Below are 104,585 nucleotides of genomic sequence, written 5' to 3' on the forward strand. Positions count from 1 at the left end.
CAGAGCCCAGGAGCCGGGGACCGTTGTACGTGAGCAACCGGTCGGGGACCGGAGAACGCCGAAATTCTGTCATTGCAAAGACGGGGATCGTGATTCATTGGTGCGGGACCAAGCTGAATTGGTGTAGTGCCAGGCATTATATCCAAGTTCGATGGCGGATATTTCAAGTTCGATGAACGGGGTCGAGAAGCTCAACAGCTCCAATTATAATAATTGGAGTTCCTGCATGCAATTTTACTTGCTGGGACAAGATTTGTGGGATATCGTTGGCGGGGGTAACACCACACCACCTACGAACGATGGCGAGTTAAGGAGATGGAACATCAAAGCGGGTAAAGCTCTTTATGCTCTTTCTGTGACTGTTGAAGATGAATTAATGCAGCACATAAAGAGCGCGAGGACTCCAAAAGGGGCATGGGATAACTTGGCAGCGCTATTCGCAAGGTCGAATGATGCCAAGCTACAAAGGCTGGAAAACGAGCTGCTGTCGATGTCACAACAAAATATGACGGTGAGTCAGTATTTCTCCAAAGTTAAGTCTATTTGTGACGAAATTTCAAAGTTGGATCCCACTAATGCCATCTCAGAAACAAGAATGAGAAGAATTATTATTCACGGGTTAAAGCCGGAGTATAATGGTATTATTACGGCTACTCGTGGATGGGCAACTCAACCGACGTTGACCGATCTGGAGAGTATTCTGGCTAACCAAGAGACTTTAGATAGTCAAATGTCTAAAGTTTCGATTAAGAGAGAAGAAAGTGCCCTCTTCAGTGATAAAAGAGGGTTCAAGGGTCAGAGGCGAACCGGTGCTGACAATAAAGATGGCAAGTCAAGGAAAAGCCATGTCGAATGGCAAAAGCAACCAGCTCGTGAAGAATGGCAAAAGCGTCTAGGAGAGACGAGTCTTCGACCAAGGGGAGCCTGGCGAGGCGATGGCAAAAGACGTAGTGGACGATGTTACGTCTGCGGCAAGGAGGGCCACTTTGCCAGAGATTGTCGAGCGAAGAAAGTTGAAGGAAATGTCGCAGCATCATCGAAGAAGAATGATTTCGATGAAGATGAGGAATGGGATTTCCAATCGTCTGTTGCAATGGTGGTATCAGACGAGCTCGCTGCCTCTTCCACATTCAAGTCAAACGATGCGATGGCATTAATCTCTGTAAGTGAAAAGTCGATTAATTATGATTTCGACTGGATTGTTGATTCAGGGTGTTCGAGTCATATGACTGGAGATCAAGGCAAGCTGTCGAACATGCGTGAATATACCGGAGGACGTGTTGTTATTATTGCAGACGGCTCGAGGTTGCCGATTACTCATATCGGCAAGACGATGATAACTCCTCGATTCCATTCACAGCTAGTTGAATTGAAAAGTGTGTATCACGTGCCGGGAATGAAGAAGAATTTATTGTCTGTGTCCCAGCTCACAGACTCGGGTAATTATGTGGTGTTCGGTCCACGAGATGTTAAGGTGTACCGAAGTGTGAAGCCCACTGGTCGACCAATCATGGAGGGACGTCGGCTGGAGTCCGTTTACGTGATGTCTGCTCAAACGGCATATGTAAACAAAACTCGAAGGAATGATACACCTGATTTATGGCATGCGCGGCTTGGGCATGTAAGTTATCACAAGTTGAAGGTGATGATGCAGAAGAACATGCTGAGGGGTCTTCCCCATTTGGAAGTGCAAGAAGATGTGATTTGTGCCGGGTGCCAGTATGGGAAGGCACATCAACTTCCATATGAGGAATCATCGTTCAAAACTCGGATGCCTCTCGAGCTCGTTCACTCGGATGTGTTTGGTCCAGTGAAGCAGTCGTCTGTTAGCGGATTCAAGTATATGATCACTTTCATCGACGACTTCTCAAGGTATGTCTGGGTTGTTTTCATGAGGGAAAAATCCGAGGCGTTTATTAAATTTAAAGTGTTTAAGGAGAAGGTTGAAAGTGAAGTAGGCAGAAAAATCCATTGCCTACGCACCGATAACGGGGGAGAATACACTTCCTACGAGTTCACGAAATATTTGCAAGAGTGCAAGATACGTCGACAGTATACTTGTCCGTATACGCCGCAGCAGAACGGTGTTGCCGAAAGAAAGAATCGGCACCTAGCTGAGACATGCAGGAGCATGTTGCACGCGAAGAATGTTCCACCGAGGTTTTGGGCCGAATGTATGAAGACGACGGCTCACGTGATTAACAGGCTGCCACAAGCAAGGCTTGGTTTTATGTCACCATACGAGAAGCTATGGAATCGCAAGCCTGTGGTAAGTCACTTTAGAGTTTTCGGATGCGTATGTTATGCATTTGTGCCTGATCATCTTCGCAGCAAATTCGACAAGAAGGCGGTTCACTGCATATTCGTGGGATATGATGATCAACGAAAGGGGTGGAAGTGCTGCGACCCTACAACAGGGGGGTGCTATACTTCAAGGAATGTGGTGTTCGACGAATTGTCGTCTTGGTGGTCACCTCAAGCTGTTGAATTGCCAAATTCACAGCATTTCGACGAAGAGGTTGAAGAAAGGCTAAAAGAATTCGATGAGAATCAGCCTGTTGAAAAAGATGTCGACACACAGTCACCAGGATCGACAAGTTCATTTGATGAGCGTCCAAGGTCGACAGAAGAACTTCGACCAAGTCAGGTCGAAGAACTTGAAGAGGAGGAGCCTCAACTTCGGAGATCAACGAGGCAAAGGAAGCCAAACCCCAAGTATGCCAATGCGGCATTAACCGTAGATGTTGGCATGGTCGAGCCTTCGACATATGAAGAAGCCTCGAAGGGAACAGAATGGAGGAAGGCCATGGAAGAAGAAATCCTCGCACTAAAGAAGAATGAGACGTGGGACTTGGTACCGAAACCTGAAAAGGTACGTCCTATTTCCTGCAAATGGGTTTATAAACTTAAAACTCGACCAGACGGGTCGATTGAGAGGTATAAAGCACGTCTAGTGGCTCGAGGTTTTTCGCAAAAATATGGGGTTGATTATGAAGAGACCTTTAGCCCGGTAGCAAAGGTTACCACAGTTCGAGTTCTATTAGCACTTGCAGCAAGCAAGTCGTGGAATGTGTGGCAGATGGATGTGAAGAATGCTTTCCTGCATGGAGAACTTGAGCGAGAGATATACATGGAGCAGCCGGATGGTTTCAAGAGCAAAACTTATCCGGAATATGTCTGCAAGCTAAAGAAAGCGTTGTATGGCTTAAAGCAAGCCCCGAGAGCGTGGTATGGAAAGATTGCAGAATTCTTGTTGAAGAGCGGTTATAATGTAGCTCCAGCAGACTCGAGCCTGTTCGTGAAGGCAGAAGATGGAAAGGTTGCAGCTGTGCTGGTTTATGTGGATGATCTCATCGTTACTGGAGATGATGAAGATGGGATATGTCAAATTAGAGCCAACCTCTCTGTGCGGTTCCAGATGAAGGAGCTTGGAGAGTTGAAACACTTTCTGGGGCTCGAGGTTGATAGGACAAAAGAAGAATTATTCCTATGTCAACAGAAGTATGCACGAGATCTCTTGAAAAAATTCGGGATGCTCAATTGCAAACCTATATCTACTCCGTTGGATGGGAACGCAAAGCTATGTGCTGAAGAAGGTCGAGAGCTAGAAGATTCGTCTATGTATAGGCAACTGGTAGGTAGTCTAATCTACCTTACCATAACTCGGCCTGACATCGCTTTTGCAGTGGGAGTAGTGAGTCGATTCATGGAGAAGCCAAGGAAGCCTCACTTGGATGCAGCCAAGCGTATCCTGAGGTATGTAAAGAAGACTTTTGATTTTGGGCTTTTGTATAAAAAAGAATCATCAGGTGAGTTGGTCGGTCATTGTGATGCCGACTATGCTGGAGATCAACACACACGGCGATCAACTACTGGATACTCGTTTCATCTTGGATCAGCGTAGTATCCTGGTGCGATAAAAGACAGCCGATCGTGTCTTTGTCTACAACGAAGCTGAATACAGAGCAGCAGCAATGGCAGCTCAGGAGAGCACGTGGCTAGTGCAGTTATTAGATGATCTTCATCAGTCGATAGATTATTCGACAATATTGTATTGTGATAATCTATCCGCTATAAGCTTGGCAGAGAATCCAGTTTTCCATGCTAGGACTAAGCATGTGGAAGTCCACTATCACTTTCTGCGAGAGAAAGTGTTGGAGGGCGAGATCAAGATGGAGTACACCAAGACAGGTGATCAAGTTGCTGATATCTTCACCAAAGGTCTTGGAGCTGCAAAGTTTGAAGAGTTTCGAGCTCAGCTTGGTATGGTCGCTAGAACTATCCCTAGAGAGAGTAGTCGGTGAGGGGGAGTATTGAAGATATCACCGCCTTATCTCTCTAGATCTTTCGTGATTAGTCTTGACCTTTCGTGTTTCGATATCTAGTTAATATCAGATACATGTATAGTCATTTATGAGTCATATCAAGAGTCATGTATTATGCCTATATAAAGGCAAGTCCAGTTGAAGTATTTGTAAGGTGAATCAAGTCATAATAAAATAGTTTATTCCTCTCCTCTCCTTGTGTGTTTTTCTTCAAGAGTTGTCGATGAGAGTTATCGACGATCGAGGCATTCACCTTCAAGAGTTGTCGACGAGAGTTATTGACGATCGAGGCTTTCACTTTTGAGTGTTACGCCTTTAAAACTCAACAGTCCCTTGGTGTTCGCGCTCTTCGTGGAGCTAATGGATGGCCTAATTGACACCCCGGACAATGTGAATTTGCTCAGGAAAAGCAGTATCATCACGAGCCATCTCAAAGACGACGAAGTGACCCGTCTGTTCAATGGTATGAGCGACTCTATCGAAGTAAACAGCGACTGTGAACTGGACGAGGCGATCAAGGAGGTCAACGAGTTCTACAATGCTGCGCCGAACATCAAGACCCATAATATGGTAGAGCGATATGTGTATGGCGCTTGGAAGGTCCTGGCGATGGTGGCGACCATCCTCTTCTTTTTGCTCATGGCGCTACAGACTTTCTGCTCCGCTTACGGGTGTTCAAGCCTCGTCAAGAAGACAAGCTAAGCACGATCTGGCTTCGATCTCCGCCGGATGTGTGTTCTCCTGGGTCTCTTTCTAGTTTGTTATGGCTATGTTGCTCTTAATCTTCTCTCTTTTTGTGATCGTAATTTCCTAGCATGCTATAATGGCCGTGATCATCAATTCTGCGGAGAAATAGCTGAGAAAATGTTATAGTCTTGGTTGTGTACCAATTCTGAGGCTCCATTTATTTTACGGAAAATGAATGATTTGAAAAATATTTTTCTAAAAATGATCGATTGTATCCCTTGAAATGATTAGTCCATGAAAAATATTTTTATTATCGATAACAATTTAGTTTAAACATTTCCGTTTACGACGAAAATATTTTTCCTCAATTCATTTTTGTAAGTGATATAAATAATCATTTCTGATAAACTACTTTCCAAATCATTCATTTTTCGCGAAACAGATACACGCTAAACTTTTCAGTCTGAAACCAAACCAACCCAACCTTCCGTTGAACTCTTTATTCATAGTCTCGGATCTTCCAACACTTACGCTGAATCGTCTCGAGAGCTTAGATCCTTAACAATGGAGAGCAACAATGATCAACATCAAGTGCATCCCCAGTCATTTATATCAACCTCTATGCGGAGAGAAAAACGTAAGAGAGGGCAGACAAAACTGCACATTTGCCAACATCCGACCTACAGGAAAACGAGATGTCGGAATTTTTTAGGGGCAGTAGTTCCATAAATGCACTTTATGTTGAATTATAAGAGCACTACGGTAATGTACATTCCTGATACGAATTTGTTGGAACTGTGAGGCGCTTCCCCGACATTCTAATCTCTTCTGGACCTCAATGTCCACGAAAGGCGCAGTGCAATCTTCTTGACAGAAATGAAGCAGCGACAGGGATATGTAGCGGACATACAAGCGCAGGTTGCACTTTGAAAATGTCATGTCACGAGAGCCATCAGGCCTTTCAGGTGGTCTAGCTCTCTTTTGGAACTGGAATGGTGCAGTCCAAATTAGTTGGCGTAATCGACACAGTTTGGCAAGGTCTGCCAATTACAAATCCAGTCAGAATTGCTTTTGTCTATGCAGCCTCCTACTGCGCTTAAAGGAAGTATCTTTTAGGATCAAGCAAGTGAAAAACTTGATCTAGTCCTTGCAACAGGAGGATGGAGAGTCCAAAATACCCATCAGCTTAGGGAGGAACAATACGGGGTAATTCGTTCCCGGCTAAAATGCAATGGGGGGACATAGAAACACCTCGTTCTTTCATAGTTTCAAACTTTCTATTTTTGGAATGAAATATTTATGGAACCCCCACGAATAATATCAAACCCTATTGCATACTATTTACATGAGATTCCTCTTTCTTAGTCTTAAGCAAGCCCCCGAAAGGACTTAGTTGATCCATGATTTATGCATGATCTTTTGTTTGTTTTTTGTTTGTTTTGAGAAATATATCGATCAATTCCGATTCTTTCTTTTTCTATTGATTCTTTTCCGATCGAGATATATGGATCCACAGATCTATGTGTCTATATAGATTCTCTATTTATGGATTAACGAAAATGTGCAACGCTCTATTTGCATCTGCCATTCTATGAGTCTCTTCCTTTTTGCGTATGGCAAATTCAAATAGAATCTCGCTACTAAAAGGAGAAGATGACCAGTGGTGTAGAGAAGAGCAAGCTTTGAAGAATCTGGTGAAGAACTTGTTTCTGTCGAAAAGGTCGACGAACCACCTTTCGAGTTACATATTGGATTTGAACCGACAAAAGATCACGAAGTTTCCTTTGTTGAATCTTGCACAGGAAATATAAACGATGAGAAGTCTAAAGGTGCCGAGACTGAAGACAATCATGCCTAGCCATGTAATGGTACTGCAAATGTAAAGATGAATAGGAAGATAAAATCGAACCACTAGTGTTCTTTGATTGATTGATGGTCCCTTCTACAAACTACAATTCAAGCATTTATACCTACTATTCACAGTTAATAACGATTACAAAAAGAATCAAGCATCTTCTACGTGGTTCCTATAATTCAATATCTACAAATGGTTACTCACAAGAACCGCCTCCACTACTCAACCATTGTGCCTTCTCCACTACTTCGGTAGTTGTGTCTTCTTGTCTTCTCCACAATTACCACCATCAGCTGCTTGCGGACTTCTCGGTTCCACTACTCGACGGTCGCATTGAGTTTACTCCTTTACAAATGTCCCTATGACGGTTGATTTCGAAATCATCGGCTCCAACAGTTATTTCGATTTCATTCTGTTGATAGTTACATCAATCATGGTCTTTTTGCTGCTTGGGTTGATCTTCCTTTGTCGACATTCTACTCCACGACTTGGTCATTTGCACCTATATTTTCCGTCAGCTAAAACTAGTTTTCTTGTTGACTACCTAGATTTGTCGACTAAGAACTCCAACACTAAGCAAATTCTTTGTCTCTGTCGCTCCTTACTCGACCTTTGCCGACTGAGTCCGTTTATTGAGGACTTGCACATATTTCCCTATGTCAACAGAATTTTTTTGAATGACGCTATTGCACATAGGCCCCAGACACTTGGAGACAGAAGCATGAGGGAGGGTTAGGCTTTCGAGAGCTTAACAAATTCAACCTGGCATTTCTTGCAAAACAAGTTTGGAGGTTGTCTGAACATACAGACACTGTGTTATAGAGTTTTAAAAAGCAAATACTTTGCAGACACAGATACATGGCATGCAAAACAGGGAAGCAGACCTTCTTGGGGATGGATTGGCAATTTTTAAAGGGCGTGACTCTGCAGAGCCTCACACATTGTGGATAGAGAGGGATGGAATAGCATTGTTAAACCTAAAGAAGGAAGCCAAACTGGAGATTTTGCGGTGGTGCCCAGGAACGCTGATGGATGCTCTGGAAAGCTTCGTTGTAATTCAGCCATGGAAATGGAGACCCCTTTGGAGTTGTTGATCCAACGAAAGGAGGAGATAATTCAATAAGTGGGCAATCGAACTCTGTTCAATGCTGTTGAAGACCAAGTCAAGATATCTCATCAATGACTGCCAGCCACTGAGAAGTAAAATTTCCAGATCTGACCTTTGCTTGGTGTCCTCGTGATGCTAATAGAGTCGCGGACTGGATTCGCTAAATACATATTATGTTGCTGATGAGATGACTTAATTACGTACCAGCATGAATATGTAATACGTATGAGAAAGTTATCAAAGGGATGTCAGTGACTTTATCGGTTATTTCGGTTATATAAAATTTAACCGAATTAGTAGAATAAATATAATGTGTGTGTGTGTGTTCTGTATGACTCATGCATTTTGTTCCCAAAAATTTACTGTAATAGTCTGAATTTTCGATCCTTTTCCCGGGATTTAAGAAATGAATATTTTGGCCAATGCACTTATAGTGAGATCTCACCCGGGACCCGCGCATGCTCGGGATGCTAACCTTAGGGGTAAGGCTATTACGGAATTGAGTTCGCACGACCAAAGAACTCGACCTGGGTTTGATCTTCGACCATATGGATTGACGAGGTAATGTTTTGAGCCAACCGAGACCGGTCTATTTGATTGATCGTGTCCGAAGGGCACTAGTGACAGACCCTCGCAATTATATGACAATCGAGATCGTCCTGGGAAGAGTAAACTTAAACGTGATTTGACTTAGTGTTGGTCACGGGTCGAGAGCGCGTAATTCCAAGGAGCCACCCGTTAGCAAGAGATAAGCTAAAGTCGCGATTGTCCAATTTTAGTCATTTCTTGGAATTCGGGCCCGAGAATCGAGAATTTTGAAAGTGACAATTTTGAGCGGCCGATGACGTTTTTGGCTTGGCCAACCTTGGGGCCACCCATTTCTGCAAAAAAATGGATTTCGGTCACTGTATAAACTGCCCAATTTTACCCCGATTCTTTGGATGTTCGTTTTTATGAGCGGAATGGTGGGGGTGTCGAGGTTGAATGGTTGCTGCCCTTGTGGCGGGAATTGAGCCTGAATGTGTGTTTGAATGTGGATTGGTGATATGCCGTGTGTGTTTGGCCGTGAGATGTGGTGGTGTGGTAGTGCATTCGCGTATTGTATTCGCGTGCCAAGAATGTGTGATTGGGTGGCGTGTTCGTGTGACGAGAATGTGAAATTGTGAAATGTGTGTGAGGTGTGCGTGTTTGGCAGTGTGTAGGTGTGGCCGTGTGACAAATGTGGTTTGAGTGGAACGAAAGTACTGGAATGTAGGATTGGTTTGAAAGGTGAGACCCTGAGGCGTGTACGTTTACGCGGGGTGAGGTCCGTCCTGAGGCGTGTACGTTTACGCGGGACGATGCCGTCCCTGACGAGGTGACGATGCCCGGCCCGACGGGGTGACGATGCCTGACGTGATCAGAAGACCGTTGGCCTGATGCGTTTTATGCGGGCGCGGTAGAAGGAAAGTGTGTGTAGGATTCCGTCCTGAGGCGTGTTCGTTTACGCGGGACGATGCCGTCCCTGACGAGGTGACGATGCCCGGCCCGACGGGGTGTCGATGCCTGACGAGGTCAGAAGACCGTTGGCCTGATGCGTTTTACGCGGGCGCGGTAGTGTTGGAAAGGTTGAGAACGAGCGGGATTTGGCAAGACGAGTGAGAGGATTGTGAAAGTGATGCATTGTGTGAGTTAGTGTGCGAGTGTGTTTGTATCTCGTGATGCAGTGCGCGATTATGGGGTAAAATCTGCTAGGCATGGTATGGGACGTGCCCAAGTAGGTTTTGCTTTATAATCGAGGCACGCGCGTGGCTGTGATGTACTGCTGTGGTATGATTGGCGTGTGTATTGATATGTGGAAAGTGTGTGATGGCATGTGTGCAAGAATTGTATGTTGGGATTGTGGGCTAACGTGCATGGTGCGTATGCAGAGAGTCCAGGTATGTGTGAATGTTTGATTGCTGGTTGTGTGGTTGTTTGGTTGCGCGTTTGGATGTGTCTGGAATTACGTGATAGCCTAGGTGGGGCTTAGGTTGTGACTTATTGAGATGTGATCTCATGGTTGTTTCAACCAAACCATTTCAGAGCCCCCGCCTGAATGTCGAGATTGAGGTCGACTCGGAGTCGTCGGGTGAGCAGACAGCTGCGGACGATTCAGGTGGTGATGCCGAGGACAGTGAGTCAGAGTGGACGCCTTCGAGAGGGCGTAGGGGATAGTTCTGGGAGGAGGATGCGCCTCATTTTTGGATAGTGCTGACCTAGAGAGCTGATCTTGATATTTTGGTGGTTTGGAGTTCATAGTTCGGTGTGCTTATAAATTATTTTGTGGTTTGTATTGGCGGATGATGTAAATATTTGGAAGTGTAATATATGCTTGGTGGTTTGTCGATTTGTTCCTTCCTGGTGTTCTCCAATTTTAATGCCCGGGATTTTTGATTGCTTCCGCCGCGATTTAACTCTGATGGATCGTTGGGTCGGCGACGTTATTCCTGGGACGTCGCACTTTTCCGACCGAGGAGAGGGATGTCGCGGGCTCGATGGGGTTCGAGGCGTGACATTTACATTGAAAAGTATGTAGATTATTGGCTTTATCTTTTACCTTCAAAAAGGGGAAAATTATCAAACAAGTATTAAATCTATTGCAATTATATCAATTCAGTCATAAACTTTTTTTTATTTTTTTTGCCAATTAAGTCTTATTGGTTTTGTATTTGTGTCAATTCAATCCATCCGACCAATTTTGGCCAGCCGGCGATGACGTAGACACTGTCTGGCCAGCCGACACTAATGTGAACATTTTTTAATAATATCTTAATAATATTTTAATAACTTTTCATATTTTTTATTTTCTTTTTATTTTTCCTTTTTTTCTTTTTCTTATTTTTTCTTCTTCTGTTCCTTCTTCCTCCAACCAGTGGCTAGACCTTGGCGGCCGGTCAAATGCGAGGCCCAGCAAGGCCCACCTCACCGGCCTGAACTCGCTGTCGTTGGGCGAGGGCTCGCCTACCCCTAGCAAGGCCGACCTTGTCGTCTCTAGGTGAGCTCTCACCAGATCTAGTCGCCTAGCGACAGCCAGGTCGGCAACCTCGCCATGGATGGGTGAGCCCTTGCCTCTGGTTGGTTGCCAATCCGGCGACTAGCTAGAGGAAGAAGGAAGGGAAGAAGGAAATAAAAAAATAAAAGAGAAAGAAAATAAAAAAATAAAAAATCTAAAAATATTTAAAATATTATTTAAATATTCACGTCAACGCTGGCCGTATCTTATAGGGCGTTCAACGTCAACATCAGCGCCAGTCGGCCAAAATTGGCCTGATGGATTGAATTGACACAATTACAATAAGTTTATGACTTTTTTGGTAATTTACCATTCAAAAACAGGTTCATTAAGCTTGTCGCGAGCTAAACTCGGCTAATGCATTATTAAGTCTAAGCCTAACTCGGCTCTTCCAAGGGCTACCAATTCGCAACTTAGGGTTAAAGTTTTTAACATGCAAAAGTTTTCGTGCTTAAAGTCGCCACTAATCTATTTGCGGTAGATCGATTAGAAACCTAAACAAAATATTGGGAGATATGTTTTATTTCTACGAACCAGAGATCTTAAGCTCGGGGACTTGATTACTCTATATCTAGTCTAACGCCGTTTCGGTACCTTATCTTTTCAAAAAAAAATGCTTAAGCAGGCAGTCTTGATCCATTTTATTACCTAATCACTAACATGCAGGGGTGATCATGCCGGTGCGCAATCCACCAATTTAACACCCAATAAGGAAAACAATAAATAAATTGCTAGATAAGGAGGACAACATACCCTAGAGCAACGCAAACATCTGCATTGTTAGCTAGAAAATCAGACAGACAATCCTAATATGATTTCTAATTAACAAAGCAAGGCGCACTCAAGGTGTTCTTTAGGGTTTGCGCTTTATTAAAATGCAAACTAACCTATATGCAATGACGTGCAAAAATTGAGATGCGATTAATGAAACCTAGCATGCGAATTATATGTCATGCGACGACGTGACCTAATCGAAATGACGGACAAATGATTTATTTTTGCTATTTTTTAAATAAAATTCGGAATTAAAAATACTTATTACCTAAGCATGCAATGTTTAATTGAGGAAACAAATTAATCTATTCTAGAGCAATATTTTTGGTATTTTTGTTTAAATTTAAAATAAAAAAATTACTCCAATTAAGATTGCAATCTATCGTAATCTATCCTAAAGTAACTCATTCTGGGATTTTCATGGAAATTCGGAATCTAAAAATAACCTAAATAATCTATTAGGATTAGAATAACACCTAATTTAAACTAGGAAATAAATTATCTTAAGTCCCAATTTAAACTAAATAATTATCCTATCTTCTAGATACATTTAGGATTCCCTAAACATGCAAAACTTCTAATTGAAATCTTATTTAACATATTTTTGGATTTTCTTTATTTTTTTTTAAAAATAATTAAACAAAGATAACAACCGCACTCAAACAATCCACACAATCTGCAAGATTCTTCTTATCAAATTCGAATTAGGAAAAAGAATCAAACTAACGGTCATTTCTATAGGGTTATAGATATCGACGGAGAGCCGATTATTTGAATTTGGAAAGCAGATAAAATTTATTATCGTATCTAAGTAGTTATGGACGAGATAATGATTTCCGTATCGCCACATATCGTACCTTAGGAATAAGGTTGGATAGTCGTCCAGATACGTTGCCAAATTAAGAATAATTCCTAATTTTGAGTGTTTTCAAATATTACATATATAACACACATTATCCTAAGATATCTAGTAATCCACACAATATTCACGGAATATTCAAAATATTCAAACTAGGAATTTAAATATTTTGAAAATATACCGGATAGAGATGTTTACCTGATTTGTGGATTACTTTCCAAATTCGAACTCGGTTCCGGATTGGGTTTGCGGATCATGGGACGGCCGATGGTGGTGGACCGGCTGTGGGGCTTGGCCTCGGCTAGCTTGCGACGGTGGTCAAGGGCGGTAAGCTCCACAGAAATCTGCAATGGAAAGATTAGTCACGTCGATAAAAGAGCAAAGCTCGCTGGACGTCAATGAGGCGCGGTGACGCTTCGGTTAGGGACTCTCGGGTCAGACTAGCTCTTCCAAGTAGATTCGTCTTCTTCTTTTCGGTGGCTTTTGTTCTTGTCCCCTGTGCTTTATGATCTCCACCGAGTCTCCCTCCACTTGGCACTAGATTGATGATGGGGCGTTTCAACTTGTATAGGTGAGTGCCCACTGTGAAAGAATTCTGCAAGAAACTCGAAGTACATGAGTATATGTAGCCCAGCATACTCTCCTTCTGAATTCTTCAATGACCGAGCCTCTTGTGAATGCCTTCGACTGGATACTTCGCCGTGCATCGTCGAGGGACTGCAAATGCTCGATTAACTTTCCGGGGACTCGCCTGACTTGTGGATATCTCCAGAGAACTTGATGAGGGCGGCAGTCACATAGCAAGGCACGATGGTGGCAACTCGGTAAAGGGGGTTCGTGTCGATGAAGCCACGAACTCGAGATCACAATGGTAGAGAACGCGCATGCTTCCTTTTTTTCCGTATCTCTTCCTGGACGTCTTGTAGTAGTGGAGGCGTCCGTCTTTGTAACCACACTCTTCCATGAGTGAGCCGAGTTTCATTCGATGCCCGAACTCGGTTTACGTGATAAATTTTAAGCTCGCTCGCCATCGCCGGTTCAATGTGAAATGCAATTAACCTATATGATCCTAAACTATATGCTATGCAAATTTAATATTTTTGTTTAGGGATTAAATTTTAATCCCTAATTTTCTATGCAAATTAACCACTCAATGATTAGCCAAAATTTAGGTGTTAACAAAGCTCATACCAAATCGGTATTTACATTGGTAATTATTGTCATCTTAGCTTACTCTCATGAAATGTCAACTTTGAATAAAAGATATTTTTTTTGCGGTGATAAATGAATCTATAGACACAGCCGGCCTATCAACCCAAAAGGGTAACATAAGCAAAGCCCAACTCTATATAAGCCCTTCTCCTGTGGGCTCAATCGAAGATGGAGCGTCATGACGGGGAACCACTTTCCAGATCAAAATCTGTGCAATTCATTCAGAACATTCTTCACGAAGCTAACACCCTTTAAAGGAATACTCAATGCTAACACAATTCAAAATGCCTTTCAAACAGGGCATTTTGAACTGCATCCACAGTCTGCACACGGGAAAAAAACGCTGAATCAGTTCAAATGTGTACCTCTCGAAGCTGGGGCGGAGCGGGGGGTGGTACAGCTTCGTCGGACGCCGGTGACAACTGCAAGGTGTCGAGGCGGACACGGAGGCGTCGACTAGGGCTAGGGCGACGGCGTCGGTGTCGGCGTCGGCGTCGACAGGTGCAGAGCGAGTCGAGGCGGAGGCGGAGGGCGTCGGCGTCGGCTAGGCCTAGGGCGGCGGCTAGGGCGTAGGGCTTCGTCGTCGACGTCGGCGTCAGCTAGGGCTAGGGCCGTGGGCCTTCGTCGTCGGCGTCGGCGTCGGAGGCGTCGCGTCGGAGGGAGCGCGAGTTCTCAGAGTGCAGGAAGGCCTCGGCGTCGAAGGCGTCGCGTCTGGGAGGAGAGAGAGACTCTACACGCGAGCGCGTACAGTCCAGTCGAGGCGTCGGCGTCGGCGTCGGAGTCGGCGCCGGCGTCGGAGGGAGCGCAAGCTTTGAGAGTAGATCCGGGAGGAGAGAGAGAGAGAGAGAGAGAGGTTTTGGGGGGGGCGCGAGCGGAGAAATATTATCCGGGAGGAGAGAGACAGGTTGGGGGCGCGCGAGGGCTTCATTTTGAATATTGGGGGTGTCTGACCGGGTGGGGCCCCTCGCCAGGTGTCGCACGCTGAAGGACTCGTTCTTTGCCACGGTGGAATCAGAGCGGTACCTAATATTTTCTCGGACGTCAATGCCCCATGAAAGGCCCAGTGCAACCTTCTTGACAGAAAAAAAAAAAGCAGCGATAGAGATATATAGCGGACATCAAGCGCATGTTGCACTTTGAAAATGTCATGACACAAGAACCAAAAATTTACATTGAAAAGTATATAGATTCTTGGCTCTATATTTTACCTTAAAAAAACAGGTTCGTTAAGCTCGTACCAAATTTGGTATTTACATCGGTAATTATTTACGTCTGTATAAACATGCAAGATATTTTTTGCGCAGTGATAAATGAATCTATAGACACATCCGCACTGTTAACCCAAGAGGGTAAAGATAAGCAAAGCCCAGCTGCATATAAATAAGGCACATTAGAGGAAAGATGATGCATAGAACCAAATCTATAGACACACCCACTCTCTATCAACCCAAAAGAAAAGAGGAAAAACCAATAGAGAGCTGATCTTGTTTTTGATCATCAACAATGTCTCTTGCAGTCACATACATGAGAGAACGGTTCGTTCATATCAAAACCAATTTCGACGAAGAGCTTCGGAAGGATATCGATTCCCATGTGTGCGTTTTCCAAGTCCCCAGCTCCCTCAGCTCTGCCAAGCCTCAGGCTTATACCCCACAACTCGTCGGCTTAGGACCCTATCACCACCTTCAGCCTCAGCTCCTGGAGATGGAACGAGTCAAGCTTGAGGTCGTGAAGAAGCTCCACAAGGAGTCCAGTGGCTCGAGCTTCATCGAGCTCACGAAAAAGCTCACTGATTTGCACCTCTATGTCCGCTCGTGTTACCACAAGTTCTTGGACATCGACGATGAGATGTTGTCGTGGATCATGACCGTGGATGCGCAGTTCCTGTTCCATCTGCTCTGCCAGCATGCCATCGGCAAGAAGAAACTCGAGTCATCGCCTTTTTTGCTTGGCCTAGCCGACCACGCGGGCAAGAAGCTCGCCGAGGATGCCATAGTGAGGGACGTCATGATGTTGGAGAACCAAATCCCGATATTCTTCTTGGCGAAGATGGTGACGGTCACATGCACGCCGCTAGAAGTTGCCGAGCGGAAGACAGTCGAAGAGAACTTCCCCCACATGCTGGTGGGGTTCTGCAAATCTCTCTCGCCGTTTAAAGAGACGATAGATTACCCTGTCGACAAAGCCTTGAAGCGTGCGCATTTGTTGGATCTTCTTTATAGTATGGTCGTGAAGAGAGAGGACGAATTCAAGATTGATATACCCGCTGATATCTTCAAAATCGAAGAACTTAATAAGATTGAGGAACCTAAGTCTAATAATGAAGGGCGCACTACGCCTCAGCCTCTGGATCTTATAGGGGATATGCTCATAATTTTACAGTCACCGAATTTACCTTTCACGGATAAAATTAGACCCCATGCTATGATGGTGCAAGGCATTATGAAAATCCTTTCTCAGCAAATTGGAGCCTCTACCCTCGATTCATTCGGGCACGAAGAAGCTCCCCCTGAAGAGAAGGGATTGATCCCAACAGCGTCCTCTCTCGCCAAAGCGGGCGTGAAATTCCGCAGAACGAATTACATAGAAGACACATCGTTCAACGAGAAAACGCACACATTTCAACTTCCCACGATCAAACTTGGCGTCAACTCGGAAGTCGTGATACGGAACTTGGTGGCATATGAGGCGATGGCGATCTCTGGTCCCTTGCTGTTCGCACGCTTCATGGAGATCATGGAGGGCCTGCTCAACACCCCGCATGACGTGAAGTTGCTCAAGAAACACGGTATCGTCACGGGCCATCTCAAGGACGGCGAAGTGGCGCGTCTGTTCAATGGCATCAGCCACTCCATCGAAGTGCACGGCCATTCCCAACTGGACAAGACGATCAAGAAAGTCAACGACTTCTACAACGCTGCGCTGAACATCAAGACCCAGAACATGATAGAGCGATACGTGTATGACGCTTGGAAGGTCCTGGTGATGGTGGCGACCGTCCTCTTCTTTCTGCTCATGGTGCTACAGACTTTCTGCTCGGCTTACGGTTGTTCGAGCCTAGTCAGAAAGACAAAATGAACTCGATCCGGCTTCGGTCTCCACGTGTTGTGTGTCCTCCTGTATCTTTTTTCCCGCATGTTATCACTAGGTTACTCTTGATATTGTCTTTCTTGTGATTTTAATTTCCTAGCTTGCTTTTCAGTGTGTTATCACTATGTTACTTCAATCCTATCTCTTTTTGTGATCTTAATTAACTAGCATGTAACAATGGCGGGGATCATCAATTTTGATGAGCAACATCTGAAAATATATTCTTGTGTCTTGGTTGTGTACCAATTGTGAAAGGAATTTACCCAACTTCTTGGTTTGATTTGGTTGGGTCTTGCTGCTCAAGAAAAAGGCGAAAACAAGCACAAATTGGACAGAACCAAACCGAAGTAAAATCAATGATCCAAGCCGAGTTATAATATAAGTACAATGTTTTAAGTCAATGCGGAAACCCTAATGGATCTTGCAACTAAATCAATGCGAAATCAACACAGACATAAACAAAGAATAAAATACCATAGATTTACATGGTTCGATCCAAGTGTCAGTATCTACTCTACTTGGAGAGTCAATAGCAAATAATCAACTAATAATTAGAGAATTGCAGAATTACAATCACTAACACTCGAGTGTTTTTAACACCCAAACACATTTCATTTACAAATAAAATAATTCAGTTGGATGTAAAACTCATAGCACAAAATCCTCCCAAAAGCAGGAAATCAAAAAGCAAAACCCATGATTTTCTTTCTTCCTCTAACAACCTCGTGGCCCCCACATGCAAATATATATTTAGGGATAATGACATAAATGGTCCTTAAACTTTGGTCAAATGTGCAATTTGGTCCCGAAACTTTTAATTTGTCCAATATGATCCCTGAACTTTGACCCAATGTGCAATGTAATCCCTGAACTTTTAATTTGTTCAATGTGGTCTTTAGACTTTTGGTACATGTTCAATGTAGTCCATGAACTATATAAAAATGTTCAATGTGGTCCTTTCATTTATTCAAGATCAGGGACAACATTAAATACTTTTATATAGTCCAGGGATTAAATTGAACATTTACCAAAAGTTCAAGAACCACATTGAACAAATTAAAAGTTCAGGAACCACATTGTACATTGGGCTAAATTCCATAGACCATATTAAATAAATTAAAAGTTCATAAACCACATTACATATTTGGCCAAAATTCAAGAATCATTTGTGTCAGTTTCCCATATATTTGTGAGCCTCTTCTGTTTGTACGAACAAAAGAAGTCCCTCCTCTGTACTCAGTATAAGGAAAGAGTCCAAGAAGTCAAACCGTTCAAAGCTTGGATAATCTTCTTCAACGGAGAACAAAATCAAGTTCCGCTACCGAAGAAATCCAAATCTCATTATGGTCAGAGGGCACATCGAATTTGAACAAATCAAAATCCTCCAAACAAGTTGAGTTTCATACACTATTCAAACTCACATACTTCAAAAATGAGTTGTATTACTTCAATAAAACTTTATAAATTATCAAAAATATTGATTCAATCAACAATATAAAAATAATTATTAATGATCCAATCCATTGATTAATGTAGTGCTCAATACCAAATTATGGCCACACTTAACGCCTCATGACAATGCCTACAAAGATTCTTCTTTGACATGGTTGTCCACTGTCCACCAATATTGGCCGGTGGCTCCGACCAAACAGGTCGTTTTGAGAACATTATGCATACTTACAATGAGTACTGATCATAACGACAAGAGCATAAATTATCAACACGATCCTCCAACTAGTCATAACACTATTTCAGAATTAATGTCATAAACTAGGTTCACAAGTCATTACATATATAACCTTTCACAAATCCTTCCATCAAGAAGAATATATATTTCATATATCATTTTAAAAATAATGAACTCCCAAGCTATTTCAAGATATACTTTACTATTTCATTTCATATAACCCAAAGGTAGTGAATGTCCAATCCAACTTTATGCAATAAATATGCTCTAAACACTACTTTTTCTTTTTAATAAATATCATACCGTGTGATGCCTCTTTCATAACTTCTAACACATATAATTCATATCACTTTCAAGACATGAGTTTACAAATCATAGAATAGACAAGCACTGATCACCTAAAAATTCGAAACCAAACAATGAAAGCAAACTAAAAATATTGATATATAATGATAAATCAACAAACCCGAATCAAAAGCATATCACCACAAATGAGGTATTGTAATCTTCATGGAATTTTTGCAAAGGAAAGGCGTATGTATTGCAGTTTTAAACTCATGTTTGGTTCACTAATAAACTAGAGTTCGAAATGGACTGCCATTCATTGGAATCGTATTCTCATTTTTTGGGATGGAACCATATCTCTAAATAGGATGATCAAGGAAATGGGATTATGACAAGCAAAAACCAATATAATGGAATGAGATTCTGACAAGATTGCGATATAACTTCTCAGCTTTAAGGCGCTAGTTTGATTCGTGGGGAAGTGTGAAAGGCAAAGCATTCCACACTAATATTCTTTTGAGCACCATTCCTCTTCAAGTATTTCAATTGGCTTGGAATAAAGGAGGAAAGTTATTCCATTAGGGCAACATTGTCATTTATTGGGTATATTTGTTTCGCGAAAAATACATGATTTGAAAAATATCTTTCTAAAAACGCTCGCTTGTATCACTTATACAAATGAATGAACGAAAAATGTTTTTATCATCCACTAAAATGTTTAGACATAAATCTTTTTCCTCAAAAGAAAAGGTAGTGTTTAGAGCATATTTGTTGCATAAAGTTAGATGGGGCTTTCACTACCTTTGGGTTATTTGAAATGACATAGTAAAGTATGTCTTGAAATAGCTTGGGAGTTGATTATTCATAAAACAATATGTGAAATATATATTATTGTTAATGGAAGGATTTGCGAAGGTTTATAGGGATAATTGTCAAAAGAATCCTAAACCTATTGTGCGGCGGAAAAATTGTTCAAAAAAGTCCTAAATCTATTGCATTTTTGCAAATTCAGTCCTAAACCTTTCAATTTTGCCAATTGAATACTAAATCTTTTCACGTTTTGTTAATTGAGACCATCCGGCCAATTTGATCAAAAATCGATGACGTGGACATCAATTGTCCTACATGGCACGGCTTGCGCTAACGTAGACAATTTTTAATATTTTTTAATTATTTTTTTAATTATTTTTTTCTTTTTTCTTTTCTTTTTACCTTTTCTTTTCTTTTCTTTCCTTCCATTTTTTTTTCAAACCCTGGCCGGCAAGGTCATCGGCCAACCATCGCTAGCCATAGGCAAGGGCCAGTGACCCTTGCCAGCTGCAGGCAAGGGCGTTGGGCCGTCGCCCAGATCCAAGCAAGGGCGTAGAGGCCCTCACCTAGTGTGGGCGACGATCGCGAGCCCCTTGCTTATGGCCAGTAAGGGCGCGGAGGCCCCGGGCCCTCGCTCATGGCTAGTGAAGGGCGTGACACCCTCGCCAACTAGGGTTTGAAAAAAAAAAAAAAGAAAGAAAAGAAAAGAAAAGAAAAGAAAAGGAAAAAAAATAGAATATTAATAAAAATTGTTCACGTCAAAGCTGGTCATGCCACATAGGACGGCTAGAGTTCACGTTAGCGATTTTGGGCCAAAATTGATCGGATGGACTTAATTGGAAAAACTTGAAAAGATTTAGGACTCAATTGATAAAATTGAAAGGTTTATGACTGAATTGGCAAAAATGCAATGAGTTTAGGACTTTGTGGCTAATTTTCCCACTGTGCAATAGCTAATTTAGTCTTAAACTTTTCAATTATGCCAAGTTAGTCCTAAACCTTTTAAAAATTTGTTAATTTAGTCATAAACCTTTTTTGTGTCATTTTAGTCCTAAACCTTTTGAAAATTTGCCAATTTTGTCATAAACCTATTATTTGGATATTTGGCCAAAGAACTACATTGGCAAATCTTCAAAAGGTTTAGGATTAAATTGGCACAACTAAAAGGTTTAAGATTGAATTAGCAAATCGTCAAAATGTTTAGGACTAAATTGGAACGATTGAAAGGTTTAAGATCGAGTTGGTCTTCGTGCAATAAGTTAATGACTTTTTGGACAATTTTCCCAAAGGCTATATATGTATTGATTTGCAAACCTAGTTTAATGAAATTAATTTTGAGGTGTTGTTGTGACTGGTTAGAGGATCGTGTTGATGGTTTTATGTTCATGTAGTTATGATTAGTACACATTTAAGGGTTGTGAGTATGCATACTGTTCTCAAAACACCCTGTCTAGTCAAACCCAATAGCCAATATAGGTGGACACCTATGTCAAAGAAAAATCTTTGTAGGCCTTCTCACAAGGCGTTAAGTGTGGCCATAATTTGATATTGAGCACTATATTGATCAATGGATAGGACCATTAATGTTTGTTTTGATATTGCGGATTGATTGAGTATTTCTAACATGTATACAGCTTTGTTGTAATATAACATCTTTGATCTTGTTAAATTATGTTTCGAGTTTGAGCTGTGTATGAAACACGACTTGTTTGGAGGATTTTAATTTGTTTAAATTCGACGTGCCTTTTATCCGAATCAGATTTGGATTTCTGGGGCTATGGAATTTACATTTTGTTTTCAGTTGAAGTAGATTATACAAGCTTTGACCGATTTGACTTATTGGACTCTTTCTTTACAGGGATATATGCAATGGAAGTCCGAAAACTTGTCACAAAAGCGTAATTAAGTCTTAAAACTTGCAAAAAAAGTGTAATCAAGTCATAAAACTTGTCATATTGGTACAATCGAGTTCTCTCATTAACTCTGTCCAACTTGCCTAAGGAAAAATGCTGACGTGGCCTTTTAAATATTTTCTCACTCCTATGTGGCAATGACATGGCTAAAACATGAAACATATCGCTAAAACGACGTTGTTTTGGTCCAAATATTATTTTTTATAAAAATTTTATTTAAATTACTTAAAAATAAGCTAAAGTAAAATAAAATAAAATAAAAAGGAAAGTTGAGCGGTGAGGGCTTGCAAGCCCTCACCATCACCCAACCATTGCCGATATGGTGGGGGAATGGTCTGTGGGCTAGGGTTCGACAACCCTCGCAAAATGCTATGAGGGTCGCCAGCCCTCACCCAGTTTTGGCCGAGAGCCACCACTGGCGGCAAATCCTCGCCAATGGTCCTGCGATTGGCAAGGGTCACCGGCCCCTAGCTGAGGCCCGGTGATCCCCACCGACCATTCCCCCACCATCGTAGGCAATGGTCGCAGCTGGTTTCCAACTCTCTCTCTCTCTCTCTCTCTCTCTCTCTCTCTCTCTCTCTCTCTCTCTCTCTCTCTCTCTCTCTCTCAATTTAGCTTATGTTTATTTAATTTAAATAAAATTTGTGTAAAAAATCATATATGGACCAAAATAATGTTGTTTTAGCCACATCATCGCCATGTAGGAGAGAGAAAAAATTTTAAAAAGCCATATCAGTATTTTCCGTTAGTCAAGTTGGACGGAGTTAACGGAAGGACTTGATTGCACCAATTTAACAAGTTTTATGACTAATTGCACTTTTTACAAATTTTAGCATTCAATTACACTTTGATAACAAGTTTTAGAATTTCACGTAAACATATCCCTTCTTTATATTGTGTACCAAGGAGGGGCTTTCTTTGGCCGTACAAAAAAAAGAGGCTCATATATTCTTAATATATTTGGTTGTGAGGCCAGGAGCCTCTTAGAGGAAGAAAGAAAAGCATGGGTTTAGCTTTCTGATATCCTTTCATCTATGATCCATACAAAAAGATTGACAAGGTCCAACTGTGCCGGTGGCTGGGCAAGGGTCAACCTAGCTAGATCAAGTGAGGTCGAGCCTCGTCGGCCCTCAATTGTGGCCAGTAGCCAGCAATCGCCGAGGCTTAGCGACCAGCGGTGGAAGAAGGAAAAAAAAGTAAAGAAAAGATTCAAAGATTTTAGCAAAAGTAAAAAATGCAAAAAAAATTATTCACGTTAGTGTTGATAGTGCCACATAGGATGGTCAATATCTACGTCAGCAATTATATTGGCAAATCGTTAAAAATTTTAGGACTAAATGGGCCAAATTGAAAGATATATGACTGAATTGGCATATGTAAATATGTTTAAGATTTTTTTTGGTAATTCTATCTACTAAACACCATACCGTGCAATGCCTCTTTCATAACTTCTAACGCATAATTCAAATCATTTTCAAGACATGAGTTCACAAATCATAGTATAGATAAGCACTTCTCACCTGAAAATGCGAAACCAACAACAAAAGCAAGACTAAAAATATCGAGATATAATGATAAATCAATGAACCTGAATCGAAAGCATCACAAATGAGGTATTGTAATTTTGGTGGAATTTATGCGAAGGAAAGGCGTATGTGCTGTAATTTTCGCCTGATGTTCGGTCTACTCAAAACTAGAGGTCTAAATGGACTGCCAATCTTTGGAATCGCATTCTCATTTTCTGGGAAGGAACTAAACCTCTGAATAGGATGATCAAGGAAATTGGATTACAACAAGCAAAAACCAATAAGAGGGAATGAGATTCCGACAAGATTGTGATATATAATTTTTCCAGCTTTAAGGTGCTCGTTTGATTCGTAGGAAAGTGAAAAAAGGCAATGCATTCTACGCTAATAATTTCTATTCTTTTGAGTACCATTCCTCTTCCTTTATTCCAATTAAGTTGGAATAAAGGAGGACAGTTATTCCATTATTTTCCTCCGTTGGTGCGTTTGTTTCTCGAAAAAAAATAAGTGATTAAAAAAATATTATTTTAAAAATGATCGCTTATATCACTTGAAGAAATGAATGAGCAAGAAATATTTTCACTGTCCACGAAAATGTTTGAGCATAAATTGTTGTCGATAATGAAAACATTCGTTATTGATTAATTATTTCAAGCGATACAAGCGATTCTTTTTATGAAAATGCTTTCTAAATAAGTCATTTTTCGTGAAATAAACACTCGTAATTGATTTCCACGATAGGACAAGAACAGAAGGGATTGCATAAACAAGTTCATAAAGTATAGGCCATGGGGCTCAAAAGAAAGTGCAAAGCCTATGAATGTTTTCTTGCACGACAAAATCCATTAAACAAAGCCCATGAATTTTTTTACCTCAAGGTCCATGAAAGGCCCAGAGCAATCTTCTTGACATAAACAGAGCAGCTACAGAGACATGTAGGTCGTACTTTGAAAATGTCATGACACAAGGACCATCAGGTCTTTCAGGTGGTCTTGCTCTCTTTTGGAGCTCGAACGGCACAGTCCAAATTGCCTTTGTTCATGCAGGGTGAGCAAATTACTAATGCAGTCAGAATCACTTTTGTTTATGCACCTCCTACTACCCTTGAGCAAAGTATCTACTGGGATAAATTGGGTCAAACAAACCAAGTCAATCATCTATCATGGGCCTGTCTCCGTGGGAAAAAGATGGACAAAGAGTGTTGATTGCAGCAGACTGAATGCTTTAATAGATGGGTGTGGTTTGTTGGATATTGATGTAAAAGGATGTAAATTCACTTGGTCCAACAACCCTGATCTTCAGGATCTCGTGTGTGCAAAACTTGATCGAATCCTTGCAACAGTTGAATGGGAGAATCCAATACCCAGCAGCTTAAGCTTTTGTCTTATCACCCTTCGGGATAAATAATATCTTCAATAGATATGATTGAATCCTTAAACAATCTAGTAAATACCAACAGAGAAAAATTTCCAACTTCAAATGCATAAACGAAGAAAGGTTATGTTGTGCCTCAGTTTAGCATCCACTTTCAGCAGACTCTCCAAACAAGCAGGATCATGGTTTGGAAGTGGAAAAGTAATGGTAGCAGATCCCAAGATAATTAGGCACATATAAATTTATGTTGTGGACGAAGGCGGAGGCTATAGTCAATCTCAATGACATGTATAAATACCCATAACAAGAAGAAAACTCAGTCGTACAAGATTTAATAAACCCAGAGAAGGAACATCTACAAGAATATACAAAACCGGAATATCCATTGTTCAGGTTCCCCGAATCAGAGGCAGATGACCTTTCAATGATGCACAAACAGCCTCTCATGCACAACAAAAAAAATGGAATTAAGATGGAGGAACCTATAGAACTTGACCAGTCTTCAGATCTTTCAGAATCAGAGCGATAATGCCACGGCAATGACCATCATTTGACCAATCAATCCTCGCAGGATTACAAAAATAGGTCAAAACTGCATGCTCAAGACTTTTTCTTAAGCATTGTCTCCTTAAAAGCAGATGGGCAAAGTTCATTTACACCACACTTATCGCATCGAGGCCTAAGTGGAGTGCATATTGTCTGTCCAAATCCCACCTACATAGTTCATGCAATGAGTTAGCTAGTTTTCGGCAGAATTGCCATAAGATCCGTGCATGGTCATTTTGTTGCAAAAATGAAAGTCTAAGACATGTCTTTCACCATGTGTGCCCACTAAAATGGATTTTTTTAAGCGCTCTAGGGCTTCTAGTATTTCTACTCTCACCTTCCAGTAAAGAACTACACATTACATCTGTAGGAACTGGAGGTCTTAACTTCTTACAATAAACAGAACCTAAAGGACTTCATCGTTTACCTACCTAAGTCTCACTAGAGACTAAAATCACAACCTCCACCTGATCATAACATTAAATTCATCTTTAGAGGCATGAAAGGTAAAGCACTGTCATACCAAAAGAGGAAGATGAGCGATAAGCAACAAAAAAAAAAACTCACGACAATAATAAAAATAAATACAACCCTTCTTGATTTTAATGCAGTGCTTCATGATACATAGTAGTGGATTTTCTATGCAATGGGCCATGAATCCAAGGAATATTGAGCCAAATGCCGCTTCAAGACAGGAATATACAATAATGATTATATGATCTAGACAGTTGCACATGCAAGTGTAAATGAGTTGTACTTACCAAAAGAGGGTTAATAGGGACCCATTCTTCCTTTGGCAGCCATAGCTGCAATGCCTCTCTAGTTTCTTCAGGAGTTGATGTCTTCGAGTAAGAGCCAAAATGAAAAGACATGTCGAAGTTAAGATTCAATAGTTGTAAGATATACTAGACCTTTTTTAGTTCAGGCGTCTTCTGGCTCAAGAAGGAATAAAAGTATGAAACAGGATCAGAGTACCAGATTGTTCAAATGCAAACAAGGTAGTGACCAACTGAGGTGACCGGTCTAATTCATTATTCAGACAATTGTGGAACAATTTTTAGTTCAAGAACAATTTAAAGCATCCATGCTTATGAGTCACCTCATGATGTGATAGCAATAATTTGGTGACAGGGGTTAGCAAAAGAACATAGAAGCCACATAATAAGGTCTAAATGGACAATCTCCCCTCATTATAACTCTGAATGTTAATTAACAAAAAGTTACCGAATTCCACCTTGCATTTTCTAGAAGTTTGTGATTCAATATCATCTCATTTGGAAAATATTTCTCACTGATGGGCTGAAAATAGTAAATAAAGAACAAGAAAGTTCGAGGAACATGAATTCTCAGTTCACTGCTATATAGTATTTCCAGGAGAATTCAAGAAGTTACAACCTGCAGAAGATGCGGAGACTAAATTAGGCAGGATTGTCCTGGACATTATTTTTCCAGAAATCACAGGGAAAATAAGAGATATTTGATCTATCATACCGAGAACTTTGATTTTAGTTTCATCATGACTGATTAGAAACATTAAGGAAATGCAACAACTTACCTGCTTTCTGCCTGGTCTGGAAACCCAACCAAGCCGATTGCATATGCGGTGCACGTGAGTATCTACACATATACCATGGACATTGTTCCACCCAATGTTCATAACCTGAAGCAACAATAAACAAAAAGTCCTAAGCAACAGGAGAAAATTCAAGGTTTAGCTTAAGTAATGCAAACAATCTTACCAGGTGAGCCATTTTAGGGCCTATTCCTGGAAGCTGTAGCAGCTCCTCCAGTGAGCTTGGAATGTCTCCAGCATACTTAGCAAGACAGATTGTGGCTATTTTTTTCAAATTACTAGCCTTCTTCGTGTAGAACCCAACCTAAGGAGAACATAGGAAGTTAAGAGGGTAGGTTTAATATGACACAGCATGAGCATAATTGTAGCCACATAGAAGATACGAGACTCATCAGTGCAGCTCTATCCCAATTTTGACGGCATTCCCTTATTCTGTTTTGTAAATACCATACTTTAGTGATAATGCTTATGAATAGATGTTAGAAAACCATGGGAAACAAAATCATAAGCAACAAGTCGACTATATGAAACATACGGGATAGATTAAGCTCCTAATAGATTCCTCATCAGCTTTGTCAATGGCATCAGCTGTAAGCATGTCATTCTGAAGGAGTCGCTGTACAGCACCTGCATTCCAAAGTATTGTAATCAGTGAAGGACTGAATAAATCATGCATGAGAGAGAGAGAGAGAGAGAGAGAGAGAGAGAGAGAACCAAATAGAATACAAACAAAAATGGAGACACCAAAAAATAGAAGAGAATTTAAACTCAGAAACAACAGTCTAATACTGTATCGTACAAAAAAATCTTATACTCCAGACGCACTGAGTCAATATTCAAACATAGTGAAATGGTCTGGAGGTTCCTTAAGATCTCATATAAGTTTCTCAAATCCTTCAAAGAATTCACGTCATTAATGCTTCTTCCTCCTTTCTCATACTACTCACGGCCCTCCATGCTGTTTACAAAGTACACCAGAAAACAAGAACTTGAAACCATGGAAAGGCACTAGAAATTTATAATGCAGAAGTGACAAATATTGCTATGCCAGAGACATCCTGAAGAGCACAAATTTTATGACATGACGGGAACAAGAACAAATTAAAATATCTTAAAGAAGCTGTTGATAATGCAAACACTGTACTTTCCATGTGTAACATGATCCTTTGTTTGGCTTGACAGGAGTGATGAAACCAAGACAGCGAACCTCCTTTCCTAACAGGAAAAGAAGTAAACACTTTTGTTGATGTCCACAAAGAATCAGTATTAAAATGAAACGAAGGCATCTTTAGGCATTTGTAAATTCAGCAACATGTCTATCCACATCTAACATTATCAGTGTACTAAGAAAGTGGTCTGAGAGGAAGCCACAGATGCATCTGGCATAGTTTACCTTCTTAACTATTTCCAATAGGGTTTATGAATTATTTGAGGAAATTACTTCTCCATGTGCTATTAATAAGATTTCAGAGTACATTGATTCTATTAGGATATCCCACATTGTTCAAGTGCACTGTTTACAATAGTTTCCCATATATGTAGTCATCTTCAACCTAACAGTTCAAGCTATTACGTTAGATTTTCTAACAAATTAAATATTGAAAGAAGAAAAAAGCAACCACCACAAAGATTCCTTATAATTGTGAGATTTGAAAAATAGCCATAAAATTTATTCCATGGCAAAAGGCAGTGCACAAATGCTAGAGGAGGTCCATGCATTCGCTTTTCTATTATGTAGCTCAATCACTGAGCTACTTTGAGGCAGTTAAAAGCCCTTTTCATCATCCTCACAAACTATGAAACATTATGTCATGTTAACAAGATTGCTGTTGCACTGTATGGATTAAGATCCGGGTTGCTCAATGAAAAAAACTTTGCAGTACTTGCATGCAGCAACAGAAACCATTGTAGAAACAAATATTCTTGTCACAAAATTGCATTATCAGCTCAAAAATAATGTACAGTCTACCATGTCAGTGTCGGTGTTTGTGCTTATCATCATAGTTCCCCAGCTAGTTCTATCATACCTTAGGAGGAAGAGAACTTCCAGCTTTCTCACATCCCATGCTGTCCACTGGAGCATCTTCAGAGGATCTCATCATGCGAATTCCTTCAAGAACTTTTTCCCAGTTTGGAGGTAGTGCACCTGTCAATTTGCATCGATCTCTCCAAATTATAACACAGAAGGTAAGCCAAAAGCAGTTTCACTTTACCATGTTTTATTTGCAACAATGTTTCAGTATCTATCAAAATAAGGAGGAAGATAAGTGTCCAATATCAGAAAGTGTCCTTTATCAAAGTTCCCTTCAGACCATCTGATCTTCTTGATACCATCATGCTTAACTGCTAGATTAGCATTTGATGCAGCTCATCTTTGGTTTATCAGAAACCAGTAGAAAGGAAGTTACAAAACAGAAAAATAGAATAGCGACTAATGCATTAATTCAAATGATCCACGATCTGAGCATATTTATGGCTAATAAAGAACCACCAAAAGATTCTAGACAAACAAATGGATCTGTCATCCAAATGTCAATGAAAAGCTGGTGGATTTAATGCGCAATAATTAGAAATACTATGCATAACTTTCTGTTATAACCAACATAACAACAACAAATGCAATATACCAAAGCACCTTTCATGCCTACCATCACAAAGAGCCAAAAGATAAAAGCCATTTCATGCATTTATATTCATCTATTACCTCTGGGCTTCACTTGGGAAACGACTCCATTCAACGGCACAATGACATCTGAGTTTAGTTTTGAATGTCCTGCAAAATCCCATTAAAGGAGAAAAGAACGCCTCATGAATCTCGAACAACAGTAAGGAAAACAAATTTTGTAACAAACCAAAGATACACTTACAGCCAAACATATCATAAGTTGTGATCCTCCTGAGAATTAGTATGGTTCAAATGGAAAATATGAAGAAGCTAAGGGTATATTTGTTTCAAGTAAACTATTTTCTGCCGAAAATGTTTCAACAGTAGCTCAATCCCCAAAAAGTCTCGAGTTTTTTTTTCCTGTATGAGTAATAGAAATGTCTTTCCTTGTTGTTACCAAAGAAGATCGAATTCAACTACAATTGCTATATTTCCATTTACCTCATTCAACATGCAAAGTGAGGATACTCCTGCGAAGATAAGGTGACAAGTTGCAAGAGCTGATGCTAATGGAAGACGTAGCTTCAAAACTTGTAGCCTCAAACTTTTCCAAAAAAAAGGCTGCTTAGAGAGACATCGGATAATATTCCCAGTTATAGGTCTGTGCATGACTAGCTCAACTGGAAAATAATCCTCTGGTAAATAGTGAGTAAAAGGTGGAAGACCAATTTCCCTGGATTTCTTTTCCCAGCAAAAGAATTTGAATGAAAGACTGATCAACCATCAAAACTTTAGATTTTCCTGGCATTACCGAAAGAATCGAGACCACATTCGTACGCCAACAATTATTATGGACAGGCAGATCTATATTGGAAGCAAATGAAAAGGGAATAGTCCCGCTAAACAGAAACCGGTAGATGCAAAAGGGATAACCACTGGACCAAACTGATCATACACATTTAGCTCAATAAAGGGAACATAACATCAGCATCAACAGACGTTGGCAAACTAGGTAGTGTTTACACAAAGTCAAACTGCTCTCCTTTTACATGAAGAAAGTTGGTTCCTTGGACAAGACTTACCTGATAAGGCAGATCCATTAGGATTCTTGTATGCAAATTCTTCGATGTCAGGTAATTCACTTGGCTGCTAAACAAGTTATCATAAAATTAAAATGATCAGTTATTTAGTCATCTTTCAAACAAAAATACTAAGACGATGAGACATATAGTCAACCATGATACATAATCTATCAGATAATATGCATCCTACTACGGCCATAAACAGGCCTTATCACACTAACTGGGGCTAGACACGGACCGTCCTCTTACACCATTGCGCTCTAGCCTCCAGGTAAGCTCAACGTATGCATGATCTTGTCTTCATATCCAAGTGAATATGCTTTCTCCAATTACTCTGCATGTTTTGCTCATATTAAATCTGTAAGGCAGACCAAGCCACGTAGTTCATAATTGGCAAGCGGTTAACTCGAAGCGCTCCTCATTAAAACATCTAAGGACAAAAGCGCCTCTCGTCCGGCATTCGGCACCCTCTTCCGGCATTCGGCACCCTCTTCCAAACCAGATGCATTCGCATAAACTCTCTGAATAAAATCTTATGAGTACACCAACCCTCATGGAGCCAGACCAAACATATGCTAGACGCAACTCTTAGTAGACAATTGCCCACAGATGATGCAATGACATATGGAACACGCATCTGACCGTATTACAGATTCTCTAAGAACAGAAACAGAAACAAAGGCCAAGTGGGACCGTCGAGAGGAAGCTACTTCATGTAAAAGGAAGCAACTTTCCCTAGTAAAACGACGTTTCCACTACAAGTACAGCGACCCCAGAACGATGATCTGAATGCGGCACACGTAATCTCAACGGGCACAAAGAAGAGATATTTAGTTAACCTTCCGACTAAGAAGAGGTTCGACTTTAGGCTGCTTTTGCTCGACCGGTACCGCCTCCATCGACCGCTTCTTCTTCTTCCTCCTCGTGAAAACGCGAACCGCGGGCAGAGAAGGTCCACCTGGAGCTGCTTCACCTGCGACCCATTACAGAGAGAGAAGAAAACAGCGAAGGCGAGCAACGACAGTGGAGATTAGCGCGCTCCGTTTCGATTTCGAACTGCATAGGATGAGGAGGAGGAAGCAAAAGGGGGACATGGGGACGGAGGCGTTGTAGCCGACCTGGTTCGTGCCCTGAGGAACCGGGGGCTTCCGGGCGGCGCCCGTAGGAGGAGGAGAAGCGTGCCGTTCGCCGCATCCTGGCGGGCTGGAATCGCCGGAAGCCGAACGCAGTCGACGCCGACGAAGAAGAAGGGGGAGGAGGAGCGACACTTCCTGCGACGGCGTGGAACATTTTCTTCTTTGTATTTTCCTCTTGTTTTTCTTTTTCTTTTTCTTTTGCCGGGAAAGAGGCAAGGTGTGAGTTCCCTCCGGAGCAGGTGCTCTTCTTGTTTTCGCAAAGGCGTGCTTAAATTTTTAATTTATTTATTATGATTCGTGAGCTTTTTATTTAACGTGTAATGTTGTTCCTAAATTTTTAATTTACTCAATATGATTCTTAAATTTTTAGTACATGTTATCTCTGAATTTTCAATTTATTCAATATGATACTTGAATTTTTAATATATATTTAATTTAATCCATAAATTACAATATTGAATATTTTTCATATATTCCATTGACTCCAAGACAATCGCCACCGGCGTCTCCTTTGCACGGTGGCACAAATCTGAAGATTCGATGCCGCAACAGAGAGTGGGGGCGAGGGATTTTCAGGCGGCCACGTCACCTCATAGTGATCGAGATCTGGGTTGTCGGCGATTCTGAAATTCTTCAGAAACTCCATCACCATCTTCACCTCGCTTACAAATAACTTATAAGTGATCTACGAAAGTCATACTGTCAAAGGACGCACATACGAAGACAAAAGAGCGAAACCGCAATGCTTGCTGAAGGGCTTCCTCTGCTACGTTAGTGTCCACATGTTTGAGCCGTCACCGATGCGAGTGCAGGCGTTGATATGATATGGTTTCGCTGTCACACTGAGAGCAGCTTGGAGCCATTTGCTTCACCAAGAAAAATGAAAAAGTTGATGCTTATGCAGTATGCGAGTATGGTCAATCATGGGGGCTATTGCCTTCAAATGATAGTTACCATATTTCGCTGCAGTCCCAGAGACATTATTACACTAATTTTGCCCAGGATGTTTGGACTAGAGCTTTGGATGAAAATAATCGGAAAAGTCCTAAATCTATTGTATTTGTGTTAATTTAGTAATAAACTTTTTAATTGTACCAATTTAGTCCTAAATCTTTTGACCTAATGCCAAATCAGTCCTTTAGGTTAATTTTGGCCGGATGTTGCTAACTGTTGAAGTTGGCGAATACTTCGGGGACCCTTATTTCTCATACCGGGCACATCCACATGAGTTTAGGAAAATTGAAGTATGATCCGACGACATATGACCTCTGCACACGGAATGCGGGGGTTGCCCCGACACGAGGGTCCCGCTGACCAGACAGCGGGCGGGGGTTCCGCTCCCCGGTGAGTGGACGGCGCCCCCGAAACAACATCGGTTTTTTTGCTTATGTTTTAAGTTGACCCGTTTGTTGTGAGATTAAAGGGATTCGGATAGGCTTAAGCTTTGGGCCCATTTTAAATCCTATATATATTATACTCGTATGAGAGATCATTGAAACGAGTGGCTGTGGTTGTAAATCTAAATCATAGTGGAATCCCTTTGCAGGACGTAGTCCTATTTTAGGGTGAACCTAGGTAAACTCGTGCATCATTTAATTTTCTTCTTTTCTCTCCATGATCGTTCTAATTCGGTTTGCGATACAACCCATCACTGACATGGACGTTGGGCGGCCCACGTGCGTGGATAATTTTTAATAATATCTTAATATTTTTTCGAATTTTTTTAAATTTTTTTCTTTTTTCCTTTTCTTTTTTTTCTCTTTTTTTCTCACTCTTTTTTTTCCTCCTCTTCCCGATGGCCGGCAAGGGCAACCTAGCTGGGTGTTGCCTGGGCCCAAATGAGAGTCGGCCTTGCCAAATTTGGTGGGCGTCGGCCTCGCCGGCGCTCGCCCTCGCCAGCGCTCACCCTCGCTGGCCACAGAAAAGAGGAGGAAAAAAAGGAAAGGAAAAAATTTGAAAATTGTTAAAATATTATTAAAAAGATGGCCACGTCAGCGCCGGCAATGTCACGTAAGCCAATCGACATCCACGTCAACAATTTTCGATCAAAATTAGTTAGAATAATTGAATTGGCACTAGGTTACAAAGTTTAGGACTAAATCGACATAATTAAAAAATTTAGAATTAAATTGACATTAATGTAATATGTTTAGGGCTGGCAAGGAAAAAAGTGTCAAAAAAATCCTAAACCTTTTTTGCGTTGGTGCCAATTTAGTTCTAAACCTTTTTAACTAGTGTCAATTCAATCTTTCTGACTAATTTTGGCTGGATTTTATTGATATGGATGCCAGTCGGCCTAAGTGGCATCGCCGGCGCTGACGTTGATAAATTTAATATTTTTTTCGATTTTTTAATTATTTTTTCAAATTTTTTCAAATTTTTTCTTTTTCTTTTTTTCCCCTTTTTTTTTCCCCTTTCTTCTTCCTCCGGCCAGAGGCCAGGGGATCTCTGGTGAGCCTCGCCAGCCACTGGCGTGGCTTGCCCTCGCCCGCAACAGCGAAGGCGAGCCTCGCCCAACCCAGCGCGAGGCTCGAGCCCTCGTCGGGGCTCGCCCTCGCACAGGCAAGGGTCGGCCTTGCCTAGGCCAGATCTGGTGAGGGGAGCCCTTGCCGGGGCTTGCCCAGACCACACTGGGCCTCGCCCAGGTGAGGGCAGCCGGCCCAGCCATGGGCGGTGGGTGGCCATCGCCTGTGGTCGGTCACTGGCAAAGGGAGGATGGGAGGAAGAAAGAAAAAATAATCAGAAAAAATAATTAAAAAATCAAAATATTAAAAATATTATTAAAAATTATCCACGTCAGCGTCGGCGGTGATACGTAGGCCAACCGGCGTCCACGTCAACAAAATTTAGCCAAAATTAGCCAGAATGACTGAAAAATTCAGAACTGAATTGACATAAAAAAATTTAAAATTAAATTAATATCAATATAAAAGATTTATGACTTTTCTGATACGTTTTTTTTTTAGAGCGGCGGTCTTTGGAGTGTTTGATCAAACCAAAGAGGAGAAGATAATTCTCCAACTGAACGGTCAAACTCAGCTCAGGTAAACATCTCATCAATGACTGTCAATGTAGCCTTTGCTGGTTGGCCGTGGGTGGACCACCACCTTTGGACTTGTCCTGTTTATTAACGTTGGATCATTGAGGCTCCTAAAGTACCAACTGCTATAAAAGGTGTCCCACGAGAAACGCGTTTTCCCACCAAGAAAAGTTGGCAGTATTTATTTCGGTGATCATTGTCATGCAATTAAAGACAAACTATATTGCTAGTGACTTGGCTTAATTACGTACCAACACGAAAGTGTAACACATATGAAAAACTCATCAGAAGACCTCTGCATGATTTATTGATAATTTAGGCTTGTATCAGAGTAAACTCAAACTAAACCAAAATTGTCGATTTCATATACTCTACAATTTTCTCTCCATTAGGAAAACCTACCAAAAAATAAAAACTGAAGTAGGCAACTTGTCCTGGCAATTGTTACGACCAAAATTTATATAAATATGTGACTTCATGCATCGATTCCCAAAGATTTATATGAAAAGATATATAGATTCTTGGTTCCAATTTTCACCTCAAAGAAAGGTGCATTAAACTCGACACCAAATTAGTACTTTTTTCGGTGATTATTGTCATCTTAGCTAACTTTCATGATACGTTGAATTTGCATGCAATATATTTTTTTGCGAGTGATAAACCCTAGATCCTATTTTCTCTCTTGCATGTTATGAGTATTTATCTAGACATTTATCCGCTCAACTCTGATAAGAAAAGCTTTAGTACATAGTGTAGAGAAATAAGACATGACCATGTGTCATTATCACAATCTTGACAGTCTAGCCCATTAATTTTTACTTTTTAATTTTTTTTCAGGGGTTTAATAGCGAGATAAGCAAAGCTCAACTCTATATAAATCAGACACATTAGAGCTAGGATGATGCATTCGACCAAATCTATAAACACACCCACACTGTCAACCCCTAGAAAAGAGAAAAATAATTGAGAGCTGATCTTATTTTGATCATCAACAATGTCTTCTTCGTCCAAAGAAATGAGTGAATGGTTCAAGGTTGTCCATGACAAATTCATGAAAGAGCTTGAGAACAATATTGTTTCCAGTGTGTGCGTTTTCCAAGTCCCCAAGTCACTCAGCTCTGCCAAGCCTGAGGCTTATACCCCCCAACTCGTCGGCTTAGGACCCTATCACCACCTTCATCCTAAGCTCACAGAGATGGAGCGCGTCAAGCTCGACGTCGTGAAGAAGCTCCACAAGGAGTTACACCTCTTGAGCTTCGACAACCTCTCGAAAGAGCTCGAAAAGTTGGACCTCTATGTCCGTGCGTGTTACCACAAGTTCTTGGACATGGATTCCAACATGTTGTCATGGATCATGACCATCGACGCGCTGTTCTTATTCGATCTGCTCTGCCAGCACGGCTTCACAGAAGAAGCCTTTTCCTGTTGGCGTCGCTGTGATTTCATCGAGGACGACATACTGAAGGACGTCATGATGTCGGAGAACCAAATCCCTGGATCATTCCTGGCGAAGGTGGTGACGGCTGCCAAACAGAAGAATATTGTCAACGAGAAGACCCTCGAGTCGTCGCCTGATATGCAGGGCCTAGCCAACCACGCGGGCAAGAAGCTCACCGAGGACGCCATACTGAGGGATGTCATGATGTTGGAGAACCAAATCCCGATATTCTTCTTGAAGATGTTATTGACGGTCGGGTGTGCACCGCTACCATTATCCCAGCGGAAGATGATCAAAATGATCTTCCCCCTCATGCTGGTGCGGTTTTGCGAAGCTCTCTCACCCTTCGAACAAACAACATTGTACGCCAGCACCAGACCTTTGACGCGTGCGCATTTGTTGGATCTTCTCTATAGCATGATCATGGAGAGAGACGAAGAGTTCAAGATCGATATACCCGCTGACATCATCAACTATGCGAAATCAGATGAAGAGTTTATGCCGTGGCGCTTCAGTGAGTGGTATGATAATGGAATTGATGGCCTAGTGAGTGGTATGGGTTATAATCCTAAGACAATGATAGAGGCCGTGGTCAAATTTATGAACACGTTGAGTTCACCCCTTGCTCTCTATGATCTACTCACTTCATGCCTCCCTTCATCCAAGTCCGAAGAAGCTCCCCCTGAAGAGAAAGCATTGATCCCAACAGCGACCTCTCTCGCCAAAGCGGGCGTAAAATTCTGCAATTCATATTTCATAGGAAACATAAGGTTCGAAGAGAAAACGTGCACATTTCACCTTCCCGGGTTCAAACTCAGCGTCAACTCGGAAGCGGTGATACGGAACTTGGTGGCATACGAGGCGATGGCCATCTCCGGTCCCTTGGTGTTCGCACGCTTCATGGAGCTAATGGACGGCCTAATTGACACCCCGGATGACGTGAAGTTGCTCAAGAAACACGGTATCATCACAGGCTCTCTCAAGGACGAGGAAGTGACGCACTTATTCAACGGTATGAGTGACTCCATCGAAGTGAACGGCGATTGCAAACTGGACAAGATAATCAAGGAAGTCAACGAGTTCTACAACGCTGCGCCAAGCATCAGGACCCAGAAGATGATGGACCGATATGTATATGGCGCTTGGAAGTTCCTGGCATTGGTGGTGACCATCCTCTTCATTCTGCTCATGGTGCTACAGACTTTCTGCTCTGCTTACGATTGTTCGAGCCTCGTCAATAAGAGGAACTAAGCTCGCTCTGGTTTTGATCTCCGCAAGATGTGTGTTCTTCTCCTGTATATTTATCCAGTATGTTAAACACTATGTTACTCTTAATCTTGTCTCTTTTGCATCTTAATTTCCTAGATGTAACTATGGCTTGTCTGGATTGTGTACCAATTGTGATAGGAATTCACGCAACTTCTCAGGACGATTAGGGTTGGCTTTACCGTTCGAGAAAAAGGTGAAAATCGGCAAAACTTGCACGGAACCAAACATAAACTTTTGGCTCATCAATACAAGGAATCGCAGTCGATAAAATAGGTTCCATTTAGTTTTAACATTATCACAAACCGAGGCAAACGAATTTGAAACTAACAAAATTGGTACCTTTGTTTACTTATTCATATACATGTTCATATTTCAGCCATGCAAATAAAGTTCCACGCGAGTTGTTAAGGAAACGATCAAACTCTGTTTAATGCTCTCGAAGACCAAGTCAACAATCTCATCAATGACCGTCAGCCTCTAACAAGTAAAATTCCAGATCTAACCTTTGCTTGCTGCCCTCTTGATGCGAATAAGGTCGCCCATTGGAATTGCTCGGCACAGTTTTCATTGTCATGCAGTTAAGGACTAATTATATATCTAGTGAGATGACTTAATTCCGTACCGACATGTTATCGGAAGGTAATTTACGTGAGCTAATCGGTTATTTCGCATGAAAGTAAACTAGAAGTAAACCAAATATGTTGATGTCACATACTCTACAATGTTCTCCCCATCAGGAAAACCCACCAAAACAAATAAAATAAATAAAAGGAACCCGAAGTAGGCAACTTAGCCATGGCAATTGTTAAGTAGCATCTGAGAAGCCGGCAAAAAACGTAGTGGAAATCACAAAACATTCTATGCCGGGCACTCACAATCAGCTCTTATATATCAAAAGTACAATATGGAAATCAGCGTATGTGATACAAGACAACACTATTGCAGTAAGGAGGAAAACACTGGCAAAAGATGCAAAACGACGCACATCTCGTGGAAATCATAGACGAACCGAGCTTTTAGTCACAGACTAGACTTGAACAACCGTAAGCCAAGCAGAAAGTCCATAGAGCCAAGAGCAGAAAGAAGAGGATGATGGCTATCAGCACCAAAATCTTCCAAATACCATATGCATTCTTATCCACCATGTTCTGTCCCTTGATGCTCGAACTGGTCTCAATTCAGAAGTTGTGATACAGAACTTGGTGACTTACAAAGTGAAAACTCTCAGTGTAATAGCACTGTATCAAAACAACGTCCTTTTATCTTATAATACACATTCGATTGAAAAAATTATATTCTTTGGACAACAAATGAATCTGTCAACGTCAACGGAATGATTAAGAACGTGAGCTGACCAAACAGAATATCTACAAGAATATACAGAAACAGAATATGCGTTGTTTAGGTTCCTCGAAGCAGAGGCAGACAACCTTCCAAAAATGCACAAACAGCCTCTCATGCACAAGAATAAAAAAATAAGGAATTGAGATGGTGGAACCTATAGAACTTGACCGATCTTCTGATCTTTCAGAGTGCAGAGAAATAATGCCACCACAATGACCATCATTTGCCAGATCAATTCTAGCAGGATTAAAAACAAGGTCGAAACTGCATGCTCAAGACTTCTTAAGCATTGTCTCCTTAAAAGCAGATGGGCAAAGTTCGTTGACACCACACTTATCGCAACGAAGCCTAAGTGGAGTGCATATTTTCTGTCCAAATCCCACCTGCATGGTTCATGCCAATATGATAGCTAGTTTTCAGACAAATTGTCATAAGATCTCTTCAGTTTTGTCGCCTGATGTGCCCACTAAAATGGATTTTTTTATGCTATTATGCCTATCCAGATTGAATGATATTGTATTCAGTGTGCTCAAGGCCTTCTAGCATTTCTACTCTCACCTCAGTAAAGGACTACACATTGTTTCCATAGGAACCGGAGATCCTAACTTCTTTCAATAACCAGACACTAAAAGACTTCATTTGTTTACCAACCTAAGCCTCACTAGCGACTAAAATCACAAACACCAACATTAAATTCATCTTTAGAGGCATGAAAGGTAAAGCACAATTATACAAAATATGGCAGAAGAGCGATAAGCAAAAAAAAACCTCACAACAATAATAAAAATAAGTACAATTGCCGTTCTCGATGCTAATGCAGAAAATATTGTTGTGTACTTGTGATTCATAATACAGAATAGTGAACTTTCTATGCCATAGGCCATTAATCCAAGGTATTATTGAGCCAAGTGCCGCTTCAAAAAAGGAATATGAAATATTGGTTAAGTGATGTAGACTGTTGGAGTTTTTTTTTTTTTTTTGGGGTCAGAGACTGTTGGAGTTAAACAAATAAAACTTCCTTATGCATGAATAATGGTGCATATGCATGTGTAAATGAGTTGTATTTACCAAAAGAGGATTGATAGGGATCCATTCTTCTTTTGGCAGCCATAGCTGCCATGCCTCCCTAGTTTCTTCAGGAGTTGATGTCTTCGAGAAAGAGCCAAAATGAAAAGATGTGTCTAAGTTAAGATGTAATTGTTGTAAAATATACCAGACCTTTCTTAGTTCAGGCTTCTTCCAGCATAAGAAGGAATAAAAGTATGAAATATTATCAGAGTACCAAGTTGCACAAAGTGCAAACAAGATAGTGACCAACTGAGGTGACCGGTTTAATTCATTATTCAGACAATTATGCAATAATTTTTAGTTCAAGAACAGTTTAAAACGTTCAATCTTATGAGTCACCTCATGATGTGATAGCAATAATTTGAGAACAGTTATTAGCAAAAGAACACAGAAACCACATACTCAGGTCTCAAAGGAGAATCTCCAGTGGTTATAAATCTGAATGTACCAAATTACACCTTGCATTTCATTCTAGAAGTTTGTGATTCAATATCATCTTGTTTGGAAAATATATTTCACTGATGGGCTGAAGAAAGTAAATAGAGAACACGAAAGTTTGAGGAACATGAATGATCCATTTGCTGCTATATGGTATTTCAAGGAGATTTCCAAGAGTTACAACCTGCAGAAATGCGGAGACTAATTTAGGCAGGACTGTTCCGGCATACTTGACTTAACCATGTTTTATTTTCAACAAGGTTTCATTATCTATCAAAATAAGCAGGAAGAGAAGTGCCCAATATCAAAGTCCCCTTCAGTCCATCCAATCTTCTTGAGACCACCGTGCTTAACTGCTAGGTTAGCATTTGATGCTGCTCATCTTTGGTTCATCAGAAACCAGCAGATAGGAAGTTAAAAGAAGCAGAATATAGAATAGTAATTAATGCATTAATTGAAATGATCCATACTACTATCTAAGCATATTTATAAAATAACAAACACCGAAAGATTTTAGACAAATAAATGGATTGGTAATCCAAATGTCAACGAAAAAGTTGGTGGATTTCTGCTATAACTAACATAACACCAATAGGAAAAAAATTCCAAAGCTCATTTCATGCCTATCATCAAAAAGAGCCAAAAGATAAAAGCTGTTTCATGCCTTTAAGTTCCTTTTTTACCTCTTGGCCTCACTTGGGAAACATCTCCATTCACCTGCACAGTGACATCTGAGTTTCGTTTTGAATGTCCTGCAAAATCCCATTAAAGGAGAAAAGAACGCCCCATGAATCAAGAACAGCAGTAATGAAAGGGACTATTTCCTATAACAAATTGGGTAACAAACCAAAGATACCCTTACAGCCAAACACATCATAAGTTTTGATCCACCTGAGAATTAGTATTGTTCAAATGGAAAATATGGAGAAGCTAAGGGTACATTTGTTTCAAATAAACTACTTTCGGCCGAAAATGTTTTAACAGTAGCTCAACCCCCAAAAAATCATGAGTTTCTCTCCTGTCTGAGTAATAGAAATATCTTTCCTAGCTGATAAAAATCGAATTCAACTACCATTGCTATATTTTGCTTTAACCTCATTTCAATGTTCAAAGTGAGGATACTCCTGTGAGGTGACAAGTTGCTAGAGCTGATGCGTAAGGAAAACGTAGCTTCAAAACTTGTAGACTCAAACTTTTCCAAAAAAGGGCGACTTAGAGAGACATTGGAAAATATTCCAAGTTATAGGTCTGTGCATGCCTAACTCAACAATAGCTTGGTTGCCAAAGATAACATCCGGATACATAACCCTCTGGTAAATAGTGAGTAAAAGTTGGCAGACCAATTTCTCTATTTCTTTTCCCAGCAAAAGAATTTTAATGAAAGACTGATGCACTATCAAAACTTTAGCTTTTCCTGGCATCACCGAAAGAATTGAGACCAAATTCATACACCAACAATTATTATGGACAGATAGATCTATATTGAAAGCAAATGAAAAGGGAATAGTCCCACTAAACAGAAACCGGTAGGCACAAATGGGATAACCACTGGACCAAACTGATGGAACACATTTAGCTCAATAAAGGGGACATAATATCGGCATCAGCAAACGTTGACCAACTAGGTAGTGTACACACAAAGTCAAACTGCTCTCCTTTTCGTGAAGAAAGTCGGTTCCCCTGGACAAGACTTACCTGAGAAGGCAGATCCATTGGGATTCTTGTATGCAAATTCTTCGATGTCAGGTAATTCACTTGGCTGCTTAACAAGTTATCATAAAATTAAAATGATCACTTATTTAGTCATCTTTCAAACAAAAATGCTAAGACGATGAGACATATAATCAACTATGATACAAAATCTATCATATAATATGCGTCCTACTACGGCTATAAACAGGCCTTATCACACTAACTGGGGCTAAACATGGACCCTTTGCTTACACCATTGCGCTCTAGCCTCCAGGTGAGCTCAACGAATGCACGATCTTGTCCTCATATTCAAGTGAATATGCTTTCTCCAATTACTTTGGATGTTTTACTCATATTGAATCTGTAAAGCAGACCAAGCCCCGTAGTTCATAATTGGAACGTGGTTAACTCGGGGCGCTCCTCATTAAAACATCTAAGGACAAAAGCGGCTCTCTTCTGGCATTTGGCACCCTCTTCCAAACTGGATGCATTCGCATAAACTCTCTGAATAAAATCTTATGAGTACACCAACCCTTACGGAGCCAGACCAAACATATGCAAGACGCAACTCTTAGTAAACGAATCCCCCACAGATGATGCAATGACATATGGAACACGCATCTGACCGTATTACAGATATTCTAACAACAGAAACAGAGACAAAGTCCAAGTGGGACCGTCCAAAGGAAGCTACTTCATGTCAAAGGAAGCAACTTTCCCCCGTAAAACGACGTTTCCACTACAAGCACAGCAACCCCAGAACGATGATCTGAATGCGGCACACGTAATCTCAACGAGCACATAGAAGAGATATTTAGTTAACCTTCCGACTAAGAAGAGGTTCGACTTTAGGCTGCTTTTGCTCGACCGGTACCGCCTCCATCGACCGCTTCTTCTTCTTCCTCCTCGTGAAAACACGAACCAGGGGCAGAGAAGGTCCACCTGGAGCTTCTTCACCTGCGACCCATTAAAGAGAGAGAAGAAAACAGTGAAGGCGAGCAACGACAGCGGAGATTAGCGCGCTCCGTTTCGATTTCGAACTGCACAGGATGAAGAGGAAGCAAAAATGGGGGACATGGGGACGGAGGCGTTGTAGCCGACCTGGCTCGGGCCCTGAGGAACCGGGGGCTTCCGGGCGACGCCCGGAGGAGGAGGAGAAGCGCGCCGCTCGCCGCATCGTGGCGGGCTGGAATCGCCGGAAGCCGAACGCAGTCGACGCCGACGAAGGAGGAGGAGGAGGAGGAGGAGGAGCGACACTTCTTGCGTCGGCGGGGAACATTTTCTCCTTGTTTTTCTTTTTCTTTCGCCGGGAAAGAGGCAAGGTGTGAGTTCCCTCCGGAGCAGGTGCTCTTCGTAATTTCGCAAAGCCACTAACATTATTATTAGCATGATTCTTAACTTTTAATTTATATAATATAAAATTTTTATCTTAATATATAATATGATTTTTAAATTTTTAGTTTATTTAATATGATCTTTGATACATATTCAATTTGATTCATGAACTATACGTCCTTCCATTACATTAAACATTTTCATATTATCCAAGGACCAAAAGTCCAATGATCACGTTAAATAATTTAAATAGTAAGGGACAACATTACATATTTGGGTAAAATTTAGATATCACATTGAATAAATTAAAAGTTCGGAGATCATAATGCACGTTAGGTCAAAGGTAAGAGACCCTTTAGAATTTGTTATAAAAGTGCAATTGAGTCCTAAAACTTACAAAAAGTACAATTAAATCGGAAAACTTGTCAAATTGATGTAATCGGGTACTTCCATTAAATCTATTCAACTTGACTAATGAAACAAGCTGACGTGGCTTTTTAAAATATTTTCTTTTTCTTACGTAGCAATAATATTTCTAGATAACGAAACTTAAACCTAAAATGATGTCGTCTGAACAAACATCGAATTTTATTACGAATTTTATTTAAATTAGATTTAAAAAATAAGCTAAATTAAATAAGGAAAAGGAGAAACTAGGCATAGCTGCCCCACGATTACCGGGAAGGGCTGGCCCATCGGCCGAAACAACGTCTTTTAGCCATGTCATCGTCCCGTAGGATAGGCAAAATAATAATAAAAAAAGGTCACGTTAGCGTATTCCATTAATCAAATTAGATTGGATTAATTTGACAAGCCGTAGAACAATGCACTTATCCATTTTCCCTTAAAAAGAAGACACTTTTTCGTCAATTAATTGATCGAAATATTCTCTCTTTTTTCAATTTTATTATTTTCTTATCAGGCTAACTAACAAAATCAATTTTACTATTCGATTTCGCAATTTAAATCCTCTATCATATCCAACAAGATATCATCTTATCATGCATCCCGTTCTCGCTTTACCTAATTTTTCTTATTTCAAATCTCCTGTTCTCTGTTTTTTGGTTGGTTATCCTTATAAATAAAAAAAAAAAAAGCAACAACGCGTTGAGGAGAGAGGGAGAGAGATTTATGTCATTGAAAATCAAATTAAAATTACTCGATATTATACTTTTATAAATGAAATGACCGGGCTTAAATTGGCGCCACCAAGCGAAAGCTGACGTGGAGCTGACGTGGAGGGGAGGCTCGTCTTCTACTTCGGTACCCGTCGCAGTTACTCACACCATTAATGCTCTCTCTCTCTCTCTCTCTCTCTCTCTACTTGCTTCTCTTCTGCGCCTCACTTTCTCTCTCTAAAACCAGTGCTCGGAGCATCCATCTTCGCGCGTGATCACGATCAACAATGGCGTGACAGCTCCCTCTCCCTCTCCCTCTCCTCTCTCTCTTCATCGATACCAGTCGATCGCAGTACCTTCCGCGCGCCTCGAAGCCGCCGAGCGGCAGAAGGGAAAGGAAGCAACTTGCGCGTCGGACCGAGCACATTTCGAGCGCGAGCGGTTTCCGACGCACCGGACGGTGACCCGCGCGCCCTGCACGTTGGCGTGGCCCCTAACGTCCTCGCCGGAGTAACCGTCGTCCGCCGTCTCCATCTCTACCCTCTGCGCGCGTGCGTGTGTGTGAGCTTCCTCTGCATATAGAGTTGTCTGTTGGACCGGAGCGCGCTCTCGGGTAAGCCTTGCTCGTGGACATCGACTGTGTTCGCGCGTGAGAAGCGCGCGCGCTGCTGCACCCCTACTCCTTCGTTCTTTTGATCGTCTTGAAATTATTAGAAATTCCTGTGAAATCTCACGTGTCGTGTCGTCTTGCTCGACCGGTTCGTGTCCGTCTGCTGTGTTACCATCGGCATTTTGAGTTTTTTGGTGTTCTGGTGAGGGTTTTATGTTTTAGTGGGCGGATTTTGGTGAGAGTTGAAGGAAAGGACGTGCGACTGGTTTGGCGAGCAAAAATCGTTGCTTTTGATGGAGTTTTTAATTTGTCACGGGAGAAATTACTTGCTGAAAGGGCGAGGAAATTGATCAAGCTTGATTTTTTCTTTTTTTTCCTTTTTGGATTTTTCCCTTGTTAGAGAAATTTACGGGTTTCTGTTTGACTTGCCGGTTAATACTAATATGAATCGTTTTGGGTCTTGTCAACGGGCACTTGTTAAGTATACTGAGGAAAGGTTTTTGATTTTCAATGCATTGGTCACACGTAGCACGAGAGTGACGGTGCATTGGATATCACAAACTTCCCTGCATCGAGTGTTTAACAAGTGTTCCGGGGCACTCCCTCACAAAATCCTTCTTTTATAACTAACGCTGGTGGATGGCTTGTTGGATTTTTCCTGTTTTTTGCTTTTACCTACGAAGATGTTACTAGGAAACTTCTGCTGAAGCACTAAGTGCGTAACTAGTTCTCATCTTATCACGTGAACCTTGTTAAAATGCTTTGCAAATTTACTATTCTTATTGATGATCACATTACACCAAGGAAGGGGACCCCCTGCACAAATCATAGGACGCAACAATGGCTTCATTAAGTGTATGCCCAACTGAGGATGCTGTCAGGACATTTCTGGAAGTCTTGGTTGATCCTCTGATTCCAGCTAAATCTTCTGTATGCGACTCTCCATCGTATTCTCAGCAACAATCAGCTGCAAAGCAGGTGCTTTTTGGGAAGATATCCTCTCAATGATTACTATTTTTTGTTTTGATGTGATTTTCATTGCATTAACTAAATTCTTCTTATCTATGTAGCTGTATGATCATTTTTTATGCGAACCTTTGTGTAAATGCTTGTTGTTGGAAGTAGCACGGGAATTCGAAGTTGAAGAAAAAATTCTGGAGATTTGTTCTCATTTGCATCATGTCAATCTTTGGATAGACAGAAATAGGGGAGAATTTAAGAGATTGTTGTTGCTTTTTTATTAGCTTTAATGCTCTAGGGTTTGGCTGATTTCTGGCTTCTGTTTCTGCATTACCTTTTCTATGCTTCGTCTTTTCTTGGATAATTTAACCATTTAGGTCTAAGCAACGTACAATTATTTATCAAACAATTTTTGTTTTTTTGCAGATGCATGGAGTTGTCATATTGTACAACTACTACCATCGGAAACAACACAGACAGCTAGCATTTCTGGGTTTTGAGTCATTCTGCAAATTAGTTCTGGTTTTGAAACCGCCTTTACTGGAATACATGAAATTCATGCAAAAAAATGATGATGCTGAATTAGTTGACCCTGAGAAGCAGCTTTCCTTGATGGAAAAGACTATCATGGATGCATGCGATCTGTGTATGAGATTGAATGCGTCAAAGGAAATTCCGGACATAGAAGGATGGTCAATTTCCGAAGTTGTCGTTTTCTTGGTTGACTCTAGAAAAGAGAAGTGCTTGTTGCTATTCAGCAAGGGGGTTTGGTCATTATTTGAAAAGGATGTGGATATCTCCGATCAGAGTTCAGAAGGCATGCCAGAGTTGAAACAGTATAAAAAGAAAAGGATCACCAAAAAGCCCTTGAGAGATGATTCGGGTGTTAATGAGGATGCTATGCAGCAGCTTGCATTTTCATCAGTCAAGGAAGCCACAGGTATGAATTAGGTTTGGTGTTAGACATGGATAAAACTGGAAAGTTTTGGTTTAGTTAAAATTGGCGATCTGTATATTCTTAGCCAATATCTAATCTTGTCCACTCTCCTGCCTTTAATTCATAAAACAAAGATGATGGAAATTCAAGGATTTCTAGGACATTGTGGATTTTGATGCTATAGAAATCTGCGAAGGGCTTTTGCTGGGAAATAAGAATAGGTATCTCTTGATGAAGAATTTGCATTATTTAAAGTTGAAGCGTAAGTTTGAATTACCAAGTTAGCAAATTCACACGATGATAGAGCTAAACAGTGATGGCTGGAGTTACTTCCACGGACGATGAAAGCATCTCACTAGCCATTTGCCTTCATGTGGAAATAGTGACAGGAAGATTTTAGCTTGACCTTGGAATTTGACAGGTGTAAAGATCAAGGTCCATTCATGGGCAAGAGATTGCAAAACAAAATAACAACCACAGCGTCATGCTCAGATCTCCACAGCTTTCCTAAAGGAGAGTTGGGAAAGCTCCAGTTCAGTTCGTTAAAATTTTTTGGTGAACTTCACTCGATAAAAGAATTTGCTCTGAATTATAAGCAACACCTCTGTCATTCTAATTCTTGTGAAAGTTGTCATAGGTGATCAAAAAGATTTTGTCCAATTAGTTAATTGGATGGAGAGATATACATTAATCAGCGGAGATTAGTCAAGCTGAAGGTTCAGAAACCCATCTTATCAAGAAAGAGAGGTGTGCATGACATATGCGAGAGGCTATTAGTCTGCACATAAGAATAGTGTAAATATTTTTCCTTTTAACAATGCAGTTTTATGGAGACCAGACCTGGCTGTATATTGCTAACGAAGTTGTGACTCGTGATAAGAATATAAAGAGGAGGAGGAGTGAACTTTAAACTGGACATGGACAGAGTGCACAATCAAGTGTTATTGGATTTTTGCTTTAATCTCTAGAAGAATAGCTTGAATTGGATCCTGTAATGGTCTGATGCGGTTGGCTTTTTGGTTCTACATTTTTAGACAAGAAAGTGATACATTTGGACATGAAGATACCTAGCAGAGGCTTGTAAATGGGATTATCTGATCTTTATTGTATAAGGATAGGTTTGAGAGTCAGGTTATAAGTGGATTTGAAGTGCTTTTCTAGTGCTTACATTTTTTTGCCAACTTGAGTCTATCCTGATTTTGTGGTTCTTATGGAGTTGTAAGATGAGGGTATCAGCAACTTTGGCACTATGTAATGCTTTTAGGGTGGTAAGAAGATGAAAGACAGTAATACAACTACTTACTGATGACAGAGTTGTTTTTTTGTGGGAGGTTATAGTGTTGTAATTGTTGAGATATAATATTCTCTGTTGAAGCAGTCTTGGCAATAGGGTAAGTTTTGGAGAATGTGAGATATTCTACTTGACGAAGGACCCATGATAAAATGTAGGAAATGTGATTGGTCTTTAGAACCTATGAGTAATGAGTATCAGACCGCTTCCATAAGTGGGTGTCCTTTGGGGATGACCTTCAAAGAGACTGGCATTTTGATATATAACTGAATTTGAAGAGACTACATTCACAGCACTTACATTACATCCAATTTTTACTTGTCGATGGGTCTATTTTTGAGAATACAATATTAAGAGTCCAATTTTACATTAGCTCTTTCAAGTACTCTGATTCGACCTTTGACTAGAATTGCACATACTATAAGTGTAATTTCTTGAAGTTGTCAGTGTTTTAGTACCTTCTATCTATTTCTGTTTTGTTTGGCCTGCCGAGGGGATTGACGTACTGTTGACAGAGTTGTTTCTTGTGGGAGGTTAGAGTGTTGTAGAAGTTGAGATATAATATTCTCTGTTGAAGCAGTCTTGGCAATAGGGTAAGTTTTGGAGAATGTGAGATATTCTACTTGACGAAGGACCCATGATAAAATGTAGGAAATGTGATTGGTCTTTAGAACCTATGAGTATCAGACCCCTTTCATAAGTGGTTGTCCTCTGCGGATGACCTTCAAAGACTGGCATTTGGATATATAACTGAATTTTGAAGAGACTACGCTCACAGCACTTACATTAATTCAATTTTTACTTGTCGATGGGTCTATTTTTGAGAATGCAAGTCCAATTTTACATTAGCTCTTTCAAGTATTCTGATTCGTCTATTGACCAGAATTGCACATACTATAAGTGTAATTTCTTGAAGGTGTCAGTGTTTTAGTACCTTCTATCTATTTCTGTTTTGTTTGGCCTGCCGAGGGGATTGACGTTTGAATATGGTCTATGATTGCTGAACAGACAATAGTCAGGCCTCTCTTTCTATACTAGAAAGCCACACTGTATATTCTCTGGGTAAAGAGAAATCGACAGCTCGCTTCTACATAATGCAATACACCCAGCCTACTAGTGAAGATGCCATTCAGGTCCCTATAAAAGATGCCATTCTGGTCCCTATAAAAGATGTCATCGACAGGTTGGTGTATGCCAAACTTTGTGTTGCGTGTCATTTGCTAAGCATGTTTTTTGGGTACTTCGGTTAGAGTGTCTGCGAAAATATTACTGGACTTCATTCTCGATGCCATTGCTGCTTTATACAAACTTCTTGCTTTTCTTATTATAAGTTTCTAAAATATTCCATTTTGGCTGGTTTTACTGAATGCTTTATGCATGGAACAATTGGGTAGATCGCCTATCAATTTTCTTTTTCCTTTTTTTAATTTTTCTAGTCAGACAAAGTTATTATGCATCCATGTATGTGGCACTGGGGTCTGCCACTGCATTTACAAAATAGTTTTATACATAATGGATTCCATAATCATAGGAGATCAAATATAGTAATTAGACCCAAAAACAAGCATTCACAAGCAAGCTCCATAATATCCACAAATGTTACTATGTTCCCCGCAACACCTTCCCATGCCTTTCCATCCGACTTAATTGATAATTGCTGGAGGATTTCTGCTGGTTCTTCTTTTATTTGATGTCCTTAGAAAGCTGTATATCCAACCAAGCTTTGAGCTTGTCCTCAGCAGAATTGGCTATTGCCCATTGAACTTCCACTGTCACTGAGAAACACCATGGAAATGAGAGAGAGAGTGAGTTATTTTCACCCCTAAAATTATTAATTAAGTCACACTACATAGTGCGTGTGAGTATTCTTCTGTGCTTTGTTTGACTAGGAAAATGACATTGTTCTTCATCAGCTTGCAGGGACCTTTGATCAGGAAGGTGTCACACAATTGGACAATTACTCCAGTCGCTGAATATTTTCATCTGCTACCCTATGCTGGGATTTTGTCGGATTGGTTTTCTAGGTATGTCATAATTAGATGATCTTCAAATGAGTAACATTTTCATAATTTTGTCATAAATGCTCCCCCCTACACCCCCACACCACCCCCCCCCCACCAGCTGGGATTTTGTCGGATTGGTGTTCTAGGTATGTCATAATTAGAGATCTTTAAATGAGTAACGTTTTCATAATTTTGTCATAAATGCTCTCCCAAACCAAGCCCCAACCACAAAGGAAAAAACCCGCTCGCTCATTAGAGAGTTCTTCTATGTATAGTAATAGTGTTTTCAAGGGTTTGGAGGAATATACTAGATTCCTTTTCCTTAAAAAGGAAAATAAGGAAATTTTATAAGAAATGTACCAACAGGGGATCGACCCTATATGAAAAATTACAGAGAAGAGTCCACAGTGTCCACCATTCTATCCCAATTGCAAAGTGGTTTTTAGTAATCCAAAAACATAAAACATTTCACCATCTATTGCTTTTATGAGAGTCTAGATAGACTTGCACTTTTTCTTTTTTCTGCTTAATCTAAAATTTGCAGCAGACAAGTGTTGAATTTTTCTTAGCCTGAAATATCTTAAACTTTCACAATATACAAATGTTGGCATGAAGATCCACATCCAATCTTTTCATAGTTCTTGAAAATTTGGATAATATTTTAAATTTTTGTGGGAAAGCAAAAGGTTGCTTTTTGCTTTTCAAAAATGAGCATTCCCTTAGACTCTAGATTATCAAAAGCTCTCAAGAACCCTCCAGATAAGATTGAAAAATACTGGAGGGATAGCAGGACGGATAGAATCTCTCTCTTTGTTATTTACGAAAGAAGTTCCATTTTCCAATCTCAAAGCTCTTCCCTAACCGTAGAAGCCTGAGCCTCATGAGTGTTCCATAGTTGCCTCACTCCAGGCAATGAGTTAAGATGTGCTTAATTAACTTGGATGGCAGTTTCACCCAGAAAATATCTATCTACAAGCTGAAGACCTCTCCTTGGAAAGTTGTCAGTTGTTAGAAGACTCTCCTAAGCAGTCTTCCATGTGAAGAAGACAGCTTTTAGAGTAATCTTGGCTCTCCGAATCGAATTCCAAGTCCCTTGGGGCAACTTGTGTGAAAATGTATGGTAGAACAGTTCAGAAAGGTTATATTCGAGATCAGTGACCCTCTGGCTTTGTTTTTCCACTCACCCACACAAGCTGAAACTTCAATCTCAAAGTAGCTATTAAAGATATTCCAGCTCCCAATATCAAGCCATTTAAACAAAGGGCGCAGTCCACTGGATTCTGCTTGCAATTGTAGAGTAACAAGCATCGGTACGGCCCTCCGGCACCGTGGCTAGCTTGAAGAGATTAGGCAAAAAATTTCATTGAAGGACAAACTTGTATTCGGACATCTACTTTCGTTCCAAATGGAAATTGAGGATCCCATTTCCATCCTTGTACTTGATGAGCCGTTAGATCATGTGCGCTGGCCTACGTTGGCCCACTCCATAGGCCGGGAGTGCCTAATAAATTTCCTATTTTAGAACTGCAGCAACAGTTGATTTGATCTATCTAATTTTCCTTGTTTACAACCAGTTATTACGAGCTCATGGATTCCTTATTATCAAAATGTGCTTTTTTTTCGTCATCACAGGGATGCATCTCCAAATCATCTGGAAAGTTTGAAAGGTGACTCTGTAGCTGCACAAGTAAACATGGAGGAAGAAGATGAGGTCTCCGTTTCAACTGAAGAAAAATATAATAATATTCCTAGTACTGAACCAAAGACATCTTCCACGAAGAGGAAGCTGAACAACCTCCAAGATGTCACCAGTGAGGTTAGACCTTCACTACCCACTTGAGGTTTCTTACCTATAAAAACAATTCCACTTCAGCTATTTCATTGGATGCTTTTGAGTTTTGTAAGAGTTGATAGTTTGTGGGCGGTTCCAAAGGCCTTTTTCTTGAAGCTTAAATTTCTAGCTTAGGCTAGATTCATCCATGCGATAGATTGTGTGTATGTGAAAAGATAATTTTTTTGGAGAATTTTATGATAGTGAAAATTCCTGCTCACTTGGAAAGAAACTTGCTTGTGTCATTGTGAGCCGTCGAGCTTGGTGGATTTCTGCTTACATTTCATCGAAGATAAAAACAACCCCTTAGACTGGTAGTTAATGAAAAACCCCAACCTCAATGAAAAGTTACCGACCTTTAAAAGCATGAGTGAGAATGCGTTGAGCATCACTACCAATGCAAGTATAGATTGGTAAATCACCAACTTAGATTGGTGATTGACGATATTGCAAGTACAAAAGTGGGAGGCTTGTTACACTTGCAGGAATGTTATCAACCTTCTACAAAAGTTCCTGATGATTTGTTTTCTTTGCCAGGTGAAAAGTTACTAATAATTGATAGAATATTAGTTAGTGAAACGCATAGATGGTTTCAAGCATACTATAGTATTTATCTAAAATTTTAGTGGCTTGTCCCTAGGGTTACCACTATAATAGAAACTAATCTGTTGAAATAGTTATTAATTTATGTCAAATGTTGCAAATATGTTTGGAAAAATTACTAGAGCACCTTGACATTTACAAACCTCAACTTTCGTTCAAAAAAACCTTGATAAAGTTACTAACTGATGATATATGCTAATAAATATGAAAAATTACTAGAAAGTTACTCACTGATGATATATTCTATGATTACTTCGCACCCATGTGGAGACTTGTTAACCCATTAAAAGAGTACTTTGGATGATAGTTACTTATACAAACGGGAAGTTACTAAAGTTATAGGACATTGTCCACCTCAGATATTATGGGCTTCTACCGTCAGTTGCCACAGGAAATTTACTAGCCGATTGAAGTATGAAAATCTTGATAGAATTTCCAATATTAGATGGGCCAACTGTTCTCATGCCCCTGTATGTTCATTATGTGGACCAACTTTACTTATTATTTATTGTATATATCTTCTCTGTATGAATAATGTAAAATTGTTTTGTGTTTTCCTATATTCCAGATACTCTTGGTTGAATAATTTTTCATCTTTTGCTTATATTTACAATGTGAGTGTATGTTCTCTTCTTTATTAAAATATAGAGTGTTATTTTCCTACTGAATTTTTGGTTGGCTTTTTGAACAATAGCTTTTCATGATCAAATTTATAGAAATTATCAGGAAAAAACAAACTTGAAATTAATGGATGATATAAAAGACTCGCACCACCGTATTTATGTAATCTTCCTTGATACATAAATTAATGTTAATTAATCACTCATCAATGAAAACAGAAGACAATGGGAAATAAACCTGAATTTAATGATTAATAAGATTTGATACACAATATTTTTCAAGAGAATGATTACATGATTGTCTAGGTAGGTTTCGTAATTAGAATTGACATTATGAACTATGGCTATTATGTAAAATAAATGGAAGGAAAGGGGAAATAATTGATAATTCCTCATACACAAACTTCCTCAAATCTTTTCATGCTATCATTATCCTCCTGATCAAGATAGGAGAGACTACAGCTGTGTGGTAGATGGAAGAAGCAGTCACATGGTTGAACGACCCGATACTATTGTCTACATGGCTCAATGACACATGGTTCTTATCCTCTTTTATTTATACATGTTTTATTAGATTTGTTTAGGTAACAATATGAGTAAGGAAAAATTTCGTGTTAGAGTTAGAAATTGGAGGGAGGAGAGTGGGGAAATGAAAAGGATGTTGAAGTAATGGGATAAAAAAGAATTTGAGAAATTATTGGAGGAAAATTATACTTTCAGCGTGCTTGGAGGAGAGGCCTATTGCATAATATGCTCAACCTAGTTTAGCTGGCGTAAATAACATTATTAGATGAGAAGTCAATAGGTGGCGCTGAAGTAGTAATATTTGTACAAAGCAGTTATTTTAGATACCATTCTATATCTTCAATGCAAATGTCATATGCTTTTCACTGATAGCAGTCTTTTTTTACTTATAGGCACTTAGTTTTCAATCAGTGGTCACAATCATGGAGTTATCTTTCTGCCAGTCTATAAATTGGGGCTCACATTTAGCAGGATTTGCAATCCAATTGTCTCTATCTGAATTGATGAACATTTGCATGTTTATATCTTTTGATAGTTTGTCTGCCATTTCAATAACTGCTCATCCCTCTTGGACAATATTACTAACGGATATTCTGACTGGAAACTCTTGAACAATCATTCATGTTCTAAATTTGGGATTCCGAAGTTGCAGAGATACACCTTTTTGAGAAAGACCATGATGTATGTCCTATATATATGCATAGATAGATTATTCCTTTGTTTTTCAGTTAGGTTTTTTTTTTTCCTCCCCTATTCTTGGGCATCAATTCAGAGTTACGTACTTTTCTATATATTGATTGAAATTTCCAGGACATGATGGTTGAAAACAAATGCCAGACTAGCATTCCTGAATGCCAAAGCAATAATGGTACTGATGGAAACAACATGGACAACAATACTTTATTGGATAAGGAGCCAATCCTTAGTAGTGACCGTGCTTTAGTGACTTACCAGTCCACCTCTGAAGATCTCGAGAAAATATATTCTGTGTTGGCTTCTAAAGAACACACACTGTCACAGACTGCTTTAAGAGTTTGTCTCCAGAAAAGGGCTAAACTGGTACTTCTCTTTTCCTGTGAATATGGTCCACAGCGCTTTTTAATGTTTCATACTGCTAATATTTGAGTGGTAGCCTGATGCAGCAGCTCAGCAGTTTTTGAAGCTTATCAGTTTGGTTTCACCATAATACATCCTTTTTAAGTTTTCTGATTAGGAAGTTATCTTTTAGCATTTTATATAAGCAAATGATCCAGAAGGTGAATGATCCCTTTGCATCTTTATAGACATTACTGGTTGGCTCCGTATTAAGTCTTTCTTGTGTAACTGACGGTAACAATTCCTTATTACTCGGAATACTCATGTTCCGTTCAACATTTTACTTTCTTGCAGTCCCTTCAGCTGCGAAATATAGAAGATGAGATTGCAAAGTGTGACAAGTGTATCCATACAATTATGAATGGTATGACTGTGTTCGTGGATTTGCCTTAAAAAGCCAATTTTCCATGATTGAAATTGTTTATGTTGATATTTATTTTGATGAGCTTTGATGGTAGACATTGAGGATAAGCTTGTGTCGCAAGATGAACACTGCTATGTGATTCTAAATTATTCTAGATGCAGCTGATTTGAGCCATCAGCCTGTCATTAGTTAGCCTTAACGAAAAGATAAAATTCACTTAAGCTGTTTTTGATTCAGGAGAGGCAATTTCTTGATGTCTTTCTAATGATTCTGTATTTGTACTTTGTAGAGAAATGAAGCTATAGATTGAAAGATTGCTGGCTACACTACCGCTGGTTATGTTATGCGGTAGTTACAAGTTTTCGTTTGCTTGTCAAGGCAGTTGAATGTTTTGGAGACTCCTACTTTCTAGTGAAAAGGATGGATGTTCATCGGATGTTCTGTTACATATATGGGTTGACTAATTGCTTTTTGTTGATTTCTATGTGTTTCTGTGTATTCTGTCATCGTCATCATTCTCTGATGCGTTTGATCCCTCAGAAGGATGGCCATTATTTGTATGATTACTATTTGTAATGGGAAGTTGGTTATAAGTTATACGTAAAGTGGGGATTGTCTGTAGACCTATCATTTAGCAATTTGTGACTGATAATTTGATTTGGTATGGATAGTTCTTTAGGATAGCTCCATCTTTTTCATCTTGTCATAGGTGGAGCAGATGCCTTGGCGCTGAAGATAGACTCCATAATTGATGGTTGTAATTATTCGTGCCTGAAAACTACTGCTCATGAAAGGACAAATGCCCATCTTGAAGGCCAACCTTTACCCCATTGTACCGATATAAAGTTGTCAGAGGCTGTTATCTACAGACAAAGTCCATGTCAAGTAAGTTCCCACCATGAAGAGTTGCATTTTTTTCCTTTTCCTTTCTTGTTCTTTTTTCAGTATCTTTTCCTGTTTTATTCTTATTGCACCTCTAGTAAGATGGCATAACCTTTATAGACGAGGTCAACAAAATTAATTTTTCTGATATTACCATCCTTTTAAAACAGACAGACGGCATAAATTGCAAGAGAAAGTTCTCAAGTGCTAATAACTGAAAGCATAGGCCATGTTTGGTGTGTGAAAACTTTATAGTTCTCATTTTCCACTGAAAATGGAAACACATCAAAACTGATTAGGTCCTGGCGCATTTTGAAAATGGTTTTCAAGTTAAAACAAGGAAAATTGTTCACTTATATAACTAGAGATTGAATTACTATTTAATTTGTCATTATGTTTCCATTTTCATAGAAATTGATGGTAAAATAGTTTTCATTTGCTATTTTCTTGCAAACGCATTTCATTTGTGAAGAAAAGTTCAACAAGAATGCTGTTTGTAAGAACACTCTCTGGAACTGCAATTAGAAATTTATGCTCTCTCTTCTCTGCCAACGTATGCTTTTTAACATTTTTTCTGCAGGAGTTGGATGAAATATGTGATGAGAACACTTGGATTTTACCAACTTATCAAATTTCTGTTACTGATGGTAAGATATTTGGAATATAGTGTCTTTTTTGGAATGCGAGAAATTTTCACTCTTCATGGCATCGTTGACACTATGAATGGAATTTTCCCTTGTGTACGGTGGTTATTTCTGCAATGCTTAGAATTCTGAATGTGAAACTTGAAAGTGTGTACTGTTTTCCTAGTATACATAGGTTTGCTTGTCCATGATGTCAGAACAGTCTGGGACAGTTATGAACTCCAGAGATGGTTGTGACTTGCAAATATAATGATTTGACTTACATTTAGAAATGCCCTGCAAATTGACTGTCCTTAAGTTTCTTCCTGCTTTGGTTATTTCTTCGAAGACACCATGGTTTGCTCCTAATACTTTGAAACTAGGGAATTTTTCCCTGCTTATCTGAAGTTTGTTCAGTGAAAACAAATTCTTGTCGGTAGCTTGGGTACTAGTTTGGCTGGTATACTTATCCCATAGAGATGGCCGTAGTAGGATTGCAGCTATTTTATCATTTGCTTGAACATCTTTAACATGTGATGGAATGTCGTGTTCTGCCGAAACGATGAAAAGTGAATGGTTGCAGAACTTGATTAATTTCTGATGAGGTGTTATGCTGTCTCATGAGTCTTCGGGGCATGTGTAGAAAAATATGATCCTCCATTGAGGTCGTGTGAAAACTAGATCTCCCTTACGATGCTCCTACCTACTCCGTTGAGATGAGTTTTTGTTGGTAGAAATTTTCAGTCCGGGTATATTATGCATGTTCATTCGTGATGCGCCAAGCAGCTGGCTAATGTGGACCTGCACTTCTTCTAAAAGGTGGGTTTGTCGCTAAAGTGACTGTCAAAGGCTCAGGTTTCGAGTGTTCGACTGATGGAGACCCTCGCTCCACTCCTCAAGGAGCCAGAGAATTGGCTGCAGCCAACATGCTGGTCTTATTGAAAAGCACCGCAAGCAAGGGGTAGAAGCTGAATCATACTCAGCTACTCATCTGAATTCTGCATTTTGCCTTTCACGTGTATATATGCTGGTCCTGTAGAGTTCGGGGCATGTGGCTTTTGTAACCCATCCTGTGGGTTGGTGAACCTAACAACCGGTGAGCCTTTTGGCCGACGTCGATAGGGCTTTTGCTTGTGAAGAATCGTGGAACCTCTAAATGATGAGGCTTAAAGACCTCTAACCTTGTCTGGTGTCGTATTAGCATAGTTTAGTCTAATCTCCACGGTCCTGGTATATATTGATGGAACCTGACTGATATTATGACTTCTTGCCTTTTCCTCTGTACACAGCGAGGTTATTCTCAAATGATATTCGGTCTTCCTTGTCATTTTCCCATTCAGGATTTTGGCAAGGAAGAATCTAGGAGACAGTTCCAGTCATGGTTAGACATCTTTAAAATGAAGCAAGCAGGGTCATTCAAGCAACCGATGTAAATTGGCTTGCATTACCCGTCCGAAGCTCGACATTTTTGGTGAGATATAACATGAACTGACAAAGACCTACTTTTTTTTTTTTTTTGGTCAGAGACAAAGACCTACTTGAGTGGGTATTAAATGATCAAATCTATGACATGTAAAGCATCTTTCCTTGTTTTCCAGTATTCGCAAATTAGATCGGGAATTCGATTTGGCCGAAAACCCTAATGGATACCTCAAGTTGTCTCAAGGTCTAAACTCGAAGTTCTGTCGCTCCCGTGTGAAGAACTTTGCCATAAGAAACGATGTGATATTTCCAGAACTACGTAGTAATCGTCAGTCACACATCAACAGCCATGTAACACGCAACAGGAAAATTGGAATTTTACTATTGGATCATCGAGGTGGTTTATTTACCACCGTCGGCATATAACTTACAATTTGCTAGAATTTCATTTTATCAAGCCAATCATTATACAAATGTCAACTGGTATTCAAAAAACTGCAGCTTCCCCATCCGTGCGAAACAAATAAGAGGCAAATAAAATCTAAATGAACATTATTCATACATTCAAATGACTTACACTACAGAGAACGATTGTTGACACATTACTCTCAGCTATTTACTATTACGATCCGTTCCTGTCTTTCCAGCCATTTGGACACGGTAGGTAGACAACAGCATCATACCAAAAGAGAAGGAAAAAAATAGAATACACAGCTGCGTTGGCGGAAGACTCGAAAGAATGAAAAGAATATGGGACCGTTGGAGAGAACAGACTCGAGAAACAAAGCTATATACGTGTAAAAGCATGCCTAAACTATTCAGCATCCAGCAGCTTTCAAGAATTTGTCGTACGGGCTCGATGGCGGTAATCTGAAAGAATGCGGTACATAATCACGTGAACAGAGCTGACGCTGATCCTGATGTCGCAATTGGTCTCTCTCATGCAACTTCCCATCCCCTTCCAAAAGCTCTATATCCTGTAAGAAAAGCCAAGCGCGTATATAATGTTAATGACGGTTTCTCAGGAAGAGAGAAAGTCGAATCCTTCCATGTCAAATTTCTCTCACCTAGTCATCTACACCAAAGCGTCCCAAGTTATTTTACGTAATGGAAACAAAAAAATGCTTCTTGACTTAAATAGAACCAAGCGCACAGAAGCCACATATACAATGGGAACATATTAGGTTCATTTAAGATGTAAGCGTAACAGAGACCTTTGCAAGGTTAATAGTGTTTCAATTATATAACCCACCAGATGGGGTACTAAATGATAATGGTATCCTCCTTACAAAGTAAACGTACTTACCAAGCTTGGAATTGGGAAAGGAGGGGCCAGTTTTTCATTTTCACCCGACACAACTATAGCCTTCGATTCCTGCTGATTCTTGAAACTATGTAGAACCGACATCTTCTGCTGCTTGCCTGTTACAAGAGCTTCACATTGATTCTTCATTTGGTCATATGGTATGGGTGCTGAGGAAACTGGCAAGCTTGCAACCTGTCTAGCTGTTTCCAGAACCTGTCAACAATTTTAGAACCATGAGAAGAGAGCCTATTTAATTCCTTCATGAGAGATTTACAGATAGGAAACTTAGACTGATTACTGCATTAAAAGAACAAAAATGACATAGGAAACAACGAGTGCATCAAGAAGTTATAAATTCAAATGTCTTAAGAAGGGCTTCCTAATAAGAGTTGATAGCGTCAAGCTCTGCAATGTCCACCACCGCTATCTATCTTCTCCTAAATGACCAGTTAAACATCATTAACAGGATCATTTAATTCATGAACTTGACGGTTTTCTCAAAACAGCTTAGATACCTTCTCCATTCACTCAAACATACGTCCCACAAATTGCATGAAAAACCATTCTTCAATGATGTTCAATTTTGCCAGTTCAGCCACCCTGTTCAGTTTCCCATACTATAATATTAACAAGTCTGGAATGGTGCATCATGGAGTATAGTTAGTTTTTCATTAAGCTTATTCACCGTTATGCTATCCAATCTGCAGATGAAGTTCATCAATCAGCTTTCATTAATTTTATCCATCCGATTTCTGCCTCTGTAGGCTATTTACCATATATGGGATCTAATTTCTACCAATCATCAAAACTAATCAAATTCAGAGTTCCTAAACTAAGCATCCTGCAGATTGTTCTCTAGAATTACTAATCAATTCAGCCTTCAGAAAGGGCGGGAGACGTCAAGTCTGAGAGAGGAACGACACCAAATGTCACAAACAGATCCTCCATTAAACCACTGGTAAAGATATGCCGTAAAACAGTCAATTTTATGGTAATTAAAAGGGAGATTGTCCATATTCATAGCACATGAAAGATCAAGGTTCCTTGAGTCTTCAATTAAAGTACTGCACAAACTTTCAAAAAACCTCCCCTTCTGCTGTATCATATTCTCCAACGAATAAAAGTACTTGCCATCCATAACTAGCAGGAGGAAATGTCAACAGTGCTCAACAACACAACATCTAGGACGGGTAAGAATTAGTCCTCCCACAAGTCACTTAGCTAGGGCTGTTATGCACCATTATTGAATTACAGAAATAAACAAAATAATAAGCAATGGAGATAACTGGAGACGTATCAAATTTGTCAAAAATGGGTGAAATGAACTTCGTCGAAAACCTGGAGGCTAAGGGTACAGCTAGGTTGCCAGTCCCCAAGAGCCAATTGCACATGTATTTAAGCACATGAAAAAGTCCAGATGTACAGGATTAAATCTTACAGATGCCAAGAGCTGATTGACATTAATAATGTCGACCGTGTGGCTAGAGAGTGATGTCTTGCGATCCGACTGACTCCCACTTGGTTCAAGGAAGGCATCATCGTCTGTCATGTCGACTAAAGGCACGGCCTAGATAGAATTTAAACCAAATACAGATCCCGTATTAAGAATGGCACCAGAAAATAATTTTAATCATTGCATTTCTTACTTCATCAAAAGCTTGAGAATCCACTTGGGCAAGAGGAGAACATGGCCTAGGTGTCTCCATAAATAGTGGAGCTCCCAAAGGATAAGCTTCGTCGGGTGAAAATGGTTCTAGAAATTGCTTTTTCAAGTCTGATAATTCTTCCTGCATGAAGAAAGCATAGATTTGAGGGCAAATCTTGAAGAGGAAAAACGAGACCACTACAACTACTGACTCATTCATTTCTACACATACCCAGGGAGCTTTGAGTTGAAAATTTAACCAGTTCCAGACTACCAGTGCCCTCATCATTTCCCCAGGGTTCAAGTCTCATCCTAATCCCATCTATTAACAACATATCTATAAAGCAGCAAGCCACATCATATTCCCACATTTGATAACATAATAACTTGACAGAAGACTGTTGTATATAGCACAGAATGACGGCATCCAGTAATATTAACACGACAATGAGCAGAGACTGTCAAGTTGCACATGTGGGTTCAAGTATCGACTAGGAGAGTGCAACCAATGTTAAAAGAAAGTTATGCTTGAATCAGCCAGGGGAAAAACATACACAAAATCAACAGAGTTAACTTTTTGCAGGACAAACAACCAAGGGATCCACTTCAAATCCAACCGAAGTAATTTAATTCAAAGCGAACTCCAGATCCATTACAATATGAGTCAACAAATATAATTAATACAGAGAGCAAGACATATTCAGCATTGCCGTACACCCTGTGATTCCCAAATGCAATCTCAACTCATTTAACCACTTTTTCTCCTCTAAAATTGGTGACAAATAACTTCAGAGCAGAAATCTATGCAATGATGTCAAAACTAGATGTTACTGACACCATATTCGGGAGAAATTTCTAGCTCTGTAGGATATACAGGTAAAGAATGCAGGCATGCAAGCATAAATGAGGGCAACAATTGGTACACAGCAGATGAGTCTTTGATTGAGTTCTCTAATGCAAGCCCCTGTAAGAAGATGTATGTTTACAGGGGCGCATAATTAGTAGGGTGGTAAGACATAAAAGGACATGGTTCCCAACTCTGGAGAAAGACCTCAAATACAGTGGTCATATGGAGTATGCATCATATCAAATGCAAGAGCACAAGAGCACACGTGTTTTCAGTTCCACTTAGAGGAGGAAGGCAATATTACTTTTGTTAATTGCACTCCCTACAGTAGATTACCAATATCTGTGTCCTAATCCACAGTCTGAAAATGCTTAGTTGCTTTTCAAATGCTGCTTAATTCTTCCTGGACCTTTCTAATAAGCATTGTCATTTAATGGCATAACATTCTTCCTCACTTTTTCTTTGAAGGTGTGCTTTCCCAAATGATCTTTTTGCTTTGATGCTAATTCTTCTCTAGGCATTAGTTTATGTGGGCTAACACTAAGCTACTAAAAAAGACTCAATTATTACCTCGGACAAATTCCCACATTTAGTAATCAAATGCGAAAGAACAATTTCTTTTAACTGCTGATCATCTGAGCTTATCTCCAACAGTGACTTCACCGCAGCAGCTTCATCTTGTTCTGATCCATACGATATCTTCTCCAAGTTAGAATCTATACATACAGCCTGTAGCCTGATATCTTCTATTAACTCAAGGTATGGATCAATCTGCCCAATAGAAATAATTGCAATTTTTCTTATGACAATGATATTATATAATAATAGAAGTAGAAAGCAATATTGAGCATGGTTCATTTAATTATCCACATGAATGTGTCCGAGAAAGAGATAGGGAGGTATGGGGACTAACCGTTCTATCCGTTAATGATGCTTTCACATGAGGGATAATGTCCGGAAAATTGCCGGCCCTGGCTGAGAATATAAGCATGTACGATGCCAAGGTAAAAAGAGATCTTCTTTGAGACGGTTGCAAACCTCCTTCAAGGAAATAACACCGTTAGTTAAAATCCTTAATACTCAACATTTGTTCTTCTGTTTTCACAATTCCACAAACCACAGTGCCAAATGCAGTCGATCTGACATGATAACAATTGATCTCATGGAAGAAAAAGAAGCAGTTTAAACAGACTTAATCAAGCTTAACACAAACCTGCCTGATTACTGTATCAACCAGAACAGAGACATTAAGAAAATGATGTTCTGATAATAAAGAGTATGCCTTACAATAGCAATAACTCTTTCAAAAATAAAGATGCAAATTCTAGTAGCAATTAGGGAAAATGACAGAGTCAGACAATTACTTTAATATTAACTGAATCTGATCATTGAAATTATTAAACTTTCATACAGATCACAAAATTTTTCTTCGCACTTCTTTAAATCATGCATAGGAATGCTGGCACCACACTCAGGGCCCGTTTGGTTCGACTTTGGGGGAATGCAAATATCTTTGGGCTAAAGGGATTTTCCGAAATGCAAGTAGTGTTTGGTAAGTGTTTTTTAAATCAACTTGGGCTAAAGGACTTTTGCTAATATTTAAAAAAAAAAAAAAACTCCGGTGGAGCTAAACCACCAGCCACTGCCGCCAGCCAGATCTGGTCGCCGGCGACTGCAGCCTGGGTCGCGCGACCCAGGCAAACTGTTGCCTAGGTCGCGCGACCCAGGCAAACCGTTGCCTAGGTCGCACGACCCAGGCGACGCCCGAGGTCCGGCAACCCCAGGCGGCGGTCGCCAGGGTTGCGCGATCCTCAGGCGACCACCACTTGGGGGTCGTGCGACCCCCAGGCGGTGGTCGCCGGGGTCGGGCTAGCCCTCAGGTGGCGGTCGCCGGACCTCGGTTTGGAGAAGATGAACAGTGGCGATGATCAGTACAAGTTGCATTCCGAAAATACAACTTCCCAAAGGCACCGTTTGGTTCAACATTTGGAATGCTCATTTGGGCTCTAAAAACCTTTGGCTAAATGCAAATGGTATTTGGCAATTTTTTTACTCACTTTGGGGATAGACAATTGCATTTGGAATGCTCTCCGAGGGACTTTTGGCCAATGCAAAGGTGGAGGTGCTTTGGAAAGTTGCATTTTCGGAATGCAACTTGTACTGTTCATCTTCTCCAAACGAGGTCCGGCGGCCGGCGGCCGGCGACTGCCGCCTGAGGGCTAGCCCGACCCCGGCGACCACCGCCTGGGGGTCATGCGACCCTCAGGCGGCGGTCGCCGGGGTCGCGCGACCCCCAGGCGACGATCGCCCGAGGGTCGTGCGACCCCGGTGACCGCCGCCTGGGGTCGCCGGACCTCGGGCATCGCCTGGGTCGCGCGACCCAGGCGATGCCCGAGGTCCGGCGACCCCAGGCGGCAGTCGTCGGGGTCACGCGACCCCAGGCGGCGGTGGCCGGCGACCAAATCTGGCCGTCGGCGGTTGGCTGGCGACCAGATCTGGCTGGTGGCGGTGGCTGGTGGTTTAGCTCCACTGGAGCTTTTTTTTTTTTTTTTTAAATATTAGCAAAAGTCCTTTAGCCCAAATTGATTTTAAAAAACACTTACCAAACACTACTTGCATTTCGGAAAACTCCTTTAGCCCAAAGGTATTTGCATTCCCCCAAAGTCAAACCAAACGGGCCCAACGCACCTCCACCCTTGCATTGGCCAAAAGTCCCTTGGAGAGCATTCCAAATGCAATTGCATCTCCCCAAAGTGAGTAAAAAAAATTGCCAAACACCATTTGCATTTGGCCAAGAGACTTTAGAGCCCAAATGAGCATTCCAAATGCTGAACCAAACGGGGCCTCAATCCATGTGCTGTGAGGCTTGCTACCTTAAAATTCTGCTACTTTTTTCAGGAATACTAGAAACGTCACCTAATTGAATGTAGCCCCAGTGATTGATGACCAAAGAAATAAAAAAAAACTGCCCGTAATTTCAGATACATCACAGAGAGATCGGAAGAGGGAAATGCATAATTATTAAGACATCGTTCATGACATCACGTATATTCTTTGGTTTTTCTTTTAGATATTGCACTGCTTCAAGTGATGTTAATTTCATTGGAATTATAACGTATGAATAAACAATTTACGCTCATCAAGCATCTCCCATGACCTGTGAAATTTCTATTCGATCACATGGCAATATGCGCATATATATTGCAAAAGAATAAAAAACATAAAGATTGAAAAAAGAAGGAAACATAGAAAAGTCACTTACCTTCTCGGTCAAGAGAAATGCTTCTAAGGGACAATGCCAGCTGGAAGCATCTTACTAGAGCCATATGACTGGAAGACTGTCAAGACAATAAACAGAAAGTTACTTAAACAGTACTTCTAATAAACAGCCTTCACATCTATCTTCCGAAATGTGCACACCCAACCTAATATTCCATATTTACTCATGTACCAAACACCAAAAAATATGCACTCACATAGGGGCCTTTTAAGAAGCTTTTTTCCTTAGCATACATAGCTAGTTGAAGATTATACATCTTAATCACCATTTCTTCAAAATGTCGATAATAGGCCCCGAGAAAGGATGTCCACACAGGAAAATGCTACTTCATCAAGTAATTTAATTTACAAAAGGACGATAACAAGAGTTCTGAAAGATAGTTGATGGTTTTTAGACTGTTCCTGAATGATGTTAAAAGAATGAAAAGGAACAAAGAGCAGATGCAGCGCATCCCAGAGCTCACCTTGGAACGAGTAAACAATAACGCGATGTTGTAAGTATGTGCCATTGCTTCAAAATTTGCTGGTGAGTTTTCTGCAGATGTTGCCTGAACCCAGATTGATGAAAGCAATAGGCTGACTTGGTGACTGCTCAATCGAAGGGAAGTAACATCCTATCCAAAATTGTCAAAAAAAAAAACCATTTTTCCCTAGTAAGTACAGGCAACTATCTAGGATATTTATTTGCAGATGCAGCTAGTAATGAAAAGCTAAAACCATGAAAGTTTCATACCGCTTTTCCATCTGTTAATGCAAGCTTCAAACTATTAGATTGGCAAAGAGTTCCAGAAAAGGGTGATTGTTTATCATCCCCATCCAACATCTGGTCGACTTCCTCCTTCGAGACAGTTGATGGCACCACTGAGTCTTTCCCTTCATCCTGATTACTGAAACTTATTTTCCGTGCCTTTAAGGTCTGCACATGGTTCCTCTGGTCTGACAGAGGGCAAACTAGTGACGGCATAAGCACAGTAGAGAGAATAGAGTGTGCTCCAATTCTCGCTTGATGGTCTGGATGGACCATTGCGACCAGCAGTTGATGAAACAGAGAATCAGGGAAAGCCTGGAAGGGTCAAACATGCAAAGTTAGCATAAGAAAGCATTTGCACAAGCACTATGAAGCAGCATATGGCGATTACTATACTTGCCTTCTTATCATTAGACAAACTAGGGATTGAAGAGATGACCCGCGCAGTGCGGTAAACAGCATAAATGGTTGATCTGGCCACCAGTGTAGTAGGTGGGAGACTCTCTAACACCACAGCCAGCATATCCAGAATGGGTCCTATGTCACCAACCTGACAATAGCCAGCTTCATTTTTACGATAAGATAGAAAAAGCATAGCAATAAGACATTTGCACAAGAAACTGAACTTAGAAAGTACTTCCCTTCAACAATGGCAACAACAACTAAGCCTTTTCCAACTAAGTGTAGTCATTTACATAAATTTCTTACACAATTGCACTCTTTCTTGTATTATAGCATTTGTAACATCCTGGTAACCATGATATACCCATGCGTTTTCAGCCTTCCCCTGCTCCTTGACCATACATCTCTATCATTACATCCATTATTCTCATTCTGGCCTCTAAGTCCATATTTTCACATATTTAAACCATCTTAAATGAGTTTCTTCATCTTATCCTCAATTGACGCCATGCCAACTTTTTTTTCAAATGTTCTCATATCTAATACTGTCCTTTCCTGAGTGTCCGCACATTCAACAATGCAACTCCAACAAGACGATGGCAACAGCAACTAAGTAACATCAGAAATATATAATCAAGTTATGGCACAGTAGGATCCTCGTTAAGAACATAAAATAGCAAGGATTGACTGAAATCTTCTTTTGTGGCCATCTCAAGCATTGACCCAATCGAAATATAAGGAGATTGAAGCGAAAATTAAGCTCGTCGGTGCAAGACTGTACAGTGCGAAAACTCTATTCTTTGCGGATAAATGACTGGCATAGTTTGACAGGAAAAAGAGATGAAAAAGAGACCATAAGTTGCTTTTCTTTAATCCATGAGCTGAAGTACAGTGCCCTAGCAGAATTGTCATTAAGATCTTAAGCTATCAACTCAAGTAATGACCAAGACCTGTAGATGCTGAAAGCTTTTTAAAATTACTAGTAATGTAAGTAGCTGTATTTGTGTTTCTGCAACCATTCTGACAACAAGGAGTCCAGGATTTAAAGATATCTTAGCATGAACAGGTGAGAAGAACCGCCAGTAGTGTAGCCATAATTTTTGCAATTGATAAATGTGACAAGTGAGAGTTCTATCTTTGTTTCTGAAATAAAGGTCAGGACAACAATGACAATTGGAACTACAAAGATGAGCTAAATTTAAGAAAGGAAGGTAGTGATGACTTTATTATGTTTGTTTGCTTGAACCATCTATGTTAGAACCATGCTATATAATTAACTTCACCTTCTTAGCATTGCAATCTTCATAGAGATATGAAGCAAAAGTTAATAGTTGTACATGCCTTCTTAGAAAGCTCAGAGATGCAACTCTCCAGGGCAGACTGAAGATCGGCGTTCCTCTTATGTAAACCATCTCCAGGGGTTAATCCTTCAGATAAGTTCTGCAAGCACTTCTTCAGTTGCTTAATTAAATCAGTAATCGCCCCAATTATAGTAACTGAACTCTGCCGTTTAGCATTACGTGCTAGTTGCGTGGTCACATGAACAACGTCTATCTGCAGTGAGGGTTTCCCAGAAACATTTTTATGATCCAAGTGCTTGATCAAAATAGATAAAAGTACGTTAGCATTGCCCCCTGCAGAAGAACCGAAAATGCTACTAATTTACCATCTTTGACAGTATTCAGAAAAAAGTACAACTTAAAGAGGAAAAATTAGTAAATTCTCAACCTTTTTCTTCCAGAAGCGCCTGCAAGTACATCAATACAGAACAGGCAAGTCCTTTCTCCATGGACCAATGATTTTCAGTATCAAAAATATGAAAAAGGGGCTCAAGAACACGTCGCACGGTCGCAGTCTCTTTTGTCAAGCTGGCTATATTCTGTAAGCAAACCCTTGACCAGTAAGATGGGCTCTTCGAGGCATCTCTGTAAGCAAAGCAGCAAAAGAATCATTGATTGCCTGGATAATACAAAAACCTATATTAGAATCAATAACAAAATAAAGAGGGTGCCTTACATTGTCTTATCCATGCCAGGACTGGTCAAGCGGATTGGAAAGGAAATAACCTTGTCACTTATATCTTGAATTGACGAGCCTCGATCTGCTTTAAGCTCTTCTTGAAGCCATTGTTGCTGAGGTAGAGAATCTGGCTTTTCCTTGGCATACTCCAAGTTCATTTGTAGATATGCATAGTTTTCCAGCATCACTAACATAATCTGTTCCATAATGAATACATCACCGTTACAGAGATTGAATATAAAGACTTGGACTGAGTCAGTCAGTCATCAAATTCGCTAATATGTCTGCCTTTCACATTCAAGGTGAACATCAGATCTCCAAGCATGCATATAGCTTTTGACTATGTATTCTAGTGTGCATCTTACAAAAGGATGACTCACCTTGTCAAAGTCCATAGAGATATGGGAATGTTCTCCCATGAACAACACCTAGGATGAGATAAAGAAAAAAGTGACGCATCAGTCTTAAAAGCCAAGCAACCAAGACAAAGTGACGAAGCAAGTAAAAGATTGAACCAGGAGATGTAACATTCTACATGAGCTCAACAACATTGTCATTAGATCCGTGCACATAATTAAGATAGGATTCATCATCTAGATGACAGCCTGCACTACAGAGAAAAGATGGACAATGATTTACAAATTCAACATCTAGAAGCACTATCAATTCATGATCAAGTGGCAACAAAGAGACAGCAAGTGGAAAAGAGAAATCTAGCTACTGCTGGACTAGACCATGCTCTCCAGGGAGAAGACGCAGTTACAAGCTTTCACAAGCTTTCATATTGCTATTAACATTTGTCATGTTTGGAGTCATTTTATATTTGGCTAATTTTTTTAACAATGACTTAAGTTCCTGGCTACAAACTAAATAGTGTCAAAATAAACATGGTAGAGAAGGCCAAAGACATGCTAATCATGTGCTTTTCAAAGGTTGCAACGGATTAAGTGTAAACATGATGTAACATACGCAAGCATCATGCTTTCATTTTTTTCGTATAGAAAAGGAAATCAGCTGGGCATGGAATTATTACCATGCATGCCAGAGCCTGCATCCCAGAAGAGCGTAAAGGAAGAATTCTTTCATCATCCCCTACTTCTTCAGCCATTTGACAAAGCTTTGGGATAACACCCTCTAAGTTGAACATGTACGTGCTGTCAACCTATATGAATTTTGAACCAATAAGACTTTGGCATGGAGTTAAATATACCGAAAAGTTGAAAAAAATAACAGCTTAAGAAGAAAAATCATCCATAGAAGACTCAAAAGCATCTCACAAGTAACTTGACACATGTTACGAGGAAAAATGAGGCCAGCTCCTCTCCATATTTCTCTTTTTTTTCCCTCTTTATTTTCAATTGTTTAATTTCCCCTTTTTCTCATACCTTTTACTCCTAGTAGACAAAATATTCATTGATGACGAAATAGATCATCCTCAGGACACATAAGTCCAAAAGAAAGGTGGCATAACTGCGATGCTAGTATAATCTACCATGATGATGTAAGTGCTTACTTGGCTGTTCATAAAGTCAACAAGAGTGATGCAACCTAAAATCCGCAGTTCGTCCAGCTGCGTTTGTTCCAGCAATGTTCGAACAATTCCCAATAAGCTACCAGCAAACAATGACCTGCAAAACATTATGACAATTTGTTACATTCTGCCTACAGGCCCATAATTGCTCATGAGCGTGATCTGTCAGACCAATTTCTCCGCCTTCCCAAGACGTAATTGAAGAAGAAGAAGAAGAACCACTCATAGGCAGTATGACCTCAACTTAAAATCCCTGCTTCAATCATTTAGTAATCAAATGCAGCACTGAAGTACATGAAACTTACATTTGCTCCTTACATGATGACAGCAGTTTTCTGTAAATGCACAAGACAACTTTAACAGATCCGTAATTCTCATTCCGAAGATCCTTGTAACACCGTTGCTCTAAGTAATTGGTAATCTGTGCAGAAAAAGTATATGAAAACACATGTTTAACACTCCAGTCACTATGTAAGACTTGGGAAAGGAACATTTTGACTCCTCCCACCGTTGTACGCTAGTGGGAAGTGCACAAGGTACAGGTATGCAAGCATAACTGAACCAAAATTAGTAAAATGGAACATATAATCACTCGAGACACTAAACATGTGGGCTTGTTTAAGCTTGAGAGGGAAAAACGGAGCCTGTTTCTCCACTGAAACATGAACTACTAAAATGGTGGATGTCGTTGTGAGCAAATAATAATTATTCTTTTGGTGTGAAACTTGGTACACTTACCTTAGGAATTCTTAATGGATTCTTCGAGGCATACTCACACAGCTTCCCAATTTTTCTGTCATTAGGTTCAGTCTCCTGCCGGAAACAAAAAACAATTACGTGGGAAGAAAGCTAAGACTCCAAACGAAAATCAGACTCTACTGCATAGGCCTAAATGGAAGAAATCAATAATCATCAGCATTAAGATAAGTTTTAGCTTTCATATAGGAATTATATTCCAGGTTTCAACTGAAGCAGAGCAGTCAAAGCTCTGAATTCGGAATGAAGTGACAGAATCTTTGATGATATTCATCCAGAATTTAAGTTCTGTAACCCAAATGAAAAATCACCTGACTTTTGGGGAAGATTTCAGCGAGCAACTTCTTGTACCGTTTGACCGGCTGCCTAGACCTCGCGCGCATTGAAGGACACATGAAACAGAGGTTACCGCAGACAGGCACAACCCGCCTCGACACGACCCCCATTCTCTAATCGAATTCAACCCCACCCCCTGGAAAAAACCAAACGGTTCCATCAACAATTTGCGCACGACCATCAACAGCCCCGGCACAATCCAAGCCCCATATCAATTTTTTACCAAAAAAAGACTTCCCAATCCTCACAGACACGGAAAACTTCGACGACTAGCAAGACCTTCAAGAAACAACAAGCAATCAACGACTTCAAACGTTTCACAATTGGGTCGAAACTCGAACAGAAGGAAACTTCGACCAAACCGCGCGAAATCAGCAGATGAACAGCCAAGGAAGCAAAGAATCAGAGTAGAAATTCAATTAACCAGAACGAAAAAACTACAATTCACCCAAAAGACACCAAAAAATATAATAAAATTAAAAAATAAAAAATAACACAGCGCGCGCACCTAGCAATACACGGGAGAAAACCGCAATCCTGGGCAAATAAACTCAATTCAATTCAATCCAATTCAATTGGGGCGAGATCGCGATCCGATACCGCCCGGACGAAACGAAGATTGAACGCAGTGAGCTTCATCAGAAACACCACAAAGAGATACCGAGCCAAAAAGAAAGAAAGAAAGAAAAAGAATCCCAAAAGTCATCGCACGGCATTGATCAACAGAGCTGATCATCATCACTCATCAACAACATCGGATCACCAGAAGAACTCCCCCGGAAAGAAAAGGAATCGAAATGGAGAATCCGAATTCGAATTCGGAGGATTCAGGAGAAGGATCGTCCGACGAACTGACCTCGGAACGGAGCCAATGTGGGCGGGGCGGGGTGGTGGAGGAGCGGAGGCACGAGAAATATCTCCCCCAGGCGTCTCCTCCTCCTTCTCTCTCCTCTCTCCTCTCTCCTCTCTCTCTCTCTCTCTGCTCACGGACATTACCAGGAGCGCAAATGCATATTTCCCTCTCTCCTTTTTTTTTTTTATTTCCTTGGAAATTAAATGACGGTTTCTTTCTTTTTATTTATGTGAAGTTACGAATGAACAGTCCTCTACTTTCTTTTTCTTTTTTTTTTTCCAAATTTTGGTATGTGCTTGATTAATATTTTTTTATATTGTATAAATACCGGACCGCAGAGATCGTCGTAGTATTATTATGAAGGGAAATGTAGATCATAAGTCCCGAAACTTGTTGGGAGAGTGCAACCGGGTCCTGAAGCTTTCGGGAAAAACAATTAGGTTTTGAAATCTGTCACGAGAGTGAAATCGAGTCCTAAAACTTGTCAAATCGATCGAATCAAGCCATTCTATCGATGCGCCTTTCGAAAGATTTAGGTCTCGATTGCACTTTCGTGATGAGTTTTGGGACTTGATTGCACTCTTTAAAAGTTTTAAGACTCGATTGCACTTAGCTCTATTATAAAAATATGAAGTGTTATAGGATTTGTCATCTAAGAAATCGCGACCACCTTTTCTACGTAAATAGATTTGGATATTATACGTAACTATTCAATTATATTATTTAACATGTTACACATAGATCGCGAGATTAATCATTGCAACAATCATGCGTCTCTCAGTATGATAGTAATGATAGCACTGTATGATATGTTACGCAATAATTTTTTGTGATGACTAAACCAGCTAGTCCATATTGTACTTGAGCTTTGTGAATGAGTTTTATGTATCGTTGAATATCTAAACGCATGTGGCAATGCTATTTTTGAAAATACTTTCGTGAAATTCTTTACTGATTTTTTTTCCAATTTTTAGGGGAGACAAAGAAGTATCATTTGGCAAATTTCTTTTCGATTTTTATGCGAAGCCCTATTTTGGTCTAACGTGTGTCTCTAAATTCGACAAAATTCGATTTTAATTTATTATTACTCGGGGGAAAATAATCGATTGTATCGAGTGATGACATGATATAGGATAATCGATTATATAATTTGTAATCATAGGCTTAATTAGGAGTAATCATGTGATTAAGAATTGAGTTGTTGGTGGGCGACCTGGAAAAGAAGACAAAAGTTTCGACGGCCCCGAGAATTACGGCATATGCTGCACTTTTCTAGTGTTTCTTTTTCTTTTTTCTTTTTCTTTTTCCTTTTCCTTAGATGCACTTATTTTAATTACTTCTTTGCCCCACCCTTTTGGCGATTTAATTTTATAAATTTTTTTTACTATTGGTTTGTGAAGATTCCTTCCTCTAAACTTGCATGAACCTGCAAAGAATATGCCCTAAAAAAAATTAAAGATTGGGAAATTACTTGTTGAGGAATTAGATAGCAAGCTGCCAAGTTAGCTGAATTCATAGGGATTTTACAAACGTGATTCCAATAATCATTTTATTTTAAATCATATTCTCTGATTTTTATTCTTGTTAAGCATAAACTCAATTAAGAGATAAAATCTTTTCCTGTTATCTATTTTCTAAGATTTAAATCCCATAATAGATTAAAATGACAAATGAAAAATCGTGAAGCTAAAATCTTATCGAACGAATGTGGATCACATAACAGACGCCATGTGGCAATCATAAAGGCAAAGTGAAGTGCCACTAGTGGACGTTATCTCGATTCCAATATAACTATATATTATAAAATCATGAAGCGTCACATGAGAAATGCATTTCAATCACCCATTTCATTCCTCGAGTGATGCGTTATTGATCTAATCGGATAAATTTAACATAACTAAATCAAAAGGGTTCGGGTCCCTTTATTCCCCAAATCATCATAAAGTAAGATGTTGGCTGTTCTTCTTTTTCAAAAAAAAAAGTGGATAAGATGCATTATGCAAGACCTAGATGCAAGGGGCAACGTCTTGCTATATTCCCATTGATCATCATTTTCAAACTATCGATCAAAACAGGAAGTTATCGAGTTAGCTACATTTATGCTAAGATCCCTTCGATTGCACTCGATGATTAGCGTGGGGGCACTCCTCGGATCCTTTCGAACGGGTGGTTGCCTTTGCCTCGACGAGAAAAAATGTAAATAAATGAAATGAAATGAATAAATTAGAGTAACAAGGCAAGGAGATATAGCATGTTCTCTGTTCCTTCAAAGTATAATAACATTTATTATTGAAATGATGGACCAACAAGGACTTTTGATGCCATTGAAGAAGCTCAGCACACCAGATACGACCCTACATCACAGGCTAAAGTTGGTCATCCACCCACCGATGCAAAGCCAAGCCGCCTCTTTATGATCCATTAAAAGCAATCGGTGGCATCTCTTTTCTTTCATCATCTTTTTGTCCTTTCAAACCAGACATTACTCATTATCACTGTTTAAATGGGGGTGCGCTCGAATTTCTCGAGATGAGTTAAAGAATAGGTCGAAAATATCTGAACGGTCCAAACGTGAATAGGGAGATAATAATATAAATAGTCTCTAAACTCGTTCAATGTGCTCCCTTAACTTTTAATTTATTCAATATGGTCCTTAAATTTTAACCCAATATTCAATTTCAAGGAAAATATTGAACATTTTCATCTAGTTCAGGGAGTGAGTTGAACATGTATCAAAAGTCTAAGGACCACATTGAATAAATTAAAAGTTCAAGAACCACATTGCATATTGAGTTGAAGTTTATGGATCACATTGAACAAATTAAAGTTCAGGAACTATATTGCACGTTGAATCAAAATTCATAGACCATTTATGTCATTTTCCGAAAGGTAAGTAGTAGCTGTTAGAAAAGACCCGAATGAGTCCAACTGCCTTGTGGTTTGATCTTGGATGCATTGGATTTGGTGAGGAATGTCCTTCAACGTTGTTCGGATCATCGGGATGATTGGAATGTATTTTTTGTTACGAGTTTTGATCGGTTCCCTCTGGTAAGTTGAGACTCCCACGGTTAGTCGTTACTCGATGCTGCTGTTGATCGACGAATTTTGTTGATCCTTTTCTCTTTTGCATAGTGTCATTCACGAAAGTTTTCCATGCGAATTTTCCCTCTCCTTTCAGCCTGTTTTCTCTTACATCACTCCTTACAAAAACCATTCCACAACATCTCTCTCTTCCACCACTACCGACGACATTCGTTGACTCGTGCTCGAGCGAGGCGATAACGGGTAGACTCCTGTGTGATTGATCCGTTCCTGGGTCACCGATACATGAATAAAGTTAATTAGTTCTCTAGTTGCTTGCTATGCAGAAAAGTGACCGCCACTTTAGTTGCAGTCCTGTTTCTTATGATTAAATGCTGCTGTTTGGGGAGGGATCCACAGGAACAACAAAAATCTTAGCTTTGATGAATTTTTAGAGTCTTGTCATCATGTTCCTTCCACATATTCATTGATTGAATAGACATCAGAATATAACTTTTGGTGTCATGATTTTATTTAAGCTATTAGCTGATTGTCTTCAAGCATAATAAAGGAAGTTATAAGTCCGTCGCGCAGAAATGGACATGGGAGAAATCATCAGCCTTTAAGCTCGCGCATTATCATCTTTGAGCAACGTATTCATTTCCGGTCATTTGGTAATGTTCTAATTAAAATGGCCGATGCCAAATTTGGGGTCAATGTGACAATATGTTTCTGAGTGTCTCTTTATCTGCACGTCACGGTTTGTCATTCACACCAAGCTTACTCTGAATTTGGCAGAACAATTCCCACCTTAAAAATTGAAAAAACTCAAAAACAGACGTTGTTAGTATGGCCCATTCATCTGTAATTGGAGACGGTTAATTTAACTAGCCTGGACATTATCTAAATTAATTAGCAAACCATACTACAATTACCCATCATTCCTAATTTTCTTTTGATTGAAAAAAAATTGTATTCATTACACAAAAGAATACATGAGAAGTACATAGACTATGGTAGAGCAAATTGAAACAAATCAAAGCCCAGAATACTGCAAAACAAAGCCATATCCAGAAAACAAGAAGGGTCAACACAAGCAACGTAGAGTAGGCCATATATCGGCAATAAATGAAAGAGCATGAATCTGAATTTGATCGCACACAAATCGGCGTGGAGATTTATATTATATTTATAGTATGTACATGAGCTGGAGAATTACAATTGAAAAGATTTTACAAAAGGTAAGAATCTATAGTATTACAACATATTGTAAAAGATTTGCTCTATCAACGGGATTGGCACAGATTGCAGAAGATTGCTCTATCATGGGAGATTTGCTCTATCACACCCTCTTAAGTGAAATGGTGGCGGAGTTACTGTGAGCTTGTTGTGTAAAATAAGAAATCAGATTATGGATAAAGGTTTAGTCATGATATCAGCGGTTTGCACCTACGTAGGAATGAAGCAAACTTCCAACTGCTTCTTGCTGATTAAATCACGAACAAAATGATAATCAATTTCCATGTGCTTGGTTCGTGCATGGAAGATGGGATTTGCGGCTAGATAGATTGCCCCTACATTGTCACAAAGAACAAGGGGTGACCGATGGAGAGTGTATCGAAGATCTCGGAGGAGTTGTAATAGCCACAATAATTCAAAGGTTACATTAGCCACCCCTTTGTATTCTGATTCAGTGCTAGACCGAGCAACACTTGGTTGCTTTTTAGAACTCCAAGAAACCAAGTTGGGACCAAAATAAATGCAATAGCCACGAGTAGACTTTTGATCATCAGGGCAGCCGACCCGGTCAGCATATGTAAATGCAGTGAAGGTCAGTTGACGCATAGGCTGCAAGGTAATCCCATGATGAATAATAGCTTTGAGATAGCGCAAAATCTGTTTGACAGCTGACCAATGATCGATAGTTGGATAATGCATAAATTGGCACACTTTATTGACAGCAAAGGATAGATCTGGCTTGGTAAGGGCGAGGTATTGCAATGCCCCAACTGTGCTCCGATATGTGGAGGCATCGGTCAGTGGTTCACCACTTTGCTTTGACAACTTAGAAGCTAAGGGAGTCATAGGCGATGAGCAAGGTTTTGCATTGACCATGCCTATGCGAGTGAGAAAAGCAGTGGCATACTTAGATTGAGCGAGGGACAACCCAGTAGAGGATTTATGGGCTTCAATGCCAAGAAAGTATGATAGATTTTCCAAATCAATGATTGCAAACTTAGTGCCAAGTTGAGTGATTAATTTGGTGATGGAGGAGATAGAGCTCCTGATAATAATAATATCGTTAACATAGATAAGAAGAAGTAGAATGTGGTTAGATCTATGCTGAATGAATAATGAAGAGTCAACAGTGGAGGCAACAAATCCGACAGATAATAGGAATGAACTTAGCCGAGAAAACCAGGCCTTTGGAGCTTGTTTTAGCCCATATAGAGCTTTCCGAAGACAACATACATGGCCAAGATAACGTGAATCAACAAATCCTTGGGGTTGCTTCATGTAGACTTCTTCTTTAATGGTGCCATGGAGAAATGCATTCTTGATGTCCAATTGGTGTAAAGACCAGTTATAAGTAATAGCTAAGGAAAGAACAACTCGAATCGTTGTCGGTTTGATAACCGGACCGAAAGTTTCATCATAGTTCAAGCCAGCCTATTGAGTAAAGCCCTTCGCAACGAGTCATGCTTTGTATCTATCAATGGAGCCATCAACCTTGGTTTTTAGGTGATAAATCCACTTGCAGTTGACCACGTTCATGGAAGGGTGATGAGGAACCAGCTCTCAAGTGCCATTTTGAATGAGAGCATTAAATTCACTAGCCATAGCTTGTTGCTAGTTAGGGTCTTTTATGTTTGCAACGGAAAAACAAGTGGGTTCAGTTAGTGTCAAGCTTGAGTGAAAACAAGAACACGATGGGTGCTTAGTGAAGAGGAAAACCTTTGGTTTACGGATGTTAATTTTAAGACGAGTGACCATTGGATGGGTAGGAGTTGGTGGTTGAGGTTGTAAAGATGGTAAGGGTGGAGCTTTTGGAGAAGATGATTCACATGGAATTGTGGAAGCGGATGATTGTTGAAGTTGTGATGAGGAGTTGCCCATGATATTAGATGGACTTTACGGAATTAATGTAGTAGTGAACACCCCTTGAAGCTGTGGGGCTTAATAGAGGAATAACCAATGCAAACAGGGGCACTTGGCGATGGTGAGAACAATTGACCAGATTCTGATTAGCAAATGGGAACAATGCTCCTGAAAAATCACATGGCGAGAGATATATATTCGGCCAGTGCTATGATGCAGACAACGATAGCCACGGTGATGAGGAGAATAGCCAATGAAGATACATTGCATTGTTCTATCATCAAGTTTATGGTGAGTATAAGGGCGCAGCCAAGGGTAGCAGGCACATCCAAAAACACCCAACTGTAGATAACCGGGTTTTTGGCCAAACAATTTTTCATAAGGAGACAATCCACCCAAAACCGTTGTAGGCATGCGGTTAATTAGAAAGACCGCAGTGAGAAAAGCATCAGTCCAATATAGACGAGGAACAGAAGTTCGGGTCAGCAATGTGATGCCAGTTTCTATAACGTGACGGTGTTTGCACTCAGCCCGACCATTTTGTTCCGGCGTGTGTGGGCATGAGAGGCGGTGTAAGATGCCATGAAGACGAAGATAAGGATCAAACTTCTTAAACTCAGCACCTCCATCGGTTTTGTTGCGGAAGCCAAGCGATCGAACAATAAATTTTGACAAAATAAGAAAATAGATCGGACACCAGATTTACGTGGTTCGGTCGTAGTGATCTACGTCCACGGGGAGAGCAGCACGGAATTCCACTATAAATCAAGCGATACAACGGAGATTACAATCACACTCGAGTCACTCAAACACTATAAGTGTTTCCCAAGCCCCAATTACACCCAATAACGCACACAGTGTTTAGCCCACAATTCCTCACGAAATAATCACTCAATCTCGCAAAAGAATTATACACAAATCTTATCACAAGATTTAATCGCTACTAACACTTGAACTCTTGAATGTAATTTGCCGAAGAAAGACCCGTGAAACTCTCTGCCAAGCACTCTATTTCGGCGCTTCAAGTCTTTTGCGCTAGAGAGTCCCACCAACAAAGAACATATATATATTGCCAAAATAGAACCTGCGGAAGCCAACTCCAACACGGAAACGTTAATCCCATTCAAGAATCCAAATTTGGTCAATGGTTAACACTTTCCCTTTTGATTTTCCTTGGGTCGACTTCAATTAGGATATAATAAACTTGAATTTCCTTTTCTTACTTTTCTGACCAAAATACGAACTTCTCCGAGTCAACAACAATCCAAGTCCAAATATGGACTTTCTTAATTGAGACACGTTCGATTATCTGAAAACATATAAGCTGCACTTCATATAATTTTATTTCGTGTCGCGTTTCGTTCACGGGCTCAAACTCGAGCCATATATCCGCTGTAAGCATTAATAAAAATGATGTAATAATGAAAATCATTCATTGATGTAACGGGAGATGGTCCTCATAGATCAGAATAAAGTATTTCCAAAGAAGCATTACAAGTGGTTAATGATCTAATAAAAGGAAGGCGGTGTGACTTGCCCAAGTGACATGATTCACAAAATCTAGATGAGGAAGAAGCAGATATCGGTAGGGCATGCTTTGAAATAACTGAAGAAGTAATGCGAGCGGTCGGATGACCCAAGCGCTCATGCCAAATAGAAGCAGAAACTCATTCACCAATGAAGCAGGATAAAGCTAGCAATGATTTATTGGACTGCAAAGGATCCTTATTGGTTGTAGGTGCCTTATTAAGACAATAGAGTCCATTCTTATTCTGGCCTTTGAGCAGGAGGTTCCCCGAGGATTGATCCTTGACACAACAGAAAGTAGGATGAAATTCAAATACCACATCGTTGTCCTTGGTAAATTCAGAAATAGATAATAGATTCTTCTTGACAGATGTAACATGATATACAATTCGTAAATTAAAAGAACGGGTAGGAGAATGTAATATGGAGGAACCAATATGTGATATTTGCAAACCTGACCCATTTACCGTGCGGATTTGGTCAGTGCCAAAATAGTCATTCCGAATGTTCAAATTTGACATATCAGCCATAAGATGATGAGCGGCACCAAGGGTACCAATATGGATCAAACGACTCACCAGTTAAAGAGGCATACATCGCAAATGGAGAGCTAGTATTGGCTTTATATCTAGGATTAAATTGCTGGTAGCATTGGAGAGCCGAGTGAATTGTACAACTACACACTTGACAGATAATTCGAGAATAAGAGTAAGCTCCAAAATTGTGACCACGGCCTCGGCCACATCCTCGTCCTTGACCATTGAAGAGAGTATTCAGGGCATCAGATGTTTTTATTGTAGCATTCACATTTGGGGAAGACTTTATTGGAGATTTAGTGGTGCGGCTTTGAAGAATAACTTCTTGATTGTAAAGAAGGCCAAGGAAGTCATCAAGAGGTAGTGGATCAAGACGAGATGTAACTGAGATAACGAATGCATCATACTCCGAACCCAGACCACTGAGGATGCTGGGAACTCATTGGGAATCAGAGATGGGATGAGCAGCTGCAGAAAGATGATTTGCAATGTTCTTGGCTTTTTGAACAAAGGCTTCCATGGAAAGAGAGCCCTTCTTTAGAGATTGAAGCTGATACTCTAATTGCATTATGCGAGCTTGAGATTGAGGAGCATAAAGTTTATCAAGCGAAGTCTAGACATTATGAGATGTCTCAAGACCGACGATGTGTGAGAAAACTGATTCAGTAAGAGTAGAAAGAATGCGGCCCAAGATAAGCTGATCTTGATAATGCCATGCAGTATGATCTAGGTTGTCGATCACAGTACTATCAGTAGTAGTGATAATGGGTGCCAGACAAGGATATGAGCCATCCACAAACCGAAGATACCCATGAAGACGAAATAAAGGAAGAAATTGTGCTTGCCACAGAAGGTAGTTGTTGTGATCTAGCTTGATTTGAAGAACATGAGATATATTGCTGAGAGCAAAGGGTGGTTGGGAGGGGGCCAACAAGGATGTAGAGTCAGCAACGGTGATGGAGGTAATGGTGTTGGAGGATGTGGAAGAAGAAGACATTGTAATGAAGAAAAAAAATTAGAAGCTCTATACCATGAAAGAGTATGAATTTGAATTTGATTGCACACAAATTGGTGTGGAGATTTGTATTATATTTATAGTATGTACATGAGCGGGAGAATCACAATTGAAAAGATTTTACAAAAGGTAAGAATCTACAGTGTTAGAACAGATTGTAAAAGATTTGCTCTATCAACAAGATTGGCACAAATTGCAGAAGATTGACGTTATCAATGGGATTGCCACAGATTACGGAAAATTGCTCTATCCTGGATGAATTCTACATGTATGCATATTCTGGAGATTTGCTCTATCACTAAACTCTTCATATTCTACATATCTCCCACTTAAGCAGTATCATCCTGGATGAATTCTAAAGACGAGCAAATGCAAACGCTAATAGTCCACCATAAGCTACATCACATATCAAAGAAAAGCAATTCCGAAGGACGATTTTTGGATTTTGCAAGTGAATTGTTACATCAAGAATAGCAGCCACTCCCTCATGCCAAGTCCATAAACATGACAAATGATATCATACGGTTGAGCAAAACTTAGTTATAGGTCATGTTTGGTTCTTGGTTGTGTGGAAAAGTTCTGAGTAACATTCGTCTTTGCTTCGCAAATGAATGGATCTAACTTTTAGGAACTTCAGACCGATCTTTGCTATCACTTAAGTTAAAGTGGTGGTAAATCGATGGTCATGCCAGACATGCAAGCCCTCGTGAATGAGTTCCTCTTCAAGCTTAAAAAATAGTGAGATCCTATCCAACTCCAATTTTTAGTTGTAAAGTTCCTTTAGCATTCTTGAAGGTGAGAAAGTGACTTCATGTTCTCTATCCAGTGGCAGCAAGATTGAGGGCTCACAAGCAACGGCAGATAGCGGTACTCCTTTGATCGGTTATTTCTCAGCAGCGAATTCCACATACCAACCAGGCAGCTGCTTTGATCGATGCTGTAAAAGCAGTTGGAGAGCAACTGGCTGCAGCAAATCAGCTACTTCTATTGTTTCATTATTGGTTGATGCTAGTTATAAATCACCAAACCGTTTGTCATTGCTTGATATCAGCTTGATATATGAAATTGGATGATACGTCACTATACTTCACTTCTACTATTATATATTTCCGGTGTTTAACAGTAACAAAATCTTCTTTTACTTCAAAATAGCCATTGTTTTTAGTGTCCTAGTTTCTCAATTTCTTCTTGCCGGTGTCAAATAAAGGCTAGAGATGATACCACGCCTTTAATTACTGTAACAGGGCACTTATATTGCACTATTTTCATGTGTTCACGCTGGCAAGGGAATAAAGTAGCACTTTGCACAAGCTCTATCCATCCATTGGAAAACTTTCCCTCTTAAAAGTACGAATGATGGATATTCCTGTTGGCAATGACATACTAGATAGTGGCCATCCACATCCTCTTCTTCTAAAGTTCTTGGATAGTTTGATGTCTTTATAGAATTTATAATGATGCTATCCTATAAAAGAATGATTACTTTTGATATTTGAAGTTATCCTCAAACAATAGTGTATCACATGTTATTTTGGAAAGAACTGTAATGATGATTTACGTTTAAGCATTTGTTTTTGGATGTGGGTTCTTGGTTATATCTATTGACAAGGTTGTACATATGAATGCAGAGCTTGCTGTCGGCAACATTGTCGGGGTATTTTACATATTATGAGGGAGGAGGATCTTTCTCCCACAACGGCTGCCATGGCTGGGTTGAACTTATCAGCTGTAAATGACGACGAAGATGATCATCCTTTGTTGTCGGCTGCTGCAGTGGCTGCCGCTTCGAGAAACAAGTTGTGTCCACCTTCCTTGCAAACCCTTCTCGAGTATCTGCCTGACTCGGCAGCTTTTCCTCATAACTCTTCCTCAGGGGGTGATTCTGAAGGGAAAAGCAAATGTGCACTTCCTTTATCTTTTGATGGTCTGTTTGTATATATTCGCTAGTAATGCGAAAGATAGCTCGTGTTGTGCTAAAGTATAGAGTCCTCTCCAGTAGCAAATTGCCAGTCATGGCATCTGTAGATTTCTTTTGTTCACAAATTCACTTTCCAACATGATAAATCAATTCTGTAGTATTATGTTAAGAATATGTAAGCACAAGAAAGAAGTAGCATTTTCTTGTGTAAATTTTAGTGACTCGCTAGTTCATGGTAGACAACTCTTTTCCATCAAAGCTGTATACAAAAGTTCAAGATGCCGGAAGCTGAAGCACAATGTTATTGAAGCAGTGAATGAACTTATCGAAGTTTGACCCAAAAAAAAAAATGAACTTGTCGAAGATATCGACACTTGCCATGAACAGATTGCTGAGCAAGCAGTGGAGCATATTCATCGAAAGTACTTCTTTTGCCTTGTTGACCATTGCTTGTTCCCCTGTTATTGCTTTGCATCTGGGATTAATGGTCATTTGTCATTTTCCCCCTTAATAATTGAGTATTATGGAACTTGATATGGGTATCTTTTCGATTATTTTCTGGAGTTTGTGCGTGGTACTGTTGATTTTGTTTCTTCATTTTTTTTTTCACTTGTTTTCATTTAATAAACTCCTTGACAATTTATGTAATTAACCTCACATGAGATAAGAAGAGCAACTTGTCTTTTTCTCCATCCATAAATCTTTTAACTTAGTCTTCGGGAAGTGTACTATGTTTTCATATTTTGCTGTGCTGTTCTAATCGTGTGGTCCTGATCAGGTATCAGGGACATCTACTCGCAAAAGAGTAGGTTGCAAGGGGTTTACAAACCACGCTCATTGCTTATTCCGCTATGTTTGCTTTGTTTAGCAATTTTTTTCTCTTCAGCATCCGATTTACTGCATTGACTGTTGGAACAAAGTTTGTGCCGGAAGGTAATAGTTGGAGCTCATGCTGTAATGGCTAACGGTGGAGTTACAGCACCTGCGGGGCTGAATGTGGCTGCTCTTGCTGCTCAAGGGCATGCAGTTCCTTTTGTTGTACTCGCAGGCAGCCATAAGGTAAACTGGGGGAATAACAACTCATGATGCTGCTTGCTTTATTTAGTGTCCGTAGTAAGCTACAAAAAGCATCTTAACACCCAATATATTTGCTTTATATTCTGTACAGAGGTTGCACAATGTGAGTGGGGCTGGGCAAATGAATTGTGGAGCAAGGGCAAAAAGGAATCGACATGTTTCAACACGAATTGACATGTTTTTGCTGTTTAGGCCAATCATGTGCATTTTAGACTTGGATTGAGTTTAGGACATCATGTTTGTACGTTATCCCTTGAATGCATGTTTAGTGTATTACCGGAAATGTTTGATGACCTTTGATGAGCGTGATGGGGCTATACTGATCACACAGATTTCGAATTGCAGTTGTGCCCCTTGTATCCTCACAATCCAGAGGTCTTACTTAATGAGCTGAGATCACCTTCTGAACTGCTTGATTTTGGAGAACTCTCAGATTGCATGGACATTGGAAGTGGCACGGGCTCTCCACTTCTTCATGTTGTCGACCCAACATTTGATTATGTACCACCAAAACTGGTCAGCTTGTTTATCACAGACATGTGAGTACCTTTAATGAGCCTATCTCCCCAGAATTGTTTCTTAATAGCAGAAATACACTGACCTACCAAAACGTGCATGGAACACCTTAATAGAGACCCCTTCCTTCAACCTCCTAGGCTTGAAGTAGAGTCAATATATTGGGAATCCCAAAAACCACTAAATCAGGAAATCACAAGGATTATACCATCCAACAATTTTGAATATGAAAGGCTTCGTTTGACTTTGCAAGTTCAGGGGGCAAATTTACAAGACTAGAGCAATGATCAGATAGCCAGGCAGGTGATAGTAACCCCACATCCGAGTGGAAACCAGTCTTCGGTAATTAACACTATCCATCTTGTAATTAAATGAATCCATCAAATCTCACTTGTCAGAACACGTGAAGTAATTCCTGGAAAAACGATGGTAAAAAGAGGGAGGCAACTCCATGCATTGATTTGAAGTCAACCATACCCAAAGATTCATGAGAAATTTCCGTTATTAAATTCAAATAACCCTTCACTTCACAATATCAAAACCACAGAGAACCATCCAAGCAAAAGAAGACACAGAAGACGAAATCTACATTACATGTGTCTAAAGAACGGGATTATCATAGGGCAGTGATATGAGAGGCGAAATACCCCTCCCCTACGAACAACTGAAAATGTTTTTGCTCAGCATCAACTTGAAGGACATCCACAGCCCCTGAAGTCTAACACCTAGATATGGCCATAAGGATTTGGAGACTTTCATGAACAAGAGAGCAAGAATTTTCCGTTAATACGAGACTCATGCACCTCACTCACTCCAGTTTCAGTGAAGCACATTTTGAGAAGAGATGCAGACCAAGTTATCCCTGGAGAAATTGTGGCTTCATAATCGACCTGGATCGACCGTCACATTATTCCAGCACATCAGAATCTACCCGAAACTTCAAATTTCCTGCTAAACAACTCTTCTTAACATATTATAACTGGTAATAGTCTGATTGCAAAAGAGATGCTCGAGAGGAAGTATTTTTCAGCGTGATTGTACGCAAGTTCGTGAGTCGTGACAATCTGTGCAATTCTCTCTCTCTCTCTCTCTCTCTCTCTGTCTCTCTCTGTCTCTCTCTCTCTCTCTCTCTCTCTCTCCTCCTCCTCCTCCTCCTCCTTTTCCCTTCCACCAAATTTAGTGCAATTGTTACATGTTACATTCACTGGCCAGCCCAGCATTACCCCTCTCCAATTTCTTCATAGTTACAATCTGCTGCTATACTTATACATTTATCAGCTGAACCGAAACCATCCATTACTCGAATAAAAAAGACATCTTTAACAGCAAGCTACCAGATTTGATGGCATTCATATTACAGAACCCAGAAAAGGATAACTCAAATGCCAAGCATGATGACAGTAGAATTTCAGAATCTATCATCTTCATTACTCTTCCACCATGAAGTAATAACAAGTTATGGTCAATTCCGCCAACACATATCAAAATTTGTTCACTGGTTACAGTTACAACTCACCTGCAACAAGCAGGCCAACAGCTTCCAATCGAAGCCATCGTCTCTTCAACGAATCGATGATCGGCAACCGTTTCTATGCTCACGCGACGCCTGATTGACGGCTCACGAACCCTATCCCTCCCAATTTGTCGGCTCCGCCGACGGCGACCCCGGCGCGGCGCACCGAATCAAACAGCGGCAGCACCATCTGGCGGTGCCGGATCGGCCGCGCGAGCTCCTCGTCGAGGTCGATCTCGACGTTGCCGACCCCGATCTCGATCAGCCGGAATCCCAGCTTCCCGCCGACGCGGGAGGCGACCCTGGCGTCCCAGACGCCGTGGCGGGTCCGCGGGAATCGGGCGAGATTGGCGCGGTTCCGGGCGAGGAACTCCTGCTCGGAGGAGGAGGCCATGGCGACGATGGAGGAGGTGGCGGGGTCGGTGACCTGGGCGGTGATCTTCCGGCACGACAGCACCAAGCGAAGGAGGTGTTGGTTCCTGCCGGTTGTGGACATTTGACGATGGAACAGTGAGAGACAGAGAGTCACGCTCGGCAACCGTTCGACGAAATACATGTTGGAGTTATTCTTAAATAAGCCTAATCTTCTTTAGTCTGCATGTAATGAAAATTCCAGCAAAAAATGATTTGGATCGGTGTTTGGTTAAGAGTTACCTCGCTAAAGGAAGAAAGTTTTCGCTCTCACGAGAGCCTTAGCAGCCTGTGCCTCTAATGTTCAGGGACTGTGAATTTCACTGATGTGATTTTTATTTTAATGTGTCGATGCTCGCATGCTCCGCATCCTCAATTTCCTCTATCTTTCCCTGGAAGAGGAAATACTCTCTTGATTTTTTACGTCCCGGAAATTCTCGAGATGCGGATACGAATCGAGATGAAGCATTTTAAGGTTATTCTTAGAGGACCAATCTTCTTCTTCTTGGTTTGAATGTAATAAAAATTACAGCAAAAATCTGTAAAATGAGAGCTAGCCTGTTCTTGACAGCCCAGGCCCAGGCCCAAGCCCAAACCCAGATTCCTGATCCTTGGAGATACTTAGACTTGTTAAAATGGGTGATAAATTCATTTCTTAACTCATATATTAATAAATTGATCATAACTCATAAATGAGATAGTTATATTTAGTAAATAGGTATAAGTATTATATGGGTATTAAATGGGTTCTAAATGGGTCATAAATGAGTTTACAACTATTTAAACTCAACCCATCTCTCTCGCCTTCACTCACTCTACACTCTCATCTCATTTTGGGAATGAGTTTTTCTAGATTTAATTAAATATGAATATGTTTTAGCAATATGAATCGGATCAGGTACTAGTCAAGAAAATTACATTGTACATAAATAGGTTAATTTGGGTCGGACCATTTATAATCCGAGCCAAATCCAACTCGATTTACCCATTTGACAGGTCTAGAGATGCTGACACAGACTTCAAAGAGAGGAGAGAGAGAGAGAGAGAGAGAGAGGGGGAGGGGGAGAGAGATGGCGATGAGTTATTGAAAATTCCAGGACCAGAATGAGGAGATCTTGGTGGAATTTGTTGTGGGTGATCTCGCATCTGCTTGCCTTCCACTATTCTTCAACAACTTTAGCAATCAGGTAAATTTTTATTCCTTCTTTCCGCACTTTACGTTGATGGGTTTGTGCGTTCATCGCAGGATGCGAGAATCGAAGAAAAGTAGAAAGAAAGAAAGAAATTCTGCTATGCATAGCTAATTACCTCTCCCTGTCTTGTAGCTAAGAACAGTGAATTTTATTTTTTTTTGTTGAGGTTTTCAAGATTTGGAGAGGTGGGTTTGCCCCGTGAAGAATTTGTGAGTTTAAACTGAAATTTGTGGTGGCTGCTCCTCTCTCTTTGAATCCACCTTAGGATAACATGTTGTAGATATAATGACTAGTGCTCTGCCCCACAGAAACAAGAAAGGGTACGGTGTCTCGGAACTTGATGGGATGCATGGAAAAAGGTTTTCTACACTAATGATGCCGGTGATACAAAGACGAAAATCGGTTTACAAAAAGATATGAGTCACATGACAAACTCTTGTTGGGTGCTTGCATATAGTGTACTTTACATTCTGTCATACATGTAGAATTACTCATCCTCAATATGCCCGGCATTAGCATTTGGTGCGAATTTTCAAGAGCCAACCCATTATTGCGATCGTCATCTTTTTTCTGCTACTTGTTGTAATTAGGACTAGGTAACTAAATCAGGCGCCTAGACTGAGCCTAAGTACTCTTTCCCTTAACTGATGAAGTTTTATAGCAGTGGTTGATGGTTAACCTGAACATGCCCCTTAGGTGAGGGAGATAGGTAAGTATGTATCCACACATTGAAAAACTTAATGGCTTGTCTTGCTTTGAACTTCTATGGTGTTTTGCTTGTCATTCCAGCGGATGAAGTTTTCTGCTGTCATTTGGAATCTCGTATTTGTCTGATTACTTGTGTAATTTCCCTTTTCCTGAGCCTAGACACAAGTATGAAAAAAAAGGGGACAGTATTTATTGAGCTCTTAACAACTAGAATCTTGTAGACAACAAGAGTGATATATGTGCATATTCGTATGATGGAGGACTCTATAGGAGGAAAGGAGATCTGTGCACGAGAATAAGTTAGAGGAAACATCTTTAGGCTGAAAGAAAATGAAATTCCTTATTCAGATGGGCTTGTCATTATACACATTATGTTACGGAAGTTCTTGGCAGACAATGTCGATACACAAGACGCTTCTGAATGGTCTCTGAGTTTTCTTCTGCTGGGGGATAATGACAGATTCAGCTGATAAATGATGGCTTCTCTTTGCTTGCTTTCACACCTGGAAATTTTGAGATGATTTTATGACAACCTAGTGCAAAATTTTGCTTTGCAGGAGAGATGCAAGCCTCCTTGAGAGACGCATATGTAGGAACACAGTCCAAGGGAGACTTCTGCTTTCTGATGATAATGGTGAGCCTTTGTCATTTCTGATCTTCTTCACCACTTATATTGTCCCCATGAGCATGTAGTTATCTCATTGCCCTGAATCTCTTTCACTTGTAATTTGCTTTAAGATACTTGATTTAATCGATTTAATTCAATAACAAGTGATAGCAGCCATGACTTTGTGAATGCAGTGTGAATTAACATTTTGCTGTGTTTTAATAGTTTTAACGTTCTGATTGGATATGTGAATTGCAGGTCATGTATGTAATTCTTTTTCCCTAGATCCGCAGACTCGCTGCTGTCCAGAAAATGGAGAGAAATTCTCTTGTTAGTGAGTTTTTTGTGCTGATTAGACTTTTGGTTTTGACTGCATACACTTGTGCATGAATTCTGATGAAATTTCTTTTTTCGCTTTCATAGTGGATGCAATCTCTTTTCGCAATGTTGCAACTCATATGAATATTGTGTGTCATGCTGCCTGAACCCAACTAGGGTATGTTCATCTATGCTCCTTTTGTGCTTAGTTATCTTTTGGTTTTATTTTCTATCTTGGAAGATGTTCAGAAATCTATAGCTTCGTTATCAATTGATTTGCAGACTCAGAAGGATGAAGCGCTCAAAGTAAAGATAGCCAAGCCTGCTACAGCAGGTACATTTTACTTAATCAATATGGAAAAACTATTGCAAAGTCTTCTTCTGCATCTTCATAATAGTCTTTATCTAAAGTACATTATATGTAAAATACATATTTAAAGTATTCTAACTCGTTAGCAAATTATTCACTTCTACTATGCTCAAACTTATGTTTGTATTCTTGTTTTTTCGCGGCCTTATTTTCTGCAATCTTGGGCATATAGTGATTGAATGTAACTGGTGAACAAATAATGGTATATAATATTGATTTTCACATCAATTTTGACTAAATTATTGGTTTAGAAAAAGTTGAAGTTTTACACGTTGGGGGTTTTGTTTATTGATTTGTTCTGTCGAATATGCTTTGCCTGCATCTTCTGATTTCATCTAGTGCATGTGCTTCTCACAAGATGCTTTTCGTATGTTTCACAGTGTTATCCGTAACATCTCAAAGTTTGATGATTTCTGTTGTTTGAAAGAAATTTCCACAGCATATATTATGGAGCACCTTCAAATGATGGTCAACATGTGCATTTAACACCCTTTATTTGGCAGCTGGATATTAATTGGTTCTGATTTGAAAGTCTTGTACTTGCAGAATATGCTAGTGCAGAAATGCAGTTTTCCTTCTAAAATAAGACATCTTCCTTTAAGTCTTGTATGGATGATATTGAGCCAAATTTACATGTGACAGGTACTTACGGTAGCGTATTTGATTTCTGCACTGGGAGATGCCGTCACAATTCCGAAAGTGTGGTGAGCAAATCATTTTGACGGGAGTTATAGATTCTCCTTTAAAGGATATTGTTTTTGTTTGATATTTTGGAATAAATCGCTGTCTTTTTCCTCTCCTTTAAGTTTATATAGGGGTTTCTTTCCCGCTATGAGGTCATAAAGTTGATCTTATGTTGGATGTTTAGTTTCATTACTGCATATGGGAATGCTTTGCGACAAAAGAACTGCAATATAAATATTGAGGAGTACCTCATGTGGCCCATTATCATTTTTTGACGATGTGATCTCTGGAAATCTGCCTGTCCTCATTGGTGGACATGTATGGAGTTTGATTATTGTGATTTGTTGCTCTATTCATGTTTTATGTGCTTCACAGCCCGTATTCACTTCTGTCTACTTTTGTTGTCTGTAACATTGTGATATCGGATTATGGTGACTGCTAGCTATTATATGCTGACAATGGATTGCTTGTTGGTGATAATGTGGATATGCAGTCTAGGATATTGAGGTAACCAAACGTTTCAGCCCAAATATTAGCTTATTAAGTGTTGAGGGACAAAAAAACCCATAGATTGTTAAGATGAGTGCATTGCACCTCTGTTGCATGTTCGTTGCATAATTCATGCTTGCTTATAGAGTACCTGAATTTAAGTTCTGTGAATAGTCAATGTGACATCTGAATGATCTTATTATTCCAGGTTCATGAGAATGCTTATCTTAGTGAATTCCATCATTGTTTCTCCCTGCCTGCAAATTCTTCAGGTATGTTAAATAGTACCCAGGCAAAGATCTATCTGGTAAAAGCATCAGGTGCTGTTATTTGCAATATTAACACTGCTTTATGGTTGAAACTAAAATAGGGGTTAACAGCAAGAGTTTAGAAGCAGGACTGACTGGTATCAATGTCATTGTGGGAAGGTAAGCAGTTTTGTTAATCTTTCTACTTATCCAAGTTATTTGTGGAGAAACCTACATTTGATTTCTTATTCCATCCTTTAGGCAAGGTGAGTCCTGCGATTCAGTCTGCAGGTCAATTGGGCAGTCGTGTGTCCCGAATAAGCTTGCGCTTCTAAACCAATGTGAAATGTAAGTTTATTTCACCACCCCCGATCCCCCCCGCGCCCCCCCTGGTGTTCTTCTTTTGCATTGGATGGTTGATACAGCTAGTTGTTTTCATCAAACCAGGAACACAATTCATTTTTGGATCTGATTTCATTGTTCCTTTACTTTTGATTTTTTGTTTATCTCTTTTGCCAGGGTCTTCATTACTTCTTTGTTTGTGGCAAAAGATTGCTAATTTCTGGGTGTTCGGAGTTTTATGTGCCTCCCTTTTATCACCTGCTTAATCATGGTTCAATTCTAACTGAATCATCACCTTTTCATATCTTTGGATTATATTAAGATTAGTGATGGGTTTCAAAGTTTTAACAAGATATGTTAGAAAATGTTTGCTTATCCTTCTCCTCTTGGGCTTTGAAAGAAAACATGGAGTTTGTCCTTACTCCGCATATATGAAACAGACCGTAATTTCACATTTGTTTTCAATCTAATTCCATAGGGGGGGCCTTAAAACTTGGATGAACCTTCTGAGCGGTTAGAAATTTAGTTCTTTTTCAGGAAGAAAGAGTTATCCGGGTTGAGTTCAGTAGATAATATTGAAATCCTTGGCAGGGACTGACTTTCCCGCCCAGTGGGGTGGGGGGTGTTGGAATTTGCGAGTTTTCTCCTAAAAGAATGTGGCCATGATTGGCTTCAGTAGATGCTTTGAGTTCTGTGGCAATATTTTTTTGGTTTCTTATTTCAATTTTCTTTTGACAGTATGCAGAAACATATGAGCTGTAAAGGAGCTTGTTTGGCAAGCATTGGAGCAGATCAACCTGCTGAAGTTGTTGATGATGCGCCTAGACATCTGGTATGATTTTTTATGCTGCTAGTGCAATGGGCTTTTAGCTTCCAGAAACCCATGTGTTAATAATCGTGCATGCATTGAATTAGTCAGTGTGTGGAGGACAGTCTTGACAATGTGGTGCATTTGTAATGCTCCTCGTCCTGCTGGGAAGGACATTGTGTAGTGATACATAAAAAGAGATTGGACACCTAGGTCATCACTTGAATACTTTAATTTTGGCATCATCTAGGGGAATTTGGGCTTGGGACCTTGTGTTGTTACAGGATTTAGTAATGCTCTGAATATGAAATCAGTATGCATAGATGTCTGCTTTTACATAGAAGTGTGTTGACAATTATTGTAAGCGTACTGAAATCTTTACCATGAATTCTAGAATCCAGGAGCTTGCTTGTATACCCAAAGACAATCGGCACTTTCATGTGAGGGTTCGCATCAGCATACTAGGAGACTCTGCGCTTGTGCTTAGTACAATTACTGAGTAAGTTCTGACATCATCATCTTCCTTCATGAAACTTTTTTGTGTACGAGTTTTCTAACGTGTGCTCTAGCTGCCTATAGAAGGGCATAAATCATTAAGTAAACCATAACTGTGGCTTCTGCATATATAGGAAACGATTCATAAATCTCTTTTAGTCCTATCTTGAGGCAGTTGTGGTGTATTATCGAGGATATGAGCTTCTAACATGTCTGCAGATTTAACAATTGACGACTTCTCATGTATTCATGAGTGGTATACAAAAAAAAATGTGTTTTCTTTTTTCCCTGGTCCCATGTGATTTATTCAAAAGTAGATGCAAGTCTCAACGTGACTGGAAACCTGTCTCCATATGCATGTGGTGATCGCACTCTCTGCTTGTATTCCACAAAGATTTTAGCAACAGCTAATGAATAGTCATGCTGTGACAGCATCCTGTACTTCATGAAGACAAGCACATGCATGTGTACTCATTTGTGCAATGGTTCCAAATGGAATATCTCTAGTGCAAGAAAGTTCCCCAAAATAAATTAGGGGGAATATGTCTCGAAAAAAACGCGTGATGGCATGATTTGCTACCGTCATTGATTGTTTATTCATTTGATCAAAAGATAGTCACTGTCATTCAGGAAATGTGATGAATTTTGGAGTTTCTTCCTCACCATGCACGGTGTTGAACTTGCTTGCAGCAACCGGTCTTATTATTGAAGTGCAGAGTTCTCACACCAAGAGTTTTGTTTTTTCGGTCCGTCTGATGACACCTATAGTTCTTTTTTTGTCTGAATAGTCTAAATGCTCTGATTCGGTCAAGAATCAAGATTCATTGTGGTAGCGCGTGTTTGAGCAGTAACAATGTAGATCTTCAATTTTAGCATTTTTGGTGTTCTCTTCGAATTGGAACAATGTTAAGAAGAAACATGAGCTAAGTTTTAGCATTCTGCTGCTTCATAGAATTGAAAATCTCTCCCTTTACAAAGGATTGTGCAAATATCTTGTTCACTTCCTTATGCGGAAGATCAGAATTGGAAGAAGAAAAAATAACGAATTCAACACAACGAAAACACACCAAAAAAAACAGAAACGGGAAGAGAAGAAAAGGAGAACAATCTCCAGGTTTTCTCCTGATGAAATTGAGAATGAATGAAATTCTGGTTACCACTTGTTATGGTCCTACGACGTGCATGGAACGATTGCGATCATAAGACGATATTTTCTGAACTTCTTAACATCAAAATTTATACCTCCAGGGAGCATATCGAGCAGTTGGAGCTCTTGGATTAATTAAAACTTGTTTATTCTGGTAAATAAATATAGTAAAGCTAATTAATTACTCTACTGGGGAGTTCTTGCCTCACTTGTTGAGGAGGCAAATTGTTCCTCTCAGTTGTAATGTGCTGCTCTTGATTTGTGGGTGTTTCCATCACAACCCATTGGCTCCGCTCCCTTTTGGGAAAAACAAAAGAGGCTTTATGATGTTTCAGGGATGTTGAATGCAAATCAGATTTCTCCAAGTCCCAGAATACTCCTCGGTATCACCAGTGAAAAATTTAAAAAACCAAACCCAGGTAGTGTTGATATTAATTATTAACCTTGTCAAAGAAGACAGTGAAAAGAACAAAATGTCTGGCCCCTGCCTTTGTCCCCATTGTCCCATACAAAAACCCACTTAATTACATTTCATTCTCACCATTCACTTGTCCCCATGCTCTTTTTTCTGTAACAATGTTCGTTCCCCATTTGGAACAGACAATATCGGTCTTCCATATCACCCACCCACTTGGCCTAACTCAGATGGCAACATGGCCATGCCAATGATGTTGTCATAAATGATGGAAAACCCCAAAAAAGGGAAAAAGAAGGCAGAATATTCAGAAAATAAAAGACCAATCAACAATTAACCAATTATGTGTGTGCTGATTTCATCAAGATTGATTCATCATTAACAATAATCCTGAAACAAGATCAGAAGCTGTAGTCTGTTTTGAACACCCTTTTGGGTTGTGGCTTTGAGGAGGCATACCCGCCGTTCTTGATTGCTGGATCAGTTTGTTCTTGCGCCTTTTCTTCTTCTTCTTCTTCATCTTCTATGTCAGCGAAAGCAGGGTGAGTGAGAATGCAGTTGAGCAACTGAGTCCCTCTCAGGGCATTGGTGAGTGGCAAATGACCCTCGGGAGTGTCCTCCTTTAACTCCCACATGAACTCAGTTGGGAATGACTTGTAATTATACTGCTCAACCTCCGTGTCCAGCTTCTTCATCCATCCCACCTTGATGAAGAACTTCGTAAAGTCCCTCCTGGCCTTATCCCACAGCCTCTTTTGGATGCTGTATCCGAAGCGATCATCGCTGTGGCGACGCCACAGCTCGTCGATCGCCTTGAGGTCAGCTGCGGCGATGAATTGGACCTCGGAGAAGAAGACGTAGCCGCGCTTGATGGCAGCGTCGCCGGCCAGGGCGATGAGGAGGCGGCGGGTCTCCTCGTCGGCCTGCCGGAAGTTCTTGGCGGCGAGGTGGCGCTCGAGGAGGTCGAGGGAGGTGGAGGAGGGGGAGGGGGTGGTGGAGGTGGCGGCGTCGGTGGCGGAGGAGGAGGAGGAGGAGGAGGTGGTGGGGGAGAGAGAAAAGGTGGTGGTGGTGGTGGAGGAAAGTGAGTGGGAGGAGAGAGATTGTGTGGTGGTGGTGGTAGGCTTGAGGAAGAGAGAGGACGGGGAGTCTAGGGAGTGGCGGCGTCTGAGGCGGTGGTGATGGTGGTGGTGCTGGCTGTGATGGTGGTGGCGGAGGGGGTTTAGAGAATTCGTCGCCATACAGTGGAGAGGGGAGGGAGGGAGAGAGTTTCTTGGGTGTGACAAGTAAGATGAGTAGGTAATGATGCTGGTGGGGTGGAGGGGAAGATAAGAAGGAAGAGACGAGGAAGTGAAAGAGGCTCATCAGGAGCAATTTCAGGGAGGGTTGTGATTGGCTACACGAGGGTGAGGCCAGATCTCTCTCTCTCTCTCTCTCTTCCAAATGATATATTCTCAGTGCTATTTTAGAGAAGGAAATTGTTTTGTCTTCCTTATGCAAATAATGACTAGAAAACATCGATAAATATTGAATGTACAAATCGAAGTGAAAATTGTCCAAGACATCCTTAACTTATTATATGACGGCCAATTCAATCATAAACTTTTCAGTTGTGTTAATTTAGTCCTAAACATTTTCACAACTTATCAATTTAGTCACTTTAGCCAATTCGGTTGGAAATCGCTAACGTGGATAATTTTTTTCTTTTTCCATTTCCTTTTCTTTGTTTCTTTTTTCTCTTTTCTCTTCGCCGACCTAAGGCGAGGGTTGTCCTCGCCAAGGGCCAAGGAGAGTAGCCCTCGCCGGGCCAGTGGAGGGTGGCACTCACCTAAGTCCGGCGGAGGGGAAAAGAAAAAGAAAAAGATCAGAAAAATTTAAATAATTATCTATGTCAGTGTTGATCATGACACGTAGGACTGTCGGTGCTGACTAGACTGCTACGTCAGCGATTTCCGATCAAAATTGGCCGGAACGATTAAATTGGCAAATTATTAAAAGGTTTGGGACTCATTTGGATAATTATCAAAATGTTTATGACTAAATTGACCTAGTTCAAAGGTTTAGGTTTAAGTTGGTCGTCATATAATATATTTAGGACTTTTTGAACGATTTTCCCATAAATAAAATTTTCATTTAGAAATTAGAGTAACTAGTATTAGTGTTTTGTATTGTATACATGTAGTTACTTTCTCAATCTAATTTCAATGTAACCGTGGCAAATCATCGTCAATTAATAGTTTTGTTTCCTATAATAGTTTTGTCAAAAATAACAAAATTATGATGACCTGGCTGAATTATTTAGTGTTTACTTTCACCAAAACATAAGTTATTCTCTTGCTATTTTATCGAATTTCGAGTGCATATATATTAGGACTATACTTACATAACGGTACCATTACTATTAATGAGTAGCGGTGCAATTTGAACCGTTCATTTTAATTTTTTCGTGATTGGCAACCGGATCACTAATTTGCTGTAAAGAATCATTCTTTTTGCATGTGTGCAATATTTAAAGAAACAAATCCAATGGCATTATACAAGAAAAAGAAATCCAGGGGGTAATTAACTCCAAAATTTATATGGTGGAATATTGGTCCCAAATAAATCAAATGGTACTTAAGAATTCATAAATGAAGAATATCAAATCTCCAAAATGCAAATAATACAGATAAATTGGACTTTCAATTTTTTTCAAAGTTTTTTATTCATTAAGGTACACGGGACATAAGCTCTTCTGTTTGCACACTAAAACCTAAGTTAGCCTCCTCTTCTGAAAAAATAAATTTACTTATCTCTTTTGATACGAATTCAGATATAAAAAGAATAGAAAAATCAAATTACAGTGTGATTTAGGAAGTAAAATGCATATAAATTGTTTCGAACTAGAGATCACAAAATGATCGAACAAAAAAAAAAGCATGACTCAAATATGATTTGAATCAAATTGAGAAATCCGAATATAAATTAAACACGACATAATACAATACGGTTAACTTGAAATTTTCAGTTAACAAACCGTTTGTCATCACTTTGGAATATTTTGATCACGACATGAAATGACAAAATAGGCAATACTAATCTGATACTACCATATGATTTTGCCACCCTATTTCACCCTCATAATTATCGGAATTTCAGGCTTTTTCCCCTTTTATATTCATGGAAGTTATGGTTTATTTAAATCCCACTGGATGTAGTTTGCTTGCTTACAAGCAAATTCAAACTAATGGTATATGTTTCCTTACGTTGTTTCTTCTCTCTTCATATTTAAGGAATCTCATTTAGTGGGATTTCCCAAATCCCACCAAATGAGAGTTTCCAATTCTATTTTTTTTTCAAGGAAATGGGTTAAATAAGTTAAGGAATCTCATTATCACGGTACGATTAGCTCACCATTTTGCTACACATTATGAAACTAAATAAAAGAATGAGCATTAAGAGAAAAGGGTAAAACGGTAAGAAAAAGTAAGGATATATAATAAAGGCAGAAAATTACATCAAAATTAAATAAGCAGACCAACCACATGCGGTAAAATATGCCGATTGTGGGGTATGTAAATTAAATTACTGTAACATAAATTGCAGTTAAGAAAATATTAAGTAATGTTAAGCAAATTAATGATATTTAAATAATATCAAAAGATTACAAGTGGAGATATCAAAAGTACAGGTGCAAATTACAGAAAATAAAAGCCTTTGTATCCTCAGAACATGAACAAGATCTGGAACATAAATGTGTTTTAGGGATGATATGTGGATATGAAACTTATTGGATTTTGGATTCTAAGAAAAGAAGTGAAGATATTCAAGAGGTAGGATCCAGGTATGAGATGTGAAAAGTTTTGAGAGTAATCTATTATTTTTCTGGAGAGAAGAGAGAAAGACTCTGGGGATATATGAAAATGGCATTTTTTCAATTGGAAGACTCAAGTTTTTCCCATTCTTACAATAGCGAAAATTCTAATAAAGATGACTGTTTTGCATTCATCAAGAATTGCACCATGGTCTTTTAACACGAATAATCAACAACAAAAACACTAGACCAACATATGTTTTTTTATGGTGAAATAGTGCAATTTTTGTATTTTGCTATGAAAATTTGATTTTTTTTACCGAAAACATAAAATAGATTGGTTCTTGGGTAGAAATGAGAATTTGGTTTATTGACAGGGAATTGTAGGGGTGGTTCCCAATCCTAAGCAAAGAACCGTCTCACCTTGTAACCGATCACATATAATCGAAAGACATATGATCTCTTTAAGTCAAAATAAGTAATCTCTCTTTGAACTCATTAGAGCTAATATGTGGGTGGTTTGAATTTTTTTTCTTAATTAGAGTAATAGATACAGTTAATTTGACGCATCAAAATTAACTCCAAGAATATATATGCTATTAAATATCTTGACTGTGAGGGTGAGATGCCCCTATAGCTCAGTGGTAGAGCGTCAGTCTTGTAAACTGAAGGTCCGTAGTTCGATCCTGCGTGGGGGCACTTCATACTTCATGCTCCTCCCACTAACTTATTTCTATTTTGTTTTTCAATATTTCTTCAACCATTCAAGTCTCATATTATATATTATATTATTTTTCGATATTTCATCAACCATGAAAGTCCCATATTATATATTTTCCAACATTGGATAGTATTAAAGTTGGAATTAAATTTTTGTCTCACTGGTTTTTTTTTGAACAACCGACCGATAACCTTAGCCATACTTCATGTCTCGGGCATATAAAGCAGGACCATGCTCCCGAGAATTGCTCCAAGTAAATGCGTAGATGTGATGATTCGAACTTAAGTCTTGAAAACAGAAGGCAACTTACCTCGAGGACGGTCAGTAGATGAGAATAATAATCTCGAGACATCGCATAGCTCCAACGTGAAAAAGCTGGAGATCGATTTCTGTTTTGGAAAAGGTAAAAGAAGGAAAAACCTCCATCAATCTCAGCTACAAAGGGCCGTCCGCTAAGGATTAGCCATGTTTTTGGCCCATTGGGCTCGTCAGGTCAATCTATTCTGACCCAATGGACTTAATGAACTCAAATTGTAGCCCAGTCAATCCGGGCCCAACAACCAGATCTAAGACCATCAATTGAGTAGTATGGCCATGGTATCACTACTGTTGCAATATGCTTGCAAGCTGCTTGAGTTAAGATTAAAACTTGCCTCATCGTTATTGCTGAATTCCTTCTTCTTCTTCTTTTTTTCGGACAGAGTTTTCATCCATAGCTTTCCTCCAACCAATCTTATGACTGGTGGGTTACAAACGCGGACATCATCCATAATGACGCTTGCTTAAGATTACATGTGAACGATGTCCGTATATTGCCATTCACTAGCAATCGGATGCATCCTCCAATTAGGGATGGAGAAAAATATAACCCTTCTTATTTCTAGCTAGAAATCATTACCCCAATCCAAGAAGTTCCGACTATTAACCTCCAATGAGTCAGTTGAGTTAGTTTAAGGCTCAATTGAGATCGTGCACGTCGAGAAGCATGGTGTTGAATTCAAATCGGGCAGAGACAACTTTCTATCTGCCACCTTCTTCGGTGATAACTTCGTCACTATGAGATTAGAAAAATTGTCATATCGCCTGATTGAATCGACGAGATTTGTCATAAGAAGAACAGTTAATTCAGTTAAAAAGCTCAATAATGCTTCGTTTGAGTAGCTTAGGTGATTAATCCAAGTAGTTCTTTCTAGGATTTTCTGCAAGTTATGTGATGCTCTGTATGCCTCTCTCTATGCTCGATTTCAATATGTTTATTGTGTCCATGAGACTCTAGGCCTCCAGTGAAAAGGCTTTGCAGCGCTTCTCTTTGGATCCAAGAAAAGAGGGCGAATTAGACTTTGAGAAATATTAGGTTTGCATTTTATCGCTCTGTCCTTTTGTTTGGAGAAGGATCGGATATCAGACCGGATGTTTTCACATCCTATCTAAGTTTGCGTTCCGCCCCATTTTCAAATTCTCCTATAGTTAAGTAAGATATTTTCCATGTGAAAGTTGGGCCAGATCAGATCTCGTCCCCTAAGTTTTTTGGATTGTGGTAAGTTGCCCCTGACACTTCAGCTTTTGCAATTTGCCCCCCTGACTTTTTGAGATTGATTGCCATGTGCACCTTGAATCCAATCAAATTTTGCTCGCAGCTTTGACCACGTGATTACAAGTGGCTAGAGAGAGAGAGAGAGAGAGAGAGAGAGAGAGAGAGAGAGAGAGAGAGAGAGAGAGAGAGAGAGAGAGAGAGCGCTCAAAAAAATAAATAAATTTGGAACTATATTTCCGATGTGTCTCAAGCCTTGACTTCGATCAAACTCTTGCCTTGCGAGGACATTGGCGCACATGCTCTTAAGTGCAATATATTTTCGGGTTGTCCTTCTACCCATATATGTATATACTTATGTGACCGATGTATTCTTTCATAGTTAGTTGCGCGTCGTCATGTGGTTGGAGCTCCAAGAATTTTGTTCAAGAATTTTGTTGGAGCCAACATCAGGGGCACATTGCAACCAATTTAAAGAACCCAGGGGGCAAATTGCAAAAATCGAACTTTAACGGGCAATTTGCAACAACCCTAACAACCCGACTTGGCATTTGTCGTACTTTGTTATAAAATAGGTGGAGAGTAGAGTGTCTCATAGACCTCAGAGCTAAATCATATTCTCAACAAAAGATTCAGCTGGGGAAATTACCAAGAAAATGCTAAACCTTTTAGGTTGACTAATTTAGTCTTTAACTTTTTGACAATTAGTCAATTCAGTCTTAAATCTTTAAATTGTACCAATTTAATCTTAAACCTTTTGACGATTTATCAATTTAGTCATTCCAACCAATTTTGGCCAGAAAACGCTGATGTGACGGTTTAGTCAGTACTGATCGTCTTACGTGACATGATCGATACTGATGTGAACAATTTTTTGCATTTTTCAAAGTTTTTTTATGAATTTTTTGTTCTTTTATTCTTTTCTTTTTTCTTTACCCTTTTTTTTTCGAACTCTTGGTTGGCAAGGGCGGAGAGGTCGCCGATCTACCCTCACCTAGTTCGGGCAAGACAAGCGGCCCTCGCCTCTACCTGGCAAGGGACGCGACACCTCCCCCAAACTAGGTGAGGGTTGCCAGTCCTCGTCGGCCAAGAGTTGAAAAAAATGGAAAAGAAAAAAAAAGAAAAGAATAAAGAATAACAAATTTAAAAATGCAAAAAATTGTCAATGTTAGCATCGGTAGTGTCACATAGGATGGCCGGTGATAACTAGACTGTCACGTTAGTGTTTTCTAGCCAAAATTGATCGGAAAATGACTAAATTGGCAAATCTTTAGAAAGTTTATGACTAAATTGATAAGATTGAAAAGCTTAAAACTTAATTAGCAAATTATCAGAAGATCTATGATTGAATTGGCACAATCGAAAACTTTAGAACCAAATTAATATAAATATAATAGATTCATGACTTTTTGATAATTTCTCCGATTCATTTGGAACTCGAAAAGCAATTATCCTAAAGTTAAAGGCTCTCTAGGGTTTCTCGTTTTGAGGGGCGCAATTGGAGGAGGTTAAACACGCCAGAGAGAACACAGCTCATGCAGAGATGGAGACAGGTGTAAGGCAGGATGCAATAAGCACTGGCTGGACTCAACCCCTGCATTGTCTCTCCTGAGTGGAACATCACTCCCTCCCAGTCGCTTGGTCAACCCCACCACTGTTCATCAATCACTCCATTCACCCTCATATGATAACAGTACGTGCCACAAATTATTAGCATCTCCCCCACGTTAATTATAAAAAGCACTGAGCGTGTCTTGATCCATGTTGCACGTGACGACACATGCTAGACACCACTCTAAGATGCTGGACACCCACTTAAAGCATTGACTAAGTTTTCTCCAGACAAAGCCAGACCTTAGTCAACTTTTAGCTAATCCCTTTTGTTAATTCATGACTTGACTGCATCAGAAAGGGACAAAAAGATTAAGAGAGGGTTTTGGATCTCAGTGAGGACTGAATGGAGGGAGATGAAATGACAGTCGGCTGAGTTTGTATGCAGCATGATGTGAGCGGTTGAATCAAGGGAGCCGAAAGCATCAAGTAATTGGTCATTCTATCCATTGGTAGTGTCAAAGAGATGTTAGCAAATGCAGTGTTGAGATGGGGATCTGTGTACATTTCAATATTATTTAGATTTCATATTAGCCTTTTGATTAGACTGTGTCCCATGTGCAAACACGAATATGCATGTTCTTACTTAGAAAGCACTGTAACTTCGGATGTTAGAGCCTGCGATGGCCTGCAAGATAAACTACCTAATGCTCAAGCCTCTGATCGCACTTATTGAGATTCTTTAGATGATCATCGGTGCTTTGCTTCTATCCCAAGACTCATGAATGCGACTTTGAAAACCGAGGAATGACTCGTTTTGCTGCTCGTCAAAGAATTATACATTGAAATACACAACATTTTGACTTGAAGCACAACGAGTTTGAATCGGCACCCAGTTAGAGAAGATACGACAACTAAGGTTCGCTTGTATCTATGAGGCTTGTGATGATGTTATGACCGTGTCACTATCATGTTATATGAGTTTTGATCCGAAGGACTAGAAACTTTTATGCTGCAATTTGGAAATTTGTAACCGTTGAGGCCTTGGCGATGGCCGTGTTTACCCAAATATGGGTGAGGGTCGGTGAGGGACGCCTTAGCCAGATCTGGGCAAGGGGTGGCCTGCGAGAGCCACAACGCCCTCGCCCAGATTTGGTGAGTGTGTTGTGACCCTTGTTGACCCTCACCTGTGGCCGGCGACCGGCAGAAGAAGAAAATGAATAGTAAAATAGGAAAAGAAAAGAAAATTCAGAAAATTTTAAAATAATTTGCAAAAATCATCTATATAAGTGCCGGCCGTGCCACATAGAATAGTTGCACGCAGATTGGATCGCTACGTCAGCAATTTCCGGCCTAGATTGGCCAGATGAATTATAGTGGAAAATTGTCAAAAGGTTTAGGATTACATTGACTAAATTGAAAAATTTAGAACAGAATTGGCCGTTGTACAATAGGTTTATGACTTGTTGGAATATTTTCTTGAGAAATCTCTACGTCTTGACTCGATCATCCAAGTGCTGAGTACATCTTAACCTTTAACAACCTCACACGAGCAACACGGTTAGTGATTGTGATTAGGGCTATGCAACCGGATCGATTCTACTAGGGAATTGGATCGGACAGCCTTAAAAATTAATCTGATTTCCGCTTCTAAGTGAAGAAGAACCACTCTGGAACCGGACTGAATTTGGAACCAGTTTCATAAAACCTAAAAATACTAATTTTTTCTCTTGGCATCTTTTCATCTATCCCTCTCTCTTTTTCTCTTTTCTCTTCAACCTCACTCAGACACTTCACGACTCTCTCGCTCACTCGCGACTCACCCTCCTCTTCGCTCGCTTGCGGCTCGCCGTCACTCATTCGAGCCTAGCAACCCTCGCTCGTTCCCGACTCGCCCGTGCTCGCTCGCCCTCGTTCATCTTTTATTTTGAACCGTTTCGTTACTCATACTATTTTGCTGTAAAATATTAAACAAAAAACAGGTTCTAGGGTAGACCGGGAACCGGATCAGAAAAACAGGGTAGGTTCTATGACAAACAAAATATGTTTCGGATTTTAAAAACCGAGAATCGATTCTAACAAGGTAAATTCCAGATTTCAAATCCGAAACCCATCATCCCTAACCGCGATCATGCACTCCGTCGTTGGATTGGGAGCGCATAGAGACGTTCCCGTTTTAGAGCCGTCCTCACCGTCGCTCTTCAACGACCAAAGTCTCATTCGTTCGTTCACAAGTCATCATAGAACAGCAGGACAGTCCAACCAGAAAAGTGCTAGCCAGAACCGATAGATAGTACCCCCGAAAGGACGCCACGTGTCGCGAAACCCACCAATCACGCGGCAATAGCCGTTGGGGGGGGGGGGGGGGGTGGGGGGAGATCCAATCCGACGGTCGCTATCGTCCGGCCTGCTCCCCACAACACCATGGCGCGTCATTGTCCTCAACGGCTCCGCCTTTGTCTCCCCTTTCCTTTCTCGCCAAACGAAGAAACCCAAAAAGAGGAGGGCATAAGAAAATTGGACAAACGGGTCTCTCTTTCAAACTTTAGGGAAATTACAAAAATTTTGGCTCGTATTTAATCCGACTACCATTTACATACTTCTACATTCGAAAATACCAAATACACACTCGAGTTTTAAATTTTGAAGACCATTCTGCAGCTTCAACTTCACGTTGATTATCATTATATCATAGTCACCGGGATGTCCATTTTTTTTCCCGAAAATTGCCTTTTCCAAATCGTAAATTATCGAGGATGTCAGTTTTATAATGTGGGGTTTTGCTTATAGTGGTGTGAATGATATTTGCAAACACGAAGGTATG

General features: G+C 40.0%; 7 protein-coding genes, 1 non-coding gene and 1 pseudogene across 20 annotated transcripts; 5 read left to right on the forward strand and 4 right to left on the reverse strand.

Moving 5' to 3' along the window:
• The first annotated feature begins 15,357 nt into the window (after window positions 1-15,357).
• LOC115681246 (putative UPF0481 protein At3g02645) lies at window positions 15,358-16,932 on the forward strand. Its single transcript, XM_030605121.1, has one exon. The coding sequence runs from the start codon at window positions 15,358-15,360 to the stop codon at window positions 16,930-16,932; it is 1,575 nt and encodes a 524-aa protein (XP_030460981.1).
• Window positions 16,933-24,806: 7,874 nt separating this feature from the next.
• Window positions 24,807-43,052, reverse strand: LOC115683345 (endonuclease III homolog 1, chloroplastic). 8 transcript variants are annotated; one of them, XM_056317561.1, is made up of 11 exons: window positions 42,872-43,052; window positions 42,594-42,718; window positions 41,774-41,837; window positions 29,363-29,431; window positions 28,686-28,804; window positions 27,806-27,873; window positions 27,194-27,284; window positions 26,825-26,962; window positions 26,641-26,745; window positions 25,847-25,927; window positions 24,807-25,253 (listed from the first exon to the last, which is right to left on the reverse strand). In XM_056317561.1, exons 1-11 carry the CDS (start codon window positions 43,047-43,049, stop codon window positions 25,140-25,142), a joined length of 1,152 nt encoding a protein of 383 aa, XP_056173536.1. In that variant the 5' UTR covers window positions 43,050-43,052; the 3' UTR covers window positions 24,807-25,139. The 8 variants fall into 8 exon arrangements, with proteins under 8 accessions (XP_056173536.1, XP_056173533.1, XP_056173519.1 ...); XM_056317558.1 differs by having other exon boundaries at window positions 41,774-41,840; XM_056317544.1 differs by having other exon boundaries at window positions 42,594-42,727.
• Window positions 43,053-44,456: 1,404 nt separating this feature from the next.
• LOC115683307 (uncharacterized) lies at window positions 44,457-57,872 on the forward strand. 2 transcript variants are annotated; one of them, XM_030607811.2, is made up of 11 exons: window positions 44,457-44,836; window positions 45,638-45,811; window positions 46,220-46,733; window positions 49,030-49,204; window positions 49,935-50,045; window positions 51,657-51,840; window positions 54,414-54,662; window positions 54,993-55,062; window positions 55,772-55,947; window positions 56,525-56,591; window positions 57,387-57,872. In XM_030607811.2, the coding sequence occupies exons 2-11, from the start codon at window positions 45,674-45,676 to the stop codon at window positions 57,530-57,532; spliced, it is 1,830 nt and encodes a 609-aa protein (XP_030463671.1). In that variant the 5' UTR covers window positions 44,457-44,836; window positions 45,638-45,673; the 3' UTR covers window positions 57,533-57,872. The 2 variants fall into 2 exon arrangements, with proteins under 2 accessions (XP_030463671.1, XP_056170834.1); XM_056314859.1 differs by having other exon boundaries at window positions 45,642-45,811.
• A 641-nt stretch (window positions 57,873-58,513) lies between these two features.
• Window positions 58,514-85,512, reverse strand: LOC115679774 (protein SEMI-ROLLED LEAF 2). 3 transcript variants are annotated; one of them, XM_030603489.2, is made up of 21 exons: window positions 85,493-85,512; window positions 71,715-71,791; window positions 70,834-70,994; window positions 70,505-70,579; window positions 70,072-70,187; window positions 69,749-69,863; window positions 69,269-69,397; window positions 68,616-68,663; window positions 68,233-68,432; window positions 67,945-68,141; window positions 67,558-67,850; window positions 66,215-66,364; window positions 65,800-66,129; window positions 65,531-65,680; window positions 65,050-65,125; window positions 62,701-62,828; window positions 62,358-62,558; window positions 60,942-61,082; window positions 60,734-60,862; window positions 59,296-59,508; window positions 58,514-58,966 (listed from the first exon to the last, which is right to left on the reverse strand). In XM_030603489.2, the coding sequence occupies exons 3-21, from the start codon at window positions 70,966-70,968 to the stop codon at window positions 58,808-58,810; spliced, it is 2,985 nt and encodes a 994-aa protein (XP_030459349.1). In that variant the 5' UTR covers window positions 70,969-70,994; window positions 71,715-71,791; window positions 85,493-85,512; the 3' UTR covers window positions 58,514-58,807. The 3 variants fall into 3 exon arrangements, with proteins under 3 accessions (XP_030459349.1, XP_056168821.1, XP_056168823.1); XM_056312846.1 differs by lacking the exons at window positions 71,715-71,791; window positions 85,493-85,512 and adding an exon at window positions 71,367-71,479; XM_056312848.1 differs by lacking the exons at window positions 70,505-70,579; window positions 70,834-70,994; window positions 71,715-71,791; window positions 85,493-85,512 and having other exon boundaries at window positions 70,085-70,174.
• On the forward strand, window positions 81,595-84,822 carry LOC115681253 (uncharacterized; annotated as a pseudogene).
• A 314-nt stretch (window positions 85,513-85,826) lies between the features above and the next one.
• Window positions 85,827-86,487, reverse strand: LOC115679036 (uncharacterized). Its single transcript, XM_030602570.2, has one exon. It carries the CDS (start codon window positions 86,427-86,429, stop codon window positions 86,016-86,018), a length of 414 nt encoding a protein of 137 aa, XP_030458430.2. The 5' UTR covers window positions 86,430-86,487; the 3' UTR covers window positions 85,827-86,015.
• An 850-nt stretch (window positions 86,488-87,337) lies between these two features.
• LOC115682037 (uncharacterized) lies at window positions 87,338-93,583 on the forward strand. 3 transcript variants are annotated; one of them, XM_056314472.1, is made up of 12 exons: window positions 87,338-87,531; window positions 88,803-88,879; window positions 89,111-89,186; window positions 89,276-89,348; window positions 89,453-89,504; window positions 90,183-90,244; window positions 90,922-90,985; window positions 91,084-91,141; window positions 91,223-91,309; window positions 92,042-92,135; window positions 92,506-92,610; window positions 93,219-93,583. In XM_056314472.1, the coding sequence occupies exons 1-11, from the start codon at window positions 87,449-87,451 to the stop codon at window positions 92,596-92,598; spliced, it is 819 nt and encodes a 272-aa protein (XP_056170447.1). In that variant the 5' UTR covers window positions 87,338-87,448; the 3' UTR covers window positions 92,599-92,610; window positions 93,219-93,583. The 3 variants fall into 3 exon arrangements, with proteins under 3 accessions (XP_056170447.1, XP_030462043.1, XP_030462029.1); XM_030606183.2 differs by having other exon boundaries at window positions 93,223-93,583; XM_030606169.2 differs by having other exon boundaries at window positions 93,237-93,583.
• Window positions 93,584-94,153: 570 nt separating this feature from the next.
• LOC115682026 (tetrapyrrole-binding protein, chloroplastic) lies at window positions 94,154-95,452 on the reverse strand. The gene has a single exon (XM_030606162.2). It carries the CDS (start codon window positions 95,404-95,406, stop codon window positions 94,570-94,572), a length of 837 nt encoding a protein of 278 aa, XP_030462022.1. The 5' UTR covers window positions 95,407-95,452; the 3' UTR covers window positions 94,154-94,569.
• A 3,133-nt stretch (window positions 95,453-98,585) lies between these two features.
• TRNAT-UGU (transfer RNA threonine (anticodon UGU)) lies at window positions 98,586-98,657 on the forward strand. The gene has a single exon. It is a non-coding gene; the product is annotated as a tRNA-Thr (tRNA).
• The last annotated feature ends 5,928 nt before the right edge of the window (window positions 98,658-104,585 follow it).

This window comes from Syzygium oleosum, unplaced genomic scaffold, assembly GCF_021117445.2.
Source record: "Syzygium oleosum isolate NSW1041296 unplaced genomic scaffold, Sole_v2.1 Sole_v2.01, whole genome shotgun sequence".
NCBI lineage: Eukaryota > Viridiplantae > Streptophyta > Magnoliopsida > Myrtales > Myrtaceae > Syzygium > Syzygium oleosum.

What these genes read in the sequence shown, in the direction of transcription:
- LOC115683307 (XM_030607811.2), top strand. Translation starts at nt 45,674, where the DNA reads ATGGCTTCATTAAGTGTATGCCCAACTGAGGATGCTGTCAGGACATTT. An exon ending in TTGTCGGATTGGTTTTCTAG is followed by an intron (nt 50,046 to 51,656) that starts GTATGTCATAAT and finishes TCGTCATCACAG; the next exon opens with GGATGCATCTCCAAATCATC. An exon ending in TCCAAGATGTCACCAGTGAG is followed by an intron (nt 51,841 to 54,413) that starts GTTAGACCTTCA and finishes TGAAATTTCCAG; the next exon opens with GACATGATGGTTGAAAACAA.
- LOC115683345 (XM_056317537.1), bottom strand. Translation starts at nt 43,049, where the DNA reads ATGTTCCCCGCCGACGCAAGAAGTGTCGCTCCTCCTCCTCCTCCTCCT. An exon ending in AAGGATCATGTTACACATGG is followed by an intron (nt 27,285 to 27,805) that starts AAAGTACAGTGT and finishes TTGGAATGCAGG; the next exon opens with TGCTGTACAGCGACTCCTTC. An exon ending in CCAGACCAGGCAGAAAGCAG is followed by an intron (nt 25,928 to 26,640) that starts GTAAGTTGTTGC and finishes TCTTACTCGAAG; the next exon opens with ACATCAACTCCTGAAGAAAC.
- LOC115682026 (XM_030606162.2), bottom strand. Translation starts at nt 95,406, where the DNA reads ATGGCGACGAATTCTCTAAACCCCCTCCGCCACCACCATCACAGCCAG.
- LOC115681246 (XM_030605121.1), top strand. Translation starts at nt 15,358, where the DNA reads ATGTCTCTTGCAGTCACATACATGAGAGAACGGTTCGTTCATATCAAA.
- LOC115679774 (XM_030603489.2), bottom strand. Translation starts at nt 70,968, where the DNA reads ATGGGGGTCGTGTCGAGGCGGGTTGTGCCTGTCTGCGGTAACCTCTGT. An exon ending in CATTTCTCTTGACCGAGAAG is followed by an intron (nt 62,829 to 65,049) that starts GTAAGTGACTTT and finishes ATTTCCTTGAAG; the next exon opens with GAGGTTTGCAACCGTCTCAA. An exon ending in TCAATCAGCTCTTGGCATCT is followed by an intron (nt 59,509 to 60,733) that starts GTAAGATTTAAT and finishes AATTGTTGACAG; the next exon opens with GTTCTGGAAACAGCTAGACA.
- LOC115679036 (XM_030602570.2), bottom strand. Translation starts at nt 86,429, where the DNA reads ATGTCCACAACCGGCAGGAACCAACACCTCCTTCGCTTGGTGCTGTCG.
- LOC115682037 (XM_056314472.1), top strand. Translation starts at nt 87,449, where the DNA reads ATGAGGAGATCTTGGTGGAATTTGTTGTGGGTGATCTCGCATCTGCTT. An exon ending in TCTGCTTTCTGATGATAATG is followed by an intron (nt 88,880 to 89,110) that starts GTGAGCCTTTGT and finishes TGTGAATTGCAG; the next exon opens with GTCATGTATGTAATTCTTTT. An exon ending in AGCCAAGCCTGCTACAGCAG is followed by an intron (nt 89,505 to 90,182) that starts GTACATTTTACT and finishes TACATGTGACAG; the next exon opens with GTACTTACGGTAGCGTATTT.